At 51.5% G+C, this 122353-nt stretch overlaps 3 protein-coding genes and 2 long non-coding RNA genes across 10 annotated transcripts; 4 read left to right on the top strand and 1 right to left on the bottom strand.

Annotated features, from left to right (window-relative positions):
• Positions 1-9835: 9835 nt before the first annotated feature.
• Positions 9836-16635, top strand: LOC132245595 (uncharacterized). Its single transcript, XR_009457304.1, has 2 exons — positions 9836-10202; positions 15344-16635. It is a non-coding gene; the product is annotated as an uncharacterized LOC132245595 (long non-coding RNA).
• A 19960-nt stretch (positions 16636-36595) lies between these two features.
• On the top strand, positions 36596-52574 carry LOC132245536 (Fc receptor-like protein 4). Its single transcript, XM_059718110.1, has 12 exons — positions 36596-36638; positions 37105-37371; positions 38122-38388; positions 39162-39446; positions 39905-40192; positions 42456-42758; positions 44265-44369; positions 45315-45342; positions 47443-47540; positions 48418-48483; positions 49354-49385; positions 49493-52574. Exons 1-12 carry the CDS (start codon positions 36596-36598, stop codon positions 49637-49639), a joined length of 1929 nt encoding a protein of 642 aa, XP_059574093.1. The 3' UTR covers positions 49640-52574.
• Positions 52575-53652: 1078 nt separating this feature from the next.
• Positions 53653-92036, bottom strand: LOC102576795 (Fc receptor-like protein 4). Of its 3 annotated transcripts, none has more exons than XM_059719128.1 (13): positions 91679-92036; positions 65781-65982; positions 65095-65349; positions 64066-64332; positions 63083-63367; positions 62550-62837; positions 61043-61345; positions 58160-58264; positions 57594-57621; positions 56127-56224; positions 55222-55290; positions 54746-54777; positions 53653-54650 (listed from the first exon to the last, which is right to left on the bottom strand). In XM_059719128.1, exons 1-13 carry the CDS (start codon positions 91841-91843, stop codon positions 54522-54524), a joined length of 2226 nt encoding a protein of 741 aa, XP_059575111.1. In that variant the 5' UTR covers positions 91844-92036; the 3' UTR covers positions 53653-54521. The 3 variants fall into 3 exon arrangements, with proteins under 3 accessions (XP_059575111.1, XP_059575110.1, XP_019338347.1); XM_059719127.1 differs by having other exon boundaries at positions 65095-65352; XM_019482802.2 differs by lacking the exon at positions 91679-92036 and adding an exon at positions 66112-69895 and having other exon boundaries at positions 65095-65352.
• Positions 92037-92038: 2 nt separating this feature from the next.
• Positions 92039-106065, top strand: LOC102576258 (interferon regulatory factor 6). 4 transcript variants are annotated; one of them, XM_059719129.1, is made up of 8 exons: positions 92039-92131; positions 99515-99691; positions 100874-101078; positions 102024-102146; positions 103326-103472; positions 103671-104063; positions 104914-105032; positions 105385-106065. In XM_059719129.1, exons 2-8 carry the CDS (start codon positions 99518-99520, stop codon positions 105604-105606), a joined length of 1383 nt encoding a protein of 460 aa, XP_059575112.1. In that variant the 5' UTR covers positions 92039-92131; positions 99515-99517; the 3' UTR covers positions 105607-106065. The 4 variants fall into 4 exon arrangements, with proteins under 4 accessions (XP_059575112.1, XP_059575114.1, XP_059575115.1 ...); XM_059719131.1 differs by lacking the exon at positions 92039-92131 and adding an exon at positions 92368-92748; XM_059719132.1 differs by lacking the exon at positions 92039-92131 and adding an exon at positions 95366-95465.
• Positions 106066-112923: 6858 nt separating this feature from the next.
• Positions 112924-119750, top strand: LOC109282055 (uncharacterized). The gene is made up of 2 exons (XR_002088936.2): positions 112924-115208; positions 115714-119750. It is a non-coding gene; the product is annotated as an uncharacterized LOC109282055 (long non-coding RNA).
• The last annotated feature ends 2603 nt before the right edge of the window (positions 119751-122353 follow it).

A 122353-nucleotide genomic window follows, 5' to 3' on the forward strand; every position in this document is an offset into this window, starting at 1 on the left:
CCAAAGGGGACAAGCTGCCATCTTCCACCGCCCAGACATGGTGTGCCTTACAGTGCCTTCTCTGGCTGTCCCTCTTCCCTGAGGCCGGAGGTTTCTGTGCATCCAGGTGATGAAGACCTCATGCTCACTGATGTTTCGGAGCCCATTCACCTCCTCCTGAGGCTGGAGGCTGGAAGTCTCTGTGCATCCAGGTGATGGAGGCCTCATGCTCGCTGATGGTTGTGAGCCTATCGGACTCCTCCTGCAGCTCCCTCACCTGATTGCTGAGAGAACCGGGCAGGAGGCACCTCTCACACCCCAGCACCGCCCCACCTGGCTGTCCCTGGCATGGATGTGTAGGCTGCGCTCACTGCAAAGCCGGGCCAGAGCCTGGGTGCAAGCCTCGGGGGGCAGGGGCTGTGCTGGACAGGACCAGCACAGGAGCCGGCAGAGGAAGGGCTGGCAGGGGCAGTGGTTTGGTTCGATAACATTTTCCAGCCACCCTGTTCATTTACTGCAAGACCCTTCTTCCTCTTCCGTGGCTGTGTCCTAGGGAACATTCCCTCGTCCTCCTTCACCTGCGGGGTATGATGCCTCCTAGGTGGGCCTGTAAGTTCACGGTGCAAGGCCTTGTTGAGAAAAGCCAGGAGGTCTCTACTCCATGCTCGTGGTGCAGGAGCTGGAGGAGTCAGGGCACCTATGGAGTGGGGAGCACTCCTCAGAGGATTGTCAGATGCCCCCCGAGCTGGCCCAGGAGAGGAGACTCCATGGCCATGGTGGAGCAAGGAGAGACCATGCAGGCCTACGCCCTGGCATGACCAAGCTGGTTCCTCCATCAGGCCCTGCTCTAGTTGCTGGTCCTGTGGCTGGGACAAGACCACATTATAGCAGGGGTTGTGCTCGGGAACAGGAAGGGAGGGGGGAGAGCAGGGGTGTCTGGATGACTGATTTATGCCACCAGGCTGATGCCTGGAGATAGTCTCACCCTCAGGCACAAAACCCTTGCTTCTGCATCCCCCCCACCCCCGCCTCCAGTTAGTGGGAGGGAAGAGGAAGTCGATGTGTTCATTTTTTGTAAGTCCTCATCAGAGCTGGGCATATATTTGTAGAGCAGCTTGCCCTCTTCCCCCCCCACCATCTGTAGCTCCTCTCTGCACCCCAGGGCATCCCAAGGGCATCCCACGATTTGCACGGCAGCAGCTCAGATTGCCCAGCAGCTCCCAGTGCTGATCTCACAGGGCTGGATGCGTGCGACACTTTGGGCTGGACGCTGTGGGGCTTGGCGAAGAAGCCTTGAAAAAACAGGGAGCTACTCATTTTGGGTTGCTAATACCACAGCACTGGTAGTGCTGGGCACTGCTGGGTGCAGTTTCCATTACATTCAAATAAGCGCAGACTCCCGTAGCTCCAGAGCCGTTGTCAGTGCTGAGCCCAGGCCCCTGCATGAAGCACCCAAGAGAGCAGCTGAAAATCATGGTTACAGACCTGCCAATCCGTGCAGCCATCGCTGGGGGCACTGGGATTAGAGACAAACACTGACCGGTGTCATGGGACCCGAGTTTCCCATCTGCACCAGGTCCTTAGCTGGGTAAAGAAAACCAGTGACATCAGTGGCGCTAAGACAATTCCCGCCAGCGGGGCTCGGGCCTGCTCTGAGGTCTGGGTATGAGCCAGAATGGGGCTATCTTGAGGTCCCCTTCCCTGGGCCCGGAGGCAGCTCTAAGTGGGGATGGGAGCTCCCCTGGCCCTAGGGATTGGGGATGCCCTTGTACCCTTGTTAAAGCACCCGACTGAGGATGCAGATGCCCTCTCCTGCCCTGGCTGTGATCCAGCACTGAGCAAGGCCCCTGCTCTCCCTGCCTGTTTCAACACCATGAGTCAAGACAAAGGTGCTGCCCTGTGCAGTGGGTGGGTGGGAGGGAAGGAGCCATTTCCTTCTTGCCCAGGGCAGCAAAGGGGACTGAGCTCAGCTGCAGTCAGTCCGCAGGCAACAGCTCAGTGCCCAGGACACCGGGGAGCGCGGTGCTGCTCATGCTGGGTAAGTACCTGGTGAAACAGCCACCCTGCCTGGAGCACAGCGCTGATGGGCAAGGGCTGTTCAGGGATGGGTTGGTGGCCCTGCATGCTAATGCTGTGATAGACTGTAAGGAGTGAGAAGGGAGAGCGTGGGTGACACAGCATCTGCTTGCGTCAGGGTCACTTTGGGGAAGGGCAGCAAATGCAGCTCCCTGGGGCAGGGCTGCAGCCAGGGGCAGACGCTGAGGTCGGATCTAGAAAGAGCCTCTGGAAAGTTGCTAAAGACTCAGAGAGAGAACTGCTGGCAACTGTGTCGTCAAGGGGGACTTTCCCGGATATCGAGTGCAGAGGAAAGGTTGCTAATGTTGGTAGGACTGAGGGATCCCCGGGTGTGAGAGATGACAGATTTATTGCCCAGTCACTGAACCAGCAAGAGGTGATCCTGTTTGGGGCTTCGTCTTGGTGATGGGTTAAGTCATAAGGAAGTGGCAGTACTAGAAAATAGCTTTCGGCAGGGAGATCATGGATTGATTTGGTTGAAACTAAAGGGTGCCTATACATGTGCAATGAGGCTGCTCTGATGTGTTGCAATTACAGTGCATTGGAGCAGACTTGGGTAATCGAATCTGCTGGAGCGTAGTAATTACCTCACTCCAGCAGCCGCCAGCGTCTTGTGTATCAGCCCCCCCTTGCTTAAAATGGTGGTGGAGGCACTTTATCTAAAGGTCTTTCGAGGCCATTTTTAAGCATGGGGACACTGATGCATGAGATGCTCTGGGCACTTTAATTGGAGTGGCTCTGGGAGCCTAGTGCCCAGCCCCACCCTGGAGCATGTCTATAAAGGCCTAAGGATTTATACAGAAGCAGGTTTCCATTCTGGAAGGACAGACCTCTGGAGAGCTTGGTTGGCTGCACGGAGCCCCTGCAGGACTTGAGGGTGTGGACAGAAATGACAATCTGTGCCTGATCTGGCCACAGAAAGCAGTCTACATCTGTGACCAAACAGAGGGGCATGACTGCAGACTGCCTTAAAAGGGCCCCGGAGGGTACGGCAGGTGCATTGGAGCCCTTCCAAGATGGGAGGAGCTCCAGTTCACCAACCTCACCATCCAGTGCCCGCGGGTTTAACCCCCAATATGTGCTCCATCTGCTCCCTTTCCCCACTTCAGAAAAGTCACGCCATCTCCTGGTGCTGGAACAATTCTATTATTGCTGTCCGAGGGAGGTGAAGACCCTGGTCAGGGACAGGGACCCCAAAAATGCTCAAGAGGCCGCTGAGATTGCAGACTGACTGTTGCTAAATTGTGAGAAGCCTCCCTACTCTGGGAAGGAACAAAAAGGGTCCCAAAGAGGGGGGAAGGGAGGGCCAGGTCAAAAAGGGGAAAGAGGGCCACCTCCTGCAGAGCGCAAGGCAGCCCCAGATTCGGACAAACCACCCAATTCGGAAAGGAGGGGGTGCTATAACTGTGGGAAGCCGGACCACATCAAGCCCAACTGCCCAAAGCTAAGCACTAGACCCAGGCCCGTCAGGCGTGCAACAGCTGTGAGCAGTGAGGGGGAGGGCCAGAGCCCCTCTGAGGGGAGTGTCTGTTGCTACAGGATCACAAACTCGGAGGAGGTGATGGCCCCCCACCGGACCATGATCACAGTAAAGGAGAGGACCCTTGTGGGGGAACTGGACACGGGGGCCAGTGTGACACTAATTAATTCCAGCCTGGTCTCGCCTGCAGACATAATCCCAGGGAAGACCCTCACTATTCACGGGGTGGGGTCCCCACCTCTGACGGTACCGGTAGTCCGTGCACCCGTCATGTGGAACGACTGTGCAACGTACCTGGAAATGGGGGTACTGGAAGGGGCTCCGGTCCCCATCCTGGTGGGACGGGATCTTATGGGGCAGGAATCCCAGCTCCGGAGATGGGAACAGACCCAAGAGCCAAAGCCCTGCACTGTTCATGCAGTGACTTGCCTGCAGAGCAGGAAGGCTAAAGAAGTGGGGTTAGAAAATCCCCAGGAGACAGCCATACCATTGGTCGCAGAGGAAGAGACCCCTGCAGATGGCGATTGCACCCCAGTCCTGGAAGGAACTAGCGACCCCCAGGGTGGGTTAAGTGACAGTCCCGGGGAGGTGTGTATCCCGTCAGTGGCAGAGGGAGGTGAGACTAGCAGGGAGGAGACCCAGGAAGTCCCTGAGGGTGAGAGTGCACTCTCTGCAGGAGCTCCTGAACTCCCTGCTGATTGCCTAGCTGGGCAGGAGGAGTTCAAGCAGGAGGTTCAGGAGGACCCCAGCTTGGAGGGACTCTGGCAGATGGCTCAGGAGCAAGAGACTGAGTTCACTGCAGACAAAAGGGAACAGGTGGTCTGGGATAAGGGGCTTCTCTATCAGTTGTGGGTGCCGAAGAATCACGCCGAGACCTGGGAGCCCCAGCGCCAGCTCATTGTACCCTGGAAATACAGACAGCAATTGCTCTCCATGGCTCACGATTTACCGTGTGCTGGTCACATGGGCAGGGAACGGACACACCAGCGGTTGCAGGTGAACTTTTTTTGGCCCAGAATTGCCCAGAATGTGATGGACTATTGCAAATCTTGTGAGACATGCCAGCGGACGGGCAAAAGTGGGGACAAGAGAAGGGCTACCCTGCAGCCCCTCCCTGCCATCGACCAACCCTTCCACAGGGTGGCCGTGGACATTGTGGGACCGCTGAAGCATAGGACTCATGGAGGAAAGAAATACATACTGACTCCAGTGGATTACTCAACGTGGTACCCGGAGGCAGTTGCCTTGACCTCCATTGAGGCAACCATGGTTGCTGATGCCCTAATGCGAGAGCCCGGCAGGACAAATTATGCTGAGGGGAAACCAGCACAGGTTCGTGGCAGGCAGATCATGCCTGACCAATCTAGTCTCTTTTTATGACCAGGTTACGAAACGCCTGGATGCAGGAGGAGGGGTGGATGTCGTATACTTAGACTTCAGGAAGGCCTTCGATACGGTATCCCACCCCATACTGGTGAACAAGTTAAGAGGCTGTGACTTGGATGACTACACAGTCCGGTGGGTGGCGAATTGGCTGGAGGGTCACACCCAGAGAGTTGTAGTGGATGGGTCGGTATCGACCTGGAAGGGTGTGGGCAGTGGGGTCCCGCAGGGCTCAGTCTTCATCAGCGACTTGGACGAGGGAGTGAAGTGTACTCTGTCCAAGTTTGTGGATGACACAAAAACTGTGGGGAGAAGTGGACACGCCGGAGGGCAGGGAACAACTACAGGCAGACCTGGACAGGTTGGACAAATGGGCAGAAAACAACAGAATGCAGTTCAACAAGGAGAAATGCAAAGTGCTGCACCTAGGGAGGAAAAATGTCCAGCACACCTACAGCCTAGGGAATGACCTGCTGGGTGGCACGGAAGCGGAAAGGGATCTTGGAGTCCTAGTGGACTCCAAGATGAACATGAGCCGGCAGTGTGAGGAAGCCATCAGAAAAGCCAATGGCACTTTATCGTACATCAGCAGATGCATGACGAATAGGTCCAAGGAGGTGATACTTCCCCTCTATCGGGCGCTGGTCAGACCACAGTTGGAGTACTGCGTGCAATTCTGGGCGCCGCACTTCAAGAGGGATGTGGATAACCTGGAGAGGGTCCAGAGAAGGGCCACTCATATGGTTAAGGGCTTGCAGGCCAAGCCCTACGAGGAGAGACTAGAGAAACTGGACCTTTTTAGCCTCTGCAAGAGAAGGTTGAGAGGCGACCTGGTGGCTGCCTATAAGTTCATCACGGGGGCACAGAAGGGAATTGGTGAGGTTTTATTCACCAAGGCGCCCCCAGGGGTTACAAGAAACAATGGCCAAAAGCTAGCAGAGAGCAGATTTAGACTGGACATAAGGAAGAACTTCTTCCCAGTTCGAGTGGCCAAGGTCTGGAACGGGCTCCCAAGGGAGGTGGTGCTCTCCCCTACCCTGGGGGTCTTCAAGAGGAGGTTAGATAGGCATCTAGCTGGGGTCATCTAGACCCAGCACTCTTTCCTGCTTATGCAGGGGGTCGGACTCGATGATCTGTTGAGGTCCCTTCCAACCCTAACATCTATGAATCTATAATCAAGGTCTTCTGTCAGCTGGGTTTTCCCTCAGAGATCCTGACAGACCAGGGTGGGAACTTCCTGGCGGAGGTGATGAAGTGCCTGTGGGACTGCTGTGGGGTGCAACACCTTAAAACCACAGCCTACCACCCTCAGACAAATGGGCTGGTGGAAAGGTTCAATGGGACTTTGAAAGGGATGCTCAAGGCCTATGTGGACTCCAACCCCAATGACTGGGATGAGAAACTGCTGCATCTGCTCTTTGCCTACCAGGAGGTGCCCCAGGAGTCCACTGGGTTCTCGCCCTTCGAGCTGATGTTCAGGAGGCGAGTTCGAGGTCCTCTCGATTTGGTGAGAGAGGAGTGGGAAGGGAAGATCCCTTCCACAAAGACCTCCGTGGTGGAGTACGTGCTTCACTTTTGTCAGAAACTGACTGACATGATGAAGGTGGCACGGGACTCCCTGGGACAGGCCCAGGAGAAGCAAAGGTCCTGGTATGATGAACAGGCCCGTTTACGTACCTTTGAGCGGGGTGATAATGTGATGGTTTTCCTGCCACTAAAAACAGACAAGCTGCAAGCCGCTTGGGAACGTCCTCATGCTATCCTGGACAGACTGGATGACATGACCTACATAGTGGCTATTAGTGATAGAAAGCCTAAGACAGTTCATGTGAACATGCTTAAACCCTACTATGACAGAAAGGAGATGGTATTCTGGGTTCCCTCCGTTGAGGGAACACCAGAGGACCCCGAGGAGCCGGTCATGTATGGAGACTGGGATGGCGAGGCAGGGATCGAGGAACTCCGCCTGCCGGACCATCTGCCCTCCCAGGACAAGGACCAGCTGCTCGCAGCGCTCAAGGACTTTGAGACAGTGTTCTCTAATAAACCAGGTAAAACAGACCTGGTGGTACACTCGATAGATACGGGCAGCCATCGCCCTATATACTCCTGACATTACCCAGTTAAGGAGAAGATGAGGCAAGAAATAAAACAGGAGATCACAGAGATGGAAGAGTTGGGGGTAATCTGGCCTTCGACGAGTCCCTGGGCCAGTCCGGTGGTACTTGTCCGGAAGCAGGATGGGACCATCCGGTTCTGTGTGGACTACCAGAAGCTGAATGCCATTACCACCCCTGATGCGTACCCTATGCCCAGGAGGGACACTTTGCTGGATCGCCTGGGCCCAGCCAAGGTTATCCCTACTCTCGATCTGTCTAAAGGATTTTGGCAGATGGCCCTGGACCCGGATGCCATAGCCAAGTCTGCCTTTACCACACCTATAGGGCTGTATGAGTTCACAGTTTTACCTTTCGGTTTGCGCAACTCGCCCGCCTTTTTCCAGAGACTGATCAATAATCTGCTGCAAGGATGTGAGCAGTTTGCCATGGCTTACATCGATGACATTGCCATCTTCAGTCCGGATTTCGAGTCGCACCTGACTCACCTGACCACCGTGCTAGGTAAGATCAAGCAAGCTGGTCTTACTGTGAAAGCCAAAAAGTGCCAGTGGGCACTATCTGAGGTAGTCTACTTGGGTCATCGTGCGGGTGGAGGTCATATTGCTCCTTTGTGGGACAAGATCGAGGCCATCAAAGACTGGCTGCCTCCACAAACCAAGAAGCAAGTCAGAGCCTTCCTTGGCCTGGCGGGTTACTACTGAAGATTTGTCCCTGGGTTTGGAGCAACTGCAGCCCCGCTGCACGAGCTGACCAAGAAGGGCAGCCCGGAGTCTGGAAGCAGGGGTGCCAGGAAGCATTTGACACCCTCAAGGCTGCCCTGGTCAAACAACCGATCCTGAAGGCACTGCTCCAGGATAAACCCTTCTACGTGGCAACGGATGCCTCCAACGTAGGACTAGGAGCCGTACTCTTACAGGAGCACCAGGAGACACGGCACCCCGTGGTGTACCTCAGCCGGAAGCTAATCCCTCGGGAGCGGAGCCTGTCCTCCATCGAGAAGGAGTGCTTGGCAATCGTCTGGGCCCTGAACAAGCTGAAGCCCTATTTATGGGGACAACAGATCACCATCCTGTCGGACCATGCCCCACTGCAGTGGTTGCAGACCATACAAAACACTAATGCCAAGCTGCAGCAATGGGCCTGGCAGCTTCAAGAGTTCAACTTCACTGTCAAGAACATCAAGGGAAGCCAGAATGTGATAGCGGATGCCTTGTCACGAAAGGACTCTGGGTAGTGGGTCCTCTGGACTCAGGACTAGTGAAGAGATCACTAGTGTAAGACTGCCATCAGGTTTTAGGGTTTCTGTATCTTATTGTTATAACTCATTTCAGCTTTTAGGGTTTTTTTCCTCTTCTTCTGGCACCCGTGGGAACTCCCTGACCCGACACGCCCGGACCCACGGCCCTGAGAGGCCCTGTGTCCAAGCTTATAAAGGAGGCGGGGAAGTGTGGCAGAAATGCCACCGTCGGTGCCCCTCTCCAGAGATCTGTTTCTGCCAGCATGAGAGGCTGGTGCTGAATCCCTCAGGGCGGGGGATCTTCCTCCCTGCCTACATGACACAAGCCTGGTGCCTCGGGTGTGGATTCTCTGGTCATCTGGGGAGGGGGAGGGAAAAGCTCCACTCACCGGCCCAGGTGACCCGTGATGCTTTTTAAATTGGTCGGCTTGTGGCCAGCACTGGCAGCTTCGATTGGACCGGGCTGCTGAGGTCATAAAGGTTATTTAAAGGCCTGGTCCAGGAAGAAGGCAGCCATTAGCCATGCGGTCACCCAGGTGAATCTGAAACTGGGAGAGGAGCTTCACCATCTGAACCTGGCTCTCTCCTCATCACCGCATGCTCAAAGAGTGACCTGCCTAAAGAGGAAACTCCAACCACCTCTGGATGATGCGTGTGAGTAAGCTACTTGAGATCAGACTAGATATTTAGCTTACAGTAACTCAGATGCGTGTTTAAACGGCTACCTCAACCACACTGGTTTGCTCTATGGGATTCCTCTGATATTCCTCTGATACTGCTCTACCTTTTACCCTGTTTCCGCCCTACCCCTGTAATCAATAAAGTTCTCCTTTGTGACCGGTGTGGGAGACTTATTGAGGGGTGGGTCTAAATTATGCCAAGGAGGCCCCTTAGGTCGGTGGACTAAGGGAGGCTTCCTAATAAGCCCCTGACTTGGGGAAGTGCCCCAAGTGCCTGTATTGGGTCTAGGACCCATTGGACGATCAGGCCTGTGTTCTCCAAGGTGCGCAGAGCCAGAAGTGAGTCCAGAGCCTTGGATGGTGGCAGCGGGACCCCAGGCTAGCGGGTGTGCTCCAGGGAAGGGGTTGGCCGGATGGGAGGCACCCCAGGGAGGCACTCGGAGCCTGAAAAGTGGTCGGGCGCAGGGAGGTGGGCGGCTCAACGCAGGAGCGCCCCCTACTGGTCCACCACACCCTCAGCCTCTCCTCATACATCAGGTGCCCCAGCCCCTGAACCATTTTTTTTGCCCTCCGCTGGACTCTCTCAAACTTTCCCACATCCTTTGTGTAGTGGGGGGCCCAAAATTGGACACAGGACTCCAAGCGTGGCCTCACCAGTGCAGAATAGAAGGGATCGTCTATGTGGAAATAAGTTTAACCAGGCCTCTTACTTGACTAAGAGGAGAGACAAAGAGAGAGAAAGAGAAGAGAAAAAGATGCTGATGCTATGTGTTTCAAAATGATCTCAGATAAGAAAAAACCTTTATGCCTTGTTTTGTCTTGATATATTAAGCTTTGTGCGCAGATTTTAACCTCCTCCTCTCCTTTGAACGAGAAGCTGATAACTGTTCCCAAAACATAGTGTTTTCTTTCCTGAATAAGTAAACTGCTTACGTGTGACAAACAAATGATCAACGTCTTTCTGTTTCTCTCAAGGTTGCTTTGTCTGAACCCTGCATCTTTTCTTGCTGTCTAAAGTATAAATACGCTTGTAAACTTGTAGAGGTCAGAGTTCCTTTGAAAACTCTCCCTGTGATCACTTGTATAGCTTTAAATAAACCTAGATGGCTCTGCCAATTCTAATACAACCACAACGCGAGGTTTGATTTCTTCCACAATTTGGTGCCGTGACTTGGATAGAGATGCCCGGAGTGATCGGTTGGGATACAGACCGTCTCCTCACTGATGCCCCAGCTAGCCAAACTGAGGTAAGAGACCTTTTGAAATCTCTACTGGGGCTTTTCAGTGAGAGACTGCCTGTGTGTCTTCCTGTTCGCTGCTTGAGGCTTACCCTATCCGACCCTTTTGCTGCCAGAATTGTCAGACCCACTATGTAAGTAGGAACCGTGAATTAAGGTTAAAGAAAAGAGTAAAAAAACTGTGTTGCTGTTATCAGTGAATGTATTTCCCCGTGTGAATTGAGTTAAGTTCTGCAAAGAACTATGAGGTCTTTCTGAAACTAGGAGTAGAAAACTTGTGCAGCCGCCCTGAGGACGCCAGACTGCGTGCTCTTCAAAAGCAAGGGTGCAAAGTGGAAAGTCTTAGACTGAAGGAGATCAGAGTTGTGTGATGAATTTTCCCTACCCCCACTCTCATGAATGAGCCGGTGTTGGGTCAGAAGCCTTTTGTCTGGGTGATGAAAAACCACGGGGCAAAGCACTGAGCGGTCCGGACATCCTGAATAAGCCTCTCCTGTGTGAAAGACCTGTGTGAATTGAGGTTAAAGACATGGGGAGCGGAGGGTCTAAAGATGTACCGGCTCTGCCAGAAGGGACTCCAGCATTGTACATGTACACACACTATGGCCATAAGAGTTGTAAGTTTCTAGGCAAATGGAATGGGTATACCAGAGATGATGCTAGCTTGCAGTTTCCCCTGGAGGGAACGTTTGATTTAAGTAAAATCCTTCATCTCCGCAGAGCCCTTGAGTCAAGAGGCAGTAAAGCACCACAGGCTCAGTGGGACACATTTTTTGATTAGTATGCAGAAGCTTCCAAAAGACGTCAAGAATCTCAAGTTCAGAGCCTTAAGGACTCCCAAGAAAAACTAAAATCTCAGATAAAAACATTAAAACAGAAAAATGCACCAAAAGGGGATCCCCCATCAACAACATTATCAGCACCAATACAACTTTATCCACAATTGACTGAGAATGAATCTGTAGAAGACATAATTTTTTTTTTTAGTGTGCCACCCCCATACCAGTCTCAGGAGATTTCCTAACTTTGTTAAGCAATTCCCCAATATTAGGGTAAAAACCCCAAAAGTTTAGAGAAGAATTGAAAACTGTAATCAATTGTTATGAGCCAACATGGGCAGATTTAAACCAATTAATAAGAAGTGCTCTGCCCTCCGAAGTCCGTAACCACCTCATCGCACAGGCTAATTGGCCTCCTCAAGACCCCGGAATGAGAGGTCACTTAGTAGGTACCCGAGAATGACTTCTTGAGGCCGTGCTTAAAATCTGCCCCAGAAAAACTGACTGGGCCAAAATAAATAACTGTAAGCAAAACAAAGGAGAATCCCCAGCAGACTACATGGATCACTTAAAACTTATAATTAAAAGACATTCTAGCATTAAAAATGCAGCTGAAACTGCCCCAAAAGCAGTTGCTGCTTTTGTCCAAGGACTTCTTTCTAAAGTCCAAAAACAGCTGCGTATAATTGCTGTAAGTTAGCAAACTAAGATGCTTACAGAATTAGTCACTATTGCTAATCACTGTACAGCCTGCCAAAAAAAGAAAAAGGAATCCACAAAAACTAAGTTAACGTCTTTACAAATACAAACTTTTAGCAGAGGTAGACGCTGAGGTTTCTATCAAAGACAATTCAGAGGCAGGGGACATAGTTGTGGGATGGGACGAGGAGAATTTCAGTCCCAAAATAATGACAGTTGTTATTATCGTGGCCAACCAGGACACTGGAAGGCTCAGTGTCCTCACCGGCCTGGCCAGCTGGGGATAACATTTAACCAGCCACCACCTCCTCTCACTCAATTTTCTGTCCCGAACCAAGAAGCTTCCTGTTAGAACAGCCTGAGGAATGCTAACATCATCACAGCCCCGCTTCTCTCACTTAATCAAGAAGATCCCTTCGTTTCCTGTTTAATAAGTGGCACTCCTACAAAATGTTTAGTAGATACCGGCGCAAGTCTCTCTACTCTCCGAGCTGAAGAATTTTCTACACCCCCCCCCTCTCCTCTGCTGTTGTAAACGCTGTAGGAATTTCAAATCAGGTAGTTCCTCATCCTGTTTCCCAACCCTTACATGTTTCTCTCGGTCCTGTTTCTGATCAACACGCTTTTCTCCTCAGTCCTTGTTCTCCTGTTAATTTGTTAGGCAGAGATTTGCTTTGTAAACTCGGCTGTACTATTTATTGTTCTCCTAATGGTGTTTATTTGAATGTTCCCTGCATTAATGAAATGGCTGTACTTGCTACCCTCGCTAGCTCACCTCCTGAGCCTGAGTCCCCTAATCTTTCTGTGTTACAAGAAGAAATCATAAAGGCTGTCCCTCCGTTTCTCTGGTCCCAACATGCTAATGAAGTAGAGCAAATTCATACTGCGCAGCCTGTAAAAATTAGATTAAACCCAGCTAAGCCATTACCTAAAGTTGCTCAATATCCTTTACGCCCAGAAGCTGAAGAAGAGATACATCCTGTTATAGCAGCTCTTTTGAAGCAAAGTATCATTGTCCCGACTAAATGTCCCTGTAATACACCTATCCTTCCTGTAAAGAAACCTGGAAAAAATACCTGTCGCTTTGTACAAGACCTCAGTGCAGTAAATTCTGCAGTTTTACCTACTTTTCCTGTTGTACCAAGTCCAGCCACTATCTTGTCCTGTATTCTTCCTAATGTCTGTTATTTTACTGTTGTTGATTTGTGTTCTGCATTTTTCTCTATCCCTATACACCCTAATAGCCGGTTTCTCTTTGCATTTACCTATCAGGGACTTCAGTATACCTGGACTCAATTGCCCCAAGGCTATACTGAATCCCCTCCTCTTTTTCCTCAAATTCTGAAGAAGGATTTAGATGACATAATATTTAAAGAAAATTCTGTGCTTGTGCAGTACGTTGATGATCTGCTCTTAGCATCTACCTCCCTTAAAGCCTGTAAAGCTGATTCTTTAACTCTTCTCACCTCTCTTGCCCTAAAAGGCCATAAAGCATCTAAAGAAAAGCTACAACTTTGTTTCCCTCATGTCCACTATTTGGGTCATGATATTTCCGCTAGAGAACTATTTATTTCTTCTTCCAAGATAGAAGCTATTCTTAAAATCCCTAAACCAACTACTGTGTCCCAAATGCGTACTTTCCTAGGCATGGCTGGCTACTGCCACCAGTGGATACTTGACTATGCCTCTATAGTCAAGCCCCTGCAAAACATGACTCTTGTTAATACCCCTGAACCTTTGCCCTGAACTTCAGAAGCCAAAGCTGCTTTTGCCTCTATTAAACAAGCTCTGTTGCAAGCTCCTGCCCTAGGCCTTCCTGATTATACTAAACCCGTTATTCTTTTTTGTCATAAAAAAGACAGATTCACACTTGCTGCGCTCACTCAAGCACATGGAGACAAGCATCGTCCCATTACTTATTATAGTTCTGCTCTTGACCCAGTTGCAGCCGGACTTCCTCCATGTCTTCATGCTGTAGCTACAGCTGCTATTACTGTTAAACTGTCCTGTACCCTTGTATTAAGCTCTCCCCTTACTGTTGCTGTCCCACACGCTGTAGCAGCCCTTTTACTAAAAACTAAAACTCAACACCTTTCAAATGCTAGCTTGACTAAGTATGACATTTTGCTTCTTTCTGCTGGAAATATTACTTTAACTAGATGCCCTGTTTTAAACCCTGCCTCCCTGTTGCCTACTGCTTTACATAGTGAACCCCACGATTGTATTGCTGTTACTGCCCACCTAACAATGCCCCGCACTGATCTAAAGGACACCCCTTTGCAAAACCCAAATCTAGTATTTTATGTTGATGGATCATGTCAAAGAAACTCAAAAAGTTCTCTTGTTGCAGAATATGCAGTATGTTCCCAATATGATGTTATAGATGGCCATCACTTGCCCAATGTGTATTCAGCTCAAGTTGCTGAGCTTGTGGCCCTTACCAGGGCTTGCACCCTAGCCTCTGGTACCTCTGTTAATATTTACACTGATTCTCACTATGCCTTTGGTATTGTACACGATTATGGTCAACTTTGAAAGCAAAGAGGCTTCCTCACATCAGGAGGTGCCAAAATTAGTAATAGTCCATATGTAAATGGCTTGTTAAATGCTTTACAGTTACCTTCTGCTGCTGCTATTATTAAATGCCAAGATCACCAGAAACCTTATGATGATGTTACATGTGGGAATGCTCTGGCAGACTCCGCTGCCAAAGCTGTGGCTATTTCCACTCCCCAGGCTACACCTGTGTTTTTGTCTATCTCAACTAACCAGTCTCCATTGGCAAGTCTTCACGATGTTGCCCTCCTCCAAGATCAGGCTCCAGAACCAGAAAAATATACGTGGAGACTGGCTGGGTGTGTGTTACACCCTGACCATTTGTGGCGCTCCCCGAACAGCCTCCTGGTTGCCCCAACAGTCCTTCTTCCCTATCTTGCTTGCAGACACCACGGCATAGCACACGTTAGCAAAGGGGGGATGATAGAAGCTGTTAAGCTTAATTAGTTTTCTCCAACTTTTTCATCTGTGGCTCAACAATACTGTTATACCCACACTATTTGTCAAGCCCATAATGTAAAAAAAGCAGCACATCCCTCACCTTGGGGTCGTTTATAAATTTACAAATAGATTTTATTCAAATGCAGAAATGTTGTTCTTATGAATATGTTCTTGTTATTATATGTATGTTTTCTGGATGGGTAGAAGCCTACCCATGTGCAAAAGCTGATAGCATCACTGTGAGCAAAAAGTTGCTCAGAGACTTTATTCCAAGGTTTCGTATTCCTTTATCCATAAACTCCAATAGAGGAACTCATTTTACTGGGCAAATAATGAAAGAAGTCTGCAAAGTCCTGCAAATCCAGCAAAACTTTCATTGCCCGTACCATCCACAGGCCTCGGGCCAAGTGAAACGCCAAAATGGCATTTTAAAAAAACAAACTGGCCAAAATTTGTGCTAAAACTCACTTAAAATGGCCAGATGCACTTCCCATAGCCTTTATGAGTATGAGAACTACTGTCAATCGAAAGACCAAACTTAGCCCACATGAAATCCTAATAAAAAGACCCATGAGGCTCCCTGCCTCACCACCTGTTGCCTCCCACTTTTGCAATATACATTTACTTGATGATACTATTCTAGACTACTGTACAGCACTAATGAAGTGTGTTAAGGCTTTTCATTCACAGGTACAAGCAGCTCTCCCCAAGGACCCAGATGAGCCGTGCCAATCCATCCTGCCTGGTGACTGGGTCCATGTAAAAGTCCATCAACGGAAGTCATCGCTGGAACCCCGCTGGAAAGGCCCGTTCCAGGTACTCCTGACAACCAACACTGCAATAAAGTGTCAAGGACTCCAACCGTGGATCCATGCTTCACACACTAAGAAAACATCAGCCCTATTAGAATTAAAGTCTCCTCCATATCAACCTTGTAATCAGCCTCCACAGATTGGTAGTGAGCCTAGCGCCTGCCAACAGGAGAGCTCAAGACCAGTAGTGAGCAAAGCGCCTACTGGCAAAGAAGATTTGTCACTACAGAGCGAAGAAAATTTACCACAACAAAACAGAAAAAATGTACCCTAACGACACCACTATGCCCTCCGGGGAGAAAAAAAGGCCTCTACCTAGTTCCTGGTTCCCGAGGTGGGGTTAGTTAGTTGTGACTTGGGTACTTCTCAGTCTTTCCTTTTAGATCATCTTATATAAACTTAAAGACTCAGCAGCTAAAAAAACTTTGGAAATCAGACTAGACTTCAAAACAGGTAAAAAAAATCACTCCCACACTGGCATGCTCACCAAAATGCTTTTCTTCAACTGTCTTATCAATATGCAAAGGATTTAAATGTTTCTAAATGTTGGGGGTGCCCATAATTGCTTTATCCCTTAATTAGACCGACTTTTGTGATATGTATGTTAAAATAATGAAAAAAAAAGAAAAAAAATGAAAAGTTAAAAGGCTCATGGCTATAAATATCTAATATGTTGGGCCTAAAAGGCCCAAAAGGGGGGAATGTGGAAATAAGTTTAACCAGGCCTCTCACTTGACTAAGAGGAGAGACAAAGAGAGAGAAAGAGAAGAGAAAAAGATGCTGATGCTATGTGTTCCAAAATGTTCTCAGATAAGAAAAAACCTTCATGCCTTGTTTTGTCTTGATATATTAAGCTTTGTGTGCAGATTTTAACCTCCTCCTCTCCTTTGAATGAGAAGCTGATAACTGTTCCCAAGACGTAGTGTTTTCTTTCCTGAATAAGTAAACTGCTTACATGTGACAAACAAATGATCAACATCTTTCTGTTTCTCTCAAGGTTGCTTTGTCTGAACCCTGCATCTTTTCTCGCTGTCTAAAGTATAAATATGCTTGTAAACTTGTAGAGGTCAGAGTTCCTTTGAGAACTCGCCCTGTGATCACTTGTATAGCTTTAAATAAACCTAGATGGCTCTGCCAATTCTGATACAACCGCAACGCAAAGTTTGATTTCGTCCACAGCTGCAACTCTCCTACTAATGCAACCGAGTATACCATTAGCCTTTATGACAAGGGCACACTGTTGACTCACCTTATTGTCCGCTATAACCCCAAGGTCCTCTTTTGCAGAGCTGCTGCTTAGCTAGTTGGTCCCAAGCCTACAGTAGTGTATGCAATTCTCCATCCTAAGTGCTGGACTCAATTCTTGTCCTTGTTGAGCCTCATGAGATTTCTTTTGGCCCAATCCTCCAATTTGTCTAGGTCACTCTGAATCCTGGCTCTACACTCAGGTGTAACTACTACTCCCCACGGCTTGGTGTCAACCACAAACTTGCTGAGGGTGCACTCTGTGCTACTTTCCAGATCATTAATGGAGATGTTGAATACAACTGGCCCTGGACTGACCCCTGGGGCACTCAACTTAATATCAGCTGCCAACTAGACATTGAGGCATTGATTACTACCAGTTGAGCCTGAGGATCCAGCCACTTTTCTATCCCTGAGGCTGGAGGTCTCTCTGTATTGAGATGATGAAGGCCTCATGCTTGCTGATGTTTCTGAGTCTGTCCACCTCCTCTTGCAGCTCCCTTACCTGATTGCTGAGAAAACCTGGCAGGAGGCACCTCTCACACCCCAGCACCACCCCACCTGGCTGTCCCTGGCATGGACGTGCAGGCTGCGCTCACTGCAAAGCTGGGCCAGAGCCTGGGTGCAAACCTGCACAGGAGCCGGCAGAGGAAGGGCTGGCAGGGGCAGGGGCTTTGGCACTGTGACATTTTCCAGCCCCCCCATTCATTTTCTGCAAGATCCTTCTTCTGTGGCTGTGTCATGGGGAACATTCCCTCTTCCTTCTTCAGCTGCTTCCCCTCAGCAAACTACAGATACTTAAAGTGGCTGGGCAAGCTCCCCCTGCACTCCAGCTCTCCTGGTTGCCAGCCTGGTCACTGGTCCTGTGTCCCTGGCTCCTGTGTTGCTGTGGTCTGGCAAGCCTTGGCTTTCTGCTTAGACAAGCCCTATGCCCTTGCTGACACTGCAGTCGGCCCCAAGCCAGCCACAATCACCCACGATCAGGCACAGTCAGCTGCTTCCTCCAAACAAGCCTGCAAAATGTCTCCCAAACCAAGGCTATTCCTCAACCCCAAGCCAGGCAGGCCTTCATCCTCGCCAGCACCCACAAGCCCTCTCCCCAGGCAGCCACAGCTTCCTCTCCCAAGCAACACTCCCACGCCGGCTCCCCTGGCCGCTGACCTGTTTGCTGGCCCTGGTGTCCCTGGCTCCTGCGCTGCTGTGATCTGTCCTCACTGAGGTTCAGATCCAAGCCCAAATTCACATCACTTTTCGGCACAGTACCTGTTTGGTGAAGAAGCTCATCAGTTAGGGATATCTGGGGCCTACCCTTATTAGTCACACTTATCTTATCATCAGTGTCTGGGAAGTAAAGCTCCATTCACAGTGCCCAGGTAATGGATTGCTTCCCCAAAGTGTCTAGTAAGCATCCCTGTTGTCTCAGCAGGAAGGATGGGTAATAGGATCATCCTCCAGTGAAATGCACTTGTCTCCCTGTCCTCACCATGGGGGCCCTTGCATGGAGCTCCCATGTGGCATGAAAGCAGAGGCTGGGGGTGGAGGGGATGGGCAGGGGCTGGATGGTTTGGATGCCCAGTCCATGTCCTACTGTTCCTCCTTGCTCCGTGCTTGGTCCAGCAGAGATGTGGGTGCCTGAAATGACACGGGCACAGGCTGAACACCAGGCTCCCTGGGAACACTGAGGCACATGATGCACTCTGGGGGGAACCATCAGGCTGTGGCATGGGACGTTGTTGGTTGAAGTTCGGAAGAATTTATTTCATGCTCTTGGGGCAGGAGCTGGAGGAGTCAGGACACCTGTGGAGCAGGGAACTCTCCTGAGAGGATTTTCCAGTGTCCCCTGAGCTGGCCCAGAAGAAGAGGAGATTCTCCACGGTCACCGTGGAACAAGGGGAGACCACGCAGGCCCATTCCCTGGTCTGGCCACACTGCCTGCAGGCCTGGGGCAGGAGCCATGGCTGCTCCCACTTGCAGGTCTGTGCTGGAGCTGGAGCCAGTGGCTTGTTGTGCAGGACCCCCGTGTGTGCGGCATGGACCAAGCTCCGAGGGCAGCCCCTCATCCCACTGCGTCTCAGTCCGACTCCAGCAGTACCCGGCAAAGGAGCAGGATTGTGGCTGGGCTGGGACCTGGCTGCACCGGGGCTGCCCTGCCTCTGGCAAGTCCCAGTCACACTCCATGCCTGGCTCCACTCCCTGCCACCAGCAGCTCTGGCTGCTCCCAGGGCTGCGGCGCAGTCATGCCCAGCACCTTGCACCCCGCCCAGTTCCCGGCAGCCATAGCCCGCCGTGTTGCACATGCCCGGCCTGGCCTGGCCGCTGGTTTCATCCACACTGAACTGCCCCCCATCTCTGTGCCCGCCCTCCAGGCATCCGGGGGTCCCTGTCTGGCAGGAGCCCCTGGGCCCAGTCCCAGCTGGCCCGTGAGTTAATCTGCCTATGCTCCTGCTGCTGGGGCAAGATCATGTTGTGGCTGGGGTTGTGCTGGGGAGCAAGAAGGGAGGAGGAAGGTCTGGGATGTCTGAGTGACTAACTTATACCACCAGGCTCATGTCTCAGTCTCAGGCAGTAACCCTGCACTTCCTTGCCCCTGGCAGTTAGTGGGAGGGAAGGGGAAGTGAACATGTTCATTTTCTGCAAGTTCCCATCAGAGCCGGGCAGATGCTTGTACAGCAGCCCTGGACCCGATCACCTGCAGCTCCTCTCTGCCCCCCAGGGCATCCCACTGTTTGTACGGCAGCAGCTCAGATTCCCCAGCAGCTCCCAGCGTGGATCTCACAGGGCCGGACACGTGTGACACTTTGGGTGGACACTGCGGGGCTACAGAAGAAGCCTTGCAAGAGCAGGGAGCTACTCCGTTTGGGTTGCTAATACCACACAGCACCGGCAGTGCTGGGCACCGATGGGCGCAGTTTCCATTACATGCAAATAATACACGCAGACTCCAGTAGCTCCCGAGCCGTTGTCAGTGCTGAGCCCAGGCCCCTGCATGAAGCACCCGAGAGACCAGCCGGGAATCACGGCTACAGACCTGCCAATCCGCGCAGCCATTGCTGGGGGCACTGGGATTAAAGACAAACACTGACCGGTGTCATGGGCCCGTGTGTTTCCCATCCGCACTTTTACCTTCCTCTTGCTGGGTTTTTCATCAGTTTTGAGTGAACAGAGTCCAATTCCCAGTTGCTCACACTGGTGTAAATCAGGAGTACCTCAGTGTGATGCCCAGGGGTAACAGAAGAGCAACTCGGGAGCAGGGAGGGTTGGGGTGGGTGGGAGGAGACAGCCGGCTCCTCGAACAGCTTGTCCAGGGGGAGCAGCTGAATGCTGCAGCCTGAAGAGCGGCCAGCGAACCCTGTGACAGGTCCTCGACCGGGGAAAGAAATGCAGTGATATCAGGGACAATTTTCACCAGCTGGGCTCTGGCCTGCTGGCTGGGGCCTGATTAACCAGAGGTCGCCTTCCCTGGGCCTGGGGGCAGCTCTCAGTGGGGATCAGAGCTCCCTGGGCCCTGGGGATTGGGGATGTCCTTGTGCCCCTGTCAGTGCACCCGGCTGAGGATGCAGCAGCCCTGCCCTGACTGGCGGTGAGCAAGTGCGGATCAAGGTACCCACTCTCCTGTTTCAACACCCTGGTGCTGTCCTATACAGAAAGCCCCAGTGTGACCATAAAAGCCATTTCCTTCCTCTTTCCTGGAGCAGCAGATATGCAAAGGAGATTGAGATCTGCTGTAGTGAGTTGGCAGCTCAGGGCCCAGGACACCAGGGAGCGCGGGGCTGCTTATGCTGGTAAGTACCTAGTAAAACAGCCACCCTGCCTGGAGCACAGGGGCAGTTCAGGGGCTGCGTGGCCCTGTACATTAATGCTGTGCCCAGTATTAGCGGGTGAGAAGCATGTGTTTGGGTCAGGATCACTTTGGGGAAGGGCAGAAAATGAAGCTTCCTGGGGCAGGGCTGCAGCCAGGGGCAGACACTGAGGTAGGATCAAGATGGAGACTCTGCAATGTTGTTAGAGAGAGAAGAGCTGCTGGGAATTGTGTCGTCAAGGGGGACTTTGGCCTCTCAGATGTCAAGTGGGGAGTAAATGCTTTAAAGGTTGGAAGGACCGAGGGATCCCCAGATGTGAGTCAACAGTTTTCCTCTCCAAAGAGTCACTGAAAGAAGAAGAGGCGATGCTGTTTGGGGCTTGGTCTGGGTGGTGGGTGAGCTCCCACGGAAGTGGCAGTAGCAGAAAATAACTTTGGGCAGAGATTCTGGATTGATTTGGCTGAAACTAAAGGGTTTAGACACAAGCAGTTTTTCATTATAAACAGACAGACCTCTGAAAACGGAGGGTAGGTATCAGAGAGTGTGGTCAGCCGGACAGAGCGTCTCTGGACCTGAGGGTGGAGTCCCCTAGAAAATCTTTCAGGCAAAGATGCTAAAATGAACTGGGACCTGCATCCTAAACAAGGGGTAAATGCCCGTGGGGTCCCAGCCCCTCCCCATCCCTCCCAAGTTCAGGATATCAATAGGAGCGTGAGCTCAGAGCACTAGGTCAACTTCCCCATTTCTTCTTCCCCATAAGAAAATAGATTTCATAGATTTCTAGGGTCGAAAGGGACCTATTAGATCATCAAGTCTGACCCCCTGCTCTGGGCAGGAACGTGTCTTCATCACAGTGGACCAAAGACCATGGTTTTGTTTGTTTTCTGTAAAGTGTTGTGCAGAGGGGCACCGACTGTTCTTGCTATTAATTATTATTATAGATCTCCCTCAATGACACTGCAAAAAATAACATATTGCAGTGGGTGCAATGATACAGCAGCACACAAATATGGCAGTGATGATGCTTGACTTTGGTGAAGCCCCATGAAGTACCGCTAAATTGTCTGTGAATACTTTAGTCTGTGAATACTTTGATGACTCCCAAACCCCTATAGCCTTCCCTTTTTATAGTGATTTCTGACACAGGCTTATATTAACTAAACATGATGTGAGAGGCAAGGATTTCTTAGGGTGGTATCTTTTATTGAAACAACTGCGTAGTTGGAATAGAGTTAGATAAGCAAGACATTTTTCATCAGGTCCCTTGTCTAACTCTATTCCAGCTATACAGTTGGTCCAATAAAAGATACCATCTTAAGAAATCTTGGCCTCTCCCATAATTTCTAGACCATCACAGCTACAACATCACTCTTACGCTTACATAAACACGATACACATTTTCATCCAAGCATATTTCAGTAACAAAGACCAATGGTTTATGCAATGGGATTGTAGGTGACTGCACACCATTACATGTTTCCTATCAAAAGACAAAGCATCCCAGTGGTGCAGCTGTCACTTCTCACTAAATGTGGTGCTTGCCGAAAGCACTGATCAGTCCTTGGCCTCACTTAAGGCCAATGGCCTTGAACAACACTACTGGGTTTATGACCAAGGTATCTTGTTCTAGGTGGAACCAAACCCTCAGACTAACCACAACTTTTCCATTTGATAATCGGAAAATTTTCCATTTGAATCGGCAACTTTTCCATTTGATAATTGGCAAACATTTCCAAATGATAATCAGCAAACAATTGCTTCTGGTGGTAGCACCAGACAACAAAGCTTATCTTTTTAACAGATTCTTTGCTTCCATTTTTCTGAGCAGGGACTGGGACATCCCCACCACTGGGATTCTGGACAGACCCAGGGGAGGCGCAGCCAGGCCCAGGGTCAGAGAGGACCTAGTCAGGGAACTTCTGGTGGGACTACACGTGTTCAAATCAGCAGATCCTGACCATCTCCCCGCCAGGGTGCTAAGGGAATCAGCAGAGATCATTGTGGGACCCCTGGCACAGCTTTATGAGCACTCGTGGTGCTCTGCCGAAGTGCCAGAGGACTGGAAAAGGGCCAATGTGGTTCCCATTTTCAAAAAAGGGAGAAAAGAGGATCCAGGAGACTATAGGCCCATTAGTCTTACCCCGGTCCTGGGGAAGCTCTTTGAGAAAATTATACAGGAGCACATCTGTGAGGGACCAGCAGGGGAGATTATGCTTAGGGGCAACCAACATGGGTTCATTAGAGGCAGGTCCTGGCAGACCAACCTGGTGGCCTTCTACGACCAGGTCACAAAATCCTTGGACGCAGGTGTCGCAGTGGATGTAGTCTTTCTGGACTTTAGGAAGGCCTTTGACACTGTCTCTCACCCCATTCTCATTAAAAAATTAGGTGACTGTGGTGTCGATGCCTACATAGTCAGATGGGTCACCAATTGGCTGGAGGGCCGTACCCAGAGAGTGGTGGTGGACAGGTCATTTTTGACTTGGAGGGACGTGGGCAGTGGGGTCCCCCATGGCTCGGTCCTTGGGCCCACACTGTTCAACATCTTCATCAGTGACTTGGACAGGGGGGTGAAAAGCACCTTGTTCAAATTATTGGATAACACTAAGGTGTGAGGAGAGGTGGGCACTCTAGAAGAGAGGGACAGGCTACAACTAGATCAGGGCAGGTTACAGAGGTGGGCGGATGAGAAAAGGATGGGTTTCAATATGGACAAATGTAGGGTTCTGCTCCTGGGGAGGTAGAACCAGCAGCATATCTACAGGCTGGGAACTCCCTTCTTATCAGCCCAGAGGCAGAAAAGGATCTTGGAGTCATTATTGATGCCAAAATGAACATGGGCTGACAGTGTGCGGATGCAATCAGGAAGGCCAACCGCACCTCGTCATGCATCGACAGATGCCTCACGAGCAGGTCCAAGGAGGTGACCCTCCCGCTCTATGCAACACTGGTCAGGCCGCAGTTGGAGTACTGTGTCCAGTTCTGGGCACTGCACTTCAAGAGAGATGTGGAGACCATTGAGAGGGTCCACTCTTATGATCCAAGGGCAGCAGGGCAGGTCCTATGAGGAGAGGCTACGGGACCTGAACCTGTTCAGCCTCCACAAAAGAAGGCTGAGAGGGGATCTGGTTGCCACCTATAAACTTGCCAAGGAGGACCAGCAGGCAATAAGAGAGTCCCTGTTCCCCCGAGCACTACTGGGAGTTACAAGGAATAATGGCCATAAGTTGACTGAGAGTAGATTCAGGCTAGACATCAGGAGGCAAATAATTGCCTGCTGATGTCAGGGTGGTTAGGATCTGGAACCAACTTCCAAGGGAAGTGGTGCTCGCCCCTAACTTGAGGGTCTTCAAAAGGAGGCTAGATAATCACCTAGCTGGGGTTGTTTGACCCCAGCATCCTTTCCTGCCCATGGCAGGGGGTCAGACTTGATGATCTGCTTAGGTCCCTTCAGACCCTAACATCTATGAAAGTATGAAGCTATGAAATTTTATTGATATGCAGTGGACACGTATACATGAGACTCTGCATTTGTGCAGTAGTGTGGCAGTAAAAAACCATGCTAATAGCCTACTGCACAGTGTTATTAGGCTAAAGTGCAGTAAGCATCACAAACCCCCCCCCCCCCAATGCGCTGGCACTACTGTACAGTAACTCTAGTTACTGTGCATTTAGTTGATACTTCATTAAGAAAGCACTAAACTAAATACACGGTAACGAAGACACATTAAAGAATGTGTAGATACACCCGGTGTGTAACAGAAAGCCCAGGGCTCTCTGTTCCTTTAAAGCAGAAGCAGCCCAGCCCAGGACCTCTGCTGGGGTAGGCAGATACAGCAGCTGCAGGAGGTTGGGGCAACAGGGCAATGGGGCGATCAGCAGATCTGAAGGGGGCAGGGCCCTGGGAGGAGATAAGCCTGGGACTTGGACTGGAAGGCTAGTCTGTCCTTGACAGCCACAGAGGAAGGAACTCCTGTCCAGGAGCACTACCTAGGGACACTAGACTGGCTGCTATGTGCCTAGCTGAGGAGTGAGGAGGTTTTCCCTCTTAAAGGGTCACAGAGCCTCTTCCCTTTTCCATTTATGTTATAGCCCAGGGGCTGCTGTTTATATTGTGTTTACACCATGATTTCATAGATTTCATAGGTGTTAGGGCTGGAAAGGGCCTTGAAGATCATCAAGTCCAGCCCCTTGCCCCAGGGGCAGGTGTCCCAGCTGCCTTGGGGGGGGGTTCGGGATTGAGAGTATGGTGGGGGGTAGAAAGGTAAGAAAGATTTATTGACTTAACAAAAACACAACCACGCATAGTAACAAAACAAACAATGACAGACAAAAGCAATTAGCGTTGGCAACTTATCGGCAGTCCCCTCTGATGCCTGATACACAGCAAGCTTCTTTTCAACAAGGAGAAATGCAAAGTGCTGCACCTAGGGTCAACAAGGAGAAATGCAAAGTGCTGCACCTAGGGTCAACAAGGAGAAATGCAAAGTGCTGCACCTAGGGTCAACAAGGAGAAATGCAAAGTGCTGCACCTAGGGAGGAAAAATGTCCAGCACACCTACAGGCTAGGAAATGACCTGCTGGGTGGCACAGAGGTGGAGAGGGATCTTGGAGTCCTAGTGGACTCCAAGATGAACATGAGCCGGCAGTGTGACGAAGCCATCAGAAAAGCCAATGGCACTTTATCGTGCATCAGCAGATGCATGACAAATAGGTCCAGGGAGGTGATACTTCCCCTCTATAGGGCGTTGGTTAGACCGCAATTGGAGTACTGCGTGCAATTCTGGGCGCCACACTTCAAGAAGGATGCGGATAACCTGGAGAGGGTACAGCGAAGGGCAACTCGTATGGTCAAGGGCCTGCAGACCAAGCCCTACGAGGAGAGACTAGAGAAACTGGACCTTTTCAGCCTCCGCAAGAGAAGGTTGAGAGGCGACCTTGTAGCTGCCTATAAGTTCATCACAGGGGCACAGAAGGGAATTGGTGAGGATTTATTCACCAAGGCGCCCCCGGGGGTTACAAGAAACAATGGCCACAAGCTAGCAGAGAGCAGATTTAGACTGGACATAAGGAAGAACTTCTTCACAGTTCGAGTGGCCAAGGTGTGGAATGGGCTCCCAAGGGAGGTGGTGCTCTCCCCTACCCTGGGGGTCTTCAAGAGGAGGTTAGACGAGTATCTAGCTGGGGTCATCTAGACCTAGCGCTCTTTCCTGCTTATGCAGGGGGTCGGACTTGATGATCTATTGAGGTCCCTTCCGACCCTAACATCTATGAATCCTCAAAGTTCAGCAAAGTCAGGCATCCCCGAATGACATTGTCCAAAGGGGTACCGTGAAGGACCCTGGGATGCAGTTCTTGGGCTCTTCGAGGTCCACGGGCCCACTGATACAGGCAACAGCTACTAATTTTTTTACAGAGCTGTCTCTTCCTTCTGAACGGTTTCCAAATATTCCAGCTCATTTATAGCTTCTGACTGATACTGATAATGAACGACCACCCAGATTCTCTTTACTTCAACTGTCCTTAGACTGACCAATTAGCAGTACAAGCCTTGCATTCCTTTGATAAGGTAATTTTAACTGCGCCACAGGGCCTTACTACTTCTAGGCTTTGCTAAATTTACTAGGCCTTACTTTATACAAGGCCTCACTACATCTTAATCTTTAATCAGGCTTTTAGCAACAACATATAGCTTAATAGCTAAACAAATACAGAAAAACACTTGATATAATCTTCATAGAGCCTTCAGCAAGCACTCTTATTACACAGGCACACTTTTCAGCTGTCACACTCCACCCCTTGCTTGCTGAAGCACTATGACGGCTACAGTTGAGAAGCTAAAGCCACATGCGCTACATCAGGAAATGGGGAAGGGTCTATAAATTTAACTTGCAAAGCATGAGCAGATTTACAACAAACGATTGAAACACCATTTAGCTGTTGCCACTAGGGCAATGCATAATACTATGATGCTCAAGATGGCTAGCCACGTAGCTGAGATGACATTTGGTGACACACAAATAGTACAGATTACATCATACCATTTACAAGGCTCGGGCACGTTGACAGCGAGACTGATGATTCGTCCACCCTCTTGAGCAAGGAGAGCCAAATGAGTGCCTTGCTGAGCCTTTGCCTCAAGGCTTTGCAGCTTATTTTTTACTTCATTCCAGTTTTCTAACCGTGGCATGTCTACATCTGATACCCATGAAGTAGGTATCGTAAAGTTGAGAGGTATAGTCTCAGAGGAAATTTCTGGCCGTTTTAGGGCACTAGTATGGTTAATTAATTACAGTAGAGCAACGGCTCCACTTTTAGCTCTTAAGCAACGCGAATTGCATGAAGTCCAGGTGGTACTATTTTCATGCAGCAAACGACTTGGTCTTTCCCAACAAACACGTTGTCCTATTGTTACATATGACACATTAGGTAACTCGTATACGCAGGTTTTTCTTTCAATGATTCAGAGGCCTTGATGGCAGCCTCTCTGTCTTGACTGCCTACCATGAGGTCATCTATGTACTGCCACATGCGTACGTCAGGGTACTTTTCTTGAACATCATGAACTATTGTAGCTAAAACTCCATGAGCCAGGGTGGGGCTGTGTATCCATCCCTGGGGCAACACGGTGTAGGTATACTGCTGCCCTATCCACGTAAAAGCAAATACTGGCCAGTGGCTCTCCTGGATGGGAATAGCAAAAAACATGTCTTTGATATCAATGGATTCCATCCACACGAGTCCATAGCATCGGATGCTTTCTGTCAAGGCTGGTAGTGATGGGACAGCAGCTGTTAATGTATTAGCATTCAAAGCTTGAAAGTCAGTAGTCAATCACCACCCTCCATTTGGCTTGCACACTGGCCACACTGGATTGTTATACGGGGAGTAGTTTCGGATAATAGTCTCATCTTCTAACTGCTGACTTAAAATACACTGAATAGGTTGGGTGGCCTCGGGAGGTGTTCGATACTGGGGTCTGTGTACTCCTTTCATGGGAGGCAGGGTTAGTGGGATCATTCTACATCGAGTTACAGCTGTTACAGCTGTTTCTTCTGTTTCTCGGTGAGGCACTGTGCACCCAAACTGCCAGTTCTCTTGTTCAAAGGCAAACTGCTGTCCTCTTAGTACATTAAGTCCCAGTAAGCTTGGTCCCCCTTTAAGTATTACTGCGGCCGCTGTTACCTTAGAGCCATTAGGTAATGCGAAGGTTGCTCGGACTAGATGTCCTGGTCGTCTGGTGCCTCCGACTCTAATTACTTGATAAGGGGTTCCTTTCTCCCCCTTCCAATCTGCGGAATCTAAAATACAACTCTGGGCACCAGTGTCTAATAGCCTGTCAATTGACCTTTTACTTTTACCTAATTGAATTTGTACAGGTATCTGAATTAAGGGGCCAATATTAACTTTAGATACTGGTCCTCGGCCCGCTACTACCCCCATTGTGGCTCCTTTCTTTGGGGGTTGGACCGGCCGAACTCCCTAGGCCATGTGATCAGGCAGAGTAAAGGCTGGCAGCCCTGCGTGTGCCTGGGAAAATGTCGACAGTTTTGCTCTCAGGGCAGACAATCTCTCCGGTGACACTGTTGGTGGCACAAAAGGCTTTGCTTTTGCTCTTGCCCTTTTGGTACAGTGATTAGCTCTTAGCCCTTGCAAGGCATTGATGGGCAGTCTATTGATCTGCACTTCATTGAAACAAGCAGCTAACAAGTCTTTCCACATTTTTGCTTGTGGAGTCTTGGGCCGGCCTTTCCCGGCTTTTCTCAACGATTCGGGAGGATCAGGGGTTTATCTTTCACTGAGGCCACTGCCATGGCGTTGGCAGTTTTCATCGGCTTGGTAAGCCTTGGTTTCTGCAAAATGGGTAAAAGTTGCACTAATTGCTGGATCTCATCTCTTACCGGGTGATTTACTGTCTCTGGCTCCAAGGCCAACAAGGCCGAGGTGCACTCTGTTGGTGGTTGCCGGCAAAACTTCCTCCACAGCAGTGCTGTCACTACTTCTGCATCTGGCATGTGAGTCCAAACCGCTGTATGAATTATTTCAGTTAATGATAATAGATAAAAGTAGCGGACAGCCTTTTTTAAATTGGCCCATGCCCAAGAGGCAGGGTTAAGCTCTTCTTCTATATTACCATAACTGGCTGCAGTGGCTTGGAGCGCAGCAGAAAACAAAGTAACATTTTCATTATCTCTTGCAAACTGATTTAACTGGAGCTCATGGCACAGAACAATTTGGGCTGCTTCAGCTCTATTCACTGAAATTGCTAATGCCCCTTCACTATACATTTGAACTAGCCAGTCTATTACTGATTCTCCTGGCTTGAATTCATGCTGCTTTTGAATATTTTAAATCTTCACACAGGTAAAGGAATGCAGCTCTGTTCAGGGATTCTCTCCTTGCAGCCTTGAATGAGTTATCACCATGGGAAATACTTGGCTGAGTTTCTCCCTTGGGGCAGGGAAGGCCTCGCTAGGTTCCTCCCTCTGGGGAGGAACATACGGGGGTGTTTCAGCACCAGGCTCGTCATAAATCTCCTCCTCTCCATCACTCTCTTCCCTTTGATCTTCCCAGAGCTTAAATTTTGGTTTATTTCTATACAGACACTTGTGGGAGGATTGCTTCATAACCTGCGCTAACTGCACTTTCTTTTGGAGGGGAACAGCTATGTGCGGGACTATAATTTTTCCTTTCTTCTGTTTTAATGTTTCCAAGCAGCTCTGTGTAGCTCGCACGGCCTTGCACGCCACGCTGTTGGAATTTCTCACATCTTTTAACTCCTTACTCAGCTGGATGACCTCTTCCCGGAGCTGGGCATTCTCTTTGGCCCCTAACCGCAGGCATGTTGCCAGCAGCCACAACAGGCACCCCTTCTCGGGTTTACCCCGGGCAGCAGTAGCAAACCTAGCCCAATGATCGGGTACAGTTCCCGGGTCACTCCAGACAGGTCTCAACCTATCCTTATCCCACCCAGATTCTTCATCCCCATCACCTCCTTAAGCAAAGCTACTAACGGGGCCCATGCAACTCCCTCCATTCCGACCTTTCTCTCCGGACCAGAGCCTCTCAATCCTGTTCGTGACGCCAATTTATGTCCCAGCTGCCTGCGGTGGGTTTGGGATTGAGAGTATGGTCAGGGGTAGAAAGGTAAGAAAGATTTATTGACTTAACAAAAACACAACTACGCATAGTAACAAAACAAACGATGACAGACAAAAGCAATTAGCGTTGGCAACTTATTGGCAGTCCCCTCTGATGCCTGATACACAGCAAGCTTCTTTTCCTCAAAGTTCAGCGAAGTCAGGCATCCCCGAATGACATTGTCCAAAGGGGTACCGTGAAGGACCTTGGGATACAGTTCTTGGGCTCTTCGAGGTCCACGGGCCCACTAATCCAGGCAACAGCTACTAATTTTTTTACAGAGCTGTCTCTTCCTTCTGAATGGTTTCCAAATATTCCAGCTCATTTATAGCTTCTGAATGATACTGTAACGAATGACCACTCAGATTCCCTTTACTTCAACTGTCCTTAGACTGACCAATTAGCAGTATAAGCCTTGCATTCCTTTGATAAGGTAAGTTTAGCTGCGCCACAGGGCCTTACTACTTCTAGGCTTTGCTAAATTTACTAGGCCTTACTTTATACAAGGCCTCACTACATCTTAATCTTTAATTAGGCTTTTAGCAACAACATATAGCTTAATATCTAAACAAATACAGAAAAACACTTGATATAATCTTCATAGAGCCTTCAGCAAGCACTCTTATCACACAGGCACACTTTTCAGCTGTCATAGGCAGGAAGTCAGCTAGGGTCAAAGGATCCCAGCAAGATAAGCATCCAAGCTCTGGAATGAGTCCAGAGCAGGTGCCTGCAACACATCTGGAGGGAGTCTATTCCAGACCTTGGGGGCTCGGACAGTAAAGAAATGTTTTCTTATGTCCAGCCTAAAACAGTCTTGTAGGAGTTTATGACCGTTGGTCCTTGTTTTTCCTTGCAGTGCTCTGGTGAACAGATGCTCTCCCAGATCCTGATGAAAACCCCTTGTGTACTTATAGGCAGCCACCAGTTCCCCCCTGAGCCTGAGCTTTTCCAGACTGAAGAGTCCCGTGGCTCTCAGCCTCTCTTCATAGAGCCTATACTCCTGCCCTCTGATCATGCGCGCGGCTCTCCTCTGGACTCTCTCAAGCTTCTCCACATCCTTCTTGAATTGCAGAGCCTAGAATTGGACGCAGTACTCCAGCTGTGGCCTCACCAAGGCCGAGTACAGTGGGAGAATGACATCCTGAGATTTACTTGAGAAGCATCTATGCATGCAAGCCAGAATTTTGTTTGCTTTTCCAGTTGCGACATCGCATTGGTGGCTCATGTTCATCTTGTGGTCAATCATGACCCCCAAGTCTCTTTCAGCAGAGGTGCTAGCACTGACAAGCCTATAAGTATGCTGCGGGTATTTTTCCCCAAGTTGGAATACCTTGCATGTATTGGTATTGAACATCATCAGGTTTGTGTCCACCCACTTACTAAGCTTATCCAAGTCAGCGTGGATCACTAGCCTGTCCTCAGGTGTGGATGCGAAGCCCCAAAGTTTACTATCATCAGCAAACTTAGCCAGTGCACTTCAGACACCAATCTCCACATCGTTGATAAAGATGTTGAAGAGAACTGGTCCAAGGACAGAGTCTTGGGGGACACCACTGGTCACAGAGCACCATAATGACTCGCTGCCATCAACCACTACTCTCTGGGTCTCACCTTGGAGCCAATTTCCCAGCCATCAGACTGTGGTGTAGCTGAGGCCACAGTTGGCCAATTTTTCCATGAGGAGGTCATGGGACACCAGATCATAGGCTTTTTTAAAGTCCAGGTATATAACATGAATCTCTTCTCCCTTTTCCAGTTGATACGTCACCTGGTCATAGAAGGAGATGAGATTGGTCAGGCAAGAGCTACCCGTGACAAAGCTGTGCTGGCTGTCCCTCAGGATGTTGCCCTAAACCAGCTTATCCAAAAGGGTCTCATTGATAATTTTCTCAAGAATCATACCAGGGATTGAGGTCAAGCTGATTGGCTTGTAATTCCCAGGATCTACTTTCCACCCTTTCTTGAAGATGGGTACCACATTGGCCTTCTTCCAGTCTTCAGGTACTTCACCTGAGTGCCACAAATTTTTTAATATTTTTGCCAATGGTTGGGCTATGACACCTGCCAGCTCCTTTAGTAACCTAGGGTGTAATCTGTTAGGACCAGCTGACTTGAAGGTGTCCAGCAACTCAAGGTGATGCTTTACTAGATCAAAACTGATGCTGGGTATAAATACGCCCTCACCCTGGCTGTCCCACATCTTGTTAGGCAGGGCAGTCCCATTGGACTGATGAAAAACTGATGTGAAATACCCATCAAGCAGGTTGGCCTCCTGGGTGTTGGTTATCAGCTGTCCCATTTGGTTCAGCAGGGGTCCAATGTTACCTTTGCTTTTTTTCTGACTCCCTACATATCTGAAAAAGGACCTTTTGTTATCCTTGATATGTGAAGCCAGATGGAGCTAGGTTGCAGCTTTGGCTTTCTTGATCCACTCCCTGCAGGCACGGACCAGTGCTGAGTACTCCTCCTTGGTGGTAACTCCAACCTTCCATCCTTTATAAGTCTCTCTTTTGAGGTTTAGGAGGTCCTCGAGTTCCCTGCTGAGCCAAGGGGGTTGCTGTGCCCTTTTCCTACCCTTCCTCTGAGATGGGATGGCCATTCCTTGTGCTGTCAGGATTGCTCCCTTAAGGAGCAACCACTCCTCTTGGACTCCAGTTCCAGTTGAGTCCTGGTCCCTTAGGGCCTTGACAATGAAGCTCCTGAGCTTGTCAAAATCATCTTTCCAGAAGTTGAGGACTTCAGTATTGCTGACTGACTTGCCAGCTTTGCAATGGATAGTAAAGGTGATCAGTTTGTGGTCACTACCACCCAGCTTTCCATCGATTCTTAGGTCACTGACTATGTCATCCCCTTTGGCCAGTACCAGGTCCAACAACGCTTTACCTCTCATTGGCCCATGAGTTTGGGTTGGAACTGTAGGGGCAGAATATGGAGGTCCCAATAGAGCTCAAGGGGCATGCAATCACCCTGAGCCCTGCCAGGGTCAGGCTCAAGGCTTGAGTGACTGTTGAGCCTGGAGTGGGCAGTGGGTGAGGCCAAAGAGCCAGACAGGGCTCAGGGGCCTGTTGCCCAAAAGGGCTGAACCAGAGCTAATGCCTCAAAGCCAGTTTCAAAACTGGGCCCAGTCTAGAAGGCCTAGGGAGAGTAAAGGGGTGGAGGCCAAGGAGGCCGAAGCCCCAACAAGTGAACACTATAACACCTGCAAGGCTTGGGGCATGGTGTAGGGAAGGACTGGAACCATGGAATAAGCCCCTAAAGCTTAGGTATACTGCAGCAGCACAACCATAGCGAGGCCTAGCGAGGGGCCTGGGAGCACTAAAGGCCAGTGGGGGTCCAGTTGGACTGGAACCATGTAAGGGCCCATGGGCAGCCTCCCTCTTATTATTGCAATCATTATTCCATCAAGGCATGGTGGGTGAGAAGGGAAGGTGCTCTAGAGGCAGAGTGGGGCATGGTCGCAGAGCCACCAGAGGACATCAGGACTGCCCCTGGAACCCCGAGCTGCTACAGTGATAGAAAATAAGAATAATGCAGGCAAGGTAAACAAAATAACCCCCCAATTCTATATCCATTAGTCCTTGGGTTGTTACAGAGGCATGGTATGTCTGGCAGAAGCTTCACCTTGTGTTTCTCTCTTGAATGTCAGATGTCAGTAGTCAAGGCCCACTGCCTCTCCCCCACCCCCACCCCCAGTGGGGTGGGTGACATGGGCTGGTGGTGTTCCCTCTGTCCATGGTTGCCTCAGGTTCCCCACTTGGGGACCCTTTGCTGCTCTGAAATCCCTCTTTTTGTATCCTTTTCCTCCTCTGATGACTCTTCATTCCTAGGCATCATTGACTGGTTTCCCTGCAGTTGTCATACTGTCCATGTTCTGTTCTGTCAGCATATTCCCTTGTTTCCTAAACCCATAACATACATGCATCTTAATCTGGGCATTGAGCAGCCTCCTAATTTGGTCTGTCCATCAAAACTGGAAGTACCAAGGGCTCTGCAGCTGGTCACTGTGACCTAGCCACCACAGCAGAGTCCCTTATTTCTGTTTTGGGGTTTTCAGGGAACACTTCAGTTTCACAGCCTGTCTGTCTGCTGGTTCCAGACACAGTGGGCACTTGTACATGTAATGGGGTTTAGTCCTTCAGGGTTGCATTCTATGCCCCCTAAATTGAAATTATCAATTTTTAACTGAAACGGTGGGTTTCATTTTTCCATCACTGTATATACACTCATGTACACATCACTGTCCTGGTGCCTGCTGAAGGCAGAAGCAACAAGGGGCCTGATCTTTTTTTTTTTTGGGTGTGCTGCCGGGGGCTGAGTGGCCCTTGAGCTGCAGGGGGTCTCAGTCCTTCCCTGTGTGGTGGCAGCGCCCCCCCAGGACTGTCAAGGTGGGCTCCTAGTGGGTCAGGTGCTGCCCCAGCTTGGAGGCACCCAATCCAACTGTTCCCTGAGCCTGCTCGGGCTTCCAGTGCCCTGTACACCATCCCCACCATCTTCTCCTGCTTCCAGCACACCCAGCTGCCCTCCTGCCAACTCTCCACACTGCCCCAGGGGCAAGCCAGCCCATTCCTGGGTGGCTTCAGGTGTCCTGGCAGCCACAGGCACCTGGTGAAGGCAGAAGTGGTGAGGGTCCAGATCCTTTTTTTTGGTAGAGACTGCCCACCTCTCCCATGGCCAGGGGGTGAGCTGACAGATTAATGATTGCAATGTTCCAAGTTCCAACATTGCAACCAAAACTACATTCGGGATGTGGCTTAGTTTGTGATGATGCATACTCATTGAAACCCCCCAAAATGGGTATGTGTAAAGTGTGATGCCAGTAAGCCACACAAAGGGAAATTTTCATCATGTGTATATAGTAACAACCTTACCTGTACAAGCCCCCAGTGGGCCTTGAAGGAAACTCTATCACAAACAGGCTTTTAGAAACCCTTGTTGTTCCCTGAACCATTGTTTTAATGCAATATCTACTTTACCTAGAAGCCAATTCCTAAAAGCAAACCTCTGAATATAATTTTCTAGCCGTCAAACACTAGTGTAACACTGAAGCCATAAGTTTTTCTCCCATGGGAATTCTCAGCAGGTGTGGCATGAACAGGAGCAGTAGTGCCCTTAGGGGCCTCAGACTTTAGGGGGCCCAAATTTTTTTGGCGGTGAAGTTTTTGCAAGGAAATGGCTCTAAGGAACCCCAAATAAGGGGCCCTAAATGACTGTCTTGCCCAGGGCCACAACAACCCTAAGGCCACCACTGATGGGGGCTTCAGATGCCTCTCTGTAGTAAAGAGCTCCAGACCTTAGTGGGCATATAGCTCTGCTAGGAGGTTTTTAGGAGGAAGCAGAGCCTACAGGGAGTGATCAGAAGGGCTTATCAGCAAAGAAAAACATGTCCTGCAGACAGACAGGTGTGGGACACAGTAAAACCTTGCACAAGTTAAGTTGAGACCTTGCAAAGGAAATAACATCAAAGAACAAAAGGTGCTTCTGCCACACAAACAACAGATGTAGGACCATGAAGTGAAGAGGGAGTCTTCTTCTTCTTCTTGCGTCTCTGCACCACATTTGGCCATTTTGTTACCCTTTCCAGTACTCATTTATTGTACCTTCCCAGTCTTACATTTTACATGCACCTTCAAGCAGTGGCATTGCAGCGGGGGTTTTGTAGTCTGACGCTCTGTGCCACAGTCACAGGTGGTTGGAAAATGGTATAGCCCCTCTTCTCCATTAGTTCCTTGGAGCGTGTGTTTCTGGTACATGAGGGGTTCAGACATCACCACATTTGCTATGGTTCGTGAGCCCCTGGTGCTAAGAACTTGGCTGTTTGAATGTCCATTTTTACACTGTCAGGTATTTTCTTCAGCCTCTCTTTTGACATCTGTAGTCATGTCTCCTTGGGTGTGGCATCGAAAGTTTTGGGACTGGTGAGGAAGTTCCTGCCTGACTTCAGACCTTAGTGTGCTGTGGGATGGTCGCACAGCAGGCGTCTCACATCTTCACCTTTCTATCCAGGTAGGACGGGGTAGAGGTGAAAGATGATCTAGAGAGGACCCAAGGGCTAAGTGGGTGCTTTGCCTCTGGGGTCAGTGGTGATCCACCATAGATGCGACAGGCAAAGGAAGGGTGGACAACAGGGATGAGGGCTCAGATGTGGAAAAAGCCAGAACTAAAGAGAGACAAAGCATGCAGCATTTGATGCTCCCCTGTTGGAGGGATCAGTGATCGCTGTCTCCAGGCCTGCTGCAGCCCAGAAATGTGAAAGAACTGGCACAGCCATCGCAGGCTCTGGGGTGATTCTCTGGCCCCTGGGATGCACCTTTGGCAGAGGGCAGTGGGACAGGCCTGGTAGGGACACTGGGACAGTGGGGAGGTGCTGCAGGCTGGCATGCAATAGCTATGACAGACATGAACCTGGCCCAGCAGCACTGGGTCCTAGTGCTTGTGCTAGGCTCCTGTCCATACTTGACCAGGGGTGCAGTGGGATGGGGAGATCTTGCAGGCAGGAGCTCTGTCCTAGCTCCAGCAGGGGCTCTGGGGAAGTCCTACCCCGTGTGTGCTGGGCTGATGGCTCTGACCCTCTCTTGGCAGGTCGTGGGGCCAGAGTCTGCTCCTAGAGCACAAGGCCAGAAGAGAGCCCTGTGGGCAGCCAGTCTGACCTCCTGGAGGGAACAGACCTCTGGGCTTCGTTGGGCAGGCTCAGGGTTGCTGTCAGCACCACCGGGCAGGAGGATCAGCCCTCACGTGCACCCATGTTGTGTCTTGTTATCATTGCAGCTCATGCCCTTGGCCTAGCTGGTGAGTCCTCTCATCTCTGATTTTCCTGCACAAATTCCAGGCTCCAGACCCCCTGGCGCCTGGGCATCCCTGGGCACTGGGGGGAGGCAGGGAGGAAGGGGAGCTGCTGAGAGACAATCCTACTGCCTCTGGTACTGGACATGTCCCATTCGCGGGAAGGGGAACTCCCGTTATACTTCCCCAGTGCTGCTTGCAGCAGGACAGTATCCAGGCACTGGGGACACTGCTGCGGCCTTTCCCCACCGCACCCTTGCACTAGGCCAGTGTTTCCCAACCAGTGCGCCATGGCACAGAAGTGTGCCATCAGAAATGAACAGGTGTGCCACAGAATTTTGTCATGGCAATGAGCTACACTGAGCTACAGTAGGTATGAGGATGGGGAATGCCTTAACAGGTGCGCCGTGAAAAAAAACTGTTTATGTAAGTGTGCCTTGGGCTGGAAAAGGTTGGGAAACACTGCGCTAGGCAGTAGCTGGCACTTGGCAGGAACCCTGGCTCCTTTGAGCTCCTTTGAAATCCCAGCCTAGGAGTGTAACCCTGGCCAGTGCCCTGGCTCTGTTCCCCGTGTGCAGGCTTGGGCTCATCCCACCCACCTGTGCACTGAATTCTCCTTTTCCTGCTCCCTCCCTCCCCGTCTGCCTGGCCCCAGCAGCTGCACAGAAGGCCGTGCTGACCCTGGACCCGCCCTGGAGCACCGTGTTTGAGGGGGACAGCGTCACTCTGACGTGCAGTGGATCCCGCTTTGCAGGAAGCACCCGCACCTCTTGGTATTTTAATTCTGGGGAGCATGTCTCTGAATCAACACAAAGAAACAGCGTCCAAATTAAAGCTGCACAAGTGAAAAACACAGGCAAATACCAGTGCGAGACCCGTGGCTCCACACGCAGTGACCCCGTCCAGCTGACTGTCTCTCGTGGTGAGTGCCCTCAGGTGGGCTCCATCCTGCTCTGCACCCACTGCTGGGACCCCCGGGCCTCCTGCGGTGGCAGTCAGGGACAGTTGTGTTGGTGCTGCCCCCCCGAGCCCCCTAGCCCCCAGCTCCCTCAGGGCTCTCCAGGGCCCAACCAAGAAGGTCTCTCCAGCTGCAGGACAGACGCTATGGCATACTGTCCCAGTTTGCTAAAGACTCGGCAGCAATGGGACAGGTGCTTCCTGCTCTGGCAGCGCAGGGTTGTGGGGGCTGTGCCCATGTAGGGGGATCAGTCCGTAGGACAGGACCGTGTGCTGGGTTTGCTCCCAGGGCCGTGGTGTGGACAGGACAGCCAGTATGGCCTCTGCCTGGGGGAGCTGCCAGCCAGTGCCCTGTTGTGCTGCCTTGGGGAGCTGCCAGGTGGTGCCATGTCACCCAGTGCTGGGACTGGTCACTCATCTCCTGCCTGCCCCTTCACTTGGCCTGGTCTTGCCCCTTGGGCCGTTGTGTGACTGTCGTGCCCCTGCCTCAGGACACGTTCCTCTGATTCTGCTCCAACACTAGAGGGGACTCTGGGTTGTTTTCAGTGGGGCCCAGGGCACTTCTCTGGGTTTCTGCCCCTCCCTCACATCGGTGGATAAACTGCCTTTGTCAGCGTAGCCTGCAGCCCCCGTCCTGCCGGGCAGCGCATGCCGAGGAGTGCGGTACCTCATGCAAGGGTCCCTGCAGCTCCTGCTCGCTGTGTCTCTCTTTCAGGCTGGCTGATTCTCCAGGCCCCGCATTATGCAGTGTTCGAGGGGGACCGCCTGCTTCTGAGATGCCGCGGGTGGAGGGGTGGTGAAGTGCATGGGGTGAAATACTACAGAGATGGAACAGAGATCACACCAAGGCCTGTTCAGTCCAGTTATACTATTGATCAAGCAAAGACAACAGAAGGTGGCAGATACCAATGTAAAGGAGAAGTGATATCTGGTTCCGTTTATTATCCACGTGTCTCTAATGAGGTGCTGGTTCTTGTCCGAGGTAAGGCACTGCTGGGGGTGTTGGGCCGGGCAGAGATGAGGCAGCCCCAGGGTGCAGGACAGGAGGGCGCTCACCATGGGAGGGGGAAGGATCCCTTGGGCTGGATTGCCCCCGGTGCCTCTAGTCCCATTGCAGTCTGCCCCTGGGTTCACTGTGGTGCCACCGCCCTGACTGCAGCAGAGCCGGGCCAAGGGGGAGGTGAGACCAGATCAGAGGCCCTGATCTCCAGCTGTCCGAGCAGAAACCTCAGCTCTAGAGATGGGGACAGGCAAAGCACGTGTGGTGGACAACAGCGCGAGAGCGACAGTGGCACAATGAGCGCTCATGCAGTGCCCACCCTACGTAGCAGAGGGAGCAGCATGTTGCTGGCGAGGCTCCTGATGCGGTGACCAGGGCTGAGACTTGCACTGGAGCCGGCCCTGAAACGCGGCTCTCCCCACAGTGAAACCCGCCCAGCCCCACACCCAGCCCCAGCCCCACACGTCACACGAGCCGACCAGGGGGCTGAACTGCCTGGCGGCTCTGGGATGCTCTGCCCTTCCAGCAGCCAGAGTCCTGGCCCTGCCTCCCCTTGTCCCGGGTTTGTGGGACCGTCCACGGGAGAGACACATTTTGTCTCCTGAGCCTAGATGCTCGCTGTGCTGTTCGGGGGCTTGTGGAGCAGAGGTTTGCAATGAGGGGACAGACTCCCTTGGCTCCTGGGACTCTCCTGAGCCTGCCCATGGACTCTGAGACTGAGCGCTGTGGGGTGACCCAGTCTGGTGTCTTTCTAGAGCTGTTTTCAACACCCGAGCTGAGGGTGGCCGGCTCAGCTGAAATGAGAGAAGGAAGCTCCCTGGCCCTGAGCTGTGTCACGCAGCCCAGCCCCGAGAAACCTGACCTACGGCTTCAGTACTCCTTCTACAACAACAGCACGGTCGTGAGAGAGCCAACGAGCTCCCCCGAGTACCAGGTCCCAGAGGCAGGGCTGGCAGACTCGGGACCCTACTCCTGTGTGGTGCAGGCGGTGACCTCAAGTGTCCAGAAACGCAGCCCTGAGCGAGACATCGAGGTTAAACGTGAGTGTCGGTGCCAGGGATTGTGGGCCAGGGTCTGTGGATCCAATAGGACAGGGGTGTCGAGCTCTCCCTGGGCCCCAGCCTGGATCTAGACCGTGGAGGCTTCTCCCAGCCTGGACCCATGGGCACAGTAGCAGCTGTGGTGGGACCGCATTTGGGCAGCAGCTGGGGGGTGGGGGGGTGGGGGGCAGGCAGCCTGGAGCTGCATTTGGGCATCTTCTGTTGTGCCCTTTGCTCCAATGGCTGCTGTGCTGGGGCACCTGGGCTTTGCCCCATGTAGATGTGAGCACAGGGCTGTCATTATGGGGTGCCTACAGGAGCCCCCCACCTCCCATAACTGCGGTGCACATGGGGCCACTAGTCCTCACTGGGGCAGACAGGCTGAGCCCCCTGGACGTCCCTGCACCCGGGGCTGGGTCAGTGCAGCGGGTCCCACTCCCCTCTTGGTCTCCCCACAGGAGTCCCCGTCTCTGGAGTCACCCTGAGGGTGCAGCCCCGCAATGGGCAGGTGGTGACAGGGGAGCGGCTGGTGCTGAGCTGCTCCGTGGCTGCGGGCACGGGGCCTCTCGCCTTCTCCTGGCACCGGGAGGGCTCTGGCCTGGCTCTGAGGACAGAGACTCTGCGCTCACGGAGGATGGACTACGAGATCCCTGCTGCCACGGAGAGCGATGCCGGGGAGTATTACTGCGCTGCCTCCAATGGCCATGACCCCGTCCTGAGCCCACGGGTGACGGTTACAGTGTGGGGTGAGTGGGTCCCAGCTGACGGGGGGCCGGGGCCGTGTTGTTTCCCTGGGGAGGACGTGACTCCCGGCAGCCCTGGGCCCCGTGGGGCAGGTGCTGGTGGATAACGGTGCTGGGGCCCAGGCTGCTGGGAGGGGAGGGGGGAGGCTGCTCCACGCAGGCAGTGCCACGAGGGAGGCAGCTGTGGCAGCAGGAGGCCGGGGGCAGCGGGGCGTCCCTGCAGGGTGCAGGGGGGCAGCACCCACTTGTCACCGCTCTGGTACCACGGGGGCTCCTGGCAGCCAGGTCTGGGGCCACATTTTCATCCCATTGAAACCCTTCATCTTCCTGAAGAGCATTTTGTGGCCACAGCGAGAAATATCTCTGGAGAAATCCCATGTTGGGCTTTTCTTTCCCCTCAGCTCTCACTTGTCTCTTCTTGCTCGCCCTGGGCAAGTGAGAAAGTGCAATAAGATAGAGTGAGGAGCCGTGCTGGAGTGCTGTTCTGGGTGTGATTATCCAGGGAACGAGCAAGAAGCAAGATGTTTTTGCAAATGTCTTTTCTGAGGCCAACCTCACAGTTGGGAGCGACGGTAGAGAAGTTTGGGGGCACAAAATGCCCTCCCTTAGCTCTGAGAAAGCAATACAAGCCACCTCAGCTAAATACGAGGTAGAAGAGATGCTGTAGCAGCCTACACACTGCCCTGGGTGTGTGGCCCCAGCCCCACGTGAGAGGCCAGATCGCCCCATAGCAGGCGTGGGCTCCACATGTGTCCATGGGATTCGTGCCGCTTGACACGGCTGCTCCTAGCCGGGCCCAGGGCATCCTGGAGCCAAGGGCTGAAGTTTTCAGGTCTCAGAGCAAACCCGTCCCCTTTCCCGGGGGAGTATCAGCACTGGGGTTTGGGCTTTGGAAGTGCCCAGGAGCCCCCACGTGCGGGCGCTGCACAAACATGGACCCGAGGGCCAGCCCTGCTCCCAAGAGCTGACAGCTGTAGTGAGCAAACGCCCCCTCCCTCGTCTTCCTCCCAGCTCCCTGGGGCAGATGGAGCTGTCACGTGCCCTGGTCTCCCTGTCAGCCCCAGTGTCCCTGCCTGTCCTGACCCTTAGTGCAGACGGCTCCTGGGCCACCATCGGGGATGCAGTGGAGATCCTGTGTGAGTTGCAGCAGGGCTCAGCTCCTGTTGTCTATCAGTTCATCATGAGGGAGCCCTGCTGGGGACAAGGACAGTTAGTGCTGGCAAGCCAGAGTCCCTCAAACTTAACCTGATGTCCGAATGACTCTGGGGCCTACTAGTGCAAGGTTGTCAGTGGCACAGCTGGCAGACCCCAGCACAGCGCCCCCTCCCACCTCGCTGTGCTAGGGTACCTGGGGCTAATTGTGATAACCCAGATGGGAGGTGTCCTGGGGTAGTGCAGCACTCACAAGTACAGCTGTGCATGGGCTGTACAATGCCTGCACACTGACACAAGTCACTAATCATCCCTGTGCAGTCCAGATGATTGTTCCCTTTTCCTTTGGGGTTCAGGTCCTTTCTTTATGTAGCTGGTCTCTTCCAAAGGCTGAAGTCAACCCCTTTCTTCTCAGTCCAGTCGGCTGATTGACCAGGTAGAACATCCCATGGATAGTACAAGACCTAGGTGGTTGCGTAGGTGTCAGCCTGGGGTAATAAAACAACTAGATCCAACAGCCTGATTTTTTCCAGGCACGTTGCTCTTGTCGACTCTGATCTCACTGGTGGGAACAGGAAACATCGCCTGCTTGGAGAGCACAGGGGTCCTTCTACTCTAAACCAGCTCTCTCTTCCTGTAGCAATGGTCACGGAGGGGCTTCCTTGCTAGGGCTGGGCCACCACTTTGGAGCCCTGCAAGCTGTGCGTTAGGGGCAGGACGACTCTAGGGCAGCTGACTATGTAGGGTGTGAGGGACTTCTCCTCCCCTGCCATCTCACCCTCCAGCAGGAGGTCTGGGCACCACTGCCGCTGGAGCCCACACGGCTGCTCGGAGCAGCACAGCATGGGGAGCTGGCAGGTGACACAAAGCGCCTGCCCCATGGCGCTCCCTCCCCCCCCGGGTGCAAGTGCCCTGCCAGGTCCCCTCTAGTCTGTCCCCATGGCCAGGCCAGGGCAGCTCCCTGCAGCCTGTTCTGTATGGTGCCCCCTCCTCCCTGCCCCATTCACTCTTCTCTTCTCTTTGTGAACCGGAGCTGGGGGCAGGAACCCTCCCCTTTTGCCTCCTCTCCCTCCAGGCTGGTTCTGGGCTCATGCCCTCTCCCTTGTGCTTGCAGTGCCTGTGGCTGGGACCAGTATCATCAGAGATAAGCCAGAGCTGGTGCTCACAGTGGGAGAAAGTCTGAATCTCAGCTGCTCGGTGCAGGCAGGGACAGACCCAGTATTCAGGTGGCTTCACAACAGCCAGGAGCTGGACGCGGCCTCAGGGCTGGGCCTGCTGAGTCCTGTGGGGCACGTCCTGTATGTGGAGTCGCTGCAGCTGGACCACGCGGGGAATTACCAGTGCATCGCCAGCAACCAGCTCAGCCTGGAGAAAGTCTTCCAGGTCTCCAGCGAGATTCTGGCCGTCACCGTGAGAGGTAAGGCCAGGGCTGGCTGAGGGAGAGGCTGGGTGGGGGCTGAGGTAGGACCTGGGTCAGGGTTATAGCCAGCTGCAGAAGCAGATTCAAGACCCCGCTGGGGTTTTGCACACAGCCTGGGTTTCATGGTGAGATGCGATGTGGTTGCGCTGTAGTAGCAAGAGAGCAAGAGGGATCCATCCTGGTACTGGTACCTCTAAGATCCCAGCCTGATCCTTAACCAGGCCGTGCCTCTGTCTCACAGGTCGTAGCTGGGAAGGAGCTTTTGAACAATAATGCCCTCAGCAGGGTCTGGAGCCCCTGCCTGGAGCCTGGTCCCTTTTGGTGGGGGTGAGGTGGGGAGTATGAGGGTAGCAGGGAGGGCATCATTATGCTGTTGGGAAAGCTGGGAGGTGCCACAGCCTACTGACAGAGACCAAGCCCTGCTCAAATTCTCGTGGTCTGGCCCCCACGTGTCTGACACTTAGCAAAGGAGCACTGCTTCTTATGACCCCCAGTGCCCACAGTGCTAGGGCTGTTAAGGGGGCAGGAGGGGCATCCTCAAGGGCAGGAAAAAGAGCCTGCACTGGAAGGGAAGTGTCAGACTGGATGTGGGTGGTCAGAGGTGCTGCTCTAGATCAGTCTCCAGACCAGCATTACTTTCCATGAACAACCTTGTCACAGAAAGGAGGATGGTCTAGGGAGCTCTGCTAGTGACACAGCATGGGGGCATTGTCAAGAGAGGAGGATCCATGCATTGCACAGAAGAGCTGGGGTGACCCTGATCCCCTGGGAAATGGGGACAGGATGGGCCATGCATTTGGGGATGCTGTTGGAGGAGCGCTTTGGATGGGAAGGACTGAGGAGGAGGAATCCCAGAGTGCATCAGTCCATTGCTGAATGACTGAGACATCAGTGCAAGCAGCTGTGGAGAGGCCAGAGTGATGTACCAGGATGTCTCGGGTGGGCGCTGCCAGTGAAGACAGGGAAGGATTAATGCTGTGGACTGAGGCTCTAGTGGCCCGTTGCCTGGGGCCACATGCAGAGCCCTGGGCACCGTGGGAGGGCAGAACGCAGACTGCGGCAGTGCAGGGGAGGGCTGGCGCAGCACCCGGGGAGTGGAGCGCCTCTCAGGTGAGGGCTTGACTGGGTCGGGCAGGGAGGAGACATGCTGGGCATGGGCCTCACACCCCCTGTGAGCTGCTCGGGGGAAAGCCCTGGGGCGGGACAAGATCTTCTCAAGGGAAAGGCCAGTGAGGGCACAAAGGTGGATGGGAATAAAGCAGCAGGAGTTGTGGTGGCTGTGAATCAGAAGGCAGCTCCTGGCCCTCAGAGGTGTGGGGCTCTGGAGCTGCCATCCAGAGCCGTGGGGCATGAGACTCTGGCTCAGGGTCCATTCCTGGAGGATCGTGGGAGATGCTGTCTGCAGCACCAGGGACTGGATGGATGGATGCAGTAAGCATCTCTCAGCTACTTGGTGCTGTGAATGGTGGGGGAGGCCTAAGCCTGTTTCCTTTGTCTCCCCAGAGGCCACGAGTGTCTGGGTGATTGTGGGCATGACTGTCGCCCTCCTGTTCTTGGTCAGTGCCACAGTGGCTGCCATGTTCTACGTCAGGCACCGGCAGAAAGCAGGTGGGTGTCTCCCTTGGCTTCGCTCTCACCATGCAGACCTCGCCATGCAGGAAGCTCCCTGAAGTTCACAGGCATTGCTGGCTGTGTGAGGATCTCACCCGCACAGGTGCTCATGGAGAGAGGGTATGAATTGGGCATAAACACGGGGATTCAGACTCCCCCTAAGTGTCCATGGTGCCTGCTCCCTCTCTACCCTGCTGAAGCTGTAGCCCATCTCCTGCCAGCTCCACAGGGACAACTAGGTCCAGGGTGCACCTGGAGGTCCTGGATCCTTACTGCTCCCAAGCGCTGCTCCAGGGGTTGGGGCTGGAAGCATGATCCTGGGCCCTGGTTCCAGCTCTTCCTATCTCACCCCCATCAGCTGCCCTGTCCTCAGCACTTGACACTATGCAGTGGAAAATGAACTCTCCATCACGGTTCCCACCACACCTCCCCAAGCCCCTGTCTCTCATGCTCATGCACTACCGATTTTTTTAAAATTTTGTGTCTGGGGCTAAATCAGCCAAAGCAGTTCTGAATTCTGTTGACTGAGTAGAGCTCCATCATTCAAATCTGTGTGGCATGACCACCACCAAATCTCCCCACAAAATCTTCAGTCTGGGACTTCATATCCAGGGCAGACACCCTACATGCAGGTCTTTAGCCTGGAGGCCTTGGAGTTCAGATGCTCCCTAGTTTCCTTTGCCCCAAGCCAAAAGACTCAAAGAGCAAGTGAGAGCGAAAGCCCAAGAGCAATCCCTCATCCCTATAAATTGTGTATTTGTAGAGGCATTTGTAGACTCTTGCAGGGGTCAGCCTGTTGGCAGTACAAGGGACAGGCCCTCAACTATGCTGAGTTATTTGAGGATGAGAAGAAAGGTATTTCCCTTGCCAGATAAGTAAAACCATCTGGGCCTGACAGCTGGGGGAAAGGATCTAACACCCCTTTTCTCACTTGCTTTGCAGAAGAGACATGTTTCACTGCCTGGTGGAGGTGAGTGCAGCCCCAGGACCAGGCAGGTTGTTGGGGGTGGGGATGGAATGGGGGTGAGTTCAATGTTGTCTTTTTTAAAGGGTCTTGCGTTATTCTGGGTGCTGACAGATGTGTAGCTCCCAGCTGTAACTCAGAGCACTTTGCAGAAAGCGCTATGAGTTACAGTGATCCTCTTGACCCAACAGACATTTGCTATTGGGTCCAGGTGGTTGGGTGATTGAGCTCCAGTTTGGAGCAGCTGCATGTCTGCAGCTGCTTTCCCCTAGCCCGCCTGCCCAGCTCCAGCACTGTCTTTATAATGGCAGGGACAGAAGGGAGGGGAGGGAGCTTAGGCTGGGGTTTGCCCAGCCTGTGCTGGAGGGTGGGGCTGGTGGATTGGAGCCCTCCCTCCCATGGTATGCACTGACACAAGTTAATGAAGATGCTCCACTTTGAAGTGCCTTCATGTGAACCCTCGTGTAACGAGGGTTCAGACTGTCATGCGTTTGGACACTTATAAAGTACTCTGCAGCTGTGTACTTTTCATAGATTCATAGATGTAGGGTTGGAAGGGACCTTGCAGATCTTCTAGTCCGACCCCCTGCCTGGGCAGGAGAGAAAACTGGGCTCAAATGACCCCAGCTAGGTAATCGTCAAGCCTCCTCTTAAAGACTTCTGTAAGGGCACAGCTGTGGAGTGCTTCAGGGGGCCAATTGCAGAGCAAAACATCACTTGTATCAGCATTCTTTGTGCCCAGTGCCTGGGTCTTCTCTCAGCTACTCATGCTGCTGCTTCTTCCCCCAGTGACTGTCAGACTACCTGGTTCTCACTAGTGTCACCACCTAAGGCTCTGCAGGTGTCTGTCACCATCCCCTCTGCCACCACCCCAGGCTGGGAATGGGAGGTTTATCCCTGGTGCATGCTGGCCAGTGAGTCTGAGGCTGCACACACAGTAGGGCATGCTCTGTCCAGGTTTACAGCAGTGACACTCAGGGTGAGTAGGCGGACAGGGTCAAACTGCATCACGACCCAGCCCAGGCTGTGGCCTCTCCTGTTAGCCAAAGTCAGTGCAGTTTTGGGGACCCTCTGGTCTGGTTTCTCAGTCTGACCCTGCTGGAGGTTGAAGGGAGGCAATGGAGTACAAGCTGCTGCTGACATCCCAGCTGCTTGTGTGGAGACAGCAGAGTCAGTGTCCACTGACCCTGCACAGGAAGGAGTGGGGTCCCTGGGGGTAAGCTGGTCTAGGGATTTGCTATGTCTCTCCCTTGCTCTCAGCAATCAGCCTGGGAGGGGGTGGAGGCAGCACCATGTGGACAGGGAGGTTTCATTGAATTTCCTGAACTGCAAGCCCGATGTGGGCAATCATGGGGCAGCACCCTCCATGCTACCCACAACAGCACCAGCTGTGAACTGGGAATCTAAGCTTCCCCCTAAGCAGCCGCTCAATCCCAGGGAACCCCGTCCCCGAGGAAGGTCATGGGGGGAATCCCTGCTGGGGGTGGGGACAAAGACTCCAGCAGGACCTTACTGTGGGCAGTACTGGGCAGAGGGGCTGTGGCACGGTGGACAGGGGAACCCCAAATTTTCCCTGCTGGGTCTCTGGCAACTGCTGGAGTGTTATGGGCCTATTTTTGTCCTGTCTAAAGCATGGGCCAGGTCCACTATGTAACAGAGTAGCCTCTGCGGCTACTGCCCAGTGGTGCTCCACTCAGAGACGGGAATGAAAGAGGCCCAGAAAAATGGCCTTGCAGTCCCTAGGGACCCTCCTGGCCAGAGCCTCCTTCCTGGTCAGATAGACGGCCAGCTCCTGGCCAGGAGGAGGTTGACCAGGACTGGGGTGTTATGGGAGTGTTTGAGACTAGGTGCAGAGACGGGTCACATTGTTAGAGCAGGCACAAGGCTGAGACCCAGAACCACAGACCCTGCCAGGGCTTGATTCTTGCTTGCACTGAGGACCGTTCTCCTCTGGCCAAAGCTCAGCTCCAGAAAGTCCCTTGGCATGAAGGTTAATCTGGGTCGCACGTGTAAGTGCCTTCTTTGTCCTTGTCTCTGTCTCCCCATGCCCTGCTCTGTGTGTGTCCATGTTACTCCCCTCCGCTTACTGCATCTTCTCCTCCACAGGAACACCCTGGGCCCAGTGCAGCAGGAGCCCCCCACCCAGAGGCTGCCTCCCCCAGCAGCCGAGGCCGCCACTGACCTGGATCCAGAGTACCACAATGGTAAGGCTTCTGCTTACTGGCTGCATGAGCAGCTGAGCCAAGCTGGGCGCTGGTGATTAGAGCAGGGGGTCGATGTCATGGGCAGAGGAAGCTGCCCAAGGCAGGAAATGTAATACGGATGTTCTCATACTCTGGTCCCATGGCACCCATGTTTCATGAGCAGGCTGTGGTGCCCACTGGGAGGCTCTGCTAAGACCTGGCAGTATCTCTCATTCTGGAGGATTATGAACATCAGCATGATGTGGGACCTTCCCTTCCTGGTCTCCTCTAGAGACTTGCCTAGTTCCTTTCTCCATCTCAGGCTCCATCTCCATCCCTGGCCCCTTGATAGGAGGGGCAGGAGGTAAGGACTCCAGGCCGAGAGCCCAGCACTAGAGAAATGTCTCACCTGGAACTGAACTGGCTGCCCTCACCCTGTGTCAGCACAGGCCAGCATATCTGCACCACCCAGGCAGAATCACCCTATGGACCTGGCACCTCCACACTGCCACTGTCCTGGACCACTTCCATCATGATGCCCATCAAGTGCCTCTGCCACAATCCCCAGCTTAGCTCCTGGAAGCAGGGTTTTCTGGGAGATGCCCGAAGGCTGGCAGTGCCCTGTGGCACCATGGAGGAGCACAGCTGCACCATATCAGCTCATTGGTTTCCACTGGGGCACTGAGTTGCTGTGGCTGGAATGATCCAGCTCAATCAGAGCCCATCTCTGCTGAATTACAGCAGATCCCAGATGGTCTTGGCCAGCCTGCCCCTGCCTGGGGGCTCGGTGCCTGGGCTGCCTGGGTGGGACTGCAGCGGTCGGGAGCAGGGGGTGCACAGCACAGTCACTGTGTCTAAAGTCAACAAGGACTAAGTGAGCCCTGGCTTTTCCTTCTAGTGTGTCCCCGGCAGCAGAGCAGAGATGTGGTCTATTCCACTGTCACCTTCAAGAAAGGAAGCAACGGTGAGTGGCACAGAGCTGTGTCTCGCTGGAGAGGCATGAATTTTTAAAATGTCCATTTCTCTGCCCATTCATTGAATTGATTAGTTTTAAAAATGTCCATTTAAACAGATTTTCTTTGCTGACTGACTTCTCTGGGAAACAGTGAAACTGTGTGTGTGGCTGTTAGCAGTCAGGCCTTTGTAGGCATGGAACAGACATTAGAGGGGGACACAGCAAAAATTGTGAAATGCAGTTTTCTCACCAGCATCTTGCAGTTCCTGTTACTGCAGTCATGGCTTGTCGCTGCCGTAGCTCTAACGCTAACAGAGAAGTGTCACCTGCAAGTCAGAGGAGCCCTCTCAAACAGCAGGAAATATGGAGTGGGGTAAATCCCCATGGCCTTGGGCTGAGAGGCTGTCCTGCTCTTCAGGCTGCAAACTCCAGGTTTCTGGCTCCCCTGTGCCTGGTTCAGGCTGAAATCCTGTGGGGAATGGTGTTTGATTTAGTGCTTGTCCCTTGGGGACCTCTGTTCCCATCTGAGACCAGGAGCACAGAGACATGTGCAGGCATGGAAAGGAAGGGGAATGACCAGCCTCCAGCCCTCCAGAGCTTTGGTCAGGATTTGGTGCCAGGGCTGGTGTCAGCTGGCAGGGAAGCTCAGACACCTGGGGCCCCTCCTGCTTCATGTCCAGGTTGGTGGGATGCAACTCCTAGATTCAGACAGGGCTGTTGCAGTAGTAGGAGAGGGGCCTGGGGTCCCAGGTCCTCAGTGTTGGGTCCCAGGCACAACAGGCAGCTTGAGCTGGTTGGGGAAGTGAAGTGGGCTTGTGCCAGGGGCCCAGGGTGTGCATATTACTGCCCAGGCCTGATCCCTTTGTATCTCTCTCACAGCCAAGCCCACAAGAACCCCCCAGATGGATGATGTAAGTGTTTCTCCCCCACCCCCAGCCTGGTGCTCCCTGCCTACTACTCTCATGGGGTGCCTGTCCATCCCTGCCCACCCCGCTCATTGCCCCTGTGCTCTCTCCAGCAGGAACACCTTGTCACCTATGCTGTGCTCCCCAGCCTCAAGCCCTCTTGGGATTCGGCCACCAGAGTGAGGGCGTCAGAAGGGGGAGACTCATCCAGGAGCGACATTTATGAGAACGTTCCCCACCCGGACCTGCACCGACCCTAGAACGGCCCTTCAATGCCTGGGACTGCTGGGGCTGCTCAGTAACACCTCAATGCCTGCTTGGTCTGTGGCACAAAGCCAGGGCACGAGGGCTGTGACCACAGAAACTGATGCTCAGCCTGGTGCCTTTAGTGACAACAAAGCAGTGGCTAGGCTGCAGCTCTGTGCTGAGTGGCTGGTGCCATCCCTAAGGGCAGCATGCCCAGATGGCCAGGGCTGAGCTGCTGAGCTATGTGACTGGCTGAATTAGGGTGTTTTGGCCCGGATGGAGGGAGCCCAGGTGGAAGCCGTAACCTGCTGTGTTCCCTGGAGTGGGGTCTGTGACTCTGCTGTCCTCACCCCAGAGGTTGCTGCTGTCACAGACCTGCCCACTGAGGATGCCAGAGTCCAAGATGTTCCATGCTGTCCTGCTGCTTGCCCCTAGGAAGAGACCACGGTTGTTCTGGGATAGCTCTGTATCCCCACAAGCAGAAGTGGGTGGGAAGGGAATACTCAGGAATGCACCAGCCACAACACGCTGCCGCAGAGGTGCAGCCAGCTGAATTTAGGGTTTCAGCTTCTTCAACAATGGGGTGTTGTTCCAGGAAGATGGACTTCTAGGAAGAGATGGGGTCCACCTGATGAAGAGAGGGAGGAGTGTCTTGGCTTGCAGGATTGCTATCCTAGTGATGAGGCTTTTAAGCTAGGCTTCCTGGGGGATAGAGATGGAGCCAAACATCCAGAGGTAAATAAAGAGCCCAGAGAGCTGGATAAAAACTTAGTAAGGGGAAGTCATAATAGAAACCTTAGCGATGGTCTCCTGGAGAGGGTAGGACAATCAGATAGACACTGGAAATATTGATGCAACAACATGAGAAACATCAGGAGCAAACAGGAAGAAGTGGGGGTCCTAGTACGCTCACAGAATTATGATGTAATTGGGATAATGCAGAGGTGGTAAGACAGGATAGGCAGGGAAAACAGGTGATGGCCGCACGTTCCTCCAATGTGTTGAGGGGTAACCTTTTGATTCAGATGGTAAAGAGGCCAAGGAGGGTTGAAAGGTCTTGACTCATTGCTCAGAAACAGGTAGAAATTGGTTGAGAATGTGAAGGTAGAAAGTACCTGGGGTGAAAGTAGCCACGAAATGGTAGAGTTTGTGAACGGGGACCTGGTGGACAGGATCCCTTGGGAGGCAAGTGGGAGGGGAAAGGCATTCAGATCTGGCTGCACTTTAAGGGACTTCCTTAAGGGCGCAGAAGCAAGTTATCCCGAAGTGACAGAAGAATGGGAAGTGCCACAGGAGGCCAGCCTGGCCAAACAGGAGCCTTTTTGAGTTTCCTATAAAAGTTTCCTCTTTTTGAGTTTCCTATAAAAAGAGGAAATTTAGTCACAGTACTAGGGAAATGGTGGGCAAAGGGGAATAACAGACCATCAGCTAACTTTGGGAGCATCAGCAGTTCACTTTGGGGCATGAAAGGGAGCCATTGTTTGGGCGCTGGGGGCAGGCAATGGGGCTGGCAGCGCTGCGGCTCTTCCTCAGACTGAGGGTCACTAGAAGGGCTGCTTCTTGGACATCCTCTGGCTCCTGCCTTCCCTCACACAGCTGTGCCTCCTCCAGCATGGATGGCAACCCTGGGGGTAGGGGGCCCACAAAGGGCTGTTCTCTGTAAATACTGCCACACCAAGGTTGGACACCAACAGAGATTGTACACTGCTGGGTGACACACATTTTGCAGCCCAGAGGGAATGACCACAGTGGTGCTCCAAATGCAGGGTGCATGCCAGGAAGACCTGTGGAAACAAGGGTGTGAAAGGTTGGGTGGTGTCTTGGGGAAACATTTGGACTGGCTTTGCCTGGTGTCATCTGTGGCTTGGTGTGGAAGCTGGGGACCCCTGAAGTTGGACACCTGGAAAGAATGGACAGTGCTCGGTGAAGCCCATTTTCATGCACTGGGGGAACAGCTTTCAAGATGTGGGGTGCAGCTTGGGGACACAGCTCAGGAACTAGGGTGGGTGGATCCTGGGCACTAAGAAAGGGCAACTGATAGGGGTAGCTTGCAACTTGCATGACACTGGGATGGTCCGGGGAGCTCCAGGGTTGGACACCGGCAGAGAATGTACGCTGCTGGGTGAAGCACAGTTTGCAGCCTGGAGCAAACGACCACAGTGGCATCCGTGCTAGGGAGACATCTCAGAAACTGGGATGGGTGGATGCTGGGCAATGCGAAAGGGGAACCAATAGGGCTACACTTGCTGCGTGTGCTGTCACCTCCGGCTTTGTGGGGAAACCTTAATTCGGATGACGAGTAAGAATGCATAATGTTGGCTGAAGCCCATTTTTTGCAATGGTGGATTGGTTTCCCAAAAGTGGGTGCAGCCTAGGGAGAGCCCAGAAAACAGGGTGGCACAAAACTGCATGCTGCTGAGACCAGACAAGAATAGGCAGTAGAGATGAGGAGGCAGTGCAAAGGACAGCTATGTTGGGCAGTGGCAGGGGAACGTTTTTAGAGAGCAGCTTTCCCTCCACCCAGTTCAGATGAGTTCATAAGGATGACTTGACCTGGGGTCAACTATAGAATATGGGTGAACCATGGGGACCTAAAAGTGGGAAACCTTTGGGCTGTGGTAATAGGGGAGTGTAAGTATGAACATGTCAGGCTAAAGGCTGCGTGTCTCACAACTGACCTCCAGCTGTGCACAGCTTGAATGCAGACGCATCCACACAGACTCCTGCTGATGAATCCTTGGCGGCATCGAAGTGCATAGTAGGGCTGTGCGAGGCTTCGACCCTGCTTCGGATCCAGAGAAGCTTCGGATGCTTCGGGGTCTGAAGCATGTCCGGGTCAAAGCACTGGCCTCGTTAGGCTTCCTGAAGAGCTTCGGAGCTGCCTTAGAGCTGCCTCAGAGATCCGGCCATAGGGTATAATGGGGAAGCAATAAAACAACTATAACTTTGTTGTTTGTTGTCCGATTTGGATGCAATTTTCAGGGGTGGTAGACTGCAGAGAGCATGAAGCCTGCCAAGTTTCAAGAAGATTGGTGCAGGGGCTTGGGGGGAACTGCACCTCAAGCTGCTGGCAAGCAAAACTCGTGACATGGGTGACACCGCGTGTTAAGGCGCAGCGGGGTGACAGCTGCAGGGATGGTGGCTCCTGCTGTGACACCTGCCAGCTGTGGAGGGGATCGGTGCAGGGGGGTTCTGGGACCCTCCATCCCTAGCTGCTGATGGGCAAAACTCGTGCCATGGGTGCTTGTGGGACTAACTGTGTCTGTCTTGGGGGTGTGGGAGACACTACTGCAGGCCTGGCTGCTCAGCTACTGTGTTACCAGTTACCAACCAATCATGATTCACTCAGGGACCAGCTCAATACACAGGACCTAGCTAATGTAGCCAGTTAATTGCCATCAATTAGCACCTACAAAGCCAGGCTAAGGAGAGGAAAGAATCAATACAGACAATCAGCTGCCCAAGAAAAGTTAATTTGTAGAAATGTTCTGATGAGCAGACAATTCATTTTTCCACTGATGGCATCCCTCAGAAGCAGGGGGTGAGGGGAGACGTAGACAACCTAGTATAGATATATGGTTGTGTAGGCAAGATCAGGAAGACCAACTAAGACAGGAGCTAGCAGCAGGGAACTGGTTGCCAGCCAGAGGGACTGTTTGTGAATCGGTGAGCAAAACACATTTACTAGCACTGAGGGAAGTGGCTCCATAAAAATGGAGTTGCATGGTAGTTTGGATGAGGAAACATTGGGACAACAGGGTCTGCCCTGCGTCAGGAGCGCCGACTGAGACACGACTAAGACACGGAGTCAGTAGCGTCAAACTGGACACCACAGCAGTACACAGTGGACAATACTGGAAATGTGTTTCACTAAGCAACACCAATTTTTCCCCACAAGAGAATGTGACATTAAAAACCAGGGGTCTTGTGCTCAAAATAGTTTCTGGCGTAGTTCAAGATGCCCACTCTTCATGACACCAACACACGTTACTGAAGCTGTGAGTAGAATACATCTAACACAAACTGGTTTTAGTGCAAAAAAAATAATTTTAATTAAATTGATTCACTTATTAAGGAGCAAGGAATGATCCATAGGTAGAACAATTGATCCATGCCAGGCAACCTGCTGGGAAAAGGCATTCGTTACACCAGAAAACTACCAACTGAACTGCAAAGTACATGAAATTACCAATGAATTCAAGCAGCACCTGGTGGCCAAAGGGTGTCAGAACCCGTAAAGCAGCAGATTTACCTGTGTGTGACATGTACACGTGCCAGAAGTATCATGATAAAAGAAAGCTTCCTAGAACAACTGGCCATGGTAAAAATAAAACATCTCGGAGGTGGTCTAACTTGTCATGATAAATCAAAATCTGACATGAAAAAGAAGCGTGCACATATATTTGGTTATGCAACTGACCTAGAGAAGTGGTGATTTTTCCTACCGTTTCATAGCGTGTATGCCAACAAGTCATAACATATACAAGTGTCCTTGCATCTTGAGCTCTGGCATGCTCGGTAGATAGGTTGTGACAGCAGCAACCTCTGGGGTGAAGACAGAAGAGTCAGAGACCCCACTCCAGGGAATGCAGCAGATTAAGGCTGCTGCCCGGGCTCCCTCCATCCAGGCCAAGAAACCCTAACTCAGCCAGTTGCCCATCTCAGCCCTGGCTTTCTGGGGATGCCACCCGCGGGCCTGGCAGCAGCTGCTCAGTACAGAGCTACAGCCACAGCCACTGCTATGCTGCCACTGGAGGCACCAGGCTGGGCATCAGCTCCTGTGGTTGCAGCCCTCGTGCCCTGCACACTCTACTGCAGGCCCGGTGGATAGTGAAGTGTTACTGAGCAGCATGGGATGTCCCAGACATTGAGGGATCATGCTGGGGTCAGCGCAGGTCAAAGGTGGGTAATGGTCTCATAAATGTCGCTCTTGGATTGGTCCCCCACTTCTGATGCCCTCACTTTGGTGGCTGAATCCCAGGAGGGCTTGGGACTACAGAGCGCAGCATAGGTGACAAGGTGTCCCTGTTGGAGAGAGCACAGGGCCAGTGAGCAGGGTGGGCCATGAGACATCAGCAGGCAGGGAGCACCAGGCTGGCGGGGGAGGGCATCACACTTACATTATCCATCTGGGAGGTTCCTGTGGGCTTGGCTGTGAGAAAGACACAAAGGGATCAGGCCTGGGCAGTAATGTGCACTCTGGGACCCTGGCATCAGCCCCCTGCACCTCCCCAAACAGCTCCAGCTGCATGATGTGCCTGGGACCCAAGGTTGAAGGCATGGGACCCCAGGCCTCACTCCTACCCCTGCGCCAGCCCTGCCTGAACCTAGGAGCTGCATCCTGCCAACACGGACATGAAGCAGGAGGCGCCCCAGGTGGGTGAGCTTCCCTGACAGCTGACACCAGTCCTGAGAACAAATCCTCACCAAGGCTCTGCAGCGGCTGGAGGCTGGTCATTTCCCTTCCTGGCCAGGAAAGTCAGAGATGAGGGGACCTAAACTCGCCCTAGAAACCCAGATGCACTTGTGTCTCTCACCCACCACTGTGTTATACCCCGCTGGCCTCTCTAGGGAGACACAGCTCTGTGCCACTCACCGCCGCTTCCTTTCTGGATGCTGACAACGGAATAGACCACATCGCTGCTCGTCTGCTCCTGGGGACACACTGGAAGGAAAAGCCAGGTCTCACTTAGGCCTTGTTAACTCCAGAAACAGTGACTGTGCTGTGCACCTCCTGCTCCTTGGCATTGCAGTCCCACCCAGGCAGCCCAGGCACACAGCCCCCGGGCAGGGGCAGATTGGCTAAGGCCATCTGCAGTTGACTGTACTTCAGCAGGGATGAGCTCTGATTGAGTCAGATCATCCCACCCACAGCCGCTCAGGGTCCACATGGAAGCCTATTAGCTGAAATGGTCCAGCTGTGTTCCTCCACCGTGCCACGGGGCAGTCTTTAGGTATCTCCCAGAGTGCCTTGCTTCCAGGCCCCAAGCTGGGAATTGTGGCAGAGGTGTTTGGTGGGCACCGTGATTGAAGTGGTCTAGGACAGAGTCAGTGTGGAGGTGCCAGGGCCACAGGGCGACTTTGCCTGGCCAGTGCAAACATGCCAGCCTGTGCTGAAACAGGACAAGTGCAGCTGGTTTAGTTCCCAGTGACCAGTCCTCTGGTGCTGGGTTCTCAGCTTGGAGGCCACAACTCCCTGCCCCTTCTGTCTAGTGACTGGAAGGGGTCCTGCCTGATCCCAGCTTGATGAGAGGAGGCTCTAAGAGGCCTGGGGTGGAAGATGGTGCAGCAGATGGAGAAGGCATCTAGGTAGGTCTCTAGTGGAGACCAGGCAGGGACCCCTGCCTCATGCTGACGTTCATAAGAGCCACCAGGTCTGAGCAGAGGCTATAAAACCAAAGCAGGAGAATGTCCCTACTACAGCTCCAGCCTGGGACATTGCCCAACTCTGATCATTAGCCCCCAGCTCAGTGGCTCACATGGCTCAATGGGGGGCCTTACCATTGGCATACTCTAGCTCCAGCTCACTGGACCCCAGGGTAGCTGGAGGAAGCAGCCCATGGGCAGGGGGCTCCTGCTGGACTGGGCCTGGAGTGCTCCTGTGGAGAAGAAGATGCAGAGAGCTCAGGGGAATGGTATGGACACGTGCAGAGCAGGGCATGGGAAGACAGACAGGCACCTACATGTAGGGGCCAGATTCAGATTCATGCCAAGGACTTTCTGTGGCTAGAGAGGTGCAAGGGAGAATCAAGCCCTGGCAGGGTCTGTTCTGAGTCTCAGCCCCGTCCCTGCTCTAACTGTGGGAACAGTACACTGTTTTTACGAGAACACTTTGTTTTGCAAGTCTGAAGTGGCTCAGAGAGAGAGAGGGCTGCTTGTTGTAAAGAGTGTCTGCACAGCATTGCTAGAGCCTTGCTTTTATCAAGAAGGTATACTTCTTTAACAGCACTGATCATTACACTACCAACACCTGGTCTCAGACACTCCCCTGATTCTCTCCAGCAGCTGCCACAGACCAGGCAGGGAAACCCCTGGATGCCCCTGTCCACCATGCCACTGCCCCTCTGCCCAGCACTGCCCTCAGTAAAGTCCTGCTGGAGTCTCTGTACCCAACCCCAGTGGGCATTTCCCTTTGTGTGCTTCCTCAGGGACAGGGTTCCCTGGGATCTGGCGGCTGCTTAGATGGTAGCTCAGACTCCCAGCTCACAGCCGGTGCCGTTGATCACAGGGGCAGCAGTGTGGAGGGTGCTGCCCCGTGATTGCCCATGCTGGGCTTGCAGCTTAGGCCTGCAGTGAAACCCCCCTGTCCATGTACATGGTGGTGCCTCCACCCTCTCCCAGCACAAGGCTCTGCAGCCCAGCTGAGGGCAAGGGAGGAACCCAAAAAATCCTTAGCTCATCTTTCCCTCCAGGGATCCATCTCCTTTCTGTGCAAGGTGAGTGGGCACTGACTCTGCTCTTTCCACACAAGCAGCCAGGATGTCAGCAGCAGCCTGTGACTGCGATGCCTCCATTCAACCTCCAGCAGGTTCAGACTGGGAGACAGGACCAGAGGATCCCCAAAACTGCACTGACTTTGCCTGTGTCACTGGAAAGGCCACAGCCTGGGCTGAGCTGTGACACAGTCTGACCCTGTCTGCCCACTTGGCCTGACTATCATTGCCATCCACCTGGACAGAGCGTGCCCTGCTGTGTGCACATCCTGACTCACTGACCAGCAAGCACCAGGGATGACCCTTTTGCACCCAGCCCAGGATGGTGGCAATGGCAATGAGACAGACACTTGCAGAGCCTGAGTGAGAACCAGCTCCAGTCATCACGGGGAAGAGGCAGGAGCAGGAGAAGCTGAGAGGTGACCCAGGCACTGGGCACAGAATAACCCAAGAGCCTTTAAACAAGACAACATTGAACTCGCCCCTCACCCCACTCCTGCCCCCAATGCCTGCCTGCTCCCAGGGCTGTACTCACCTCCACCAGGCAGTGAAACATATCTCCTCTGCAAAGCAAGTGAGAAAAGGGGCATTAGACTCTTCCCCCCAGCTGCCAGGTGTGGGTGGCTTTTGCTAGTACATAAGCACAGGGGACAGGGGCTGGGGGAACTGTGGTGGGAAGAGTGATGGAGAGGTCAGCTTCAGCTGCATAACCTCAAGGGCTGAGCACAGAGCAGCTGGCTGGGGTGAGAGGAGGATTTTGAACCAGGGCCCAGGCTCAAGCTTCCAGCCCCATCCCCTGGAGCAGCTCTTGGGCAAGGAGCAGTGAGAGTCCAGGGCCTCCTGGGCCCCTGGTCACACAGTTGTCCCTGTGGGGCTGGCAAGAGATGGGCTGCGGCTCCGGCAGGGCAGAGAGGGGGCAGGCACTATGGCCACTTATGGGAGTTTGAATCCCCATGTCTGCTGCCACTTTGCATCCACTTTCCCCATGAGTGCCTGCGTGGGTGTGATCCTCAGACATGGCCAACAATGCCCATGAATTTCAGCAAGCTGCCTGCATGGTGAAGTCTGCATGGCAGGAGCAGAGTCAAGGGAGACACCCACCTGCTTTCTGGTGGCGCCTGACGCAGACCACGGCAGCCACAGTGGCACCGACCAGACACAGGAGGGTGACAGTCACACCCACAGCCACCCAGGTACTCGCATCCTCTGGGAAAAGAAAGGAAACATGCTCATGAGCCCCCAGCTCTCACAGCACCAAGCACCTGGGAAATACTTACTGCATCCATCCATCCAGTCCCTGGTACTGCAGACAGCATCTCCCATGATCCTCCAGGAACTGATCCTGCCCCACTGCTCTGACTGGATGGCAGCTCTAGAGCCCCACACCTCCAAGGGCCTGGAGCTGCCTTCTGATTCACAGCCACTGCAGCTCCTGCTGCTTTAATCCCATCCGCCCTTGTGCCAACACTGGTCTTTCTCTTCAGCTGATCTTGTCTATACCTGGTGCTTGTCCCCAAGCAGCTCACAAGGACTTCAAGGCCCATGTCCAGCATGTCTCCCCACACCTTACCCAGGCAAGCCCACATCCAAGAGGTGCTCGACTCCCTGAGTGATGCACCAGCCCTCCCCTGTGCTACCCCAGCCTGCATTCTGCTCTCCTACAGCACTAATCCTTCCCTGTCTCCACTGGCAGCACCTCCCAATACATCCGGGTACATTGTACTCCATAGATGCTTGCACCGGCAGCTCAGCCATTCTATGATGGACTGATTCATCCTGTGTCTCCTCAGTCTTTCCCATTTAAAGAGATCTTGGCTGAAGGCAGCCACAAGTGCCACATCGAGAGGTCACATCTGGAGCCCTGTATCCAGTTTTGGGCCCCTCATTACAGAAAGGATGTGGATAAGTTTGAAAGAGTCCAGTGGAGGGCAACAAAAATGGTTCCGGGGCTGGAGCACGGGACTTGTGAGTAGAGGCTGAGGGCACTGGGCTTATTTAGTCTGCAGAAAAGAAGACTGAGGGAGGATTTAATAGCAGCCTTTAACTCCCTGAAGGGGGGCTGCAAAGAGGATGGAGCTGGACTGTTCTCAGTGGTGACAAATGACAGAACAAGGAGCAATGGCTCAAGTTGCAGCAAGGGAAGTTTAGGTTGGATATCAGAAGAAACTTTCTCACTAGGAGGGTGAAGCACTAAAACAGGTTACCCAGAGAGGTGGTGCAATCTCCATCCTTGGAGGTTTTTAAGGCCTGGCTTGACAATACCTTGGTTGGGATGATCTAGTTGGGGACGGACCTGCTTTGAGGAGGTTAAGCTAGATGTAACCTCCTGAGGTGCCTTCCAACCTCCATTTTCTAGGATTCTATGATAAGTGCATGACCCATCCTGTCCCCAGTGCCCTGGGACTCAGGGTCACCCCAGCTGTTCTTTGCAATGCCCTGATCTTCCTCTCTTGACAATGACCCCCACGCTGTGGCCCTTGCAGAGCTCCCTTGCACCATCCTCCTTTTTGTGCTAAGGTCATTCATGGAAGTGTCAAGTAGCATTGGTCTCAGGACTGACCCTAGTGCAGTGCCTCTGATAACCCCCTCCCATCTGATACTTCCCTTCCAATGCAGCCTGGGATGCCCCTCCTACCCTCCTTACAGCCCTAGCACTATGGGCACAGGGGTGTCATAAGCAGTAATAGCCCCTTGCCAATACCGTGAAGGGAGTGCTGAACCACTACAATTTGCACAGGGCCTGGTCTCTGTCATTAGGAAAGCTGGGAGGTGCTGCAGACTAACAGCATGATGCCCTCCTTGCTGCCCCTACTGCCCTATGCCCCTCTCCACTGGAAGGAACCAGGCTCCAGGCAGGCAGCCCAGATCCTGATGAGGGCAGTTACAATTCCAAGCTAGGGTGGGCAATTATTTGGGCTTGAGGGCCACTTAGGGAGTTTGGGTGAGCTGTTGTGGACTGGGTTAGCCCCCACCCAAACTCTGTTGTGCTTTGTCAGCACTGCCTGCCTGCAACATCTCACCAAAAATCCCTAAGTTACTTTACCCCAGGGCCCAGCCCCACGCTCTCACCACCTGGCAATCTAAGGTATTCATGGAGCTGGCAGGCAGGGCGCGCTTGGCCAGGTGGATGAGATGGGGCTGAAGGTGGGTGGGGAGATAGGCACCAATTCTATGGGCAGTTTCAGGAGCATGCAGGGATCCTGGCTGTGGCTCTGCCCTGGGCCTCAGCCCTGTGCTTTCATAGTCCCTTGATCCCAGCCCTGGCCCCAGACCTCCCCACCCCTTCCATTCCCAGACCCTGCTCCCCACCTGTCTGTGGCCCCATCCCATTTACCTGGCCAAGCCCATCCTGCCCACATGGATCCTGGACTGGTCTCCATTAAGATCCCACCTGCCCGCTCTGACCAGTGTTCCCCAGCGGTTGGTGCAGTACAGATGGGCCAGGGTGCCTGGGCAGCAGGGCTAGTCCAGCAGCGGTGGCAGCAATACTGGCACCAGCAGATGGAAAGAGCTGCTGCTGAGGCTGCCAGGAAGTGGGGTCCAGCTGCTGCATCACCCCAGCCCTGCTGCACATCCATGGGTGGTGGGACAGGCTGCATGCATCACAGCCAGGGCTGCCCACTGAGCCTGGGCTGTGTGGGGCCAAGGGACCCACCACAAACTGAATAAAACCCCTTGGCAGCCGAGATCCAGCCTGCGAGCCATGTTTTGCCCACCCTTGGTTTAAAAACTCCTTCCCCACTATGACCTGTGAGGCAAATGTAAGGCCTGGCTATGAATCAGGTTGGGATCTCGGCAGTACCAGAACCAGGATGGATCCCTCCTGGTACTAAAGCCTGTCCTCATCTTGTCTCTCAGTGAAATCCAGGCTGGGTGCAAAGCCCCAATGAGGTCTTGAATCTGACTCTGCAGCTGAGCATAACCCTGACCCAGGTCCTACCCCAGCCCTTACCCAGCCCCTTCCTTAACCAGCCCAAGCCTTACCTCTCACGGTGACGGCCAGAATCTCGCTGGAGGCCTGGAAGACTCTCTCTAGGCTGAACTGGTTGCTGGCGATGCACTGGTAATTCCCCGCATGGCCCAGCTGCACTGACTCCACATACAGGACGTGCCCCACAGGACTGAGCAGACCCAGCCCTGAGGCCACGTCCAGCTCCTGGGCATTGTGAAGCCACCTGAATGCTGCGTCCGTCCCCGCCTGCACCGAGCAGCTGAGATTCAGGCTTTCTCCCACTGTGAGCACCAGCTCTGGCTTATCTCTGATAATGTTAGCTCCAGTCACAGGCACTGCAAGCACCAGGGAGAGGGTGTGAGTACAGGTTGGGGCTGGAGGCAGCAGGAGGCCAGAGGGGAGAGCTCCTGCTCATACTCCAGTTCACAAGGAGAAGAGAGGAGTGAATGGGGCGGGGTGGGAGGAGCCGCTATGCACCAGCCATGAGGACAGAATGGGGGGGACCAGGCAGGGCACTTGCACCCAGGTGTGGTAATCGGGAGGGGGAAGGAGTGCGGTGGGTGAGGGGCTTTGTGTAGCCTGGCTGCACCCTGTGTTGTGTTGCTCAGAGCAGCTGTGTGGGCTACCGAGGCATTGGTGTCCAGACCTCCTGCAGGAGGGGCAGGACAGCAGGGGAGGAGGTGTCCCACACACCCAACACAGTGAGCTACCCTGGAGCCCACACAGGTGGGTGCTCTAAGCAGCACAGCATGGGGGGCAGGCCATGACAGGGGTGGCACGAATCTCATGGACACGCCTGGAGCCCACGCCTGCTATGTGGTGTTATGGACCCTCATGTGGGGCCAGGACCACACACCCAGGGCAGTCTGTAGGCTGCTGTAGAATCTCTTCCACTGGTTATTTAGCTGAGGCAGCTTGTATTTCTCTTTGAAAGCTAAGGGAGGGCATTTTGTGCCCCAGAGCTTCTCTACCATCCCTCCCAACTGTGAGGTTGGCCTAAGACAAGACATTGCCAAATACATCTTGCATCTTGCTCGTTGGATAATCACACCCACAGCAACACTCCAGCACGGCTCCTCACTCTATCTTATTGATCTTTCTCAATTACCCAAGGAGACCAAGAGGAGGAGACAAGTTAGAGGTGATGGGCAAAAAAAGCCCAACATGGGATTTCTCCAGAGATATTTCTCACTGCGGCCACAAAATGCTCTTCAGGAAGATGAAGGGTTTCAATGGGATGAAAACATGGCCCCAGACCTGGCTGCCAGGAGCCCCCGTGGTCCCAGAGCGGTGACAAGTGGGTGCTGCCCCCCTGCACCCTGCAGGGATGCCCCGCTGCCCCCGGCCTCCTGCTGCCACAGCTGCCTCCCTCGTGGCGCTGCCTGCGTGGAGCAGCCTCCCGCCTCCCTTCCCAGCAGCCTGGGCCCCAGCACCGTTATCCACCCGCACCCGCCCCACGGGGCCCGGGGCTGCCAGGAGTCACATCCTCCCCAGGGAAACAACATGGCCCCGGCCCCCTGTCAGCTGGGACCCACTCACCCCACACTGTGACCGTCACCCGTGGGCTCAGGACCCGGTTGTGGCCATTCGAGGCAGCGCAGTAATACTCCCCGGCATCGCTCTCCGTGGCAGCAGGGATCTCATAGTCCATCCTCCGTGAGTGCAAAGTCTCTGTCCTCAGAGCCAGACCAGAGCCTTCCCAGTGCCAGGAGAAGGTGAGAGGCCCTGTGCCCGCAGCCACGGAGCAGTTCAGCACCAGCCGCTCCCCTGCCACCACCTGCCCATTGCGGGGCTGCACCCCCAGGGTGACTCCAGAGACGGGGACTCCTGCGGGGAGACCAAGAGGGGAGATGGGCCTGTTTTGCTGCCTGAACACAGCTCCAGTTTGCCACCCACCCCCATACCTATGCTGCTGTCTGAAAACAGCCCCACCAGAGTTGCTGCTGCCCCCTGGATCCGGGCTGGGAGGAGCCCCATGCTCTAGATTCAGGCTGGGGGCCAGTGTGAGTTTGACACCCCTGTCTCCTGCAACCTGCAGACCCTGCCCCACAATCCCTGTCGTGGGCACTCACGTTTAACCTTGATTCCTTGCTCAGGACTCTGTTTCCTTACACTTGAGGTCACTGTCTGCACCACACAAAAGTAGGGTCCTGAGTCTGCCAGGCTTGCTGCTGGGATGTGGTGCACAGGGGAGCTCTCTGGTCCTCTCACAATCATGCTGCTCTTGCAGAAGGAGTACTGAAGCTGTAGGTCTGATGTCCAGGGCTTGGGCTGTGTGACACACCGTAGGGTCAGTGGGCTTTCTTCCCTGGCTTCAGCTGAGCCGGCCACCTTCAGCTCAGGTGTTGAAAACAGCTCTAGAAACACACCAGATTGGGACACCCCACAGCCTCAGCACTGCTTTCCTTCCACTACCTTCCCATTAAGGGGATGAAGCCCCAGGTTTATTCTGGAGGTGGGGACTCCTGAGGGGAGAGGTCAAGAGAGGATTGGGCCCTGCTGCAGTGATCCAGCCCTGGCATGTGGGGACATCCAAGCGGCTCAGCCCCTCGGAGCTTGAGCAAAGGGGCCTTTGAGCTGGACTGAGCTGGCTATGTGCCAGCACAAGGGGCTCCCACCACTGCAGGTGAAAGCTGTGTGCCACTGGGTTGGGCTGAGTTGGCTCCATGCCTCCATATGGGGCTTCCAGTACTCCGGTGGGGAGCCACACGTGGAGGCATGGAGCCCACCTGGCCGGATGGCGGCGGGTTACCATGACTCCCGGTCCACGTGCCAGCTAGGTGGGTGAGCCAGATGGTGACCAGAGGGCACAGCACTGTCAAGGGGTAGGGTTACCCTTGCGGCTCTTGACATCTCACCAAAACTCAATAAACAGCTCTCCAGCCAAAATAATTGCCCCCCGCACCAGGACTAGATGCACTTGGGTGAATTGCAGCCCCCTGGTGCCATCCAGCCCAAGGGATCCTTTCACCCCCCAGGTGGTCAGTGCCCTCCTGCCCTGAGTCCCATGGCTGCCTCATCTCTGCCCAGCCCAACACTTCCAGCAGTACCTTACCTTGGACAAGAACCAGCACCTCATTAGAATATCTTATAAAATAAAGAGAACCAGATAATATTTCTCCTTCACATCGGTATGTGCCACTGTCTGTTGTCTTTGCTTGATCAATAGTATAACTGGACTGAACAGGCTTTGGTGTGATCTCTGTTCCATCTCTGTAGTATCTCATCCCATACACTTCACCACCCCTCCGCACACGACATCTCAGAAGCAGCCGGTCCCCCTCGAACACTGCATAATGCGGGGCCTGGAGAATCAGCCAGCCTGAAAGAGAGACACAGCGAGCAGGAGCTGCAGGGACCCTTGCATGATGTACCGCACTCCTCGGCATGCGCTGCCCGGCAGGACGGGGGCTGCAGGCTAAGCTGACAAAGGCAGTTTATCCACCGATGTGAGGGAGGGGCAGGCACATGGAAAGGTGCCCTGGGCCCAGCTGAAAATGACCCAGAGACCCCTCTAGTGCTGGAGCAGAATCAGAGAAATCTGCCCCGGGGCAGGGGCAAGAGAGTCATCCAACAGCCAGAGGGGCAAGGCCAGACTGAGTGAGGGGGCAGGACGGTAATGAGTGGTGGGTCCCAAGAGTGGGTGATATGGGTGGCGGCAGCCCAACCGGCCATCCAGCTGGCAGCTCCTGAGGCAGGGGCCGTGCTGGCTGCCTGCACCACTGCCCTGGGAGCTTCAGGAGCAAACCCAGCACACGGTCCTGTCCTACGGATTGATCCTCCTGCGTGGGCACACCCCCCACAACCCTGTGGTGCCAGAGCAGGAAGTGCCTGCCCCACTGCTGCCATGCCTTTAGCAAACAGGGACAGCATCCCAGGGTCTCCCTCCTATGGCTGCAGAGACCTTCTTGGTTGGTCCCTGGAGAGCCCTGAGGGGGCTGGGGAGTGGAGAGGCAGGGCCCCCACAATTGTCCCCTGCCTGCTACCGCAGGAGGTCTCATCTCCCCAGTGACCACCCCAAAGCCCAACAGTCCCACGGCAGAAGAAGAGCAGAACACAGCCCACTTGGGGCCCCTGGACTCACCGCTGGAAACAGTCAGCTCGATGTGGTCACTCCATGTAGAGTCACTGGTCTTGCACTGGTATTTTCCTGCATCTTCCATTTGTGCAGCTTTAATTTGGAGGTTTGTTTCTGTTGATATCCAGGAATATCCCTCCAAACACCAAGAGGTGGGGGTGCTTCCAGGAGGGCGGGATCCATTGCATGACAGAGTGACACTCTCGCCCCTAAACACGGTGCTCCAGGGAGGGTTCAGGGTCAGCACGGCCTTCTGTGCAGCTGCTGGGGCCAGGCAGACGAGGAGGGAGCAGGAAAAGGGGAATTTAATGTACAGGTGGGTGGGATGAGATGATCCCAAACCCTGTACACAGGGGGCAGAGCCAGAATACTGGCCAGGGTTACACTTCTGGGCTGGGATTTCAAAGGAGCTCAGAGGAATGGGGGGGTGCAGCTAAATGCCAGCTATTGCCTAGTACAAGGGTGCAGTGGGGCAAGGCCACAGCAATGCTCCTGGTTTCTACCCTCCTGTCCTACTCCAGGCAGCACCACGGGGTTGGCGAATGGGTCCTGTCCAGTATTAGGGACAGTATGACTGTCTCTCAGCAGTTCCCCTCCCTCCCTGCCTCCCCCTCAGTGCAAGGGGATTGGCAACTGTGAGGGGGTCGGGACCTTGGAATTTGTGCAGGAAAATCAGAAACAAGAGCACTCACCGGCTAGGCCAAGGGCGTGAGCTGCAAAGATAACAAGACATAACATGGATGCAGGTGAGGTCTGTGTCTCCCTCAGTGCTGACGGCAACCCTGAGCCTGCCCAACGAAGCCCAGAGGTCTGTTCCCTCCAGGAGGTCAGACTGGCTGCCCACAGGGCTCTCTTCTGGCCTTGTGCTCTAGGAGCAGACTTTGGCCCCATGACCTGCCAAGAGAGGGTCCGAGCTGTGAGCCCAGGACACACGGGGTGCAGAGACCACATGGGGAGTGACTGCCCCAGAGCCCCTGCTGGCTATTTCCACATCCAAGCTCTATTTCCTGTTGCCCAACCTACCTTCACCTCCAGCATCCACGTTGGCATCACCACTGATCACAGAGGCAAAGTGCCCGCTTAGCTTTTGTGTCTTCTCTACATCGTCTTTCACCTCACCCCATCCTCAGTGCATCACAGTCCCATTTCTTCCTGTTGTTCGTGCAGCAGAAGAGTCTTATGCTCTTTGCTGTCATTTCCTTTGCAAAGTCTGTCTTTGCTGAACCTGTGTCATCTTTTATTGTGGTTCACAGCACCCCATCTCCAGGACACACCTTTCTTTGCTGACAAGCCCTTCTGGCCATTCCCTGTCAGCTCTGGTTCCTCCTAGCACCCTCCTCGCAGAGCTACTGGCCCACCGAGGTCAGGAGCTCTTTGCTACAGGGAGGCATCTGAAGCCCCCATGCAATCCGCACCTGCTAAGAGCGCCCATGACAGATAAACCTTGTAACTTCAGTATTACATCAGCGTAGCTCAAAGCCACTGCTGTCAAGCTGAGGCAAGGACTGATCATTGCTTTTGGGAAGCACCAGACATAATGAGAAGTAACAGCTGCAGCAACTGGATGCTGCATCTTTTGGTAGGAAATGTAACCATGTACAATCAGCTACAATCCCACTGGATAAACAGTTTGTGAAAGAGCTGGTAAAGAAATTGAGCTGGGAGTGCGGCAGTTCCAGAGCAGCTGCTCGCTGCACATAAAAGAGCCGAGCACGGGACCGCATGTGGTGGAGATGGGAGCAAGAGGCATCTCCTCTAAGAGAGAGCAGGGAGAGGGCTGCAGAGTCGGAGAGCTTCGAGAGCTTGGTCCAGCATGTTAGAGAAAGTTGGACGAAGAAAGGAAGCAGGGAGTCAACTGAGGATTTCCCGGAGAAGAAATAGAGGTGCGAGAAAGGGAGACGCTGAGAGAAGCAGAGGTGGGGCAGATGGTCCAGAGAAAAAAAGAAAAGAACAAGAGAGTAAGCAATGAAAAAGAAACATGCTGGGAGTTCTTAGTTTTGATTTTTATATCATTGACATTATTGACTATTCTTAAAGAGGTTTTTGACTGGAAAAACTAGGAAGAACTTGGGAAAAACAAATAAATAAATAAAAAGAAAAAAAGAAAAAGAAAACTGAAAGTAAAAGCTTTGGGACAATTCAAGAAATGGTTCAAAAGTGCATTTGATTATGTTGTATATCAATAAAGAAGAAATAGCATCAAAGGTGTTGACAAAAGAAAGGAATTAAAAAAAAAAAAGGAAGACTTTTATAAAAATAGTTATGTGTGTACAAGAACCTGAAAGATAATAAAAAGAATAGTTCAGCTACATACGACTGTGGTTTGAGTAAGATTCTTAATCTGCGAGTTGGGCAAGAAAGGCATCAGATAGGTTAGCCACCGCTGGAAATTGTGAGAGATTGCCAGTGACCTACTGTGGAAATAATACCTCTTGACTAATACCATCAAAACTAATAAAGACGTGGCAGACAAGAGTCGGAACTGACGCAAGAGGCGATAGGCAAGGCAGTCAGCGAAAACATCACAGAAGTGTTCTCTCTTACTAAAATATGGAAATGTTCATCATGTTTAGGTAGTGTAAGAGCGATGCTGTAGCTGCGGCGGTCCAGAAATTATGTGAAGGGCCTGTATAGTTGGAATATTAGACAAGGGACCTGATGAAGAATGTCTTGCATTCAAAAGCTTGTCTAACTCTAACACAACTGCAATATATACTTGGTCCAATAAAAGATACCACCCTAAGAAGTCCTGGCCTCTTACATCATGTTTAGTTCGTATAAGCCTCTGCAGGAAAATGAGATAAAAAGGGAAGTCTAGAGTGCTTTGGGAGTCATCAAAACTAATGAACTAAACATTCACAGACAATTAAGCAGTACCTCATGGGGCTTCCCCAGAGGTCAGAGGAGCTGTACTTTATAGACTAATGATTTACTGTTTAACTGCTTGAATCAAGTGTTTTCTAGGAAATGAGGAAGTTCATCCTGTTCTCTTAACTCCCCCCTCCCCCACTTTATATCTTGGACTTGGAAGGGATGAGGAGCAGCTGTGACACCACAAGCATTTACCCCTTGTTTGGGATACAAATTCCAGATCATTTTAGCATCTTTGCCTGAAAGATGTTCTAGGCGACCTCCACACTCAGGTCCCAGAGAGGCTCCGTCCAGACAGCCTCACTGTCTGAGGTCTGTCCTTTCAAAATGGAGAACTGCTCCTGTCAAAACGTTTTAGTTTCAACCAGATCAATTCATGGTCTCTCTCCTCAAAGCTATTTTCTATTACTGCCTCTTCCATATGACCTCACCTACCACCATATCCAAGTCCCAAACAGCATCGCCTCTTGTTGGTTCAATGACTGAAGAAGAAATCTATCGATTCTCACACCTGGGGATCCCTCCGTCCTACCAACATTAGCAGCATTTTCTCCCCACTCAACATCTAACAGGTCCAAATCACCCATGACAATACAGTTCCCAGCAGCTCTTCTCTCTCTCTAACAACTTCGCAGAATCCCTGTCTGGATCCTACCGCAGCGTCTGCCCCTGGCTGCAGCCCTGCCCCAGGGAGTCATGCTTGCTGCCCTTCCCCAAAGCAGCGCTGCATCACCTACCCTCTCCTCACTCCTTAAAGCCCATGTCCCATCCCTGAACAGCCTCTGCCCATCAGCGCTGTGCTCCAGGCAGGGTGGCTGTTTCACCAGGTACTTACCCAGCATGAGCCGCACTGCATTTCCTCCTGCCTTGGGCACTGAGCTGCTGCCTGATGATTGTCTGCTGGAGAGCTCAGTCACCTTTACATAGCTGCTGCTCTGGGCAAGAGGAAGGAAATGGCTTTTGCCTTCACACTGGGGTTTCATCCTATCCACCCACTGCTAAGGCAGCACCTTTGTCTTGACGCAGGGCGTTGAGACAAGCAGGGAGATCAGAGGCCTTGCTCAGTGCTGCCTCACAGCCAGCTAGGGCAGGGCATCTGCATCCTCAGCCAAGTGCACTGACAGGGACACAAGAGCATCTCTAGTACTCAAGGCTAGAGGAGCTCTGATCCCAACCTAGAGCTTCCCCTGGATACAGGAAAAGGGACCTCAAGTTAACCAGGCTGGAACCAGCAGCCCTGAGCCGAGCTGGTGAGAAGATCTCACTGCATTTATTTTCCCAGATGAGGATTTGGTGCAAGTTTCGCTGCTGTCTCTGCAGGCTCCAGCATTCAGCTGCCCACCCTGGATAAGATCTCACAGGAGCCACTTCTCTTCTCCCAACAACCCTAGTGCTCCTCCCACCCATGCTGCCCAGCTCATCTGCCCCTCGCTCTACAGCTGTAACCACACTAGGCTTCATCCAGCCAGATCCTGCTTCTGTCCACAGCACAGAACCAGTTAACTCTGGGCATCAGGGTGAGGTACTCTTGATTTATACCAGCAGGAGCAAGTGGGAATTGGACTCTGTTCACTTGAACCTGATGAGAAAACCAGCAAGAGGCAGGTAAAAGTGTGGATGGGAAACACATGGGCCATGACACCTGTCAGTGTTTGTCTCTAATCAAGGGATGGGCAATTATTTGGGCCTTCAGGCCACATAGGCAATTTTGGGGAGCTGTTGCAGGCCAGTTAGCAACGCCCTCACCCTGCAACAGCTCACCAAACCCACAGCCTGTGGACCCTGCGGCTTCTCAATGCTACTGCCACCACAGTAGCCCAATAGCTGCTGAGCACAAAGCCCCAGCCCCGGCCCTGGGCTGCCTCACACCCACTCAGGACTCATCCTGGCTGGAGTGGACCAGCTCCAGCCAAATGCAACTGCAAGTGGACAGCTGGACCCAAGCTCTCAGTCCCATCCGTGACCCCAGCCCACCCCCACGCCACTCCAGACCTGCCCCAGCTGGGGTGCACACAGCCCCTGGCTAGCCCTGGGCATATTCCACACTGGCTGTCAAAGTCACCCCCATGGACCATATTTTGCTCCCCCCCACCTGTGCTCTAATCTCAGTGCCCCAGCAATGGCTGAACAGATTGCTGGGCCTGTAACAGTGATTCCCAGCTGATCTATAGTAGGGTGCTCCATGCAGGGGCCCGGGCTCAGCACTAACAAAGGCTGTGGAACTACTGGAGTCTGCTTGTTTGCATGCAGACATTGTGCCTGTCAGCGCCCAGCGCTGCCAGTGTTGTGCTATCAGCAACCAAGGCTGAGTAGCTCTCTACTCTTTCAAGGCTTCTTCTCCAGGCCCCACAGGACACGTCTACATGTGTGCTTTAATATGCATAATTAGCCTGTTTTAATATGCATTAAAGCATCACTAAACCCCCCCTGCTATTTAGTTAATGTGCATTAAAATAGACTAATGCGCATTAAGCATCACTTAAAACTGTGCTGTTTAGTTAATACGCATTAAGACAAGCTAATGCGCATTTTCCTAGTACCTCGCAATGGAGGTACTAGATTTAATGCACATTAATGAAAGTGCATTAATACACGTGTGGATGTGCCATCAGTGTCTATCCCAAAGTATCATACATGTCTGGCCTTGTGAGAATGTGAACTGCTGAACATGAATGGCTGCTATGCAAACAGAGGGATGCCCTGTGGGGCAGAGAGGAGCTGCAGGTGTGGAGGGAGGGGGCCCATGTTGCTCTACAACAGAGGTGGGCAACTATTTTGGGTGAAGGGCCGCTTAATGAGTTTTGGCAAGCCATCGAGGGCCACATTACAGGTAGCCAGGGGCAGATATATATTAATTTTCTAAAGTTTTAGGGGCCCCGCGGACTGGATAGAATGGCCTGGTGGGCCACATTTGGCCTGCGGGCTGCATTTTTCCCACCCCTGCTGTACAAGCACCTGCCCAGCTCTGATAGGAACTTACAGGTGATGAACACATCTCCTTCCCCCGCCCTCCGTCAACTGTGGTTGTGGGCAGTGCAGGGTTTGTGCCTGAGTGTGAAACTATATCCAGCCACCAGCCTGGTGCCATGAGTCACTCACTCAGACATTCAAACAGTTTCCCATCCCTTCCTGCTCCTCAGCACCACCCCAGCTATAACATGATCTCGCCCCAGCTGTAGGGGCAGGCCCTAGAGCAGGACCCGATTGGGGACCCAGCTCAGCCAGAGCAGGGTGTAGGCCTGTGTGGTCTCTCCTTGCTCCACAGTGGCCATGGAGCATCTCTTTCCCTTCTTGGCCAGCTCAGGGGGCATCAGAAAATCCTTTCAGGAGGCTCTGCAGGTGCCCTGACTCCTCCAGCTCCTGCCCAAGAGCCTAAAGGAGAGACCTCCTGGCTTTACTCAACAAGGCACCATGCTCCATCCTGATGGTCCCCACCAGCAGGAACCATGCCCCTCAGTGTTCCCAGGGGCTCTGAGCTGCTTGTGCTTTTGTTCAAGCACCCGCGTGCCTGCTGGACCAAGCACAGAGCAGGGAGGAACAACAGGACATGGACTGGTCTGGGAGGATGTAGTTGCAGGTTTGCCTATGCTCTGCTCTGGGGATTCCCAGGCTTCTGGGTTTTGCTGGAGGCTTTGTGCATCTGGGAGGGGATTCCACACACCCCTCCCTTCTTGCTACTACCTAACAAGGTTTTTTTTAAGCCTTAATCAGAGGCATTGGGTGCTGGCTACAGCAAGGGCTGGGGCTTTTGATTTAACTCAGGAGGTTCATGGCTAGAGGGTTTTGCACCTGTTGTCATGGGGTCAGGGTCATTGTCACAGGGAACTTAGGTGCCTGCTCCTAGAAGAGCAGAAACTGCCTGGAGAGAGCCCAAAGAGCCAGACAGGAGCCCAGGTGCAGGTTGCCATGGCAGCTAGCTAATGAGGAAATTAGCCTGCACCTGTACCTGGTCAGCTGGCTGGAAGGGGCAGGGCCCTGTGCCCCTATAAACCCCAGGACAGGGACTAGGAGTCAGTTCTCTGCTGGCAGCCAAGGGAGAACGAGCCCTCCTAGAGCAAGAGAAGAGAAGAGAAGAGGCCTGACTAAGTTCTGCTCTGGGTAATGGAAAGGGGCCGAGCACACCCTATTTAGCTTGTGTTACGTTATAGCCCAGGGGCTTATGTTTTGTTTGCCGTTTTAGAAGACTGGTGGTTTGGGTGAGGCTATTTGGGGAAGGAGGAGGCCTCATTGGGGGCCCACAGCTGCGTGGGAACCCCAGCGCCAGAGAGGGTGTGGCGTTTGCGGGGCACAGACCCCCCCCCCCCCCGGTGCCAGAGAGGGTGCAGCACTTTGCGAGGCACAGACCCTAGCGCCGGTGGGGTCGCAGAGACAGGGCTGTGGAGAGCCTAATGAGGACAAGGGGCCGAATCCTAATGAGACCTAGGCAAGACAACGTCAGTACTGTCTGCGAGGCTTGGGGCATGGTTAGAGGGGCAGTTGGAGCCATGCATATAGCCCATAAGGCTAGGGTGCCCTGAAACACCCATTATTAAACAGGACCCACAAGGGGTCTGGGAACCACGGGGCCAGAGAGTCCATCAATCCATGTCCAAGAGGACTTAAAGGCAGCCTCCCTATTTTTATATTTCCATTAAAGATGTGGCAGGCAAGAACTAAGGGTGCCCAGAAGGCCAAATTGGCATGGTCGAGGGGGCCTTAGGAGAACATGGCCACCTTTGAGGACCCCATCCCGTGAGAGTCATTTTACCCCATTGTCAGATTGGTGCAGGCTGTAGAGGTTTTTTGCCTTCCTTTGTAGCAGGGTGTGTGGCCTATACGTGGGATGTCTTGAGCGTATATTAACAACCTCTTACAGAAGCAGAATATTGTCTTCCATTGTTCCTCTGGTTTACTTGTGGCAGGTTCAGGTGTTGGATCTTGTGTCAGGGTTGACTGTAGATTTACTAAGAGGCTAGATTGTGGATTAGTATAGGATGGTTTGGTTAGAGATGATCCTGCCTCAGCCAGGTGACCGGACTAAGTGAACTCTGGAAGTCCCGTCCAGCCCTGCTTCCTGCACTCATTCTCGGAGCCTGCATCTGAAATGTCACAGGAAGGTTGCCCAGACTCCTCTGATCCCCCAGACTGCAATCTCATGTTGCTTATGCATGTGGGCTCTAATGAGACAGTCAAGGGTCACATCGTGCAGATCAAAACTGACTACATGACTCTGGACACAAGGGTGAAGGGGAGACAGGTGGTGTCCCAGGTGTTCTTATTGTGTATCCTTCCAGTCAAGGGAAAAGGAGCAGCTGCATCCTGGAGATGGATGCATGACTGGAGTGGCAGCAGGGCTTTGGCTTCTTCAACCATGGGGCTGTATTCCAGGAAGATGGACTGCTAGGAAGAATGGGGTCTGCCGCATGGAAGAGGGAAGAGTGTCTTCTTCATGTACAGGTTTGCTAAGCTCATGTTTTCAGCTAGGTTCCCTGGGGGATGGAATCAAAATCCCAGAGGGAAGTTGTACAAGGTATCCACTCTGGGCCGACCTTAATGTGGCCCACACACCTGTTCCTGGGGCAACGGCCCACCTACTTGTCTGCCACGCCTTGTTGATAATTGATTAATCGGTGTTAATTAGCAGGAAGCTGCCCCTGTACTGCCCTGCTGCTAGGAGGCGCTATCTGCGGCTCCGTTTCCTCCCCTACACCGCAGTCCACACCTCGCCGATGGAATAGTTGTTGACTCAGGTCTATCACTATCTGGCCCCTTCCTGTTCTCTCTGGACCTTCCTTCCTTAGATGCACTCCCTCCGGCGCTAGGGCTCTCCCCGGCCCTATCTCACTCTGCGCCCTCTTCTCTGGGGCCTTATCTACAATGCTGCCCCCTCTCCGGGGCCTTCTCTGTGATGATACACCCTGTCCCGGGCTTCCCACGCCTGCACTGGGGCTTCCCAATAATGCTGCCCCCTATCCGGGGTTCACCGTGCCCACACCTGGGCTTCTCAATAATGAATGCAGCCCTCTCCTGGGACTCTCCATGCCCACACTGGGGCTCCTTAATAATGCTGCCCCCTATCTGGGCTCGCCGTGCCCACACTGGGGCTTCTCCATAAGGCTGCCCCTTCTCTGGGGTTCTCTGTGCCCACACTGGGGCTCCTTAATAATGCTGCCCCCTCTCTGGGGCTCACCGTGCCTGCACTGGGGCTTCTCAACAGTGCCCCCTCTCTGGGGATTGCCACGCCTGCACTAGGGCTTCTCAAATGCTCCTCTCTGGGGCTGGGGTCTATGTACCATGCACGCTGCGCCCTTACTGGCGCTGGGGTCCCCACGCTATTGTGGGTTCCCTATGAGGCCTCCTCCAACCCCTAATAGCTTCACCCAAACCACCGGTTTTGTAACAACAACAAAACACAAGCCTGGGCTGTAACATAAATTGAAGCCGCCTGGCTAAAACATCAGAACACCCCTTCCCTCAGCAGTGTCAAACGCTGCTCCTGTAGTCAGGCCTCGCCCTTCTTCCCTGAGAGAGTTCCTTCTCCTTGGGCCGCTGGCAGGGAACTGCCTCTGGCTACAGCCCCTAGGGTTTATAAGGGAGCCAGGCCCTGCCCCTTCTGATCAGCTGACTTTCCCTGGTTGCCCCAGCAACCCACAGCTGGGCTTATTTCCTGCTAGGGCTTCCTCCCCAGCAGTTTTCCCCTCTTTTGGGAGCAGGGCACCTCAGTGCTCTGTGACAGAAGTAAAGAGCCAGAAGAGATGGATAAAAACTTAGTCTGGGGAAGCCATAATGGAAACCTTATCAACAGTCTCAAGGAGAGGATAGAGTCGGTTAGGCACTTGAAATGCATATACACCAATATGAGAAACATGGGGAACAAACAGGAAGAAGTGGGGGTCCTAGTACACTCTCACAATGATGCTGTAATTGGGATTGTGGAGATGTGAGAGTTCACGTGAGTGGAGCACAGTCAGAGATGGGTATAGCTTGTTCACAAAGGACAGGCAGGGGGAAAAAGTGATGTCCGCATGTTCCTCTAGTGTGTTATGTATAACTTTTTGATTTAGATGATAGAGAGGCCAACAAGGTGGGGAAAAGGTCTTCTTGCCTCAGTGCTTAGAAACAGGGAGAAGTGGTTGAGAGTGTGAAGGTGGAAGGTAACTTGGGTGACAGTGACCACAAAATGATAGCATTTGTGATCCTAAGGGAAGGGCAGAGGGAAACCAGCGGAATAACGACCAAGGACTGCAGAAAAGCGAACTTGATTAACCATGGGGACCTGGTGGACAGGGTCCCTTGGGGGGCAAGTGGGAGGGGAGAGGCATTCAGGAGAGCTGCCTGCACAGAGACTTCCTTAAGGGTGCAGGAGCAAGTCACTCTGATGCGACAGAAGACTGGGAAGTGTCGCAGGAGGCCAGCCTGGCTAGACAGCAGTATCTTCACGGGGCCAAAAGTCAAAGAGGAATCCTATAAAAGAGGAGACTTGGTCACAGTGATAGGAAAGAGCTGGGCCAAGGGGAATCGCAGACCATTATGAGAGAGGTGTTTGAGCTCTGGGGGCCAAGCCATGGGGCTGGCAGCACTGCAGGTCTTCCCTGAGACCAAGGATCACTAGGAAAGCTGGTTCTTGGACATCCTCTGGCTCCTGCCTTCCCTCACACAGCTGTGCCTCCTCCCACATGGCTGCCAGGTTAGGGGGGCTGCAATGGGCTGCCCTCTGTACAGATGGCTACCACCGCCCAGCGGAGCCCATGGAGCTGAAGCCAGGCTGCCCACAGGGAAGATGAAGCCCTGCCCCCAGTCACCATGAGGCAGGCAGGGCCAGGAGGCCGTGGCAGCAGGGAGATGGGGTGGGAGGAAGCTGTGAGGACTTGGGGCCGGGGCTGCAGGAGTTGGGGGCTCAGCCGACCTCGTTCTGCTCTTTAGCAGTGGCTGGAGATGGGCAGTGGATTTCAGACCCCGTGTCCGCAGTGCAGATGCCCCTGCATGCTCCTGCACTTCACCTTTGTACCAGGACTCTGGACAACGCCCCGTGCAGACAAGACCCGAGGCAGGAGAGCCTGGGGAAGGGGAGTGTGAAGGAGCTGGGGATACGAGGCAGCGCCAGAAGCAGAGCTGGGAGGAGACCCCTGGGCTCCCTGCGGGCAGCTCAGTGCTCCTCGCCCTGGGTTCCCGGCTGTTGGGGGAATGGGGTCTCACCCTGCCCTACCATCAAGCACAGGACATTTCCCCACCTCTGCAGGACGCAGGCAGCAGAAACACCCGCCAGGCTCAGGGCACCCGGCCATCGCTGTGGGGGAAGCTGCAGCCTGAGGATGGGGCTGAGGGCCGTGCACAGTGCTGGGAGGGGACGGGCAGTCTGAAGGATGGGCTGCTGCTTGCCTTCCTGCTGCCCACTTGTGTCCTGAGGCCTGGCAGCAAGTCCCTTTCCTGAGAGCCGGGGCCCTGCCTGTGCCCGTGCGGAGAGGTTACGGCAGCCCTTGCCCTGGGATCTCTCCTCCGCCCCTTGGGCTCAGCTTGGGAGTTGCTGTCATGGCAGGGATCAGGTGGCAAGGAGGAATGGGGGCCTTCAGCACACCCAGCCATGGGGCAGCCTGGACATGGTACAGAGCAAACATGGGCAGGCTCCTGCATGCCGGGGCTGGGGGCACAGACCTGTGAGCCATGGGAGGGTGCAACAGGGTGGTCTGTCCCCTTAGGAAGGGGCAGCCAGGCCTATTGAGTGACTACAGGTGAGGGGTGGCTGCTGCTAAAGGAGTGGCTCATGGGGAGCTTGAGAAGAGCAGCAGGGCTGGGAGTGAAGGAAGTGGTGGGCTGAGCTGCTTGGTGCAGGAGGGCCCGGGCTGCTGTGCTGGGGCCAGAGCCACAGCCTCCCACGTAACCACAGAACCGGCCAGTATCCGCTCCGGTAAGATGTTGCATAGCAACCGACCTAGCTCCTTAAAGCTGAACAAAGTACCTGCAAGATCTGTCCAGGCAGAAACTTTGCAAGAATGGTGACAAGAAGACGTTCATAAAGAGAGAAAAAGTGTGATAAGAAAAGTCTGTCTGGATGAGGGGCTTGTGCCATCAGGGCTTAGAGATAAGCCCAAGAGCAAAACCTCAGTGATGCAAATAACCTGCAAACAAGTAATAGCAGCCGCAATCATCATGGGGGAAAGTAATGAAGATGCAAGTGCCAAAAGACATAAAAGAAATTGGGTGGGTGGACTACTAGACTGCTGCACTACTAGATGGCACCTGCATGGCCCAGCCAGACCCTGGACTGTCTGATCAACAGGGTAGGGAGCAAGAACTTGTGAGTTCATTAGTGCATTTCTAGGTGTGAGGCATGTGCTGTCTGCTGACTGAACCTATGTGGGTAGAGTGGAAAGTCCTGTCTCTTGAGCGTTCTTTATCTCAACACCCCCCTGGGTCTCCAGTCCAAGATTTTAAAACAACAACATATCTTGCGGGGCAGGGCAGGGGAGCGGCGAGCAGGTCTGAGCACAAGACACCATACCAGGGATGATGCGAGAGGGGAAGAGTTCTGTAGCCAGGGTCTGGGGAGCCACCAACCCTGCCCCACTCCTTCCTTCAGTGCCAGGGTCTCAGTCTGCCCCCCTCAGTGTAACCTATGTGCCCTCTCTCCCCATAGACTTATCTGCAGGCAGCTGGGGGGGGCTGCTCTCCACTGCTGCCTGGCTGTATTGCTGGTCATGTGCATGTGCACATACTTACCACCATGATCAATGAGATTTCATGATCAATGAGACACCATGAGATAATGCGATTAAAAATGGCACTGTGTAGCAGAGGGTTGCACCCTGGTCTGTACGTGGACAGGACTCCCTATGACAGCCTCATAGTTAGCTTTCCACTGGCCAGGTTCTAGTGGGAGGATCGCGGCTACACACTGACTTTATGGAAATGGGAGACTCCTCCCTAGTTTGTTTCTGTGGCCATATGGCCAAAGGCAAGCAAAATTCGAGGGCATCTGAACCCCAAGCTCCCAGGCTTGGGCCTGCACGTAGGTTGCCCACCAAAGGATTTGGAAGCATCTGAAGCCCCAGGTGGGGGTGGATGATGTTTGCTGGTAGTAATGACTCACAGATCTGGAATTGATATGGCTGATTTGACTTGAAACACAAAAAAAATTTCTAAAAACTAAACCAAAAACCACATGCTTGGCACCCCCTGAATCCTGCACTCCCAGCCCCCTGCAGCCCCTTGGCTGGCAGCGTTGCAGCCTGCTTCACAGAGAAACCCACCGTTTCCCATGTTTTTCTGGAGCAAATGGAAAATCTGGATCCCTGTATGATACTGGGATGATAGTTGACTGTGCAGAGGCAACAAATGCTGTCCTGGAGTCATTCAACCTGGGACTGGGATTTGATGTTTACATTTCGGGACTGTCCCACCTAATTAAGGACGGGTGGTCGCTCTAACAGCGCTCCCAGCCATCCACTGAAAACCTTCCAACCCAGGGCAGGGCCTGCAGGGTCCTCAGTGTGCAGGGTCTGGGTAGTGTCCCTTTAGAAAGGCTGGGAGCCCTTAAGTGGTGCTCACTATATATGAGTGTAAACCCAGCTGGTACAGGCATCCCGGGGTGTGTTTCCTCCTTGGTGAAGGGGCTTGTGGCTGAGATGCAGGCATCTTTGGCCCAAAGTCCATCCAAGAGCTTGTGACAGGTGCTGGCAGGGCCCAACCCCTCCCTCTCCCCCTTCAGGCTCCATGGACAGAGCAAGAGACCCGCCTGTGCAGAGAAACCACCTCACGCACCGGGGACTTGGGCTCAGGCATGGAGCTGCAGGGTCAGGCCTGAGCAGGGCCAGCCCAGGGGGTGCACAGTGTCCTGGGGGTGAAGGCAGGGCACCCTGAGAGTGGGAAGAGGAATGCCTGCAGGGCTGCGAGTGTGACCTGGGCAGGATAGAGCATCCTGGGCCCAAAGCTGGGAGCAGAAGGCTGGGGTGTGGGAAGTTCAGGCTAGGAGCAGCTGCCCCATGTGCCCTGGGGTGCTGTGGCCATGGAGAATGCCCCCTTCCCCAGCCTGTGGGTGAGCTTCACCTTCACATGCCCCCTTGGGGGAGGCCGTGGCTAAGCTGCTGCTGATGGGACTCGTAGCCATGCAGGTGATGGGCGAATCATCTCTATGCCAGTGCTGCACAAGCAGGGATTCCCCGGGTGAGACAGCAGTCCAGGGGTAGGTGATGCCAGGTTCCCCAGCTCAGCAGGTGAATGTCACACTGCAGGTGCCGTCTGCGGCTGTGGCCAGGTGGGTGCAGATCTCTGGCTCTGGTAGGTGTGTTGGGGCATTCAGGAGTGAAAGGATGAGCTTGACATCTGGATACTGAATCAAACACAGCATTCAACAGCTGAGCCTTCTCCACGTCATCCATGATTACTGCAGCTTCCCCTCCCCGTTCAGTAAAGAACCAGTGCTTTCCTTGTTGCACCTCTTACAGCTAACATACTTGGAGATGCTTTCTGCTGCCTTTTCTGTCACTGCCTTGGGTTCTGCCTTGGCCTGCCTGGCTTTGTCCCCATGTGCTTATGATGTCCCCTTATACCCATCTGTAGTAAAATGCCCAACATCCCTTCTTTTGTGAGACTCCCTTGAAGCTTTCATGTTTCTCATAGGTTTGGGAGAGCTGCCCAGGTAGGAAGGATTTTCAGCGAGTCTATGATGCCGTGGGCAGCACCACAGGATGAAAGCAAAGTTGTGCCTCTGTTTAAAGGGTTGTAACAAACCCCTGCAGTGTCACTACAGCCACCTCTTCCTGCTGTCCCCAAGGTTTTCTGGGATTTGCAATCTAGCAGCAAGGCTCTGCAGGGTTTCTCATCATCACTTCTTCCTGCTTCCCAGTGCCTCTGGGATTTGTACTCCATGGGGTTGCTCCCCTTCTGTTACACACTCATATCACATTTTCAGTGCACACAATGTGTTACGTTACACAATGCATACACTATAGGGTGGAGGAAACAGTGACTTGAGCAGAAAGAGGCACCTTAGCATGACAGCAGAATTGTGCAAGACCTTAGAAAACATTTGGAAGGCAGGATAATGAAAGGCCTGGGGGTAAGTGCTAAACGGGATTAAATGTAGCCTGGGTTTACTAGAGGGAGACTACCACACACACTCCCCATCTCTCTCTCATGGAGACCTGGATTCCTGGAGTGATTACAGAGGCCAGGCTGAAGGAGGTGAAAGGGTGAAAATTACAACCCACTCATGTTGAATCTGGGCCTAGGTCTTCTGGGACTGGTTCTGTATCACAACCCTTGGGACTGAGTCCAGGGGGACTTGGGCTTGGACAAGGACTATCAGGTGTCTGAGCCAGATGAGCTGCAGGCACAGCCCCCAACCTGGTTGTCCAAACACTACCATGGGACAAGGGAGTCAAGAAGGTAATGACTACACCAACAGCATCCTCAAGAGGTAGTCTGGAAATCCTCAGGATCATTTTCCTCACGGCTGCCTTCACTGTCACCTGCAGATATGGGTGGATCTAGGATTTCGAAGGTGGCCTGTCCTGCCTTTCACTGGGAAGGTAACTGGTCTGGCATTTCCTGGGGGCTCCCACACCACTAGGAGCCCCACCAGCCCACCCTTCCCCAGGAGGGTGCAGCTTCATGTCATGCCCAGGACCACAGGAGCCTCCACCTCCCCAGAGCCCCTTCCCTTACCTCCAGGTCTCCAAGCAGGAGCACAGTCGGCTGATATTGCTGCCTCCCTTGCTAGCAGCCAGCTGCCCTCTTTATATATCTGGCCTGTGTTTGAAAATGGCCACCTGCCTGCTCCAGTCCTAAAAGTGGCAGGCATCAAAGGTGCACTGCCACAGGTGGGTGAAGGGAATGTATGACCTTCTCCTAAGCAAATTGGAGAAATGTGGGATGGGAAAAATTACTACAAGGTGGATAGGCAACTGGCTCGATAACTGCAAGCAAAGATTATAAATCGGTCCATGTCAGAAGGGCAGGAGGTTTCAAGTGGAATCCCAAAGGGGTCTGTCCTGGGCCAAGTGCTGTTCAACATGGTTATTAATGATTTGGATGCTGGCATAGAAAGCTTCTTGAGCAGGTTTCTGGATGATACAAAAAAAACAACCTGGGATGGATTGTGAACATGTTGGAGGATGGGAAGCTAGTTCAGAAGGATCTCAACAGATTGGAAAGCTGGGCTAAACCTAACTGGATGAAGATCAATGCTGACAAATGTAAGGTGCTGCCCCTTGGGAAGAATAATCAGAAATACAGATTAAAAATTGGGGACACCTGGCTAAATGGCAGTGCTGTGGTGAAGGATCTGGGAGTCTTGATAGAGCACAGACTCAGCATGAGTCTGCAGTGTGATGCAGCTGCACAAAAGGCAAAAATGGGTTTGGGATTCTGGAACGGGGTGATGGGGCCGTCCTTTAAGGGAGGGTGCAGAAAGCTGGGCCTGCTGCGTGGGGCAGACAGCTGAGCAAAGGACAGATGCTGGAAAGCAAGTAGCTCAGAGGCAACAGGCCTACAACCTACCACTGGGAGTGAATCCAGGCAGCCAGGGAGTAAAAGCTGCAAGCAGCTGGACTGGCTGCAGCAAAGGAGGCAAGGCTGTTCATTAGGTAAAAGAAATGAGTGGCCTGAAGGCAGTGGTGCTTTGGGACATAGAAGCCCCTCACCTAAGCGAAGGCAGGCAGCCTAGCCCTGCCCTCCACAAGGAGAGGGCCTCCTGGGGAGCGAAGCTACAGGAAACAGACTCACAGGCACCTGAGCTACTGAGAGGGCTGGAAGGAGACAGTGAAAGGGGCAATACGAGCTTCTATGGGGGAATGACCTAGAGTGGGTGTGAAGTTTAGTTTGCAGCTTGTTGGGCAGGCTGGATGAAAAACAGTGGGGAAGGTTTGGGGGTGCTTTGGGCTGGATCGAGGAAGAAATGTTTCACCCTGTGAAAGGGGTAGAGGACCTCTGGTCAGGCAGTCTCTAGTGAAGTGGAGCTGTCTGTTTGCTGCTTGGCACTTTGGGATGTTCTTGTTCTCCCCATCAAGACGTGAAGCCCCTTCCTCAGGAGCAAACTGGATGCTGCTCCTCCACGCAGGGTGGCAGAACAAGCAGGGAGGTGCAGGACTGCCTGGCCGGGGGTCAGGCTGGGAAGGAACCAGAATCCATCCCCTGCTCTAAAACCCCGGACTGGGCTGGCTTTGGGGGTTCGGAGAGACCAGACCAGGCCTGGTCCAAACAAGCACCGCGTGACAGGTCTTTCTCTGCAAGTCTGTTCACCACATCCGACGCCGTTGGCTGTTGCTTATGAAAGCTGATGGACCAGTGAGTCTCTAAGGGTCTGTCCTGCCCTGCCTTCGCCTGACTTGCTGGTTAACACCTCTCTTCTCAATACCGTGGGAGCCCTCCAGTGGCACTTGCTGTGCAGTGGTTACAGCAGTGGCTCCCAAACTTTCTAGACTCAATCCCCGCTCTGCAAATGCCAGCTCCATCCTGTTTACTTTTTGGTTTCTTTTATTATAGAAAAAAAAACACTAAAGCATTTTTTTTCTGCTGCAAAGAAGTGAGAACAACCACAACAGCATCATGCATTAGTTAGAATCATAGAAAATTAGGGTTGGGACCTCAGGAGGTCATCAAGTGATTAACCCCCTGCACAAAGGAGGACCATCCCCAACTAGATCATCCCAGCCAAGGCTTTGTCTGGCCTGGTCAGACAAACCTCCAAGGATGGAGACTCCACAGCCCCTCTGGGTAACCTGTTCCAATGCTCCTGGTGAGAGAGTTTTTTTTTCCAATATCTAACCTCAACTTCAGTTGCTGAAACTTGAGCCTGTTGCTCCTTGTCCTGTCATCTGCCCCCACTGAGAACAGTCCAGATACATCCTCTTTTGAACCCCCTTTCCGGGAGTTGAAGGCTGCTATTAAATCCCCTCTCAGTCTCCTCTTTTCTAAGCTAAATAAGCCCAGTTCCCTCAGCCTGTCCTTATAAGGACACTCCACTTGATACTGGCTTCCAGCTAGATATCTACCCATTAAACCCAATGCTCCAGCCAGGTTTCTATCCACCTTATAGTCCTTTAATCAAATCCATACTTCCTTAACTTGCCTGTGAGAATGTTGTGGCAGACTGACCATATCAAAAGCCTTGCTAAAATCAGGGTATACCACATCTACTGGTCTCCCTGCATCCACAGAGCCAGTCATCTCATAGAAGGCAATCAAATTGGTCAGGCATGACTTGCCCTTGGTGAATCCATGCTGCTGTTCCTAATCACCTTCTCCAAGTGCTTAGAAATTGAGTCTTTGAGGAGCTGTTCCAAGATTTTTCCAATGACTGAGGTAAGGCTGACAAGTCTGTAGTTCCCTGGATCCTCCTTCTTCCTTTTCTTAAATATGGATACTATATTTGTCCTTTTCCAATCTTCTGGGACCTCTCCTGATCACCAAGAGTTTTCAAAGATGATGGCCAATGGCTCTTCAATCATATTAGCCATGAGCGACTGGTGCCTCCTGAATTTGGGGAGGAACCCACAGAAGCTGCCAAGGGCTGTGGCCCTGTCGGGGGGCACCAGCCTTACTGACAGCATCAGTGTCGGCCGTCGGGGGGGCACTGTCCCTATCAGGGGTGGGCACGTGCACCCCCATGTACCTCCTACCAGTCGCCTCTGATATCAGCCAACTCCCTCAGCACCCTCTGGTGCGTTGCATCCAGCTCCAGGGACTTGTACATGTACAGCTTTTTTTAGTCCCTAACCTGATCTTTCACCACTGTTGGTTGCTCCCCTCCTCCCCAAACTGTGCTGCCCAGTACAGTAGTCTGGGAGCTGCCCTCGCCTGTGAAAACTGAAGTGAAAAAGGCTTTGAGTACTTCAGCCTTTTCCACATCATTTGTCACTAGGTTGCCTCCCTGGTTCAGTAGGTCTGTGCGAAGCTTCGGGTGGTGATTCGATTCGGAGGAGATTCGGCCCGATTCAGTGGCCGAATCTCTGAATCCAAATTGAATCAGGGGACTAATTTAAAGACCCAAATTGATTCAAAGCTCTCCGAATCTTTGGCAAAGATTCGGAGAGCTTTGATGATTCAGGAAGTCCCCGGTGGCTGCAGCTCCCTGCTGGTAAGTACTAGGGGCTGGTAAGTACTAGGGGCAGGGGGTGGGGGCCCCTGCCAGCCCCCCGGACCACCCCCCTGCTCAGGGAGGAAGTGGTACGGGGCAGTGGCAGCTCCAGTGGGGAGCAGGGCTCAGACCTATTCCTGGCTCTGCCACTGACTGTGTGCATGCCCTTGGGGGAGTCCCTTACCCTGTCTGCCTCTTGGTGTCTGCACATCTCCAGGGAGCACAGAGGACAGTGCAGGGCTCAGGGGCAGGCACTAGCCCTAGGAGCTTGGCTTTGAGTTGGGCTATTTTGATCCATCTGGGACTGAAGTGTCTGTAGCTCTCCCTGGCCAGTAACCACTCTGCAGTGGGCTGGGAGGTCCTGGCAGGCCTGCCGTGAGTGTCCCATTGCCACTGGGGCCCTTGTGGAGAGCCAAAGCACTGGGCTACAGAGACTTGGCTCTCAGCTCCCCTCCGTGCCGCAGTCCTGCAGTGGCTGTGCTGTATGTGCCTTCCTCGGTCCAGGCCCCAGGGAAATAGGTGCAACACTGCCCTGCTTTTCAGGGGAGAGCGCTTGGAGCCTGGGGGCAAAGGGGCAGCAGGCAGAGATCCGCAGGGGAGAGAGCAGCCGGAGACCCCTGCGCCCGTGGCCCAGCTTCTCCATATCCTTGATCTCGTCCTCCTGCTCCAGGCGCCTCCTGCTTGCCCGCTGCAGCAGGTAGTTTTGCTCCTCGGCCTTCTTCTTCAGGTTGCTCTAAGAGTTATGTTTGCCAGTCTTTGCCAGAGGGACCTAAAGCAGCTATAATGCATGCCAGGTCTCCAACACCAGGCAAGATGGGGAGGAATAGTATTCTCCTACAGAAAAATCAGAATAAAGAGGGACACTCTCAGCTTACAGGTTATGGCCTCTGGTTCCAGAAGTGTTTAGTGACTTCTGATGTTATTCTTGAGATGCTTATGGGGCCTAAATTTCAGGGAACTGCTCCTCCCTTCTTTCTGTGTCCCACTCCGAGCTTCAAAAACTACTGTTTTGGCAAGTTAAACCACGTATTTCCTCTGGGAGGGACTGTGCGGAAGGACACATAATACATATTTCGTAATATATAAGGATGAAACCATTCTGTTTCTCAGTGTAACAGCTCAATAAAGGCACAAACATGCTTTAAGGATTTTGAACATCCTTGTTCCTAATAACCTGAGAAAACATTAAACCAGAGCACGCAACTGTCGGATTTAGCATGTGCCTTGGCCCCAGACAATTCAAGCAACTTAATTTATGTAACTTAAATCTAAGTATGTGTTTAAGTCACGTGGTCCCTGCAAAATAAATGTGTTTTTCAACCGAGTTAGGTGATCTCAGCACTTGTGCCTATCAGGTAGGTATCTTTTTGTTTCACTGAGGGCTAAGCTACCATGGTTCAGCTTTCATTGAGTGTGGGGTAACAATGTGCACAGAGGCAGCTCCCATGAAGCAGCTGATGCACAGTAAATCCCTGCCCATTTTTCCTCACCAGAGCTAGTCTGCACCCATGCAGTATCAATCCCTTGCTAGTGCCCAAACAGACCCAGCACAACACCTATAGGAAACTTAATTAAAGCTATCCCCATTGACCAACACACTTTTTGGCTCACACAGATGGCCAAGTTACTGAAGTCAATGGGATTTTGCAGGGTCCCCTCTCCTCCGCATGGCTCCAGCCACAGCATTTATGCCTAAGGGGTTTGTAGGAACTTGTTTTTCAGCCCAACTGGATTGACCAAAATCCCTATTCTCTGGGTCTTCTACTGTTACCTTTTTCTCTGAGCCTGATCCTCCTGACACTGGAATCACAGCAGGAAGATTTCAGTGGAAGTAGGACTGGGACCTCTGTATCTAATGCAAGGGCCATGTTCAGCATCTCTTTATTCCACAGTAGATGCATTTACACAAGAGGTTTACTGTGCAGTAGACTAATTAAAATTAGTCCTCATTAAAAAACTAGGCGACTGTGGCATTGATGCCTACACGGTCAGATGGATTGCAAATTGGCTGAAGGGTCATACTCAGAGGGTGGTGGTGGATGGTCATATTCGACCTGGGGGGAAGTGGGCAGCGGAGTCCCCCAGGGCTCAGTCCTTGGGCCCGCATTGTTCAATTTCTTTATCAGCGATTTGGACAACGGGGTGAAAAGCAACCTGTTCAAATTTGCTGATGATACCAAAATTTGGGGTGAGGTGGGCATGCTAGTAGGGAGGGAAAGACTGCAGAAAGACCTGGATAGGTTGCAGGGGTGGGCTAACAAAAACAGGATGCGTTTCAATACGGACAAGTGCAGGGTGCTGCACTTGGGCAGTAGTAACCGGCAGCACACTTATAAGATGGGAAACTCCCTTCTTGAGAGCACGGAGGCAGAAAGGGATCTTGGAGTCATCATTGACTCCAAGGTGAACATGGGCCGACAATGCGAGGTCACGGTCGGCAGGGCCAACCGGACCCTATCGTGCATCCACAGGTGCATCTCAAGTAGGGCCGAGGAGGTGATCCTCCCCCTCTACACGACACTGGTCAGGCCACAGCTGGAGTACTGTGTCCAGTTCTGGGCACCCCGCTTCAACAGGGATGTGGACAACATTGAGAGGGTCCAGAGGAAGGCCACCCACATGATCCGGGGACAGCAGGGCAGACCCTACAATGAGAGGCTACGGGACCTGAACCTGTTCAGCCTTCACAAGAGAAGGCTGAGGGGGGACCTTGCGACCATCTATAAACTCACTAGGGGGGACCAGGAGGGTTTGGGGGAGACCTTGTTTCCCCTAGCGCCCCCCGGGGATAACAAGGAATAACGGCCACAAGTTGTTGGAGAGTAGGTTTAGATTAGACATCCGTAAGAACTACTTCACAGTCAGGGCGGCTGGGATCTGGAACCAACTTCCAAGGGAAGTGGTGCTGGCTCCTACCCTGGGGGTCTTTAAGAAGCGGCTCGATGCCTACCTGGCTGGGGTCACTTGAGCCCAATTTCCCTCCTGACCAGGCAGGGGGTCGGACTTGAAGATCTACAAGGTCCCTTCTGACCCGACTTCTATAATTCTATGAATTAGCTGCTCAGTAAAAATGCCATTCATCTACATGTGCAGTCCTTTTAGGCTGGAGTAAACTAATTTACTCTGCAGCAGGATTGTACTTGTAAATACAAGTACTAGCCTGCTGTGCAGTAACAAAACTCTGCAGCAGCGCATGTGCAGATGCTGCCCCAGCTAGCTGGGACACAAGGGTGCTTCTGGGCAGGGGCTGCCTTCCTGAGTCTGAGGGAGCTCTCATTTACATGTCCCACTTAGAAGAAAGACTAGCCTAAAACCTAAAGGCAAAGTGAGACCCCCCTTTTCCAAAGTAAGGCATCCAAGTGGGCAGGGTCCATGGGTCCAGGAGAACAGGCAAGAGGCAGCCTGACTTTTGCATGTAAATGAAAGGAATGTGCTCTGGGATCAGATGAGACACTGCAAGTTACCTCCCACTTGCCCCAGCCTGCCAGGGAGCTTGAGCTGCTTATGATGGGATGCAAGGTAGAACCAGAGAAAGCTGTGAAAGACTCAGGCTACTAGTTAAAGTTTCCTGTTTCCATAAAAATGTGTAACCAGGTGGAAATATATACCAGAGCCTAACACGGGTACAGCAGCAACCAAAAGGTAGACATATGACACCATGCTATGACAGTGGGTGCTGGAGTGAGGGTACGATTGCCCAAAATGCCTAAATGACTCAGGATCTGTGTCCCAGTTGCAAAAGTGATTTAAGTGCTAGTAGCTATTTCTCTCTTGCTGGTTTGCATGTGGGATTCTGATTAAGGAAAAAAAAAAACCCAACAGAAGTCCTACACAAGAAAATTAAATATTTTTAGAAAAAGAAAAATACATTTTAAAAAGGAAATCATTCCCTACAGATTTACCCCAAGTCTGTGTGTACCTCATGCTGTGATAAAGTCATCCCTATCTCAGTGAAATAAAGAACCTTCAGTGCTTAGAACTTAATTGCTATCTCTGGTTCTTATTATAAAGGTACCATTTAAGGACCCCAATCAAAAATCCCTTGGCAAGTTTTTCCAGGAAACTTTTGAGCCAGGCACTCTTAGAAGAAAACACAGAGCCTTGTACCAGAGAGCTTGCAATTTGATGGATCCCTCTCAAAGATCACACCCTCACTTCTGTGCATGGCATTTCTGTACCAGGTTTGGCGTCCAATCTGTCTCTCAGTGATAGCTGGGAGGAAAAAGTGACCTATCTCTATAAATGTGCTTAAGCCATTTTGATGTGCTGATATAATTCCTCCTTAAGAGGACTGGGGCAGATTTAATGGGAAACAATGGACTCCAGATGCTAACAATAGGAAGGGTCACTCATAAGCAATAAACTTAACAGCAGACGGGAGCAGTTTGGATTGGAGAGAGGAGTTTATAATGTTATGGAAGAACATGGTTGGACGGTTGGAGTAATGCACAAGCTACTGCAGAGAGACCAGAGTGCTATAAAGATAGCACAAGGGAGGCCTGGCTCTGTAGTTCCTTTCTCACTCCAGCTGCCCTTTTGCTCATGAGACTAGCTCCACTTAAGGCTATGAACTGCACACATTAGTAAAGGCTTGTGCAGGCCCATTTCCAGGTGTCAACAGGATTCAAGTGCTATGGTGATTCACCAGAGAGTGCAGAGGGAGAGAATGAGGTTGCCACAGCAGATGCAGGAGTGCAGGTGAGGTCCCCAGAGAGCTTGAAGCTGGTTTCCCCTAGCCAAATGCCAGGCAAATCTCTCTGAAGTGCAGCAGGACTGATGCAGAGAAACTCAGGTTATACCTCTGCACATGCAGGGATGGAATTGGTCCAGTAAATTTAAGCCTCGATTTCTGCAGCTGCTACAGCACGTGCTGACCTTTACTACTGCTATAGTCATGATAGTCACAAGTGTGCAAAATGGGAGTGATAACTCACCCCCACTTGTGGAGATATGTATGCTTAGTCCCCTTTCACAGATCAGGAAACTGAGTCTCGGGACTTGTCTAAAATCATTCAGGGAAACTTTGGAGATCCAGGCACACACAGCAGTTTGCTAACTACTGCTCTTGTGCATTAACTGAAGGCCAAAATTGCTGAGTGAGGTAATTTTTGCTGGGTAGGAAGGACTGAGCTCTCTCCTAATATAGAGCTTGAAGCACTCTGCAGCAGGAGGTTACAGTAGTGTGGTGGCAGTGGTTGGTATGAAGCGATCCACCATTGTCTGCTGTTCTGTTTGCAGAGAGGCTGTGTTTGGGGTTTTGTCTACTGTGAGCACAGAACAAGATTGCACATGCCTGGGATATTAGGTTTCCTCATTGCATAATTTGGTTTTGCCTCCTGGGAACAGAGTGATCTGTTCCCAAGAGAAAAAAATGCCTCTCCTGTGTTTATTCTTGATGCTTCTGTCCTGCTATACTCTCCCCACTACCTGTTGTCAATTTGACACTTAAGCGCCTGGCATGAAAACTCTCGTGGATGCTGCACGCATTCTCAGTTGTTTGGATCTTTTACATTGCAGACTGAGACATACCAGAGTTTTCTCTAGTTACCTATTATATTGTTTTCTGGAAGCATATTTTATTATTTAATCCGGAAGTCTTTTTCTCTCTATTTCAACTGTGCAAATGGATGCAAATGTAAGTACAGTAGTTGTGATCATTTTTAAATGGACAAAAAACTTCTAGGAAAGTCTGCTATTACAATGCAGTAGATAGCTTAGGCAGTGCTCCCTGCAGGAAGGATATGACTCCCTCCCAGCAAATAACCAATCCTGTACAAAATGACACACCGAGTGAAGATCTAGAAAGCCATAGTAAGCACCCTTCTTAGGTGATTAAGCTGCAAGTGAATAGGTAAAGTCTGACCCAGATGAGCCATCTCAGTGTTATCAGGAGTGACGGTAGCTGAGAAGCTGCTGCGTTTCATAGCCAGGAGCGTGGAAAGCTAATGTGTTGGCTAGACTGTTCCCCTCCACTCAGCTCCTTGCTGAGAGGAACGTGCCTCTGCAAGCTGTCCTGACGCTTGGTGGAAAGTTAGGAAACTGCACTGGGCGGGGAGCCTGGGGAGTCTGGCACCTACACGCACAATCTCTTTTGTCTCTGCTGACAATAAGAATGGCACAATAAGCTACAGCAGCCCAGGAGTTTCTAGGTAACAGTCACAGCCAATTCACGCGAGCGCACGCATGATTTTGCATTGAAGTTCAGAAGAGCTGGGAGATGCTTCACACCAAGTTGTCCCTGGGTGCTTCAAAAGATTTGGGTCAATGGGCAGTCTACACCAGTATCTAATTTTCACCTGTTTCAGACCGTCACTACAATGTCAGATGGGGGGAAATGACAGTGTAGCAGCTATTGTTATCACTTATTTATTACTGTAGTTCCCAGTCAAAAGCAAGTCCATCAGTCTTCCTATCAAACCCAGGAACGCAGCTGCTGAGGACAGCAACCTTTGGCTTTTCCTCAGTTTATTGTCACTTGGTTTATACCAGGAGCAAACAGTTGCCATGTTTTATCCCAGAAGTGGCTGCATTTCAGCACTGAATAATGTGATTTCTGTATGACAAGTGTGTAAATCCCTTTGGGATCTGGCTAAAAGGAATGCAGTATTTTATATTTTCCATGTTTGTCAAAAACTTCTGAACCTTTAAACAATCAGAAAACCTTGGCACAGGATGAAAACTAGGGCACAAGCTAAGCTTTCTAAAATAGGAATAACACCAGGCTGCGTGGGCAGCCAGGAGAAGGGAATTTCCTCCTCATCCTTCTGATTCATTGAAACTGAACTGTGATGTACTGCTGGCTCTCTCGAAACCAAGTTTCACCTTTGAGTCACTGCTCTCCACCTAAGAAGAGAAGAAGGTTTGTAAGGGGCTGGTAGCAAGACCTCAGCTGAAGACAGGGATATGCCAGAGAGGAGAAATGCACACTAGTGCGGTCACAGCAACAGGTAGGTTGTCCGAGTAGCAATGGAAATCAGACACAAGAGGATATAGTGGCATTGCCTGTCTCTGCATTCATATTAATCCTGCTTCGTCTTGCAGTTTCTCAGTGCTATTGGCAAACCTGCTTGGTTCAGGCAAGGGAAAAAAAGATCAAAGACTCAAGTCCTCTAAGAGGGAGTTGCACTACAAGAACACAGGGCAAGCACGCCAGAAACTCAAGTGCCGCACTGATCTTGTGTACGGCACTCAAAGGTGCTTTTTACCCGGGAGGTTCAAGTGGAGGGCTGCTTTGAAGAACGGTATAAATGAGTTGCTCAATAACTCCCCATTGGACTCTTTAGGATCTTCAGGGCGGGAACAATACCGTTGTGTTGGTCTCTACTGCACCTTTTTGTCGGGGAACCTATGGGCACAATAAAACGAATCCCATGCTTTACTCCTAGCCCTGGGAGTCAAACTTTCCTGCTTTCCCAGTGCTCCAGATGTGGCAGGAGCAGACTTTCCCCTCCCCGCTATGCTGCGCAGCCCCCTGCTCTCCAGGTTGCACCTGCAATGCCTGGGGAACGCCTGCTCACCGGGCGCCCCAAGGGATGACAAGGTCACAAACTCCTCCAGGACCGGTTCAGGCTGGACACGGGGAAGAACTTCTCTAGTGTCCAAGGTCTGGAATAGCCGGTCCGAGCACCTACCCTGATCGCCTTCAAAAGACATCTGGAAGTTTACCTCGCTGGGATCCTGTGACCCCTGCTGAGTCCCTGCTCCTCCGAGCCCCTCCAGCCCGTGCCGTCTATGCCCTGGCTGCGCCCGCGCTGCATTCACGCCTTGCCCAGCGCTCCGACTCAGCAGGCAGCGCACGCGGCTAGCGTTCACCCCGAGCCGGGCTGGCATCCCGCAGTGCTAGGCACGGGACCGAGACCCAGCCGTGAGCGCGGCGGGGGCCGTCCTGCAGCCCGGGGCTCGCCCGGGTGGACGGGATCCCGCCACAGGCACGGCCCAGCCCTGTTGGGGCTTTGGCTTGGAGCGCGTCCCAGCCGGGCTGCGGCCCCTGCCGGCCGGCCGGCCCGGCCCCTCGCGCCGCCCCCGGGCCAAGGGCGGAGCGGCGGCTGCGCGTCCCGCTCGCCCGCCCGCCGGCCGCACCTGGGCAGGTGAGGGCGGCGCGGGCCGGCGGCGGCGGCGGTGAGTGGGGTGCACGGGGGAGGGCTGCGCCCCGCGCCGGGGGTGCTCGGAAGCAGGCCGGCCCGGCCCGGCCCGGCCCGGCCCGGCAGCAGGGAGCTCCCCGCGGCTGGCCCAGGCAGGGTTAGCGAAGCCGCTTCTACCTCGTCCACCCCCGGGCCGAGAGCCGCCTGCCCAGGCCGGGCTGCTGCAGCGCCCTGCGAGTACATCACACCTAAAGGACGCCGCTTCCCTGTGCCGGGCAGGGGCCCCGTGTCCTGCCCGGCTTCTGCAATGCCACCCAAGCACCCCCTTGTTCCCCCAGCTCCTAGTGATGGGTCCTGTCGGGACGGGAAGAGCCCCCACCCAGCCTCCTGGTCTGGAGACTGCCTCGCCCCGTCTGGTTTGGAGCTGATTTGAGCCGGAACACGACATATAATAATAATACGCCCCCTGTGCTTTTTGTTTCTCGGCCTCTTGCGGGCTAAGATCAAGCGGGGGCATCTGAATCCCAAAACCTTTGATGGAGCAACTGAAGTCGGTGGGGTGGAGGATGCTCACTGGTTGTAGCAGCCTACCTGGTGTTTGGAGCGACTGAGTGGTGCCTGCTCGACTGCTGTGGGTTGTGGACCGATTGTGAGGTCTGCTCAATTGACGCAATGTGGGACTGACTTGGGTGGTTTATACTGGAACACAAAATATTCATCAAAAAAAGGGGTTGCTAGCGCTGATGGAGCAAGCGAGGAAGATGGGTCGTGAGCATTTTAAGCTCTGTGCTGTCCTAATCCCGTTTATCCATACCTCTGACAGTGGTAGTAGTAAGCGGCCCATCTATACCAAGAGCCAGAGCATGGCTAATAGTGGAGGGATTGGCCTACTACTGTACTGGCTCTCATAGGAAATGGGTGCAAAATGTCCTTAGTGCAGAGAAGGTCTGGTAACCACCGCTATTGAGGGGCAAGCAGAAAGTACAAGCACTCCACTGACATACCTTAAGGTGCTTTGCTCTTTTCTTATGCTGGGAAAAGCTGTTGGGAAGGTCACAAGGCACTTGGGTTAGCAGTGACCACTCCCGTTAATTCAATCTCTTTTGTATCATGCGCTCTCTCAAATGTGAGCCTTTCTCTGCTTTGGCAATGAAAAGCGAGCCAGTTTTGCTCTGGAGGTGAGTGAGATTTCCATTCAGGTTTTTTGCTGTGTGTGCTGAAGAGAGCATGCATTAACTGCTGTACAAAACAGTAACTTTTGAAACGAAGCAGCAAAAGTCCTGGCAATGCAGTAGGTCTTGGTTTAGAAACACAGTCACCTTTTACCAATTGAAAAGCATTCTTGTATCAAATCTGGGTTCACTGTCTTCAAAGTGTATGCAAAATGTGCTGGAGAAAGGAAAGGATGATTGTTTGATGGAGAAGACAGACTGCATATTGGGTCTAGCAAAGTAGTAATGGTAGAGATGCTAAATTTAATCTCTTTTAAATAGTCTGTATTGTAATTAACCTCAGGCTATTGTTTTTCACGGTGGGGCTGAGAGTTATCTTTGGCCTAAGAGCCTGCCATGCTAGATGGCAGCTGATGGTTTGTAGCACAGAACATAAGATCTGTAATGTGTCTTGAATCTTAGCTGAGTTTCGGAGGTGGAGAGGGAAGAAGAATGAGCTGTGAGACTGTGTTCAAGCGTGTGCCTGGCTTCGTCCAGGGCAGGGGCTCTCAAAGTGTAAACTTGGTGTTGCATTCATTTGCAATGCAGCAATTGTTAAGAAGGTTATAGTGAAGTGGTGTAACCTGGGACCTGAAGATCTAAGGTAAAGATAGCTGATTAGCAAATGTGCCAATAAAGGCCGGTAAATCACAAGCCCGACTGTGTGGAATATTTTACACCTAAGTGCTCTAGCAATGGGATTAAATTCTAGGGAGGGAGATTCAGTGGTACTGCTGAGTTGTGCCTGGAAAAAGCACACCCTCTTTCATTAAGCGTGTCTTCAGTTAGAGGAGGGGAAGCTGAATTTCCTTATTGCTGAAGTTTGGACGTAGAAGTACACAGCTGAAGTTGGAGGGGTGTGTATGTCATAATGTCTGTGGTACAAGCATGAGACAAGCAAGCAAAGCTGAGTCAAGGAACTTGGCTTATTCTTGCATGTTGACAGTAAGTATTTCTTTGGATAGGTTTGGAGCTGTGAGACATCATTGTCTTTCTGTAGGCCTAAATCAGGGTTATATGGAGCAGGTTAGCTGCTATCCTAGATAGACCATCCTTTTATGTTCTAACTTGATTGAAGCAAGTAAGTCAAGTGTAGGGAGGTGTGTGTGTGATGATGGGGTGGGGACAGTGACATTTTTATCACCTTATTTCTTCCACTACTGTAAACAGAGGGCAGATGGTGACCCTCATGTGCTATGTGCTTCCTGGATGCTCCAGTGATTATTGGCTTTTCCCCCATTGCCAACCACCAACACATTGTTTGTGCTCAGCAGCTAACCTTTTTCTTCTGCCAGTTAAATGCAGATGGGTTGCATGTTGGGTGGCCTTTTCAATGTTTATGTTGGACTAATTAGATGATGTGCCTACTGGTATTTGTGCTTGTTGAATCAATATGATTGTCATAATGAAGCCTAAGAGTTTCTGACCTTTGTTTACTTGCCTTTGACTGTGCATGAAGTGACTCCAGGGCTGCATCTTCCCAGAACCATTCATCAGAGTTATCAACACTTGAGGGAATTCCTTGTGAGGTAGCTTATCTTGAAGAAGAATGGCTAAAGCTTGCAAAAAAACCCCAAAAAACAACCAAACAATTTTTGGTCTAATAAAAGATATCCCATTTTATCCAAAGAACCTTGTCTGCCTATGTCCTTAGACCAGGGGTGGGCAAAATGTGGTCTGTGGGCTGGATGCGGCCTGCCAGGCCATTCTATCCAGTCTGTGAGGCCCCTAAAAAATTTAGAAAATTAATATTAATCTGCCCCTGGCTACCTGTCATGTGGCCCTCGATGGCTTGCTGAAACTCAGTAAGCGGCCCTCCACCTGAAGTAACTGCCCACCCCTGCCTTAGACCAACACGGCTATAACCAAGATTGGATGAGGGCAGAGCAGGGACCTGGCAGGGCAACGTTGTACAAGCATAGGACATAGTTGCTATCCCCAGCAAACCAGCCAGTTTCAGTTAAAAACAACATCATGCTCAAGTGCTTTTGCTTGTGGATGAGACCTGAGTTGGGGCCAACATTCAAATTATACCTTGATGTAATTTTGTAGTGAGAACAAAGAGAACTGCCTTTTTTATTGAGAGACTCTTGGCTTGCAAATAGACCACTACAGATCTCAGGTGGAAGGCTTCCGAGGCACATTGACCCACGGTTTGAGGTGAGCAGCAAGTTGTGCATTGCTTTGTGTCTGCTGTCGTGTCGGCCAGTTTTTATCCTTGTCCACGGTGAGCAGTGGGTGCTGGACATCAGGAGGCTCTTCTTGCAGACCTTACGTTTGTGGAAGGCGTGCAGAGCATTTGGAACTAAAACACTATCACGGTGGTACTGTCTTTTACCAGTGGCATTGCTCATTTCTAACTCTGGAAGTAATAGCCTTTGTACCTAACATCGCACCAGCTCTTTTTTGCCAAAGATAACTAGGATTTTCCTTCTGGTCTTTTCAGGTTCTAGTTCATTTTTAAATTTAAATCTTGCAGATACTAATGTTTGTGCTTAGCTCTAGTGCAGGTAAGTGGAGCTACTTGCCCCAGTGAATTTATAAAGAGAGATCTGTAGCAGTCCCCTTTATCTCTGATAATGTCTCCTTTCAGTTTGTCTAAACTCTACATAGGTTAATTTTTAGACTTATGCCTGAACGTGGTGCCCTTACAGGCATACTGCAGAACGCTTTTATCTGACAGCATATTGTTTTCAAAAACCCTCCAAGAACTAGAGAGACAGAGTTATGATTATTCCTCTTTTGTGCTTTATAATATTAATTGCCTACTAGTGCACCTAGATCTTTCAACAGGCATCTTTTAAAACTATATTCAATCTCAATAAACAAACAAGAATTTGCAAGTGAATCAGGGGTGTGTTTTTTCCCCACTCATAAATAAAACAAAGTCTGTTCTGGTTACAGATTAACGTTTTCTGATTGCTTGCATTGCCTGCCTTTGAATTGGACCTGCATGTATTTCAACAAATATAGTGATGCAATTAGTTTTTCAGATAGCTTCTTTCTTTAGCAGGCTGCAAGAGATTCACTTATTTTCTTGCGGCTACTATCCATTAGGAGAAATATTTCTTTCTGCTGTGTTTTAAGATTATAAAGCCATACATGAATTACGCTCCTGTTGAATGATGGTATTTTATGCCACAAACCAGGCCAAATACAATTATTTTAAGGAACGGTTTTGCATCGCACAGCATCACAAACATTTACGCAAACGTTTTCAAATAATTTAAGCCTGACGTTTGATGTGCTCTGAATTTCTTCCCTGAAGAATGATTCATGTAGTCTATGGATTCAATGAATTTTTCTTTAACATTATTTTTTAATATTCACACGAGCATCAATTTGATAGGTTTGAACTGTGTCTTTTCCAGTCTTTGTGCCCTGTTTTAAGTGTTTAATTTTACATGGTGAATCCAGGCGAGGTAGCTTGTTCCATTTGCATCTGGCTACAATGTACTTGCAAAAATGAATCATTCATTGGGAGTATATCTGTTAACAAATTTTCATAAAAGATCTGTCAGTACAAAACCAAAGCTTCAGATTAAAATGACCAGATATCCCTTTCAGCACAAATGTGCCTTTGCAGTTCTTTTCTTTTCTTTAATAAGAAGCCTACAAATGTGTCTGTTCGCTCAGGATATTATTGCATGATACAGTATGGCAGGACATTTGGTGTGTGCCTGCCGCTTGGAGAGGTCAGGCAGTCTGCTGAGCACCCGCAGGTGGGGCCAGGCCTAAAGCAAGAGTCAGCTGACCCAGGGGGCTGGCAGGTGAGGCTAAGCAGGATCAAAGGAGTCACCTGATCGGAAGAGGGCTGGGTGTAGACATGGTGTAAGCTCAGAGCCTGAGAGCAGGGCTGGCAGTAATATCTTGAGAGCTGGTGTAGGAACATCCCCCCAGCAGGAAGGCTGCAGCTCCTGAATGCCAGCAAGGAGAATAACATCTGCAACATCTGGAGGTTTGGGTCGGGACTAAGGGGATGGAGGAGGTTCCTGGGGACCCAATGTGGGGGCCTGTTGAAAGGCCAGGTGAGGCCTGAGAGGGGGCTATGTTCACAGGAGCCAGGCAGAGGGGCTGAGAGCTGTGGGCGTGTTGAGGATCTAGGCGAGCCCTGAGAGGTGAGGCGGATGTGTGAGCGACCTAGGGAAGGGCCCGGGTGAAACCAGTGTGTGTGGCAGAGCATGGGGGCCTATTGGGGGCCCGGATGAGCCCAGAGAAGGAAAGGGGGCTTCAGTAAGGAAGATCTATTGGGCGCTCTGGGAGAAAGAGGGAGTGATGCGTGGAGGGGCCCGAGAGGGCGGACCTATGGAGAAGAGAGGGCTGACTGCTTGAGGACTGACCCTGGGAATCTCAACTGGTCTAAGCTGGGGCCAGAGCCTGGAAAGGGCCAAAGGATGAAATAGCCCACTGCAAGAGATGGCCAGAACTGGGAGCCTGGAGTCTCGACTGGCCCGGAGGTGTGGCCAAAGGTCCCTGATGGTGGGCCACAGCCGAGAGGGAGAGGTCAAGCAGCAGGTATCCCAGGCAGATGATGACTGGTACTAGGTTGTCTGAGGAGGAAGGGTCAAGGAGAGAGGTTCAAGAGTGAGAGGGGGCCGGAGATGGAGGATTCGGACTGGAGATGGGGCCAGAGGGCCCTCTGGTTAGTAGCCCAGGAGGGGTGTAGGACATCTAGGGAGAGCCCAGAGAGGGACGAGCAAGACCTGATAGACCTGAAGCTTGGTCCTGGGTAAGACCCAAAACTGCACCCTGGTGGGGCTGGTTAGCGTGGTGGGGCAGCAGCCTCCATGAAATGCCATGCATGGGCCACTCCAGGGAAAAGTGAGGATGGGGTGCCGGAAAGCTTCAGCTCCCACTACCTTGTGAGTGACCCTGTGGAGGGGAAAGGCTAGGGCAGCGCACCCTGACAGAAAAGTGCTTGCCAGGAAGATTGGGACCATGTGGGTCCACAGGCCCAGTGAGGGGCCAAGGAAGTCTGGGACAATGAAGGGAAGACTGGGACCGTATGGGTCCAGAGGCCCAGAAAGAGGGGTTTGAGCGACATAGCGAAGCCCAGCGTGTATAGTGAGATCAGAGGGGTTCAGTGGTCCAGCAAGGTACTGGGAAAGGAGTGCAGGACCAGAAGGGTCCAAGGGCCTGGATAGTATTTGGAAAAGTGGAGAACAAGGTGGGTTGAGGATGAGGGACCACAAGGGCTGGCATCCTGGAGAGGGACCAAGAGAGAGACTTAGGGGCCTGGTAGCCCAAGGAATGGTTGCATGAGACAGAGGGGTCTGAGGGCCCAGAGTGGGGCTGAGAAGCCAAGGGGTCAGAAGGCCCAGGTAGGGGCTGTTTTGGCAATAGGTTGAACTTTGATCAGGATGCCACCTGTGAGGTACGGGACATGGTGTAGGAGTGGTACAGAGCCACGTGATTGGCCCATAAGACCACAGCCACAAGTTGGGTGGTCATTATAGTAAGTTCAAGGCAGTCATCTATCTCTCTATCTCTCTATATCAAGACTGCCCTTAGAGCGGAGTAATTAAAAAAAAAATTGGGTACCCTGTGACATATTGGTGTGAGCATCTGTGAAGGACTTCTATTTACAGGCTTTGCTTTGCCAATTACCATACTCGGAGAGGTGAAATTACTTTCAAACGAAATCTTTGCATGTGTTCTTTTTATCCTCTTTTTATGTTCCATTTGTGACATACCAACTCTTCCATGTTTAGGATGTATTTAAATTGTGCATGGGAGGGAAAAGACCATGGAGACTGCTGAATAATTTGATCAGAGGTTTTTTGGGCTGTTGCTCCTATGGGCTGTTTGCATAACAAATTTGACAGCATGCGTTTGGAGTGGAGCTGATCCCTGACATTGCATAATTATTGCCATGGTACAGACTGCCTTCTAGCTATCTCTGGCTCTTAACGTAACGGGCCGCTGTTCTTCTGGTGACTTACCCTAAACTATTTTAAAGGGTTTAAATAGCCTTTTTTTTTTTTTTTAAGTGACAGGTTAGTGATACTTTCTACTAAATTCATAATCTGGCTAAACGAAATGGCTATTCAAGATGAGCTTTCAAGATTCTTATTTAAAAGCATATCTGATATTTCCTGATTCAATTTCCAGTGCTCAGTTTCTTGAAACTGTACTAAATTAATTAGAAAAGCAAAGCCGTAACTGGTTCTTGAGGTTAGCTTGTTTTGTTGTTTTGTGTCTGTTTGTAGATAATGGCACTACACCCACGGAGAGTTCGTTTGAAACCCTGGCTGGTAGCCCAGGTAGACAGTGGTATGTACCCGGGCCTTGTCTGGCTAAATCGGGAAGCAAAGCGATTTCAGATCCCTTGGAAACATGCAACACGACACAGTCCTCAGCACGAAGAGGAGAACACCATCTTTAAGGTAGGGCAGGAAGACGTAGTATTAAAATCCTTTGGTGCCTCATGCTCCTGCTGCTGGCTGTTTATCAGTCGAGCCAGAAGCTTGCAGTACAGCACACCAGGAGCCTTTGTGGTTGACTTAAACAAACTGAACACACCTCTCTCCTACTTATAATGCTGCCTATGCCACACCATACCTTCAGCCTTGAAGCTGCTGCCTAAAGAGCTGCGTCCTTAGAGTGATTGCTGCTTTATCGATCTAGTAAGCGTTTGTAGCTACACTGTACTGTTTAAATGCACCCAATTCCTTTTGGAGATCACGTTGTGTGCATTTGGGTGCAAAATTTGGCATCTAGCTACTGCGATTTTTTTTTTTTTTTTTTTTATGATTCTTTTCCCTTTAAATGATTAAAAAGCCTCCTCTCATGTCTAATTAATTAAAATAATTGCTAAAGAATTTCTCGTTTTTTGCTATATTAACTAGTTCTTTATTACTGGTTTAATTGAAGAGGTGGTTGACGGATTCCAAGTGTTTGACACCAAACTGCCATTTAGGTTACTGTCTGTTTTGTGCCGAATTTGATCTGGAACTGAATATTGAGCAAATTGGGAATGGGCAATTAACAAGTGCTCCTGCCCCTGCCAGCATCTGCCACGGTTGCCCTAACTGTCTCCTAATAATTCCTAGACAACTCTTACAAAAAATGTCACTTGTTACACTGGTAGAGTTTGAATTGAGTTTGCTGGGGTTTTTTTTTTTTCTTGTATTTTTTAAACTAGTTCCTTGACTGCTGGTTCTCTGACCCCCTGTTTAAATATTTCCTTCTCATACAACAAACTAAGACCCAAATTGTTAAAATGAGCAGTGATCTTTTTGGGTACCTAGGAAGCTCTGAGCACTAGCCATGTGCAAACTCAGCTTTCTTAACAGGCCTCAAATTGTGAATGCACATAGTCACTAGTAGCTCTTAAAATGTTGGGCTTATCTCCCCCCCCACCCCCGCTTTGTGTTAGAAAAAAGATAACCCGAGGGACGGAGGGGGGACAAAAAGTGCTTTGATTGTTACTGCCATAAAGTGTTGTAGTTGAGACTTTCCCTGAAAGAGACTACACACTTTACAGCAGATTTGTTTAGAAACTTGACTCTCGATCAAAACTGGAACAACAGCAGGATTTAACCGAGCCTGGTATACTTTGCCCCCAGGCATGGGCCGTGGAAACGGGAAAGTATCAGGAAGGAGTCGATGAACCAGACCCTGCAAAATGGAAGGCCCAGCTCCGGTGTGCTCTTAACAAAAGCCGGGAATTCAACTTGATGTACGATGGGACCAAAGAGGTGCCCATGAACCCTATTAAGATTTACGAAGTGTGCGATATCCCACAGTCCCAGGGATCAATCATTAATCCAGGTGAGGGCTTGGTGACACAGTGCTGGTTACTAAGCAAGCATCAGCCCGGTGCACGTGCCTGTTTTCTCTGCATATTAACTCTTAAGCTGCCTTTGCAAACAGTTTCAAACTTTTGAGGTCAAGTGGATGATGAATAAGCCAATTAAACAATTTAAAGCCAAATTTGGCCGTGGCATTATGGGTAGTAATGGAGTTAGTTCATTATTTCAAATGATATTTGTGAAATGCTGCACTGTCCTTGGCAAGGCTTTTCTGTCTGCCTCTTGCCTCTCTGAAATCAAGCTGTGCATCAGACATCCTTCCTGCTTATAAATTACAACCTACACCCCTGTAAATTAATATTTGATATTGTAGAAAGCTAGATTTTTTTTCAGTGACTGTACTACAGTTTCACATCGGAGGACGCGTGCTCTTAGTCCTGCAGGTTGTTCACAACTGTTGCCGTCCACTATTTTAGTAGCATTCTGTGCTACTACTAATAAAAAATTAATATAATGGTAAATTCTGGCCAAACAGATGCACATTACTCTAATAGCTCAGTGAGGGCATTGTGCTATCAGGCCAAATGCTGTGAACAGAGCCTTTGGAGCAACAAAAACATTCACAGTCCAGAAACAATCAGGAATACTCATGTGTCCTGGTGGTTGGAAGGTGGCTTCACTGTTTGATGATGAACCTGAAAACATTTTGGATAAACAGAGCACAGTGGATTAGGAAAACAATGTGTTTCAAATGAGGAAACTTGACACTTTAATGGAGTTACTCTAGGAATGACTTTTGCCCGGTACCTTGAAATTTGAACTTGAACAAAATTTCTTATGAGAGGGTGAGATCTCCTGCATCTGCTGTGTCTGAGCAGCAGGAAAAGAGAGAACTGATGCCTTGTATTTTCTTTTTCAGTGCTCAAATAGTTCAGTATTGTTTTCAACGCCTGCTTTTCTCTAGGTTCCACTGGCTCGGCTCCCTGGGATGAGAAAGATAATGACCTTGATGATGAGGAAGAAGAAGAATTAAACCCATCTCAACATGTCCCCATACAGGACACTTTTCCGTTTCTTAATATTAATGGTTAGTACAATAGGGTGTAATCTATCCATGGAGGTATTGCCTTTATAAATCAGCATGTGTATGTAATCAATGTGTTGTGTGTGGGTTTTATCATGGTCTTGATGAACTGCAATTCCTCAATTCTTTGCAGGGGACCTTATCCTTAACTCCTGGCTTCTTTCAGAAATCTATTAAAGCAGCAATGCGGTTGCCACATGGACAGATCGTTTTGTCTACTATATCTATAGTAAATTAGATTCCCGTAAATATGCCTTATTAAAAGGATAACTGCCCCGTGTGAAAGTAAGTCAAGAAATCCCCTGTCAGACTTAAATATAATAATGAAGCCATCTTTTATTCAGACTGGTATATTTTCTTCACCTAGGTTATGGCTTAACAAGTTCAAACAGTAGTGTTGTCTCAGCACTTAAATGTTCTCTTGTACCAGTTTGCTAAGGGTCAGACTGAGGTTTAAAGCTTTCTGTGCAAGCTGGTTGGATGATATGCAGAGGAGCTCTACCTTTCCGGTTTGCTAAGCCATGATCTGAGCTGCTTTTTCATTTGTTTTTCAAAGGGTGCTACCTTTTATTGAAATTAAGGCTTTTAAAGTGTTAGCCACGGCTCAAATCAGTACATTTTACTAGCTCTTCCAATAGTGCTTTCAGAATGGATACTGCAGGCTACCATTGAATGGGACTATCTAAATTTGTGTGCATCGAGTGTATTTAGTCCAGGTCTCTACAGAGCGGTGCACTACAGCCAGCCTGTTGACTCACCTTTTGGTGATATCAAGTGAAGCCTGAATGGGTCTGAATAATAAACTCCTTTTTTGTTCTTTGATATTCAGTGCAGGTCAATACCAACAATTCTGACATTGTTTGGAGGAAGGGACGTTCTTCATATTTTACATGGTCTGTGGATGTATGATTTAACACCAAGTTTGGCCTTCCTAGGAGCTGCTGTATTTAACAGAGCAACTGTAGAACAAAGAAATGAGAACATGCTGCCTGTATTTTTCCATGCTGCATGTATTTGGCAGCATGGAAAACGAACAGCAAATCCTTTCTAGCTACTTGCATACCAAAGCTTACAGATTCAGTTGTCCCACTGGTAATAAGCATGCGCTAACTACTGAGTTAATTAAAAAAAGGTGTGAGTTTTTAAAATATGCTGCTCAATTGGCCTGGTTCTTCTCTGTAGATTCCCCGATGGCTCCAGCCAGCGTAGAAAATTGCAGCACTGAAGCAGCGTGGCCAAAGAGTGAACCGCTAGATATGGAGATGCCCCCAAGCACTCTGCAGCATGACTTCTTCAGCTCTCCTGAGCTCTGGATTAGCTCTCTCCCAAGTATGTATGTGTATGGATTTATGGGGCATCTGTCACTGAAACTGGAAAAGAAAGGGCTTGTTTGTTGTTTTCTACCACATCTGATGTCCTACATGTCAGTATACAGGACCGTGTGTGTTGAGAATGTACTTCTCTAATTGGAGTCCCTTGCAGGGGGTCTTTAAACAAGAAAGCCATTCTAACCATTTTCTCTCTCAGTGACAGATCTAGAAATCAAGTTTGAATATCGAGGAAAAGAGACTGGGCCAACCGCAACTGTCAGCAACCCCCAGGGATGCAGGCTGTTCTACGGAGAATTGGGTCCTATGCCAGACCAGGAAGAACTGTTTGGACCTATTAGTTTGGAGCAAGTAAAGTTTCCAGGAACAGAACAGATCACCAACGAAAAGCAAAAGATTTTCACAGGTCGGCTACTAGATGTCATGGACAGGGGACTGATTCTGGAGGTCAGTGGCCATGCCATCTATGCCATCCGGCTATGCCAGTGCAAGGTGTACTGGTCTGGGCCATGTGCCCCTTCATCTACCACACCAAACCTGATTGAGAGGCAAAAGAAAGTCAAACTCTTCTGTCTGGAAACATTTCTAAGTGGTAGGTAACTTTTTTTAATGCTCAGCAGCAACCTTAATTACTGGCTCTGCCCCTTTGCCAGCATTTAACTGGAGAATTCAGGCTGGGGTTCAGGACTGGTACTCTTTCCCCTTGCTCTGGTGATGATCTGTGCATGTAAAACCCATTTCTAGGCACATCTGAAATAAATGGGCATCTTTCCATTGACCTCAGCAGGTTTTTGGTGCAGTTACAGGATGAGAAGGAAAAAGCAATGAGATTATCTGCCAGAAAAATAGGTTCCTTATTTATCTCATTGATTATATATTGGTGGCCAGTACAACTTTTGCATAATGCTGTTATGGGTAGAAAAAAAGAACTGCATTCAGTCGTTGGAGGTAGACTGTCTCTGGAATACGTGGGGTGGGGGTACTGCCCTAGGGTGTAGTAAATACTCAATTAAGATCATAGTATCATAGTAGCTAGGGTCAGGAGGGACCTGAACAGACCATCTAGCCTGACCCCCTGCCACAGGCAGGAATGAATGCTGGGTTCACAAGACCCCAGGCAGGTGATCGTCCAAACTCCTCTTGAATTTGCCCAAGGTAGGGGCGAGGACCACTTCCCTGGGAAGTTGGTTCCAGATTGCGGCCACCCTAACTGTAAAATATTGCCTTCTGATCTCCAACCTAAACCTGTTCTCCATCAGCTTATGACCATTGTTCCTTGTCACCCCAGGTGGTGCTGGGGAGAAAAAGGCTCTGCCTGTTTGCTGTTGATCTCCCCTAATGAGTTTGTAGGCAGCCACCAGGTCCCCAAGATGATGGAGATCAACACTTTACCAACATTGGGAATATGATTCCCACATTTACCACATTACCTTTCTTCCTAGAGCTGATTGCCCATCAGAAAGGACAGATTGAAAAACAGCCACCCTATGAGATCTACTTCTGTTTTGGGGAAGAATGGCCTGATGGAAAGCCTAGAGAGAGAAAGCTGATTGTGGTGCAGGTAAGAGCTACTGCCTCGTGCAAACGTGCCAGGGCACGTGTGGAACAAGCAGCCGAATCCAGGGGAGGCTTCTTTGTTTCAGCAGGTTTTTCTCCATTTCAGCACAAGTGATAGTGAGAAACCTGAACTGAAAATTGGCAGAGGGATTTTTGGCATTGAAACCCAAGTGCAATGGATTCGGCTTTCGCTGAAATGGGATAAACCACAGCTTAGCGTTTAGTGAACTTGTTCTGCAGATTGCTTCTCCAACACGGGAGGTGCCCAGTGTACTTGAGTACTCTGCAAATGTACTGTGCTGCTGGGGCTATAATCCTAATTAAGCTAAAATAACCAAGGTTTCTTTTTTAAACAGGTCATTCCAGTTGTAGCTCGGATGATTTACGAAATGTTTTCAGGCGACTTCACACGTTCCTTCGACAGCGGCAGCGTGCGGCTTCAGATCTCCACACCAGATATTAAAGACAACATCGTTGCCCATTTGAAACAGCTGTACCGCCTCCTGCAGACCCACCAAGATACCTGGTCAATGCCGGCACCAAATATGCAGATGACTCAACCGCTCCCAGCACAATGACACATTTGATTTTTGGCTTATATCTGGCTTTACTCTCTGGTTTCTTATCTGTACATATCAAAGGATAGACTTAATTCGTGCCTTGCCTGTATTAAAATGAAACCTGTGAAAAATCCTGTATGCAGATGGCCAGATTTCAACACTAGATAGAATTAACTTCTTAGAAGTCTAAACTGAAAATCTTTAGACACAACATCTTTAGTTAATGTTTCTCTCTTCCTCATCCCACAGTAGGTTGCTTATGCAGTCTGCTATGTATGTATCTCAGGTTTTCACTTCGTAATATTTAATTGAAACTCCCATACTGATGGACTGTGTATAAATACTAGATCAATGTAAAACAATTTTAATTCTCTTGAATGTCAATGTATTTTCGTATGCTTTTCATTAAACTGCTTTTGAGAAATAAAATAAGAAAGAACAATCACAAATAGTGATTTTTCTATAATTGTTAGTGCATTACTGGTGCTTTCTTTGTTTACTATCATGCTTTACTATCATGCTATATATAGCACTATCATGCTTTAAAGACACTATTTCTTTAAACCCAACTGATTACTCAGCGTTGAACTAAAAATGAAAACTTGAAGCTGAATATTACAATTGCTATAGTACAATAATGCAGTTCTGCAGGTCTGAAGAATGTAAAGGTAAAATCTGGGCCATAGTCATGGCCTTTAAGTGTTGATATATAAGGTCTTTTAAGCCAGTGTTTCAAAGGAGTCAGTGCTATAAACTTCCCTTTATCTGAAGGGCAGAAACATGCAGTGTGCTCTAGGCAATTAGTAATAAAAAGTTATTTCACTACCTGCCTGCAGCTGTGCTCCACACCCAAATACTTCAGTTTTTTTCTAAAGGAAGCTGCTCTCTAACTATTACCTATTCTCCCTTTACTTAGCTGTTTTAGGTGAGTGTTCAGCAATCCTGAAGCATTGCATTGTGCATCTGCTTGTCCATGGCTGCTTAAGAGTACGTGCTCTTTCATGTCTGAATGTCAGATTATGACGCAATTATAAATCTGTCTGGGGGAGTGGGAACCGTGTAGGATGTGCCAGAGCTGGAGTTCCTGTAAATCACGTGTTGGCAGGTCTGTTTTCTAATAGGTGTTATTTGGGCACATGATCACAGAGCGCACAAACCAGAAATGCCGAAACTTTTTCTGACCAGGTTTTCAGTTAGGAAAGTTGAACTTTAAAGAAAATGTTGGGAAGAAAGGAATGATGGTCTTTGTGCTGCCAGTAGGAATTCCCAATGTGCATATTGAATGTGTGTGTTTGCACGCCTCGCCCAGGTGCCATATATCATGAGATGGTTATGCTGGGTTGTTTAACAAATGACAGTTTCCCTAAACCCTACACATTGCAGCCTATTTTAATTACCTCTTCTTTAAACATTTTAAATCTACTTCAAATTAAAAAAAATGTGGGTCTCATCAGGGTAAAACGCTGCATGGGGGACAGTAGTGAGAAGGGTGTGAAGGATTATAAAACTTAACTTCGACTTGTGTTTCACAACAGTGCAGAGCTATCAGAAGAAAAAGTCTAGGTCAGGAGGGAGTACCTTGATGGAAACCAGCAATTTTGAACTGTTCAGAAAGACTAGGTAAATTTGCTTAGCTTTTGGGAAAGATACATCCATGCTGTTTTAATGCCATCTGATAATGCAGTGGCTATGGCTCTTAAGAGTTACTGCCTGGATATATATCAATGTGATGGTTTTCTTTCTCTAGACATGTAGAGAAAAGACTGATCAGTTGAGGAAATCCCACATTAAAAATCCCACTCCTCTTTGAGCAGAGGAGTAGCTTTTTAAACAAGATGCCTCTGTTCTTTGATTTTTAAAATATTGTAGCTCAGTTAATTATGACCATGCTTCAAAAACATATAAACTGCTTTGCCCTTCTTTGGGATAGTAAAACTTAGATGCTTGTGGTTGAGCCACTAGTCAAGGAAGCAAACATGTTCATGCTGTTCTAAAACAAGGATAACCTTTCACCAACTTTCCTTGCAATATTTACTGCATGCTAACTGCAAAGCACTTCCTTTACCCAGAGCTGATGAGTACCCAACCCTTGCTGGGGGCAAAGTATAGGGAGCCAGTCTTACTCTGCCCCGTGGAGGGGCCTGGAGGCCAGGGGTGGTTTCCTGTCTGACCTCAGAGCACCCCTGGTCGGCTATTTGGGCAGCGCAGTCCTGGACCTGTGATGCATCAGGTGACTGGCTCCTGTATAATCACCTCTGGTGCAAAAAAAAATAAATCCCTTTTGTGAGATAACCTAGTGCCCAAGAGCCTTGCTTGGGGATTTACCTGCTGCCACTTCAGTGCTTGCAAGGGCTCTTAGAGGCTGATGCGGGCACCCCTCCTGCAGCCTGCCACACGGCTTGGGGCTGCACATAGAATCGGAAAAAATGAGGGTGGAAAACTACCTCAGGAGGTCACATCTAGTCCAACCCCCTGTTCGAAGCAGGACCAGCCCCAACTAAGATCATCCTAGCCAAGGCTTTGTCTAGCCACGTCTAATAAGGCTGTGTGAAATTTGGCCGGGTGTTTGGTTTCGACGCTGTTTAGATTCATTTCGGGCCTGAAACAGCAAAATTGAAATGAAACGAAAGGTTTTGAAATGGCCTCAAAATGAAATGAGGGCAGTCGAAACATTTTGAAAGTTTTGAGTTTCAAAGCTGGGCTTGCCTGAAGGGAACAGAAACTAAGGAGAGGGAGGGGGAAGAGCAGGGGAGGACTGCTTGTATATTGACTGTGTAGCTGGCCAGTGACTGTGATCCTTCCCTGAGGTCCCTTCCAACCCCAGTGCTCTGGGGAGGACAGAAAAACAACATAAAAAGCAGCATTGTTTGACCTGAGCTGTCTGTGCGCCTTGGGGTCAGTTACTGAGCTGTGTCTTCCAGCAGCTCCGCAGCATAAGAGGGAGGCTATCGCTTCCTACTTGCTAGCCTGTTACTAGCAAGTGGGATTCAATACCTTTTGCTTTCTATGCCCTTTTATTATTATATTCATTCATTCCTTTCAATTTATTCCTCTCAAAAAATCCTCTTTTTGTTTTTGTTAATCTATTTTGATTCTTTTCCACTGGAGGAGGGGGCCCATTCCCAGCTACAGCAGGGAAACAAAAGTGAAAGCCAGGGTTTTAAACTGGGTGGAAACATGCCTTTCACTTCCCTGCTGATGGGGATCCTGGGGCCCTGAATCGATAGGAGCCCCTGGGCCCGTGCCCAGCTGGCTCATGCATTAATCCACCTAAGCTTCCCAGAGGTGAAAATCTCATTAAAGAACTGTCCTTGGAGTATAAACTTCTTTGGAAGATTGTGCACACCTGTGCTGGTTATTTTGATGGCCCTGAACTTCTCTGCATACAGGAGTTATCTGCAGCAGTGGACTCCTGTACAAAGTTTTAAGTATAACTCCAGCTTCAGCCTGTAAAGGTTTGGCCCTAGCTGTGAAATATTTTGTGAATTTAAAGAATCTGTGTTTCTTTGACAGGCCCCGGGGGCTGCATAGTTAAAATCTGATCTAAAAAATAGCCAGACTTCCAATGAGAAACAAAGCCAGGTGTTTAGTCTGCATTTTTATTGCTCTACAAGTTAATTCTTAACTCTGCATGGTTTGGGGTTGTTTTTTTTTAGTGTATTTGGATGCTAAGCAACTAGGAACAAAAGTGGGAGATGATTTAATTTTCAGAGGGCTCTGTCATGGGTGGGAATTGATAATATTAAAAAATATACATAACTGGATGTGTTAAACAAAAACTGGGCAACAGATATAACCATACAACCATATATAACAAACAGAACTAAAACTGACAGCAGCTAGGAATATATAACCTGTTGTGAACACGTGACATTTCCATATGCTCTATGCATGAAGGCTGCACATGAAGTTACCAATTAACCTCCTCATTATATTAGAAACATAACAGGCTTCTAGCATCTGGGTTACAAATTTTGCTGACCTTTTCATATCACCTCTGTCTGAGCATGCTGTTCCTCACACTGGGTTTGTAGCAGGTCTGGGAACAGAACAAGCCACTATTATTGCCCAAAATCTAACACATCCATTTAATGAGGCATTGCCTCTTCCTTTTCTAAACTGCACTTTCTCCTATCTCAATGCCCCTCATAAGTGGCCTTTCAGTGATAGCTAGGAATTTAGATGGAAACTAAAGTTTCTAACTAGCTATGAGCAGGTTCCCTAGACTAGCAGTTTGGTTCACTTCACTTCACTTATATAATTCCTAGGAAAATCATGCCCAAATTCCTCCATAGGATGGAACCCTGCTGAAAACAGTGGGGTTGCATGCCTGTATCCCAAGGCAGCTGGACTTGGGTCTCCTGATGCTGGTCATGCTGTTAGAAGAGTTAACTTTCAAATAACTGGTGTAAAGGTGCTACTCTGAATGGAAAAGTCTAATGTGCATCTAACAGACCCCGAAAGGGCTGCCTTGTTGCACGGATGGGGTAGAGCAACAGCATCAACTGTACCAGGATGCAAGTGTTGCACAGGTGTCAGTGAGACCAGGGTCAGACCCAGTGCACTGGAAATGTCGACCTTCAGCCCCCACATCAGCGGTACTTACTATGCAGGCAACTGAGGGTTTTCTCTAATGTCAGCCTCTGGGTTTATTCATTTTTCAGCTTATCAGGACTTAACAAAGGATTAATCAATAATAGTTGGCCACGGATGATGAAAATCTCTCAGTATTTCTGTGCGTGTGTGGCTGGCTTCCTTTCCCTACAGTCTCTGTGGCCTCTGGAGGGTGGGATGAAGGGAGCTTTAGTTCGTCTAAACTGAAACAGAGCTTTTCTTCAGGTTGTTAATGATTTAGGGGCATTATTTACACCTATCCAAATCAATATGAGTTAACCAGTGTTGGAGGCTAGTAGAAATGACTCTGGTTTTGGTTTAATTTAAATGAAGTTTGTGGGGCTTTAATCTATTGTACAGGCAGAGATGTCAGTCGATTGTTGTTCATTTACTTTTATTTATTACATTTAAAATAGTCACAAGAATCATACCTTCTTTTACCGGTATCTGATTTGCCACTTGATAATGTGATTAGCATCTAGCTATGCACTCAGAAATCACTGTGCTTTACTTCAAATAGTAAAGAATCCATTCGTTCTCAACAGGCACATGAAATGGGTCTGTATTTTCTCAAATTACAGAGGTGAAGTGACTTGCTCAAGGACATATAAAAAGTCTGTGGCAGAGGTGGGAATTGAGCCTAGATCTCTCTCTTCTGAGCAGAGAAGATCCTAGCAGGGTGCAAGGCCCAGGGGAAATCAGGCTGTGCGGGCCCAGATGTGAAGAAGCCGATGGTGGAGCGGGTGGAGTGGGTGGCAAGCAGCCAAACGCGAAGCCGGCGGTGGCAGCGCAGCGTCACCAGCACTAGGTGGGCCCTGCAGGAGGAGCCGTGGCCTCTCCACCCGGCTCCATGGGGCCCCCAAAGCACACAGCCCAGGGCAGTCGCCCTGATTCGCCCCCTCCCTAGGGATGGCCCTGCTTCTGAGAGTCACACAACTGTCTTATAAGTCAATTTTCATTCGGGGCTTTTGGGAACAAATGTACTTAGCATAGGCACCCCATGGGATATTACAGTCTCCTCCAAGTGGAGGTGTCCAAAACCACTATAATAGGCATTTTTATGCTGGGTTTTAACCATTGAGATTCTTAAAAAGTATTTTCTCAAGGTGATTTGTCACATCAGAGTTGTGCGTAAGCTGCCCTCAGGCCTTTTTTGGGAATCTAAATAGACACAAATCTCTGACGCGAATGCCCCCTTTCCCCTCTGCTCTGTGCCTTCCACGGCACTGATGTGCTTTGCCCCGCGTGCATTGTCCTCATGTAAGACTTGATTCTCGAGCAGAGCCATGTGTTTGTTCTCCAGTCGCCGCTGTGTGGATCTGACTGGGTTCAATTCCAGCCAGACATGCCAGTACTAGCCCAGGCACATGGAAATTTGGCTACTATGACTGGTCCTAGTCTACCTGCCTGCAAGTCCTATGGACACCCCTCCTTGTGCATCTAATCCACACTTGAGCTCTGTCTGCTCCAGTGAGAGGTCAAGGGAGTGAGAAGGGGTTGGTCCACCTGTCCCAAGGAAAGATGGCGAGTCAGGGGGTCCTCGGGAAGAGCGGGGTGGAGGTTCAGCTTCTGAGGTCCTGCTGCAGAGCTGGAGACAGCCCTTTTCAGGAATGGCCTCTCCATCAGCTCCTCCTGGCCTTGCTCTTTTGGGCTGACTCTGCCGTCTAGTGAACGCCCACAGCATTACAGGCAGGACCCTGCCAGGCCAGCCTGCAGGCATTTAAGATGTTGATGGACGTGACAAACCCCATTCATTCCCCAGGCAGGCTGGAAGTTCGGTGCCCAAGCCTCAGGACAGCCCTTGGGCAGCCCCAGTGCACTTAGCCCTGTGGCACAGAACAACCCTGGGGACCGGCACTGAGTGTGATGCTGGGACTCAGTGGCTCTATGGTCCATAGGGGTTGGGGGGACCCAAGAGCAGGTGCAGGGCAGAGCTCTGCCAGCCCATCACAGCCACTCACCTGGCTCTGGGCACCAGGCCTGTCCCCATGCTGTCCCCTACCTGCTGGCAGCACAGATAGGGTTACCATATGTCTGGGTGTTCCCACACATATCCTCTTTTTTGGCCCCCTGTCCCTGTGTCCAGGCAGGTTTTTAAAGTGCAAGCAAATGTCTGGGTTTTTGCTTTGCTCCCGAGTGAAGGGCACTGGCAGGGCTGTGGGGCAGGGTGTTGAGGGTCAGAAGTGAAGGGCACTGGTAGGGTTGGGGGTCAGGGGTTTAGGAGTGAGGGGCAGAGGCAGGGCACAGGCATATCAATGCCCCCCTGCCACAATCATATACCCCCCTGCCCACCAGCTCTCTGCCCCCTGCCCCCCTCCGGTGTCCTCTTTCTTGGTTCTGGAAATATGTACCCCTAAGACTGGTCTCCAGTTGGGCTTGCACTGGCCAGGAGGAGGCCACAGAAATAGCTGCTCCTCCTGCTTCATGCAGCTGGGGGAGCTGGAGGAGGACAAGAGATGCTCAGTAAGAAGACCCCCTGTGCTTGGCAGTAACATCATGTTAAATTTTCCAGCCAGGAACAGCTCGGAGTCCTGGTCAAGCAGGAACGGCTGAGAAGTTCACGGTCCAGCAAGTCCTGGAGCTGGAGTCATTGCAAAAGCTATCACGTGTGTTAGTGGTGAATAGCTTTTCCAATCCTGCCCTCCAGTAATGCTGTGTAATAAGCAAGCGTTCAAAGCTGGCCTCTCACGTGAGGGGCTGGAACGTCTTCAAATGGCAACTCAGCTGAAACCGTATTGCACCGGTGTCTAATTCACTTGAGACCAGGATTCTGCTGGTCTCTTGTCCTCAGTTGTTTTCCGTGACTTAGTTTTGAATGTTTGTTTTTGCAGGGAGAAATGAGAGTTGGTCTGAAATATTTTAATGTTGTCTCTCTTTTATTTCCCGATTCCAGGCAAAAACAATGCTGCTTGGAGCAGTGTCCGAAAACTGCTGGCCTCCGTTAACCTCCTCTTCAGTTCCCCCAGTGCCCCGTTACAGTAACTGCTTTGTGCAGCCTCAGGCCTGGACAAAGAGTGTCTCAAGACCTGCATGCATCGGGGGTTTCCAAGGCCTGCAATGATTTACAGTGATGGGAACTTTGTATAAAGCAGAAGTGGTCGCGCTCACACCAGCTGGCTGAGTTTTGGAGGCAGCTGCATCACCTCTACTCTCAGACTTGGCTTGTGTTGCTCACCAGGGATGTCTCTTGACATCTAGAAGCCCCACGGCTGAGACTCAAGGAAAGTCGCCTAGGACACATCTTCCAGGAAGGGGCCCTGGGCAGGAAGTGATAGCAGTGGTGAGAGGTTTAGGAGGCCTGATCCTGGAGCAGGACCCAGGAACTGAATAGCTGGATGGAAGTGCTGGTTACCAACAGTCAGCAGATTTTACTGGGCCATCCGAGGGCCGTGTCAGCGTTTACCGAGGCACAGCCATGGGCATTGCCAGGGGTGCCGCTCAGTGGGAATCAGCCGTGGCCATGGCATTGTATTGATTTTACTCCCGGGAGTATTCTTCTCTCTCACTGATGCCATGTCATGATGCCTTTCGCTGCGGACACTCAAGAAGATCGTAGGGGCTGTACTCCGGCAGTTCCCACACCCTACTGGGAACATGGACTGGGACCCACAGCCCCCCGCTCCCTCCTGCTAAGACGTGAGAACAGTAGCATCTCAGCGACTGCTTGGTGGCAGAGCTCAGTGGGGAGAGGGCTCAGGGTTTGGTGCCTGCTTCTTCTTGGCATCTTGGGAAACCTTCCCCATTGCACAGGGTATTGTGGGCATTGCTTACCCCTACCCCTGGGGACAGATCACACTGCTTGAGACTGGATTTCCAACACGTGTCCAAGGCAGGCAGCAGCTGTCCATGCTGTGGGAACAGCACCAGCCTGTGGGGCCCACCCTGTTTTGCTGGTGGAAGTTTCTGACTCTCGTGACTCTGCTGGTGTTAGTCAGGACCAACTTCTAGCCAGCTGGGCAGGATGGACGGGTGAAGAAGACTCTGATGGGCTGGTGCCCTGCAGGCCAGCAAGGCTGTGCTCAGACTATTTGCTAAGGGGCTTAATAAGCAATTCCAGGTGCATGGAGGTCTCTGTTTGCCCCTATACATCACCCATTGGTTTTTCTCTTTAAATCTACCACCTGGGAAGTTGCTGAGAGTTTTTCTGCTGCTTTTTGTGTTTCAGGACCTGGTCCATAGGGCATTGAGAGTGGAGGAATGGATGTGGGGGCTGCAGGGTGTAGGGAGGAGAGAGCAGCTGCGGAGAACGTGAATCTGCAGGTGGTGCGGGCACCTGAATCAGCACCTGAATGCAACTCCCCCTGCTCCTGCTCGGCCCCCTCCCTCTCCTGCCCTCACCACCCTCCCTGCCTCTCCTTTCCGCCTACATAGTAGGTTAGGTTAGGTTATATTGTATTGTATTTTATCTCATCTTCTATTGAATTGTATTATTTCATATTCAATTCTACTGTCATGCACTGCCTTGCATTATATATAAGCTGATGGTTATCTATGTGCTGCTGTGCTTCTTTAGACAGATGTAGCCATTTGTTGTAGCCTGCCTGTAAAATGAAACTGCTCTGACATCCTTCTGGCAGAGCTAGGTACAAGCCAGCAGCTGTTCCATCCTGCTCCCTCTGTGTGGAGCCATGCACTGCATGCGGATATGGCTGGGATCCCCCCTGGTTTCCTGCCCCACCCCATTGCTGTTGCACGGCTCCCTCAGACCTTGGCATATTCTGGAAGGCAGGAGGGGAAATCCATTGGGAGCGCACAGACCAGGGGCACAGTCTGCAACAGGGGATGCAGCCCCCTGTTTTTCTTGCTTTGGGGTCCTGGAAGAGTCCCCGGAAGCTGCTATCCTATACAGGTGCACCGATACATCAGTCCCATATCATATCGGCTCTGATATAAGGAAAATTGACATTATTGCCAATCAGCTTTTTTTGGCTGATGTGACTGATAATGTTGCTGATACATGCCCCATGCATGTGTGCAGCCACAGCATGGAAAGCAGCATCCAGCTGGTAAGTCTGTGGTAGGGGAAGGGGCAGGGGGAGGGAAGGGGTGAGGGGCAGATCAAGGCCCCTGCAGTGAGGAAGGGAGTGGGGCTGAGGCTGAGGCTGGGGCAGGGGCTGTCTCCCCTTCCCTGCGACCCCCAGATGAGCCATGGCTCTGTCCCATGCCCCTCCCCAGCTGGTCCGTGCTTGCCCCAGCCCCACTCCCACCCTTACCGCGGGGGTACATGCTACACTAAACTCCAGATAAAAGAAGGTCTTGTGTTGAACTGCGTGTGCAGATCAAGACAGGCACTGAGCGGACTGGGGAAGGGCTGCAGACTGGGAGCAGAGAAGTGATCAGAAGTAGTTTCAAAACAGGAAAAGTGCTGGGGAACAGATCACTTGCATATGCAAAAGGACAAGACCATTCAAGGAGTAAAAGGGTCACTGTTATCTGTGAGTACAGAGAGGCTTGAACAGACACCAGGTGAATTACGATGACACACAAAACTGTTGTCTGTTTTGTCCATAGTGTTTCACCACAAGAGATGACAGCTCAGAGACTACTTCTGTGCTGGCAGAAGAGGAGGGCATGGAACAGGCTGCCCAGGGAAATGATGGCATCTCCTTCAGAGAGGTTTTCAGGAGGGCCCTGGAGAAGGATCTGAAACGGGCAGTACAAGAAGAACGCATCCTGCACCTTGGCATGTGGTGGCACCATCGTGGTGTTTTGTGGCACTGAAAGAAATGTGTGCTCAGAGCAATCCTACCATTATGAGCAGGAGTCGAGCCTGGCAGCCCCTCCACTGCCCCTTCAGATTTTAGAGGCAGCACCTGCCCGCTCTGGCACCACCAGTACCTGGAAGCAGACGGACCAGAGCAAATGGAAACTGTCGACTCCCACCTGCAAGCATCAGAATCAAGACAAAATGTGGTGTTTGGGACTCAGAGGGCGTTTGGGACTTACTCAGGACACGGGGCAGGAACCTGCTTCTTGCAGAAGTCAACCTGCCCTCTCCGCAGCGCTGCTTGGCTCTGGTGCAAGCATGGAGCTGCCTAGATGCAGAGCTGTCTGGACCAAGCCCTTCATTTGGGCTCTGGCTGGTCAGTGCATCCCACTCCATAGCAGCTCGGCTTGGCTGTGGCCCCGGTACCTCTCCCCTGCTCATCCTGTCATGTGCTTGGGTTTCAGGTTCCTGCCCTTCGGCCAAACCTGGACTACAAACATGGATATTGCTTTGGAGGAGGCAAGTGACTCTGACTCCCTGCTGACTCCTTTGGTGAAGCTCAGCCCCCTTACCTGGGCTCCCTGCAGCCTGGGCAGAGGTTTGTGCTCCCCCAGGCTAAGACTTGAGCACCAGAGAACTGGGCTGTATGGAACCAGCACAGCATGAGTGTCTGCACCAGCCCTGGCACCTCCACACCGGCACTGTCCCAGGCTGCTTCCATCATGGGCCCAACAAGCATCTCTGCACAATCCCCAGCTTGGGTCCGGAGAGCAGGACATTCTGGGAGATGCCCAAAGGCTGTCAGTGCCCTGGCAGATCGCAGTGAATCGCTGTTGGGCCGTTTCAGCTCCTCATATTCCACCTGCTCCCTGAGCTAATCCGGCTGGAAAAGTCGCTTTAAGAGGGGACATGACAGCAGTTTCCAAACACTTGAAGGGCTGCCATACAGAAGAGAGAAAGTACCTCTTCTCTCTTGCTGCAGAGCAAAGGACACAGACCAATGACTTGAAGTTGCAGCAACGTAGGTTTAAATCAGATATCAGGAGAAACTTCACTGTTCGAACAGTGACACGGTGGGATAAAAGATGCCCAAGGAAGTTGTGGACTCTGCATGGGCGACTGGTGCAGCCGACTGTGCCCCTCCTGTGACCAGCCCTGCTGACCGGGGAGGGAACCTCCTACGGCCAATCTCACTTCCCGCATGGACCCCTGTGGCTGATCCCACGATGGCCAATCACTGTGGCTGATTGCTACATCAGCTTCCACGGGTGGCTGCAGTGATCGGCCAGCGCTTGCAGGGGGGGCACTGATGCCCTCGCCTGCCCCACCTGCCCATTGCCGAAGCGGCGAGCACAGTTGGTCAGGGGTGCATGTACACCCCTTTGCATCCCCTATGCATTGCCACTGGGACTCTGCATCACTGGAGGTGTTCAAGAAGAGGTTGGGCAGGCATAGGTCAGAGATGGTCCAGTTGTAGTTATGATTATATTGTATTAAGGATACTTCCCAGGCTTCTGGGCTTTGCTGGTTGTTGCACGGAGCCAGGAGGGACTTTTGAACTGTCCCTCCCCGACCCCAATGCTGCTACGTACGTCATATTTTCTTTTAAGCCTTCCTCAGGCATTGGGTGTTGGCTGCAGCTGATGCTGGGGGATGTGATGGGGCTGTGCCAATGCTGCTGCTGGTACTGAAAGCCAGAGGTTCCTGACTAGAGGATCTTGCCCCTCCACTCAGGACAATATCCATCACCACCTTTGGGGTCAGGAATTTTGCCTCGCGGCGAGATTGGTGCAGACTCGGGGAGGGGGGACGGGTGGCCTCTGCCTTGAATCTCTTGAGTAAATTTTAACAACTTTTGCATCAGCAGGAAGTTGTTCATAACCACGAAAGCTGCCAGTGTCCACTCCTGCGAGGCATTGCACAGCAACCGAGCTTGTGAGAAAGCCACTAGCTAAAGCAGCTGCAAATTCTGTCAAGGCGGAAACTTTGCCGGGACAGCGGGAAGATGTTCAGAATGAGAGTGCAGGAAGAAAAGCCTGCCTGGCTGGGATGGGTTTTACCAACCGGGTTTAGAGAACGGCCCAAGAGGGAAAACTCAGTGAAAATAAACTATAAAGGTGCAGTAGCAGCAGGCTTCATCAAGGGGAAAGGATGAAGGTGCAAATGAGAAAAGGCATAAACAAAGTTGGGGACAAAGGATGTGTGCAGTACTAGACTGCTCCCTTCACAGCCCGGCCAGACTGTCTGGTCAAAGGGGCAGGGAGCAAGACGAGGTAGCTAGTGCATTTCTAGGCATGGGAGTGTGCGGTGTCTGCTGAATAAACCTACGTGAGTGGAAGGGAAACTCCTGTCTCTCAAGCTGTCTTTCTCCCAGTAACTCCTTGGTTCCCCAGTCCAAGGTGCTGGAGTAACCCCTCTGCTTTAGCAGTGGCCAGTTTGTGTGTTATGTCCGGTGTTGTGTCAGGGTTGAGTGTAATGTTGCTAAGAGGCCAGACAGCGGATGTGCCTGGGATGGTTTGGCCAGTGCTGGCTGCCTGGGGCTCTGTGTGTGGGCTGCCCAGGGGGGCTGCAGTGCTAGGGGAGCAGTGGGTGCTTAGCACAGCCATTGCTTCAGGGGTAGTCACAGCCTAAATGAGACCTGGGCTGAGCACTGATCACGGCAGATGACACAGTCTTGGAGCAGTGGGACTGGCAGGGACCTCCAGAGCTCACTTCTACTCCAGCCCCCGCCTGAGGCAGAACAGCCCTTTCCAAACCATCCCAGACCAATACTTTCCCCATGATGATGGCTGCTGTTACTGCCCATTTACAGATTATTTGCATCACTGAGTTATCACTGTTGGGTCTGTCTCTAAAACCCAGTTGGCAAAATCCACCGGAGCCAGCAGACTTTTCTTAGCACGCTTTCTCTCTTTCTGAACATCTTCTTCCGACCGTCCTTGGCAATGTTTCTTCTTGGGCTTAACTTGCAGCTGCTTTGCTCAGCTCTAAGGAGGTAGTAGCTTTCTAGACAGCTTGGCTGCTATTCAGCGCCGTGCAGGAGCAGTTTTGTGGTTATAAAGGGACTCTGTGGTTCTGGCCGCAGCACGGCAGCCCAGGCACTGCCTGCAGCAAGTGGCACAGCCCACTTCTTCTTTTGGCTCACAGCTGGTCCCTCCCAGCTCCAAGCCCTGCTGTTCTTCTCTCTGGGATATTTTTAAGTTCCCCATGAGCCACTCTCTTAGTAGCAGCTTCCCCACAGCTGCAGTAACTCCTCAGGCCTGTCTGCCCCTTCCTAAAGGGACAGACCACCCTGTTACACCCTCCCATGGCTCACAGGTCAGTGCCCCCGGTCCAGCCTGCAGGAGTCTGCCTGCGCTCGCTCTGTACCATGTCCAGGCTGCACCATGCCTGAATGCACTGAAGGCTCCCTGTTGTGTCCCCGTGATGGTATAATGGGTCATATACCAGGCAAGGAGACTAAGACATGGTTGTCCTAAGCTAAAAGCAAGTTTACTAAACTCTTACAGATACAACTCTAATTAGAATTGAAGCACCATTAGCAGTTAAACATTTTAGGTTCGTAGCTAGTCAAAGCATATATGCTCACCACCCTGTAATGTTGAGAATGCAACTTCACTGATTGATCAGGCCATGAAGTCTTGTCCAGGGCTCCTGGGTCCCACATCTGATGTTGAGACAGGATCTGGGATCAGTGACAAGATCTCTTCAGGAGTGTTGCAAAGGGCACACTCTCTCACCTCTCATTATATGCCATATACCTTGCATTTCTTAATACATGAAATTAGCTTAAGCCTTCCTTCTAATGCATATTAAAAACCCTTGCTTCTGTTTGCCATAAGTGGGTACCTTTAACTGGAATTGTCTATTGTAAGGTAATCTTTTCATTCTTGGGGGGGGGGGTAGGTTTTGCTCTAACCATTCCTCTTTTATCTAGGTTGTATTTATTCAATTTAATTAGGCAAGTCTTTGATTTGTTTTAAGTTAAGGACAGTCTTTTTTTCCCCATCTGCTCCTTTCACTGGGTGCAAGTCTTGACCACAACTGAAGCTAAGCATGTAGCCTGAGCTAAGCACAAAGGTCAAACCTGAAGGCCTCTGGTCCCAACAACCCCACTCCTCCTTGCCACCTGATCCCTGCCATGACAGTAACTCCCAAGCTGAGCCCGTGGGGCTGAGGGGAGAGCGGCTGGGCAGAGCTGGATCCTGGGGCAAGGTCTGCTGTAACTTCTCCGCACGGGCACAGGCAGGGCCCCGGCTCTCAGGAAAGGGACTTGTGACCAGGCCCCAGGACACAAGTGGGCAGTAGGAAGGCAACCAGCAGCCCATCCTTCAGACTGCCCGTCCCCTCCCAGCGCTGTGCATGGCCCTCAGCCCCATCCTCAGGCTGCAGCTTCCCCCACAGCGCCGGCTGGGTGCCCTGTGCCTGGCAGGTGTTTCTGCTGCCTGCGTCCTGCAGAGGCGGGGAAATGTCCTGTGTGGGGGCGGGAGGTGAGGATGAGACTCCCCACATGGTCCCCACAACAGCCCCCCAACAGGGCAAGGAGCACCGAGCTGCCCATTGGGAGCCCAAGGGTCTCCTCCCAGCTCTGCTCCTGGTGCTGCCTTGTGTCCCCGGCTCCTTCACACTCCCCTTCCCCAGGGTCTCCTGCCTCAGGTCTTGTCTGCACGGGGCATTGTCCAGAGTCCTGGGGTGAAGGCAAAGTGCAGGATTGTGTAGGACCAGCTGCACGGGGGACACAGGGTCTGAAATCCACCGCTTGGCTCCAGACACTGCCAAAGGGCAGAACAAGGTCAGCAGAGCCTCCCATTCCTGCAGCCCCAGCCCCGAGTCCTCACAGCTTCCTCTCCACCCCGTCTCCCTGCTGCCACAGCATCCTGGCCCTGCCTGTCCCATGATGACTGGGGGGCGCGGGGCTCCATCTTCCCTGGGGGCACCCTGGCTCCGCTGGGCAGTTGCAGCCATCTGTACAGAGGACACTCTTCTTATGCCCTCCCCACCCACCCCGGGCTAGTGGCCAAGCTGCAGGCACAGCTGTGTGAGGGAAGGGGGTGGTGGAGCCACCCATCCTAGCCTTCAAACAAGCACCAAACCTCACTATTATCATTACCTGAAGGAAGCTTCCTACGGCCCAGAACACACCGAATGGACCCAGATCATGCCATGACAAGAAATGCAAAACCTGACAACGTATCTCCACCCTCACAATTTCTAGACCCCACAACAGAGCCATTGCCATTCCTCGATCTTACAGCTGCACCTTCAGAAATGTAATATATCTCATCCAATGCACCAAATGCCCTGATGGAAATCTGTCAAAGACAGGAATAGCCAATGACCTGTGGGGGTACATTTCTCACAAGAAAACCACCCTCTCTCCAATCTCTCAGTCCTGATCCTCAAAGGGAACTTACAAAACACTTTTCACAGGCGAGCCCATGAACTTCACTTCATCAACCTCCTGGATACAACAAATCATGGACTAAATATAGACATTGGATTTATGACACATTATAACCTGCCTGACATACGCCTTGGTGAGTATTTATTCACCAAGGTGCCCCCGGGGGTTACAAGAAACGATAGCCACAAGCTAGCAGAGAGCAGATTTAGATTGGACATTAGGAAGAACTTCTTCACAGTTCGAGTGGCCAAGGTCTGGAACGGGCTCCCAAGGGAGGTGGTGCTCTCCCCTACCCTGGGGGTCTTCAAGAGGAGGTTAGACGAGTATCTAGCTGGGGTCATCTAGACCCAGCACTCTTTCCTGCTTATGCAGGGGGTCGGACTCGATGATCTATTGAGGTCCCTTCCGACCCTAACATCTATGAATCTATGAATCTGACTCCCCAGGTACCTCTCCACATTTACCTGCTACATTCATCCCCTGTCTCTCTCTCCCCACCCCCAGCCTGTCTCTCACCCACTGACTCCTCAGTTTACTTCTTCACTGTGTCTTGCATGCAGACCAGCCCAGCTTCTGGCTTCTTTACTATTCATTCCACCCAGAAAGAGCACACACCAACTGCAGAGACTTCCTCAGCCTGACTAAGAGTTTTTAAGCCCAAAAGCTTGTTTGGGTTGCTAATATCACAGTATTGGCAGCGCTGGGCACTGATGACTGCAGTTTTCATTATGTGCAAACAAGCTCAGACTCTGGTAGCTCCAGAGCTGTTTTCAGTGCTGAGCCACGCTGCCCCACACTGCATGGGGGTGGGGGGTCTGCACGAGGCCCCAGAAGCCCCAAGGCTGCTGCAGCAGCTGGTGAGCCCATGAGTTTTTTGGGGTTGTTTTCTTATATGGCTGGAGCCTGCATGGAGTACCCTAGAGACCAGCTGGGAATCACTGTTACAGACACACCAATCTGTGTGACCATTGCTGGGGGCACTGAGATTAGAGACAAACACTGAGAGGTCATGAGCCCTGTGTTTCCCATCCACGTTTTTA

The sequence above is a fragment of the Alligator mississippiensis genome, chromosome 15 (assembly GCF_030867095.1).
Source record: "Alligator mississippiensis isolate rAllMis1 chromosome 15, rAllMis1, whole genome shotgun sequence".
In the NCBI taxonomy this organism is placed as follows: domain Eukaryota; kingdom Metazoa; phylum Chordata; order Crocodylia; family Alligatoridae; genus Alligator; species Alligator mississippiensis.

Coding starts and splice junctions, on each gene's coding strand:
- LOC132245536 (XM_059718110.1), top strand. CDS start 36,596: ATGTCCCATTCGCGGGAAGGGGAACTCCCGTTATACTTCCCCA. Junction 36,639..37,104: donor ACTCCCGTTATACTTCCCCA/GTGCTGCTTGCA, acceptor GCCTGGCCCCAG/CAGCTGCACAGAAGGCCGTG. Junction 39,447..39,904: donor GCGAGACATCGAGGTTAAAC/GTGAGTGTCGGT, acceptor GTCTCCCCACAG/GAGTCCCCGTCTCTGGAGTC.
- LOC102576795 (XM_059719127.1), bottom strand. CDS start 91,843: ATGCCAGCCCGGCTCGGGGTGAACGCTAGCCGCGTGCGCTGCCTGCTG. Junction 64,333..65,094: donor CGAGCTGACTGTTTCCAGCG/GTGAGTCCAGGG, acceptor TCTCTCTTTCAG/GCTGGCTGATTCTCCAGGCC. Junction 56,225..57,593: donor TGTTTCACTGCCTGGTGGAG/GTGAGTACAGCC, acceptor TCTTCTCCACAG/GAGCACTCCAGGCCCAGTCC.
- LOC102576258 (XM_059719129.1), top strand. CDS start 99,518: ATGGCACTACACCCACGGAGAGTTCGTTTGAAACCCTGGCTGGTAGCC. Junction 99,692..100,873: donor AGGAGAACACCATCTTTAAG/GTAGGGCAGGAA, acceptor CTTTGCCCCCAG/GCATGGGCCGTGGAAACGGG. Junction 104,064..104,913: donor TCTGGAAACATTTCTAAGTG/GTAGGTAACTTT, acceptor CTTTCTTCCTAG/AGCTGATTGCCCATCAGAAA.